This window comes from Aphidius gifuensis, linkage group LG2 (assembly GCF_014905175.1).
Source record: "Aphidius gifuensis isolate YNYX2018 linkage group LG2, ASM1490517v1, whole genome shotgun sequence".
NCBI classification, from domain to species: domain Eukaryota; kingdom Metazoa; phylum Arthropoda; class Insecta; order Hymenoptera; family Braconidae; genus Aphidius; species Aphidius gifuensis.
The window spans coordinates 1,980,616-2,124,794 of NC_057789.1; the positions used below are offsets into that span (position 1 = coordinate 1,980,616).

The 144,179-nt window shown below is 25.8% G+C and overlaps 3 protein-coding genes across 7 annotated transcripts; all 3 read left to right on the top strand.

The window, feature by feature from the left end:
• The first annotated feature begins 4,314 nt into the window (after nt 1-4,314).
• LOC122848248 (transcription factor Sp5-like) lies at nt 4,315-6,143 on the top strand. The gene is made up of 2 exons (XM_044146198.1): nt 4,315-4,513; nt 5,036-6,143. Exons 1-2 carry the CDS (start codon nt 4,478-4,480, stop codon nt 6,092-6,094), a joined length of 1,095 nt encoding a protein of 364 aa, XP_044002133.1. The 5' UTR covers nt 4,315-4,477; the 3' UTR covers nt 6,095-6,143.
• A 2,609-nt stretch (nt 6,144-8,752) lies between these two features.
• Nucleotides 8,753-83,725, top strand: LOC122848241 (transcription factor Sp9-like). Of its 5 annotated transcripts, none has more exons than XM_044146179.1 (4): nt 8,753-9,109; nt 9,563-9,671; nt 39,794-39,796; nt 78,323-81,151. In XM_044146179.1, the coding sequence occupies exon 4, from the start codon at nt 78,356-78,358 to the stop codon at nt 79,973-79,975; it is 1,620 nt and encodes a 539-aa protein (XP_044002114.1). In that variant the 5' UTR covers nt 8,753-9,109; nt 9,563-9,671; nt 39,794-39,796; nt 78,323-78,355; the 3' UTR covers nt 79,976-81,151. The 5 variants fall into 5 exon arrangements, with proteins under 5 accessions (XP_044002114.1, XP_044002112.1, XP_044002110.1 ...); XM_044146175.1 differs by lacking the exons at nt 8,753-9,109; nt 9,563-9,671; nt 39,794-39,796 and adding exons at nt 57,499-57,965; nt 64,118-64,258 and having other exon boundaries at nt 78,323-79,379; nt 79,448-83,725; XM_044146176.1 differs by lacking the exons at nt 8,753-9,109; nt 9,563-9,671; nt 39,794-39,796 and adding exons at nt 63,504-63,983; nt 64,118-64,258 and having other exon boundaries at nt 78,323-79,379; nt 79,448-83,725.
• Nucleotides 83,726-135,602: 51,877 nt separating this feature from the next.
• Nucleotides 135,603-144,109, top strand: LOC122848253 (obg-like ATPase 1). The gene is made up of 11 exons (XM_044146208.1): nt 135,603-135,708; nt 137,999-138,180; nt 138,271-138,331; nt 139,211-139,338; nt 140,545-140,720; nt 141,543-141,620; nt 141,683-141,780; nt 142,225-142,365; nt 143,491-143,587; nt 143,670-143,792; nt 143,879-144,109. Exons 2-11 carry the CDS (start codon nt 138,000-138,002, stop codon nt 143,987-143,989), a joined length of 1,194 nt encoding a protein of 397 aa, XP_044002143.1. The 5' UTR covers nt 135,603-135,708; nt 137,999; the 3' UTR covers nt 143,990-144,109.
• The last annotated feature ends 70 nt before the right edge of the window (nt 144,110-144,179 follow it).

The window sequence follows — 144,179 nt, forward strand, 5'->3', positions numbered from 1 at the left end:
GTGCATTCTGCCAAATGAAATAAAACACGTGCCTTGTTTGAGCGGTCAGACACAAGAGACACTGACCACGTGCATCATTTACTTTTTTAAAAAAAAAAAACTTTATTTTTCGTTATAAAAATAACATAAGAAAAAAAAGATCATGATTAATGAATTGTCGGTTGCGGGACTTGGTTTGTTTAAGCCAGTATATTCAACAAATGATGCAAAAAAAAAAAAACGATTTTTAGTTATCATGATCGATTGATATTTTAAATGAATCAAGATTTATGGAGAAGATTTTTATTTTTATTTTTTTTAATATCTGTGGGACAGAAGGCAAGCGTTTAAAATTATGATGGACTTGATTGCCTTTTTTTTTTTTATTTTTATATACATCTCATTGTGTATTAATTTTATTATTTTATTATTTTTTTATTTTGCACAATTGTAAACATCTTGTTTACACAGATGTTATCTTAAAAAATTTTAGTGCTACTTGCAAATGAAAAAAAAAAAAATAATAAAGAAAATATAAAATAAAAAAATTTGTATGTTGAATAGTAGTAAATAGAATTGGTCTTGAGGGTCATCTCGAATATCTTGCTTACGATACACCACAACACAACATATTTGGTCAAAGCTACAACTTCACGACTAATCTCTTTTCATCGTGTCCAATCGTCTCGAATAAACGTCCTAATACCCTCCTTTGCTTACGCATTCTATTTTATTTATTTTATTTTTTTATCTTCTTTGATGGGCCAATGTCTTGTGTATACAGAAAGTAAGCGTGTGAAAACTGCAAAGATTCGCTCCATTAGCCTCAAAAAAATACCTATATTGTTGAGATCCTCAGGAAACTATTGTCAGAGATACTTACTCCTCTTGATCTGTTGCCTTTTTTTTTTTTTTTCTTTTTATTCCATGTCTTTTTTAAGGATTTTTTTATTTTTTTCTTACGTAGTCATGCTGCTTGGCGTTTTTTCGATTTTTTTTTTCTTGAGAATTGCTGGTGTATAGCTTCTAAAAGCCATCGACATGATCGTCTGATAAAGAATTTTTTTTTTTTTTTTTTTCCAAAGAAAAATATAAAATTAATAATCTTTTAATTGAAATTCTTTTGACTTTTTAGTTGCGGCAGGTGGCACGATAATTTTTGGAAATTACATTGGTTTTTATTATTATTTTTTTTTTTCTGCATTATATCCCATTTTTCTCTGACTTTCTCCGTTTTTAAAATAAAAGTCGTAGAAAAATCAGGGAAATTGTTTTCGCCAGGGACAATTTTTTTTTCTTTATCCAAGCAATCAATTTCATAGAGCAGGTTTTAGAGTATTATAAAAAAAAAAAAGAATAAAAGTATAAGACCTTTTTCGATTTACATCGGTTGATCGGTTTTCAATGTATGTCTTTTGACATTATGTGGCCTAAATTTTCTACTGCCAACACCCCCTTTGACCCCTACCGAGAATATCATATGAATTATTTCTGCATACGTACATTAAATACAAAATATATATATTTTACAAAAAACAATGTAACAGAACTTATGACCCATAAATTTATTTTTTCTATTTCTCATTATACCATATCCACCGATTAGCTACACACCCGATCATCCTAAAACCTCCCTAATTTCTTTTTTTGTATTTGTTTCTCCACTGCACACCCGGTCACCGTAAAATAAAATTTCCAGTTTCAATCTCTCTCGTATATCTATTTATCTAGCAACACATTTGAACAGAGGCTCATTTGTTTCTTGACGATCTCTTTGTTTTCCCTTTTTTTCTAACCCCCGTTGTGATGAAGTGCCGATCTTGTTTACCACAAAAGACCGATATCAAAGTCGGAGATTTTATAATCACGATAACAACTATCCAAGATCAAGGTTTATAGATTTTTTATAAAGGTGCCGACCATACATTTGGCAAATAGATTTTTTTCTTATTTTATTTCTATTCTCATTTCCCGAAATTATATATGATAGACATGTTTCAATATCAAAACGACCATTGGCTTCTGGTTAACCAATTTTTTTTTTCATCAAAAATTACATCTCTGGAATTCTAAATTTACCAAACTCTTTCGTAAATTTTCTCAGAAATTTTCTCCGATATTTCTTCAATTTCGTGATCATCGGAAAAAAATCAGAGAAAATTTCTTCGGCTCACAAAAAATTATTTAAATATTCTACAAAAATTAATGATAACAGTTTTAGTTAAAAAAAAAAATTCAAAATATAATTTTTATAATTTTAAAAAAGGTAAATTAATTTTTGAAACTACTATTAAATTATGATGTCTAGGATTCAATTAATCAAATGAATTTAAAGATGAATAGATCAACGTGGGAGTGCTGTTTACTGGTATATCAATGGGTTTGCTAAGCAGCTTATTATTTTTTTATACGCCTGGGTTAAAAAGTATACATTTTTTCCTTCCTTTTTTTATGATTCGGTTGTCTTGGAAGGGTTGTATAGACCATGGGGGCGTGCATTGATATACACAATTCGCCAAGGATTAACTACCACTACTGTGTACAATAGCATCCAGGTATATACTAGCACAAAAAATAAAAAATAAAAAAAGGTACACTCAAGAGGACAACGGAGAAAAAAAACGGAAAAATGTCGCAGAAAAAAAAAAATGTTTCGAGACACATGTAAGACAGCAGTCCGTGGGGATGCAGAAGGCAGTGTTCTTGCACGAGTAAAAAGCCAATGTGTTTGTACAATGATTTACAAACAAGCCAAGGTTTTTTAAATCCCTCGAGACATTATGGAATATGGTTAAGTGGTCCAAGAAATTCACTGGACGATGATCGATGAACAGCATATGGATATCAACCGGAAATGTCCAAATGTTGTATTCATATGAATTTTTAAAAAAATATATAAATAAAAATAGAACGTTTTTTTTTTTTTTTCTATTTTAAATATAAATAAATATTGAGAGGGTTATCTTGGGTGTCTCATGATGATAAAGTCAAGTGTAATCATGACCCTTTTTAAAAATCATCCCTATCATAAAAAGATAAAAAAAAAATTTGATATTTTTTTTTTCTTTTTCTTAGATAAACATACTCGGAGAAATTTTTTTTTTATTTTGTTTTTTTTTTGGAAAAAAAAAAAATTCACAGTATAAATTCTAAGAAAATTAATTGAAATACGATATGTGAATAAAATTGGTGGATACAATCAAATATTGAATGAAAAAAATAGAAAAAAAAAAAAAAAAAAATTCAAGTGATACAATCAAAGGTTGTACGTAATTTTAAAATGATGCGTATCGACAGAAACTGTAAAGAAATGATTTGCTTTTATTGTGTAGTTTTTAGATCCAAGAAAAAAAAAAAATAATAAAAAACGTAAAGCATTATATAGTGCTTGTGTCGTTTCACCCCATGATCATTGTGCAACACTTGCAGGTGAATTCTAATAACGCCGACAGAGTGCAAAAGTGTCGTCACTTCTTAGTGGCGATCAATGATCATTACTTTGAGGTAACCGTATAAAAAGACCAGAGGTGCCGAACACAGTAGGGATGCTAATAGTCGTATATTTCGTATATTTGACTTGGTTCATTCAGAATTTTTTTTTTTTTATTTTTTGCAACAATAAACAGGTTGTTCGTTCAATATATTTATATAGAGTAACTATCCTACATTTTAAATTTGTTTTTTTTTGCTCTGTTGCACGGAAAATTGTACGGAGACATTCACCGAAAAATATATGGAGACAGCTACGGAGAAATATACGGAGACATTGCCGGAGACATCTACGGAAAAATTTCCGGAGAAATTTACCAAGAAACAAAGAATTTATTAAAAATAGAATTTTGTTTATTTTTTATGTTAATATATCTCATACTCTTATTTTAATGGAAAAAATAGAGAAATTTAAGAAAAGTCTAAGAAAAATCTAAGAAAAGTCTATGAGGATAGATCCCCATATGGACAGAAATGCCTTTTCTTAAATTTGTACCAGAATCATAGTTATAAAATAACAAAAGAAGCCGTTTATTATTCTTTTTTTCTTGGCTCTTTTAGATTTTTGTATACACTTGGTTTCTTATGTTTAGTCTTGGCCTGGGGTTGATTTATGGGAAGTAGTATGGTGGTGGAATACGCATGCGCATTAACAAAATGGTTTTTCCCCCTCTGGCAATTTAGGGTATCTTCTATAGTTAAAGTTCTATGTTCCCCTTCCACAATTCAACAGCATACCAGTGCACCGTCCCACTCCCTCTCTCGTGCCTTTACGAAACGTTGTCCACTCAGTTATTAAAACCGAAGCGACACGCTCACTAACCAGCAATTATCTGGCGAACGCCCGTGGCCGAACAACTAAACTCTAATCGTGTCTCTGGTTTTACGGTTTTCGGTTGTTTTTTTTTTTTTTTTATTGTGATTAGTGTGCAAAAAGGAAATATTGATAAACTTACAGTGAATATTAAAGTGAAAAAAAAAAACAAATAAATAAATAAAGTGATTAGTGATGGCTCCAGTTATGCAGTATTCAACACATCATCAGGTTGGTTATTTTTTTTATTTATTTAATTTACTTTACACTGCATTTAAAAAATATATTCAATTCATTTTTCAATTTAATTCGGGTTGTAGTTTAATTTCTTGTTTTTGGGGTAGTTTTTCTATATTTTAAATTAAAGTTCAACTCATTTTTTCTTATACTAAATTTAAAAAAAAAAACGTATGTAATTTTTTAGTGTTTGTTATTATATTTATTTTTTGATAGTTTATTTTTTATTTTTGAAAAAAAATTTTTTATTTTTTTAACATGTCAAGCCTTTTTAAATTATTAAAAAAAAAATTTTTTTTTTAATTTTCCATATAAAATGTTGGTAATTTTTTTAGTTTATTTTTTACTTTTTTAAAAAAAAATTTTCCAAGTTCTAAACACGTTGTCAAGTTTTTTTAAAATTAAATTTTGAGTAAAAAAAAAATATATATTTCTTGAGTTCGGAAAAGCCAAATAAAATAAACAAAAAAAAAAAAAACAAAACAAAAATTAAATCCAAATTTCCATTATTTACAGATGGGCATGCCAACGATAATGTCTTCAATGACAGACATGATGCCGATGCATTATCAGCCTCATCCAGCTTTGGATTATCCAAACAACAATATGTACCATCATTACTCATACAGCTCACACTTACAAAGCCATCATCATTTGCAACCGACTGGTCAACCAGCATGCTGGCATCCAAGTGCAACAAATCATTCACATATTGCTGAACCACTGACACCATCAAGTTATTCAATGCCAAGTACACAGCCAGCATGGCCAACACCTTCACATATACCACAAACACAAATTAGCTCAATAGTACCATCACCATCATCTGCAACTTCAACAGCACCACCACCACCAATACAACATTATCAATTGCCATTAAGTCCACCAGAACATTCACCAGTATCACAAAGTTATATGAGTAATATTCAATGGCCATTAACACCACCAGCTGATACACCAATATCAACAAATGATGACATGATTAGACCTGGTAGAAAATGTGCACGTTGCAAGTGTCCAAATTGCATTGCTGAAGGTGGAAATCAACCAAATGCTGATGGCAAAAAATACCATATTTGTTATGTACCAGGGTGTGGAAAAATATATGGCAAAACATCACATCTCAAAGCACACATTAGATGGCACTCTGGTGAAAGACCATTTCATTGTGATTGGATTGCATGTGGCAAACGTTTTACAAGAAGTGATGAATTACAAAGACACAGAAGAACTCACACTGGTGAAAAAAGATTTGCATGTAAAATTTGTGCAAAAAGATTCATGAGAAGTGATCATTTGAGTAAACATGTCAAGACACATGATAATCAAAAAAAAAGAGCTGCAAAAAAAGATAAAGAAAATCGTCCAACTTCTTCATCATTGTCGACACAACAACAGCAACAACAACAGCAACCACAACAATCTCAACAACCACAACAGCCACAACAACATCATCCACATCAACAACAGACTGATGCACTTGTTTATTTTGCACCTTCAAATTACAGTCATCCACAAAGTTATCAGGACATTTCTTATCCTGATAATAGATTACTTAAACCCGGTTTTATGTAAGATAAATTAATGAATCAATAATTTAATAAATGCAGCTGTATTTATTTTTTTTTTTCTTATTTAAAATATTTATTCTTGAAAATATTAAAAAATTATTATTTTTTTTTATTTTTTAACGAGACTGATGAAAAAAAAAAAAAATTTACAGTGCTGTGAAATTGTGCCTGACACTTAAAATAATAGTGTAAAAAATATCATTGATTTTTTAAATTTTAATTTATCAGTATGGTTACTGGATGTATTGACAAAATATTGTAAAATATTGTATAAATTGTATATTAATAATAATAATAATTAATTAAATAAAATACATTATTAAATCAAAATTTTTAAATTTTGTTTTTATTTATTTATTAAAATTTAGTTTAAATAAATTTTTAAATTTAAATTTAAGTAAAAATAATATTTATTTAAATAATAATAAATTTTTTTTTGAATATTTAGTGTTTTATTCAAATTCAATATGTATTTTAAAATTTCAAGGAAAAATTTGCCAGATTAGCAGTAGAAAAATATAAAGTACAAGGAAATTAAAGAAAAATAATTTTCTTAAAGTCATTTCACAGTGGTCAACACGTTTACGAGACTTGGGGAGGCCCCTATACTGCTATATATTTTATTTTCAGATATCCAAAAATTCCACTACAACTAAATACTAATGCTGTGAAAGCCAAATTTTACTGTACATTTATTGTTTGAATAGCCCGACACTAACATAGAGTTAATGCTTGCACTGCATGAGGTCAAGACGAGCCCCATGCTACTTTACTGCGTTGAAGCAATAGACTTCTGCTAACACTACATGTTTTTATTTACGTTTATATTTTTTCAGCATGATGACATCGATTTACTTGTGTTGCTCACAAAAGTCCAGCTGTAAATATTCAAAAATAAAAATCAGCAATATTTACAATTCCTTTTTTTTTTTTTTTTTTTCATTCGATATAAATATAATTTTTATTTTGTGGGTTACGTTATCTGGCTAATTAAAATTTACACAATTTGAAATTTAATTTTTTATAAAATAATATTTTTGGAAAAATGAAAATATTTTTTTTCCATGTAGCTGATCTCTAAGGCCCGTAAAAATCAAGTGGAAAAATAAAAATATAAATGCAGATTTTATAACAAAAAATTAAATGAAATAATAATAAAAATATTTTTTTTTATTCCGGACAGTTTTAATTAGTTTGTAATTTTAAAGTTAAATTTTAGAGAGCCATACCCGTATAGATATTTGAAGCTTGAGAGGGCCCATAAACTGTCCGGCTATTTTTTTTTTTCTGCTCCGAAAACTTTTATAATATATTTGATAGAAATTTCGTTTATTTATTAGATTTTCCATCGCAATATTTACCAATAGCAATGAATTTTTATAGATACTTTATAATAACGAATAATCTATTGTAAAAAAAAAAAAAAAATTTACCTCAGAATATCTTCCTGTCATGCGATACGTCCTGGGAATCACAATGACGCTCAAGAATAAAAGAAGAGAAAAATATTATATGCGTATAGCATGGATAAAAAAAAAAAAAAAAAAAAAGTCTCTTCCTATTGAGATTGAAGGATACCTGCAGGTGCCGAATCAGAGTGAGGATAGAATCGTAAACGACATATCTGTCTTTTTTTTTTTTTTTGCCTATTCATGCGATGAACAATAAAACATTATATATTTTTGAGTTTACTCCTAAAAATTTCTGTTTCATATCTCCTAAAAAATTCAAAGATAAATAGCAGTCAAAAATTAATATTTTACAGTCTAGTAGAAGGGATGCTCAATATTAATTCCAGGTGAAAAATTCCCTGGAAAAACAATCTAATTTATTATTAATTTTCACATGTGAAAAATTTAATTTCCACGTGGTTTTTAAATTTTTTTGTATAAACTCTAATCTCTCTATTTAATTGCATTTTTATATGTAAGCTTAAAAAGTTTTAAATAATGCAAAAGACCATATTAATAATGATTTAGAGTCACACCACGGCGAACATCAAAGGGCCGAAACTTTGCACGTTATTGATGAATGGTGAAAATATAATATTCACAAGAAAGGATTTAAAATAATGGACAAGTAAAATCTCGGTAAAAAAATGACGAAAAAAAAAAACCACACACACATTTCAAATGAAAAATAAAAAAAGGCGCAAAGGTCAAAGAAAGCCTTTGTTGAAAAAAAGAAACAATGGGTAATAAAAAAAATTAGATAAAGGTGAAATGTAAAAAAGCAAAAAATAAAAAAAGAAGATGATAGTTACAAAGAGGGAGTAAAAGGATAGACAGTGCCAAGTAAATTATACAGGGAAAAAAAATGAAAATAAAAAAAAAAAAAAAAAAGTTAAATATTGTGAGGACGTTCTTGCACGAGGAGAAATTATTGTAGAATATGCGACGGAATGAAAGATAAAAGAGAGGAGTATGATGAAGCGAAAGAGGGGAAAAGTTTGAATATATATATACACGTGAGGAGGATTAACAAATGGAAGAATACGAAGAGAAAAAGTAGGAGGATGAGGAGGAGGTAGATAGGTAGGTGGTTTGTGTGGTGAATGTGGTGGACGTATAGCAATGTTAAAATGGGAGGGGGTGGCGCCACGGCAATTCCAGAGTCGCGTTCAACCAAAGTACGCGGAACCCGCGGTACCTAAAGTTAGTGTGCAACAGATTCAAACAGTGCAAGCCGCAGCTACCACACATTACATTATAAAACAAACACCCAATCTGTGTTTAAAACATTTCAAAAAAAAAATAAAAATTAAAAAGATTTTTATTTATTTATTTTCATTCACCTGTTTGTTAAATATTTTATAAAATATTTATTAATATTTAATTTATTTATTTTTTTTATTTTTTTTTATTTTAATTGTTTTATTTTTATTTGAAAAAAAATTATATTTAATATTTAATGGCTATTGTTTTATGTATGAAAATTAAATTAACATAAAAATATATTTATTTATTGGAAAATAAAATCAGCAATTTATATCGTGAGGTTTTTGTAATCGATTGAAAAGGTAGGAGAAATAAAAGTGGGAGGAAGAAATTATCCCCATCTTGTTTCCCTTTTTTTTTTTTTATTTCTTTTTGCTTCAGCGTATCTTGATATAGTTTCTCCACGTGTTTCACTAACCAGCCAGTGATGAATCTAAAATCTTTGAAAAAATTTATTTAAAATTTTCATTTATTTAAAAAAAAAAAATTATTTATTCTTCATTGTGATTAGTGTTATTATTATTTAATTTTTTTTTTTTGTGATGAAAATAAAGCACGTGTCTAATTGTTTAAGTGCCAGGAATTAATAAATTAAATATTAGTGATAAATTAAATTGTTAAGTGATTAAAAAGTAATCCGAATTGGAAAATTAAAATTAAAAAAAAATTATTAATAATATTTTACATGATATTATTAATAATATTTTTAAATATAATATAATTTTTTCTTTTTTTATTTTATTTTACTTTTATAGATATAAATTTTTTTAATTAAAAAAAAAAACAATTGTCAAACTGGAGGCTGAAGTAGGGGGCGGCAGTGGCCGCAGGGGTGTCAGCCCTTCGTCCTTAAACAGCATAAACGTGAGTTAATATTAATTAACAGTTTAATTAAAAATTATATATTCAAATAGCCTCATTTTTTATTAAACAAAATGACATAATAATTTCGAAAAAAATAGTCTTATGATGATTTAACCCTGATGATCTCTTAAGGTTATATCCAACGTTTTTTTTACTTCATTTATTTTGCGGTATTTATACAAGTGTTTTTTGTGGTGAACGTGGCAACACACGCGCCTTTTAGCCAATATAATAAACGTTACAATGTTACTACAATCGTTGACGCCCACCTATACATCACCTGTGATATTCGCCATAAACATATATATGCCAAATACATTTATGCACGAGGGCCGCATGTACAGAACGTCTCAGAAATCAACCCATTATGTTCAACAATTTTCAACCAATACATCTACACTATTTTTGCATTTTAAATTAAATTAATAAAATTTACAAAATAGATAAATTTACAGAGTTGATAAAAAACGAAAAATAAGGATCTTTCTCGAGTTTGATCTATGTACACTTGGACAATTAAATATGTATGTAAAAAATTGATTTTTGAAGTTTAAAAAAATTTTGAAATTGACTGTATCCTCATGGGTTGAGTAAGAATGAGGTATATCGAACACAAAAGTTGAGAAGTTAAGGTTTAAAAGATGTTATGTTTTTGAGTCTCTTAAAACATAATATGCCGGCACTCTTTTTCTCTCTCTCTCTCGCCCTCTCGCCACACCCCCACACAAATCTAATTAATTTATATCCATACTCAGGCGCCACTAAAAAAAAAAGGTTTTTTTTTTGAAAACATATGTATTGGTTTGCTGATTTTTTTTTTCTTTGCTTTTATTTCTGCTGAATATTATATTTTGTGGTTTTTTTTTTAGAGCTAATATTCTTGTTAAAAAAATTTCCACAAATTGACTTTGAATCTTTGAAGAAGGAATGGGTAAGTCCTCAGGGATGTGACCCGTCGGAAGACAATATGTGACATGTTTTGAAGGGTTCACTGTGAGGTTTCAGATTCAGGGAATCTCGCGTGAAAGATTTCAAGACATTGCTGAGAACACGCACGACAAAATATCTTTTGGTTTTGTGTCAATTTTTTTTTTTTATTTTTTTTTTTTTTATATACATATATATATTATATTTTTTAGTTTTTTTGACAATGAAAAGCCTCGGGTTACCAGTGATCGAGAAAAGGCCATGGGGCTTTTTCAATGAAAAAAAAAAAAAAATGTATATGAAAAAATAATAATACGAAAAAAAGTAAAAAAATAACACTGGATAAGGACATGCGAGAGGAGAAGATGAGTCCTCGTTTGTTCGGGTTATAAATCGCTCAAAAAAAAAAGAATCTTTTATTTTTTCTTTCACTCCGAAATGCCGTCGGGTAAGCGAAAGAAACGCGAGACTCATCAACTCCTAAACTTGATGAAAAAAAAATATAAGAAAATACAAGTTTCATAGCTTGTATCAATGCATGTCAATTTTTTTTACCAAAAAATAATAAAAAAGTAACATGAATTTTTAAATTTGGGAAAAAAAAAATAAGAAATTTTATAAATATTAATTTTTTTCGAAAAAATATATTTTAAATCTTTAAAAATTTCCAAAAAGTTAAAAAAAAAAAATTATATGTACACTGAGAGAAATTTTAACTAAAAATTACAGACGTATAAGAAAAAATTACAAAGCGAATAGTAAAAACTGCGTTCCTCCGATTATTTGTAAGAATTATTCGTATATTGATAAATAATTTTTACAATAAAGTTATGTAAAAAATTTGGCCATTGACTATATACAACACTAAGCCATAAAAATTACATAATTTTATTGTAGTTTTTCTTTAAAAAAAATGACTAAATTCACGAAACTCACAAGTAAATTCTAGCAGACTGAGAATTTACGCACTACCGGTTTTAGAATTTACTATATTTTATTATAAATTTTATTTAAAAGTTGGACATTTTTTGTGCTAAGTTCAGCAGTTTGTGCTAGATTCACGGAGAACGGCAATCAATTCCCGGCAACATTTTTTCTTTTCTGTTTACACGCTCAAAACTCGAAAACTAATTGATAAATAGAAAAAATTCATTCTTGATAAATTGTTCAGAAATAAATTACCAACAATAAACCTCGCTTAACCCCATACCTAGCTTCAACAGATAAGGCTGTAGAAATGCTTGAAATTACATGACAATTCAATCATTTGTTCAATCAGTCGGCCATCTTTGTATTATTTCGCCCCACAACCAGAATTTTTACAAAGCGATATAGTAAAAAATATTTAAGTCTATGCTAACTTTTATATGTGTACATGATAAATTTTATTATATGTATTATAATATTTATTAAATTGTTCAGTATTTTTTATTTGAACTTATAATATTTTTTATCGTTTCCTCAAAACATGTATGTGCTTTTAATTTTAACTCATAACTCATTATCTAAGACATTAATCAAAAAAAGTAATTCTTTATAAATTGTTTAGAATTGAATTCTCAATAATTAACTCCACTCAACCCCATGTCTATCTGCAATAGATAACGATGTACAGAGACTTGAAGTAACATAACAATTTTTTGACATTGTGTGACATTTTACATAATTTTATTGTAGAATATCATCTCTCGCGGCCAATCCCAGAAATAAAACAAAAATTACAAAGCAGTATAGTAATTTCTATTCAACATGGGTTTTAATTTTTAGTTAAAATTTCTCTCAGTGTATTGTCTTTTTTTTATATATATATAAAAAAATAATAATTAATTTTATTTACTTATAAGTTATAAATTTTGAATATAAAAAATTTTCAAAAACACAATTTTTAATATTTAAGCACTCACGTCTATTTACTTTTAATGCGATGATATAAATATCAAAAAAAAAAAAATATATGCACTGCACATTTGAAGGTATTAGCGGTTGACTTGGTCAGGTAATATTGCACCTGCAAATTGATCCTGCGGCCGGCGAATAAAATCCCTTTTTTTTTTTTTTTTCGTCAATTTAAAATGGGTGTATACCATCCTCAGGGGGTGATATTTTCAGTCAGGGCAATCGGGACGAGCACCAGATGGAACCAATTGTGATATATAAACATACTGCAACGACGATATATTGTCGAATAAATAGGGAGAGAGCATACTCTCTCTCCATCTGTTGTTTCAAAAAAAAAAAATCAAATACCACTAAAATTAAGACATCAAAATCATGATATATATTTTCTAACATAGCTGTAAATAAAAATAATTTATTATCAATTATTTAACTATTTTTTTCTTCGACAAAAAATTCATAATTATCCTAAAATCTCACTGATTATCAATACTAATTTAATAAGTAATTTAAATATTTTTTTAAATTAAAAAAAAAAAAAAAAAAAATTATATTAATTTACAAAACAATAAAATAATTATTAAAAAAAATATTTATATTATTTTATTATGGACTATAAATTATTCTCGTATATTTTCTGGCTCATAAAATTAATTTTTAATTTATTTAACACCAGTTTGCTTTCTCTTTGTGTCTTAATAATTTTATCATTATTTACAATTCTCGTTACTCGGTAAATAGCCATTACAAAGTGCCTATTTCCCTTCTCTCTTCCTCTTGAAAATAAATTAATTTACTTTTTCAATTTTTAACTTAAATAAATATATATAAAAATAAAAATTATTGCAACAAAGTAATGCAGCTGAAAGGCCTGTCATATTTAAAAAAAAATAAAAATAAAAATAATATTTGAGAAAATTATAATAATATAAAGAGGATGTAATTACGATACACGAATATTCGTGATGAGTCTTGTTGGATTTATACACGGCCTGACGGATGGCCCTGGAGGATAGTCGAAGATGAGGCCCAGTGAGACACGTCGATAATAATTTCTCTCGCTAAACGTCACAGTTTATGAAAAATAAAATTTAAAAAAAAAAAAACGACAAGTGAACAAGTTGATTGCAGTATCAGCTTTGTACAAAAATAAATAGGCGCTGTGTGTATATTATTTTTTTTTTCAATAATTAAAAATTAATGAATATGTATTTGAGAAAAAAAAAAAATAAATAAATGAATTAAAGAAAAATACGAATTGTGTTGCAAGATTGTATGTACATGTTTGTTAGTGGTGCAAGATGCCCATGGCAAAGACTGGAAGCCGCAAATTTTGTAATCGAGACTGAGGATAATTTTCTGCACGACTGCTTGGGAAATTAGATCACTCATCTCATCTCCAACAAGTCAAATATATCTATTGATGATACATACTCAAATATTGCATGCAGGAAGTTTGATGTATTATTTTTATCACCTTGAAGTTTTATTTCATTTTTTTTTTCATTTAAAAATTGTTGTTATTTATTTGTTTATTTTTATTTAAAAAGTCACCTCAATAAGTTGGCAATTAGCAGTTGAGGATAAATTTACTGTCAATCGAGGACATCGCTGCTTTTTTTTTTTTTTTTTTTTTTTGTTATAAATAATTGTATATTATTTATTTTTTAAAAACTAGTACTGGTTTTTAACCGTTATCATTCAAATTGTTTATCTAAATGTCATCGTTAAATTTTATTTAATTTTATTATGGTTTTTTTCGATTTAAAAAAAGAAAAAAAAATGTTGGAAAAATTTAGATTATGTTTGAATTAATTTTGATTTTTGAGGATTTAATTAATTTAAATTTTTATTATGAAAAAATTTTTTTGTATTGTTTTGTTATGTACTAAATTAGGGTAGACCCAATTTTTTTTTTTTGTCATTTTTACGACGTCATTATGGAAAAAGATTAGGTCCCATGATGATCATCATCAGATTGATTAACACACGACTGATAATTTTGATTTTTTTTATAAACATATTTATATATTTTGTTGATTTTGTAATACTAAAAAATAAGCAGAGGCATATTATGATGAAAATAAGAAATTATGTTAAAAGATGAGACAAAAAAAAATGGGATGAATATAAAAGAAGGAAAAAAAAAAAGCTCATCTAATTTCAAGTGGTTTTGGTGGGAACTGGGTGTTCATCCATTAGCTGTATCTCATAGACGAGTTTGGATATACATCTACTTGAGAAATATTTGGTCTCTCGGCATATACACATAACCTTCGTGATTATTGGCTGTCCTTATTCAGTCAAGGTGTGTAGAAATGATTTTTTATCCAGGTTTTTTTTTTATTTTATTTTTTTTTATTTTTTTTTGGCTTGGCAAGGTCCGGGGTTTTTGGTTTTTTGGCTTCTTCTTCTTGTTCTCCTGGGACTGAGTGTAATCGGTTCTTCGAAGCCCTGGGCTCATTATCGACCCGTCGGCCTAGCAATTACCTGTGAAGTCTCTCAACTTGTGTATGCGCTAGCGAGTAAGCCAACAACCAACAAAGCTAGCAACTCAACCAATACAAATTTTGACTTTTTTTTTTTTTTTTTTAAATTTAATTCCCCTTTTTTGATGAAACATTTATGTATTTGTTTATACATTTATTTTGTAATATGTATCGACAAATTTAAATCGAATTTTTCCCGAAAAACATCAATCAAACTATTATACAACTAAATTTAAACAAAAATTTTCCAATTGAAAGATTCACTAGCAAGTAAAAAAATAAATTAATCACAGAATTTATCCAAGATTTATAATAATTATCTCGTTAATAATATATAATAATGAATTGAATAAATAAATGAAATAAATAAACATTTAATACAATATTTGAATGATAAATATTAAAAAAATTAAATGAAAAATAGTATCAACATTTAGTCATTACAATACGATGACTAAATTGATTATTTTTTGAATGAATTAATTTACAATTGATCAAAGATATATGATAAAAGTAAATTTGCAAAAAAAGAAATAAATTATTAAATTAAATATTTAGAATGATGACAGCCATTGTGTTATTACGATTAAATGTGTTACTTTGGTTGTTTTATTTTTCAAACTATTATTTGAGGAATATACTTGACAACAAAACTTTTATTAATATTGAAATAAAAAATTAAATTATTAAAATTATTAAATTAGGAATTTGCAAAAGGATATTTCGGCGTCTAGGACAAATATTTCCAAGCAAAGAACCAGGAAGGAGGCTGTCATTGCTCGTTCTTCGCCAAGAGACATTTGTTCTACACACCGTCAAGATGATATAATTCACACTTTATCCTAAGTATCTGTTCAAGATTGAAAACGGATTTGAACCGAGACGAAGTTCAGCCATCAGTTTTTTAATGCCTTGACTCCCTTAACCACAAGCTTGCTTGATATTTTCGTCTGACTAATTATTATTTATCTATATATATCATCAATTTTGTAAATAATAAAACTATAAACAAAAATATATGATAAAAGTAAATTTAAAAGAAATAAATAAATAATTAAATGGAATATTTATTTATTTATCATTATTTTTTTAACATTTGATGACAGTCATTTTGATTAAATGTGTTACTTTGTTTGTTGTATTTTTTAGACTTCTATTTGGAGAATACTTAGAAACAAAATTATTATTATTATTGAAATAAAAAATTAAATTATTAAAATGATTAAATTAGAAATTGCAAAAGGATATTTTGGCTCTAGGACAAATATTTCCAAGCATAGAACCAGGAAAGAGGCTATCATTGCTCGTTCTTTGCCAGGAGATATTTTATTCCATACGCCGTTAAAAATACATTATGCCTTAATTATTGATGATGAATATGTGAAATCCAATACATAAGGATTTGAACGTAGGATCATCTTTTATAATCTGAGATGCCTTGACTCCCTTAACCACAAGCTTGCTTGATATTTTCTACTGACCAATTATTATTTATCTATATATATTATCGATTTTTCAAATAATAAAACTATATAAATAAAAATATATGATAAAAGTAAATTTTTATAATTATTAGCTTTAATTTTAAATAAATATATTTTTTATACAAATACAAGCTACATGATTTTTCCCTTTGACAAATTATTTACCAGGATATTTAACTCCTGAATAATTTAATCGGGAAATTTGTGTTCAGGATATTTTCACTATATGATATGCATTCTCGATACCAACAAAAACCCCCTTTGGCAATTTTATTTTTTGATACTAGGATGATGATATGAAGATATATTTATATGCAAAAGCCATTAGAATAATTCCGACCAATAAGACCATGAAATAAAAGCTAGGGTGGGATAGCACGATTAACCGAACAAACCTACCTACACGGACGGCTCCGTTCATAATTACTTAACATGCTACAAGTATGCAATAATTACAAGTTGCACCAGTTCACGCCAACAAATAAAAAAAATAATATCAACTTTACTAATATGTATGTAAAAATTACACTAATTATTGTTATTATTATTTATTCATCATTATTGTTTTTTAAAATTTTTTTGCAATTTTGATTATACATAAATTTTATTTTTGCTGTAATTTTTGAGTAATTATTTTAATATGAATCCGTGTCACCTTCTACATACATGATTTATATAAAAAGATAATATTTTTTTTCCATCTCAATTATTGAAATATTAATTGACGGGGAATACGTGTTACATTTGGTTAGACATCTCGACACGAATATACATTTTAAATAAATTAAAAGAAATAAAAAATTTGTATCTTTTGAATAAGTATCAGCAATATATTTTTCTTTGAAAGTATTTTTTTTTTCTAAAGATAATTATGTTTATTGGTTGTGTATATAATGATGTCTATTATACTTATTTTTTTGTCCAACAAATATTCAAGGTAATTTGATATACATGTTAAAAAAATTAAATGAAAATAATCAAAAACATTAAGTGCGTGAGTGTTGTGTTTTTTAAATATAAAAATGATAATGTCATTGCATGATGAAGTCAAGTCTTATCATCATCATCATTGTGTTAAAAATGATCATTTTATTTATTGTCATTATTACAGAAAATAATTACAAGTGTGAAAGTTTAAATGTACTACATATTATTTTTTTATTTTAGATGACATAAATATGAAATATTATTATACATTTAAATAAATGATTTTGTTTTTATCAAAAAAAAAAAAAAAAAATATGTAGTGTGTTTATCATGCTGTATTATCATTGTTGATACATTGAAAAAAATATATATATTGAAATAAAGGAAAAATAAAATATAATTGTGAGGTAATTACAACAAGAGATAACGATTTGAATCGGAAACACGAAGAGGTCACGAATGAGAGGACAGTGTACAACGGGTTCTCCTGAATAATTTAGATAGTTGTGCAAAAAAATATATAAAAAAATACACTTGTAATATAAAAAAAAAAACAAATCATTATTTTATTCCACGCGATCATAGTTGACACTTTTTCAATGTTTTTCATACGAATGCTGTCGCGAGTAATTGCACTTTATAAATAACTCAATACAAGGCTTTTCAATGAAGAATAACAAAGGAATAATAAAAAAAAAAAATTAATAAAAAATTCATTTGAACTTTTGTTGAATAAAAAGATACTTAAACCAATTGATTATAAGCATCGAGTAATATTAAAATATGTAATAACCATTCACTTGAGGTTAAAAATAAAAAAAAAGATAAAAAAAAAAAAAAGAAGCGTTAATGTTATTTTTGAGTATTAATAATTCAGGGAGGGAATGAATTTTAGTGTCGTTAACTATCATGGAATTGCATTAAAGTTATAATGTAATGTTTAATTTATTTATTTATTTTTTTAATTAAGGTTTTACATATGTATGTCAGTGCATTATGAATGTATATGGAAAATAAAATTGAGACGAGGTGTTCATACGTGAGACAGGTGCGTGCATTTGCAAAAAATATAATGCAAAATATATTTACAATATAATCACTTGTGTACTTATGATAATAAAAATATAAATAAATAAATAAATTATAGTACTAGTTGGAAATAAGGTTTATCAGTTTGTTGTTATGTTTATCAATGTGCCTTGATGGAAATTGTTTGTTTAAAAATTTTCCAGGTTTTTTTAAAATGATGATTATTTGAAATTTTCTTTGACAATAAATTGAGCAAAAAGAGTGACAGGTCTCAGGATGATTTAACTCTTTGAATGTTTAACTTCTTAGAATTCTCTCGTTTTACATTTGCCACAAAATTACGTACACCACGCGATGAAATGCCTTCTTGATCGTGAGACTCAACAACACACACACAGATTAACTGAAAACATTATCTTATTTATTTTATTTTTTTATATTATTTATTTATTTTTTTTGTTTTATATAAAAATGAATTTTTTAAATACATAATATTGAATTCAGTAGTATAATTTTATTTGTCGTATTGATAAATGTCATTTTTAATTATTTTTTTTTCTTTTTATTTTGAGGATAGAAAAATTTATTGATGGGTTTTTCTAATAGATGACATTATAAGGTAAAAAAAAATGTATAAATTAATTTCAAATTTGAGAAATAAGAATACAAATTTTAAATATATTTTTACCCATCTCTGTACAGTTTATTATATTTTTTTAAAAATTGTTTAATCAAAATTAAAATCCTAAAATCAAAATGTACATTGTTGAAAAATCAAAAATTATAAATCTTCATTTTATTTTTAAAATATTCATTGTTTTAAATTCATTCTTTTTTATTTTTGATGTATATTTAACACTGTTATTAATATTTATTATTGAAGTAAAAAATAAAGTTATTAAAATTATTAAATTAGAAATTAAAAAAGGTTTTTTTGGCGTCTGGGACAAATATTTTCAAGCATAGAACCAGGAAAGAGGCTATCTTTACTCGTTCTATGTCAGGAGATATTTGTTCCACACGCCGTTGTGTCCTTCTGATTGTGACTTTATATATTATATGTTTAAATCACCCAAAATTGGTTCCAAGGCTCGAACCAAAGATTGATTGACAGGTCATCTGATGCCTTGACTCCCTTAACCACAAGCTTGCTTGATATTTTCTACTGACCAATTATTATTTATAAAAAAAAATTTATGATAAAAGTAAATTAAAAAAAAAAGAATAAATAAATTATCAAATGTAATAATTATTTATTTATCATAATTTTCGTGACATTTTTATTTTTATAATATCATTTTGTGTTATTTAAAAATAATATTTTTTTTTATTTTTGTGTCAGTATATTAGACTAAACAAGTAATTAATTATTATCAAGTGCAGTGTGTGCATAAAACTGGAAAGCAATTTTGATGTCATTATAAGTGAGCTGAGAGTTAAATTTTAATAGACTGTTATACTAGTCTATTAAATATATATATGTTTATTTCTTTGAATGTATTTACTATAAGACAATTGGTCAGTTGAATTAACTTTGTTTTAAATGATTATTTTTATTGTTCTTTCCGGTGGATTTCTTAGAAATCTCGGTAACTGCAGTACGTATCACACTGCCACGCACGAAATACTTTTACACGTTTCACCACATTCTTTAAACGTTTTTTTTTTTTTTCTTAAATCTTTATTATGTTTCTTTTTTTTAACTTAAAATTTCTTGCTTTGCAAATTCTTATGTTTTTTGTATGCGAAATTCATTTACTTCCGTTTACCAAAAAAAAAAAAACAAGATAAATTATTTATTTTAAAAATTCCTTCACGCTAGGACATTTCAATAATTTAAAAAATTCATATTAATTATATAATTTATATTGAATATAAAAATGATATTTGGAATACGTAGATTAGTTATTCTAACGGCGCCAAAGGAAGCAACTGTCTATAAACATTAATTATTTTGATATTAAGGATAATGATACTTCCGTGATCAACACTCGCTTGATGCTCTTTCTAAAACCGATCAAACGGTAAATCGATAACCAACGTTTTATTTTAATTCTAACAATTTTTTTATTTTCATTTTTATTATTTATATTTTTTCAATAATTTAAGAGTTATTAGTAAAAAACATTTTAACTTTTTTTAAATTTTTTTTTGACGAGCTCATTGAATGCATTGCTCTGAATAAAATATGACCTTAATTACCTCGGAAGTTGAGATATTATTATAATGCAATTAAGGTTTCCTAAAAAAAAAAAAAAAATTAAATTAAATTTAAAAAGTAGCTCTTTAATTCTTGGTGGTAAAAAAAAAAAAAAATTGAATAATTTATTTTAAAAATCAACAAGACAACAATCGATATTCTTGAGATGGTTTTTATATTTATTTATTTATTTGAAAGTTTGAAAATAATATTGGTCGATGCAGCTGGTTTATTTTATTTATTTTATTTATTTATTTATTTTTTATTTTGCAAAATGCTCATTGGTCTTGTGGTTTGTGGAGGCGCGCGCGTCTGATGCGATATACCGGTATCTCCTCATTCCTGAGTAATCGATGTTAACCCTCAAGGCGCAAACCGGACTCTACGCCATTTTCTAAATAATCATTGATCATTATTTTAAATTATTTTGGTCTATTTATTCTTGTGACGAATAAAATCAAATGGCTTATCTAATATGCATCCTTGGATAAATAGAATTTAACAATTTTCAGTTGTAAAATTATTTTTAAACCTTTTTTTTTGGATAATAATTTATAAATTAATTTTTAGTCGGAAAATAAAATATTTGAAGAAAAATTTTGTACTAATATTCAAGAATAATGTCAGTTTTATATTTTGAAAAATATGAAATCATTATTTAAATTTTTTAACATGTTTAAATAAGAAATTTTTAACATTTTTTTTTCGTTTTAATTTCAAAATTAAATTAAATGTTAAATTGACAATTTATTTTGCAAATTTTCATTTAACATTTAATTTTTAACACCCAAATATTATATTTTTGAATTTACATTAATATACTAACTGTAAAAGTAATTTTTTTTAAATAAATGAGGAATTATTTAAGTTGGTTTTTTTGTTTTTGATATTGTGTTTATTTAGCTTGGTGAATTTTGAGATACTCGAGATTGAGTTCATTATTAAAACTCACTGAAATGTACTTACATGTACAATTATTTTTTTCTCAGAATAATCAGTCGTTTTTTTTTATTTTTTTTTTTTTCACTGGAAGACCGCCGGGGTTGTCGTACTCTTTCCTCAATTGCATGTAATTTAATGAATTCGTTAATTTAAAATTTCATGTGCCGAAAAAAATTTAAAAAATAAAAATATTAAATTTGATGGTATACAATTGTTGCGTGTTTATGATACTTTTACACCTGATACATGATTTTATTTTTTTTTTTTTTCGTTATTTTATTCTAAATATTAAAAATTTAATTTCCAAAAATTTTTATAATTTATAATTAATTTTCGTAAATTAAAATCATCCAAACAAAAAAAAAATTTTTTAACAATTTTTTCCAAGCACTAATAAATATTAAAAAATAAAAATATTAATTATAATTTAATTAGAAATTATTGTTAACACTACGCAAAAATAAAAATTCTTAAAAATTTTTAATTTCAAAAATATTAAATAATAAATTAAATTTAAATTAGAAAAATATAAAAAAAAAATTAAATAAACTTATTATTATTTTTAGTGCATATACAAATTAATGTTAACCAATTGAAAATAAATTTGTAAAATAATAATTACAATAGCCAGTATAAAAATGACAAGTACCTAGTGAGAAAAATACACATGTATTAAAATGCCACGGATCTCAGATAACACTGAGTAGATTTTAATTGTCCGTCGCTCACGAGTCAACTTAATTGCATTAAAATGGCTGCATCGTGAATATATCTTGTTGCATCGTTAATTTCTATGATGCACCTTACAACATTGTATACAAAAAAAAAAAGAAAAAAAAAAATATAAAGATCGTTGACCGAGCCAAACTCATTCACCATTTAAAAGAATTACATTTTTTTCTACTTTACCTCTTTATATAATTTTTAAAATTTTTTTTTTCGATTTACCTCTTTATTCTCTCATTATAAACCACATCAATATAAAGTTGGTACAAAATATACACGTGCGTATATATGCAGATATGACCAAGCGTGCTTCCGTGCTGATCTTGGGACGTTTAATCTTGCTGTTAATCTCAGGGATGATGAAAAACGATGCGATCGTTCGCGTGTGGTCGAACTTAATGGCACGATAATCACAACCCGCTCATCAGTGTATTTTCAAACTCAAAATTGCGACCATACATCCCCCCCTCTCTCTCTCCCTTTCTCTCTTTATCATTTATAAAAAAATAAATATTATTCTCAGAAGTAGCTTACATCAAAAAAAAATAAAAAAAGTATACTACTGTTTCTCAATATTATTTACAACGAAATATTTTAATAATAAAATTTTTGTTTCCAATAATATTATCATTATTTCCATATTTTGAGAATTTCAAAAAACAAAATTTATTTATTTGTCGGTAAAAATAATATTAATATAATGAAAAAAAAAAAAAATTATACCTGATCGCGTGTTCATTGCAAAGGACGACCTTGGGATCATTAAGAAGAAGATTTTGTTCATGTTACTTTTTTCGCCTACTCATGATGATGGTCGCCATTTCAGCTTCGACTTCCACGAAGTATTAAAGTTTGAAAAAAATGAAAATTATAAGGACATAAATGATGAGGATAAACTATTTTTAATAGACTCTTTTAAAGTTAATATTGTCTTATTTATAAAAAGAAAGATATATTATTTTGTTTATTAATTTTTTATAAAAGAATAAATATATTTGAGATTGTTGATGATTTAAATTAAATGATAAACATATTGACTGACAAGAGACCTATTATATTGCTAAACTATTGATGCCTGAATGATTTTAACAACTGTGTCTTTGGTTGGCTATTAGAAAGGCAGTAGCATGCACTTTGTTATTCGACTTTGTCTCATAATAGATAATACGATATTATTATACACATCATGTAAAATATATATATTTATGTTCTTCAAAATATTATTATAATAATTTACTACTAAATAATGTACTTTAATTTTTTTTTTCTTAATGATTGAATGAGCAATAATGTGAGGAAAAAAAATGCCAAATTAATGACCGTTAAAAGCACAAAAAAATTATGATCTATATTTTTTTTCTTTGTAAAAATATTAGTTATTTAAAAAAAAAAAAAAACAATATCAAATTAGCTCATTGCACTTGTTAATTTAAAATTTCAATTGTCTAAAATAAAATTTTTAATAATAAAAAAAATATAAATAAATAATTACTTTTCTTTTTGATAAATAGATATAAATTTTTTTTCTCAATGAATACAAAGAGTCCTTGAATTTCCTGGAGTATTTGGTTTTTTTTTATTTGACTACGCGAAAATCTATTGGAAATATATGGAAAGCTCTGGTGACACCAAGGGGTGCAAAGTGTTATTCATGAGGGGTATATTTTTACTGAATAAAAAAAAAAAGAAAAATAAGCTATAACGATTCGGACATCACTTGAAGATCCAACTATGTTTTTTTATTATATATTTTTTATCTTCTTTGGTGTGTCTCTGTTATTGGTCTTTAGTGTTCAGGACATCAGGGTGATGTGTCCGTTTTTTTTTTTTTTTTCCCTCTGTGGTGGGTCCATTCACCCATGCTTGTATTATATATACAGGAAGATACTTTTATGATGCTGTTTGCCCTCTTCAATCGAGTGGGGCTCGTTTTCACGGTCGTTCTCTTTTTTTATTTTTTCTTTATTCTCGTTTTACAGAGTCTATGTATTTTATCGACAATCCATACTCACGATGTAATTTTTTTTTTGTATTTTTTTTTTTTTTTTTCTTGTCGTTTATCCAGGCTCAATTTCAATATTCAATTTCATGTGATATCATCCACACATATCAGCTCATTATAAAAAATAAATAAAATTGATAATAATAAATATGCTGGAAAATTATTATTAGATTATCATCAAGATTACGAGGGAGAATGTAATAAAGATATTTAAAAAAAAATAAAATAGTTAATGAAAAAATAAATATATTAAGTAGATGGAAAGTTTTGGTTAATGTCGCGTGAAGCTTGCACTTTGAATTACGAAAACACAGAGTCAGCAGAGGCACGTATATAAAAGGGGATGATTTTTATTTATTTATTTTTTTTTACTTCAAGAGGAGAATGCTTGAGCATCAATTCTCGTCGTGGTCACGTCGCTTATAGTCACTCTCTTTCTCCTCCTTTTTATGTGCAAGCATTTTTCCCCTTCTTGGTTTTTTTTTTTTTTTTTTTTCCTTTTTTTCTTTGCAGGGTATTCGAAATAGTCCTGTTTGTTTTTTTTTTTTTTCGATGGTCCAATATGGCGGTTGGCTGAAACAATGGTGACTTGGTTACAGTATCGAACACCTAAAATAGAGTCAGCACTTTTTTTTACAAACAATCTTTGGTTACGCCCATTCTTTGATTATCTAATTCACATAAAAAATAATATTATTCAAATTATATGCAGGTTGTTTTCTTTTTTTTTTTACTTTTTTTTTCACTTGAAATTATACTATTAATTTAAAAGTTGATATTAAAGATTGAGAAATTCATATAATCTATATTATAAACATTAACATTATTATTGTGAATATTATAATTGTGGATTTATATTATTTTTTTTTTTTTGTATTTGTATTCAGTTGTAATTTAAGAGCATTTATAATTTACATAATTAACTCGGGTAATTTTATTTACTAACATTCAACTTGGAAATAATCAAATTAGAATTTTTTTTTTTGTACATGTAAAATGAGAAAAAATAATATTAACATATATTATCTGAGTTTTCGATGGCATTAACACTATAAATATTATAATGAAAATATTCTTGACACAATTTTTCTTGATCATTCAATTTCGTAAAAAAAAAAACATCATGTAGCTTGTATTTGTATAAAAAACATATTTAAAATAAAAGCTAATTTAAATTTAAAAATAATCCAAACACAGTAACGAATAAACAAAATTTATTATTAAATATATACAGTAAATTTTTTTCATAGTTTTATTGTTTACAAAGTCGATAATATATATATATAGATAAATAATAATCTGTCAGTAGAAAATATCAAGCAAGCTTGTGGTTAAGGAAGCCAAGGCACTAGTCATTACACCGACGTTTGAGGGTTCAGATCCTAATGTAAATAAATTAGTTCGTTTTATTATATATTAATATATTAATATTCGTACGATGGCATCACATTTTCAATCGCCGTTAATAATGTAATTATTCGTTTTCATCGAATTAATCATCGATCAGGCATGTGGAGCAAATATCTCCTGGCAAAGAACGAGTAAGGATAGCCTCTTTCCTGGTTCTATGCTTGGAAATATTTGTCCCAGACGCCAAAATATCCTTTTGCAAATTCTAATTCAATCATTTTAATAATTTAATCTTTTATTTCAATATTAATAACATTTTTTTTCTCAAGTATTCCCCAAATAGTAGTCTAAAAAATAAAACAAATATAGTAACACATATATCCATAACGACACAATGACTATCATCAAATGTCAAAAAAATTATTTTTAAATAAATAAATATTCCATTTAAAAATTTATATATAAAATTTACTTTTATCATATATCTTGGATAAATTGTAAATTAATTTATTTAAAAATTAATTAATTAGTCACCGTATTGTAATGATATTTATCATAAATTTTGATATTATTTTTCATTTAATTTTTTTAATATTCATCTATCAAATATTGTATTAAATGTTTATTTATTTTATTTATTTATTCAATTTATTATTATATATTATTATAACAAGATAATTATTACAAATCTTGGATAAATTTTCTGATTAATTTAATTTTTACCAGATAATTTTCATTCACAATATTCAGTTACTTTTATTATTGTTTTTATATATAAAAAGAAAATTAATACAATCATCCCTTCTTTGCCTGATGGACTATATAAACCACTGCCCCTTATAAATATTAAAAAATCAAAAAATTCAAACAAACCCCTTCTCCTCTCAAACCTTATCATATGAGGTGTATTTTTTTTTTTTTTTTGTACATGTAAAATGAGAAAAAATAATATTAACATATATTATCTGAGTTTCTGATGGCATTAACAATATAAATATTATAATGAAAATATTCTTGACACAATTTTTCTTGATCATTCAATTTTGTAAAAAAAAAACATCATGTAGCTTGTATTTGTATGAAAAACATATTTAAAGAAAAGCTAATTTAAATTTGAGAATAATCCAAACACAGTAAGAAATAAACATAATAAATATATTCCGTAAACTTACTATTTACAAAATCTATAATATACAATATGTATAAAGATAAATAATATGTATAAAGATAAATAATAATTAGACAGTAGAAAATATCAAGTAAGCCTGTGGTTAAGGCAGCCAAGGCATAGTACTGGTGCGCTTATATGATAGTGTTCAAATCTGATGAGTCACTACTTGGAGAAATCTGTTGATGAATCCGTCTTTAAATCGGGGTATTAAAATGGTACCTTTTACGCATTTTTCATAGGTGGGTGTAACAAATATCTTCTCACATAGAACGAGTAAGGATAGCCTCTTTCCTGGTTCTATGCTGGGAAATATTTGTCCCAGACACCAAAATATCCTTTTGCAATTCCTAATTTAATAATTTTTAAAAACTTAATTTTTTATTTCAATGACTATATCATCAAATATTAAGAAAAATTATTTCTAAATAAATAAATATTCTATTTAATAATTTATTTATTTTATATAAAATTTACTTTTATTATATATCTTGAATACTGTAGTTGAGTAATAAATGTTTATTTATTTTATTCATTCATTCAATTTATTATTATATATTATTATATAACAAGATAATTATTACAAATCTTGGATAAATTTTTTGATTAATCTAATTTTCACCAGATAATTTTGGTTCACAATATTCAGTCACTTTTATTATTGTTTTTATATAAAGAAAAATTTAATACAATCATCCCTTCTTTGCCTGATGGACTGTGTATAAACCACCGCCCCTTATAAATATTAAAAAATAAAAAAAATAAAACAAACCCTTCTTCTTTCAAGCCTTATCATATGAGGAGTATTTTTTTTTTTGTTATTTTCATTACTACTTATTATTATTTTATTTTTTTAATCTTGTTCATACATGTGCAGCTCATCCGCGTTTGCAATCTTCGCCACTTTGGTGGTCGATCCGATTGCTTGCTTCAGACTGCTTTTTTTTTTTTTTTCAAGCCACCACCCTCTCTCCCTCCATCACTATATATATACAATTTTTTTTTCATTTTCCTTCCGCCCCCTGTGAGATAACTTACGCACGTACTAAATGTACTTTCAATCATATATACTGTTAATATCAGCCAGTTTCATTTCAAAGTTTAATTCAAACTTTCATTTTATTCATTTTATATATAGACACACATGAAGGTTTGAATTTATATTTATTAATTTTACATTTATCGTATTTTTTATTTTGTTATAATGTATTTTGCAGTTTATTAAAATTATTGGGAATTAAGATATACACACGCAATATGATTAATATCAAATATGTTAAAAGTAATTTTTTTTTAGGCGCCATATTCATTGGATCATGTTTGTCGGTACTCTTTGACCTCATGTTAATTAGTATTGGATCACAAGATTTAAATGAGCAACCCTTTTTTTCATTATTATTTTTTTCTTTCATTGATGAGACTTTTGGGTTTTTTAAAAAAATATTTATCTGCAGTATACAAGGATATGGGATCAAATTCATTTGAATTTTTTTTGTTTTTTATATATATCTTTCTCTGTCTTGGGTGCGAGAAATGGCCCCTAGATGAGAGCACAACTGGCAAACCTATCATTACCCCACCACTGCAGATAATTCAATTTATTTTATATATATTTATGAGACACGGAAGAAAATCGAGAGTTGACCTAAGGTAATATCGCTCGTATAACTATTGAACATCAAACAAATATAATTTAGTCTTTATTTTTTTTCGAATATAAATAGTTTTTTTTTTTTATTTTTGACATAAACTGTCGGTGCTATAAAAAAGCACAATCTTGAGGAAAAACGTCACGATGACGACCTCTATAAACACTCTATTCCACCAAGATCATGAACAAGTTTCTCGTCATGATTTGCAAACTCCTCCTCTCGACAATATTATAACCAAAGAACAAAAAGAATAAAAAAAAAAAACAAAGTTATACTGTTGATTACTTTAAATAAAAAAAAAAGAAATAAAAAAAAATTTTATACTGATTAGAAAAAGCAGGGAAACGTTCAATCGAGCTTTTTTCGTTCGGCTATTTTATTTAATTTTTTTTTCTCTATAAAATAGAAAAAAAAAAATAGAATTTATATATTTGTTGTATCATGGCACGTATGAATTGTCAGGGGTATCTCACACCCACCACACTGTAAATTTCACATTTTGATTTTCATCATTTTGAACAATGTTGCACGCGTTGAAACCCCTCATGCAATATTGATGACCCACCATGAATCAATTGCTTCATGATAGCCTTCTCATATACCTTCCCTTATTTTATTTTTATTTCAAAATCACCACCCTCTTATGGTACATTTACTGCACTGATCCCGTACTTTTTTTTTTTTTTTTTTTATGTACCTTTCATCCCTCTTTTTAAAGCATGGATTCCTGATTACGAGGCAACTTGGAGCCACTGATTTTCAATTGATGAAAGTTCAATTTAAACTATTATTATCTCAATGTCAATGAAATAAATATGGGTCTTGAATTTCTTTACGTAATGAAGCTTTGATAAATCATTGATGAACGTGTACTTTATACTTATCATCGTTTTTTTATGGTCTCGTTTGCTTTTCATCTTATCAAAGTTGAAAAATCGTGACTTTTAAAAAGAACAATTGAAGCTTAAAAGTGTTAGTACGTTAATTGTTAATTAATACGTGTATGATCTATCGTTAAGAAATATATATTATCATGCTTCAATTGATCCACTTCATTGTTGGTTAACACTACAAATTTTAATATTCATTTTCCTTCCATGTAAAACGCAGTTAACAAATTAAAAATCCACGATAAGTGGACAGTTCTATTGCAATAAATTCAAACAACATTTTAATCCTTTCATCAAATTACATTTAATATTATTCATAAAACAAACAAGTTTCTAATTCAATATTCTATTAATAAAATTACTAGTTTTTGAAAAAATAAATATTCATAATACTCGTTCAATCTATAATGATTATAAATTCATATATTTGTGATATAATAATATACCTGACTTTTCCACGCTTTGATAATTTTCTAACGAAAAAAATAAAAAATAAAAAACTCAACTGTCGTATTATCTCTGAATACTTAAGTACCGTATAAAATCCAAAAGATCAATTTTTTTTTCCCGTTTTTCAAATGTTCCTAAATATGTCTAAAAAAAAAAATGTTCTGTATTTTTTTTTTTTTTTGATTTAGGAGAGCGTGACGAAATTTTCCTCACTGACATTTGACGTATCCTCAACTTCTTGATGATATTGAAATGGAGAATCTTGGCATGAGGTCGCGTGTGAATAGAGAGAAGTGAAAAGGGTATATGTTGGGATAAATGTAAAGTGGATCGGAGGTTTATTTTTTTATTTTTTGCTGAGTGTGGGTGTTCGCGGCAAGACAAAGAATTCTTTTCACGATATGGCGCCAAAGGTAGAATATATATTCCATCTTAGACGCCATATACAAAAATCCTTTTTTTCTAAATTCTCAAAAAGAATAAAAAACAACAACAAGAACCATAACCTGCCAGACAATTATTCATAAAAAAAATTATTTATTTCTTCGCTAAACTTATTATGGTTTTTGATTTATATATCTTTATTCCATTTTTTTTTATTAATATTATTGTTTCTCGCACCATCTGGTCGATGAGTCAAAATAAAAAATAAAAAAACATGAAAAAAGACAAGCAAGCGTGTGTCATTTTGTCGTTTTCACACAGTACTATCAACCACACAACGTCATCAACAGTACATTGAGCTACTATCTTTTAATAATTTATTAGCAAAACGTCGTACACCACCGAGTCAAAAGGGGACAATCCCCCTTCGTATATATAAGCATATAATATATCTTGAATCTCTGTTGGATCGCTGGTATTATTGGTGTGAATATGTGTATTCAAAATTGAATATCAGAGATTGGTAAACTCACTGGGTGGTCCTTGACATGATCCTTGATTCCTTGCTGATATTAATATGCTCAAATCAATTATTCAATACACACAACAATCTTGAATTAATCATTAATCATCAAGATAAGCATTAAATTTTTTTTTATTTTTTATTTCAAATCAACACTTGTGTATGTGTGTTTGAAAATATTATGAATGACTGTTATTTCATTAAACATATGTATATAAATAAAAATGACTTGCATGGAATTATATTATCATAGTCATCATTATAATATATTTAAATTTTTTACTGACAAATATTTGAAACTTGTTTTTGATTTTCTAAATTGACTGAATTTTTTTCTAATGGATTTTTTTCAAACTCGATTATTTAAAAAATATTTTTCTTTCTTATTTTTTTTCTTAATTTGTAAAATAATTTTTTTAATAGAATTTTTATGTCATTTACTATTTTAAATTAATTGTTTCAACTTTTAAAAAATTTTAACTTCATAATTTTCCACTGGTCTTTTTATTTTCAATATTTTTTTTTTACAATAAATATTTGTTGCACAGTATTTCTGAAATATCCATTAAATATAGGACATTTTGAATAAGTAAAATATATTTTTTTGTGGTTTATTCTACTGATGCATTTTTTGATAACAATAATAAACAATAAACATTTTAGAAATTATGTAGCGCGCCAATGTGCTCGAATATTAATTAAAAAATTGAAGAAAAATTAAAAGGCATTTAAAAAAAAGGCACCTGTTCATGGAAATAAGGCCTTATTCCATTGACAAAAAAAAATATTATAATAAAAATATTCTTGACACAATTTTTCTTGATCATTCAATTTTGTAAAAAAAAACATCATGTATGTATAGCTTGTATTTGTATAAAAAACAAATTTAAAATAAAAACTAATGTAAATTTAAAAATAATCTAAGCACAGTATTAAATAAAGAAAATCTATTATTAAATATACAGTAAATTTTTTTTATAGTTTTCTTATTTACAAAATCGATAATATGAATAGATAAATAATAATTGGTCAGTAGGAAAATATCAAGCAAGCTTGTGGCTAAAAGAGTCAAGGCATTAATTTATGGTGTCCAATTTCATAGGTTCGAGTCCATAATGTGACAAGCTAAGCTGGAATATTTCTAATATATAATTATGGCAGTGGAACAAATATCTCGTGACACAGAACGAGCAAAGATAGCCTCTTTCCTGGTTCTATGCTGGGAAATATTTGTCCCAGACGCCGAAATATCCTTTTGAAATTCCTAATTTAATAACTCTAATACTCAATTTTTTATTTCAATTATGATAAATAAATAAAAATTCTATTTAATAATTTATTCATTCAATTTTTTTGCAAATTTACTTTTATCATAAATCTTGGATAAATTGTAAGTTGATTGATTTAAAAATTAGTTAATTAGTCGTGGTATTGTAATGAGTAAATGTTAGTATTATTTTTCATTTAATTTTTTTAATATTTACCCCTTAAATATTGTATTAAACGTTTATTTATTTTATTTATTTATTCAATTTATTATTATATATTATTATAACAAGATAATTATTCCAAATCTTGGATAAATTTTCTGATTATATATAATATAATTATATTATATATATTAATTTAATTTCACCAGATAATTTCGGCTCACAATATTTAATCACTTCTATTATTGCGCCAATGTGCTCGTATATTAATTAAAAAATTGAAGAAAAATTAAAAGGCATTTAAAAAAAAGCACATGTCCATGGAAATAAGCCTTTATTCGATTAACAAAAAAAAATCATAGCCAATACCAAAAGGGCATATATCCATCATAAAAGTTTTAAATCGATAACTTTTATTAAAAAAAAAAAAAAAAAACAAATTTAGTCATAAAACAATTTTTAAAATTTAATTTATTATTTTTATTTGTGAAAATGTTTATTATGTTTTTGTGTATAAAATTGGGTTGACAAAATTGGACATTAACATTGGTCTCAATTCCCCGATTTAATCAAATACTAAACACCGGAGATTTAATCTAGCCACAAACTAAAATTCACTCACTCACTCGAGGGTCGTGTACACTCGCACCCTCGACTTTATACATCTAAATATATAACTACACACACACATGTCCATAAATGCATATATAAAACATCTCGAGAAGGTAATATAATCACAACAGCAATGGGGTGACTATGTTATTTATAGACACTCTATTTGCAACGTAGTTTGAATGCCAACTTCAATGTCATGATTCGTTCATTGACTTATACCCAAATTGAACCCTGATTTAACTCTCCTTTTTTTTTCCTTTATTAATTTTCTCATTACTTTTTATTTTTTCATTATAATAAACAAAAAAAATCCTTATTTACCATAAACAAAATATTTTTTTTAAATTAATTTAAAACAATTTCATTTATTTCGGCAAATAAAAATTTTTAAAATTATTTTTGCATATATTTTATTTCTAAACACGCGATATTTCATGACAAAATTAACATAAGAAAAATAATAAATTTATTTTACATTTAATATATGATTTACATGTATTAATTTATTTATTTTTTAACTTTCCAATAATACAAAAAGTTGGTGTACATATTGTCACGCATAGAAGTGTCAAAAAGCACGAAAAAAAATATGAAAAAAATTACAGGGGTTGAATTGATATTAATAATAAATTGAGTGAATAAAAAAATGAAAAAAAAAAAAATTATATTTAGTTAATTGAATAGTTGTCGAATGACAAAAGACTGGATTTTTTTTTTCATGCGAAAAAATTATATTGACAATATTCGTGCTAAATATTTTTATCGATAAAGTTTATTATTTATATTTTTTTTTTCGATGTGACACTGTTTTGTCAGGGCTATAACCAACGGATGTATAAATATATAGGGAGGAATATAAAAAAAAAAAAAAAAATTATTGAGCTATATATGACGACGCCTGACGCATTTTTTTATATGATACGCCCATACGACTAGCATCAGCAATAATTTTCGCGGTTGGAAAAAAAATTTACCCTATGATTTTCCGCGACAATGAGGGAGGCATAACACGATGTCGCAAAAAAGTTACCACCTACTCTTGTCCATATGAAAACTACATCAGGTTTCCACGATCAGTGATGACACGTTCGAATTTTTAACATTAACTTTGTTTTTTTTTTTTTATTTATTTTTTTTACATATTGGTATAATATTTTTTTTTTTTTTTTTATATAACAAACCATGTGGTACTTGGTTGTGTTGAATATGTATATGTGTATTCTATCTGGATGGACATCCTGAAATTGTATTTGACGATCAAAAGAGGGCGGCCACGGAAAATCGTTTGATAACAGAGCCAAGTTGACAGTAATTTATATTCCCAGAGTATTTTTTTTTTTATTTATTTATTTTTTTTTGTTGGCTTCGATTTATCAAAGCAGAAAATAATAAAAAAAAAATGTACACATTGAAATTGAGTGGACAAATGTAATGACAATCGATTGGATAAAAATAAAATTTGTCAATTATTAAAATACATTTATTAATGAATTATTTTGTCATTAAATTTCAACTTAAAAATGAGATCATGGATTTTTTAAAATTTATCATATATCTGATCTAATTCAGCAGGTGAATTTTTTTTTTTTTTGTTATATTTTATTTCGTTATTAGTTTTTCCATGAATTTTTTAATCTTAAAAATGTAACTATATATATACTTTTAGTAGAAAAAACGTCACAAATTTTCTCGTCAAAATTTTTGAAAGAAAAAAAAAGATAATTGCTGGACAACGGAGTGATGAACGAAAGAGCCGTGACTAGATTCTCATCTTTTTTCTGGGATGATAATAATCTGGTTGGAATTAAAGTTAAATAATTTATTAATTATTAACCATTCGTTGTTATTTTTTTAAAAAATTAAAAATGTAAGATGAATATAATAACAAGTGCCTCAGGTAATTTTTTTGTTTGTAATTTCTTGTATTGGTTAAAACTCCGCCCTTTTTTAATTTACAATAAAAATTTTACAAAACGATATAATTACTCCATTCAGATAAATATATGTACAACGATTAATGCTCAAAAAAATCTTGGCACTTTCGTGAGCATCAGCCTCTGGGTATTAGCAAAATAAAAAAAAAAACTGCATATCGTTTTTCAAAAAATTTATTCAACCTGATAATTAAACAATTAAAATGTCCAGCTAAATTTTTACTTCATGTTTTTAAAATAAATATTTTTTATCTTCAAGGATTATTTTATTTTCATTTAAATTATTTATGAAATTTTAATCTTGAAAATAAATTTTAAAAAATAAATTTTCTTTTACATAAATATTGCAATGTGAGAGAGAACTTTTAATACCTTGTAAAAATGCCAACAAAAAAAAAATAAAAAAAAAGGATAAAGATTAGAATCTTGGTTCTTGATATTTTTTTTAGACTCAGTGGATGAGTTGGACAGATCACGAGTATAAGGGTTGCTTAATTCCAGTAATCTTCACGTCACTCTGGCTTCTGAGGTGAGGCTGCTGCTCCTGATGAACAATGCAACAGGATAAATTACCTCAATCTATAATAATAAAATACATACTGAATAAAAAGTTCAAGGTAAATCGAATAATATATAACGTGCAATATAATCAATGCCTGATGATCACGTGGCTAAATTGAATGAAAATAAAAATACAAAAAAAAATATACATCTTGCCAGGGGTTGTTGTTCAACTGGATTTTTACTAACTTGAAAAAAATATCAAACAATTCGATAATTACAACCGGGAGTTGGAGAAGGCGGTTCAACAGTATCAACCAAAACAAAATGTAACACACAATTATTATCTTCTTTATTCAAATTTATACCTCATACATTCAAGGATTTTTTTTTATACTTGAAATGTTCATTGATTTTGTTTTTTCATGTTTGTTATTGTCATTGAATTTTGAAAATATAATTCAATCATAATTTACATTGTGCGCACCTGCTACATGCGCAATAGATCTTTTTTTTTTTTCTTTTTTGGCAAATACAGTCAAGATGTTGATCAAATATAAAAATAATAGAATTGTATATAATAAAAGTGAAAACAAAAATATAACAAAATGAAAAAAAAAAAACAATCAAATAAAAGTGAAAGGAATTGTAACAAGTTTGTGAATCCGTGCATAAAGATTTTTGTTGGGGCACATATCCGGTTAACTGAATTTCCTGTCAGGTGGAATATGGAAAAAGAGAGTAAAATATACATACTGTGGTTTTTTTTTAAAATGTATTTCTTCTTGTCTGTCTTCCGATGCGTTATTCTAAGGCTATTGTGTTTTTTTTTTTTTTTTTGACCTCATGCTTGGCATAGTGACTGATGAATCTTGATACATATTATAAATTATCAAGCAAAATATGAAATATTTAAAATGCAATATAGTAAAAAGAATTTAACACAGTAAAATTCATAAACACCATCAATAAAAATTATTAAATCTTAAAATAAAAAGTCTAGAAAAATTATTGTGATATAAAGAAACACTTGTTGTGATCAGTATGTCAAATTTAATGTAATTTTTGTTGGAAATAATGACAATTAATTCCATGCTAAATTTTTAAAATATATTTATTTATTTTTCTAATTTAATTTTTGAATAATATTCGTGCTTCAAGTTGTCTTTGCTCTCGTTGTGGATGAGCAAAATTTGTTATGATGATGGGCGTGGCACAGGCAGAGTCAAGATGCTGTGATTTGTATATAAATATAAAATATTGTAAATATAATTTATTTACATGTTTGATAAATAAAATAAAATTATAAACTACTTTGTTTTTTTGTTATTTATATTTACTTATATTTTTTTTATATTGTTTTTATTATTTTTTTTCGACGCAATGTAAATTATATTGAGGTTCACGCGTCATTGATCACGTTCACCATTGAACAATCAGGTTTAAAATATATGTAGCATATATTTGTGCAAGTACCCACAATATATGCACTCTTATAATATTTGCAGACCGAGTACTTTGCCTTTCAGTCAACTTGTAAAACTTTTGGGAATATCATTGCGACGTGTCTCGTTGCTCTTTTACTCGCGTATTATTACAGGTATATATAACTACCAAAGTTAACTTTTCATTGCGGATGCTGATGGGCGGTAACGCGTGACGAGATTTATAATTTTAACTTCACAACAGTTGTAGAATATATATGTTTTATATAACCATAAAGAAACAAAAAAAAAAAAAACATTTTCCATATGTGCAGTATATAAATATTAAAATTTTCAGTCAAATAATTTTTAATTTTAATTTTTAGTGTACATAAAATTTAAAATTAATTTTTTATAATTATAATTATTATTAATTTTAATAATTCATTTTTAAATATAAATAAATTTTTTAATTTTTAATAAACATCTTTGATTTTTTTTCCAGTTAAATAATTTTTATAAAAAAAAAATTAAAATTACATTTTTTAAAATTTTTATTATTTAATTTTTAATAACTAATAATTAATTTTTTAAAACAAAAATATTTCATTTAAATATACAATAAATATTATTAATTTTTAAATGAAATTTCAAGTTACTCAAAAAAAAATATCAAGTCGAGATTTTAATTTTTATTTCAATGAATTTATTTATATTTAATTTTTTTTTTTTATTTTTTTTATAATATAAATCCACCCACTCAAGTAAAAATAGAAAAACTGGTTTTTCTTGTGTATCAAATAAATATATATTGAATTCAATGGGTGTACCGATACCCATAAAGAAAAGACAAAAAAAAAATAGACAAATAAACGAATATACATTTTATAAAAGAGACACCCACGCAAGAGAAAATTCACATTAAAAAAAAAAAAAACAAACAGGTATCAAAAAAATCAAGATTCTTATCGAATCACATATACCAAGTTGTTATATTGTATTCGCAATATATAAAAAAAAAAAAAAAATTCCATCGCACTTTGTGATACCCTGTGCGCTGCACTCTCATCGTTGTGGGCGCACGCGCTTCTTTTATCGAGATTAAATATTTTTATTATTAATATAACAACAATATACGTACACACACACAAGTCCCCTGGGATATTAAAATTTATTTTTTTATAATACATAATATTTTTTATTTTTAATAAATATTTTGTATACGCCTTCCAGCAATATTTCCATTTGTCTCTTAAGTTGAATCGCTTCAGCGTATATATAAACACAATCACGTGGGCGAAAATTACTGTCCGTTAAATCATTTATGTCAGCAGATAATGATTAAAAAAATTTATTTATAAATTTAAAAAACTATTATAATATGAATAAATAAAAAAATTCTATAGCTCGATGAGATTGTCATTTGAAAATAAAAAATTAATTTATTTTTGATAATATATATTATGTGAAGTACATGGATCTCCTGGGGTGATCGAAGTGACGTTAATATTCCGCCTTGTGTATATGATTGCTTACAAATCATTGATTCAATGTGTCCAATGTGTATAAGTAATGACAGAATGATGACTAGTCCAATGTTTACTAAACACCTGCATACCTTGTCTTATCAATCTTTACAGTTTACATTAATGCGCCACTGATATACCCCTGCTCCCTGCTGTTAGATTTCATTTTTTTTTTTAAATATAAAAATCTATATCTAACACTCAAAAGAGCATGGGTTTTCGCGGCTTATTCCACCTCAATGATGATGATGATGATGACGATGATGATGATACGTCAACATCATACTGCCTCAATCACATTGGGTGGTCTTTTCTCTCTGGTTTACATGTGTATGTGTATTGAATAAATATAATCTGGTAGAGTCGTGGTAAATCCTTTGATTTACAAGACTTGTATGTTCACATGAGACACACAGTGTAGCATAGGCACGCGTGAGACGTGTAGCATCACGATGGGACGTCAATTTTTGTTGCCTGTGGCGTTCAAAAAATGCTAAAACCCATTGTTAAATACACTCAATAATCCGTTATAGTTATATTCTTTTCATCCATCATCAATGCACCTTTTAAAATAACCATTTGGATATTACTTTTTTTTTTTTTTTTCTACGCGCATATACTCTTTTTGGTAAGGTGTAATCTTGTAAAATAAAAAAAAAATTCGGTGGAAAGATAAAAGATTTTGCATGAATTTTGAAGAATTTTCAGATGATCATTTTCTTTTAATTTTCATGAAGAAATGAAGGAAAATTTTCTTGTGGAATTCATCTGGAAGAAGCGACTTTCTCAGTTGATTTTTTTTTTTTTTTTTTTTTTTCATTTTGGATTAGTTAAAATACCGACTTATTCAAATAAATTTTTCTAAACTCATAGTTAGTTTTTCCATGAATTTTTTTCATTTTAAAAATCTAATTTTATACTGTTAATCCAAAATACATGACAAATTTTCTTGTTAAATAGTTTAAAGAAAAAATAAAAAAAAAAGATGATCAATAGATTTTAATTTTTTTGTTATTTTAATTTTTTTTTAAATTGATTTTTTTAGTTGTACATAATTTCTAATAAGAATAAAAGAAATGATTTTTTTTTCTCTTTATTTTATAGTACATAGTATGATAATAAAGTTGATATTGAAATATTTATTTCAAGCTTTTATAGACGAGAAGAAAGTTTGATATTTAAGAGCAAGTTTTGGTTTAGCTCGAGTTGGTTTAAGAGGGGAGTTTGAATATATATATGTTTTGCGAATAAACGCACAATCTATCTGACTTTTTTATATTATTTTTTTTTTTTATCTTTCTTTTATATTTACTTCGTGCTCGATCTTAACCCGCGAGAAGGCGTGGTTGAGAGACGCGCGACGTCCATTTGTCTCGAGCGCCTCCCGCACCATGGAACGCCCTCACATCCCACGGGCATCGATCACGTCTTCCTTGTTTTATATATCCAGGGACGTTATTCCACTGGGTGAATTTTTAAAACCACACCATTTCCGTAATATGTTTTATACATTAAAATAAAAGTCATTTCTGTAAAAACATAAATAAACAAAAAAATTCCACATAAATTTTATTTTCAAAAAAAAATATTTATCAATTAATTTTAACCCATTATTTATAATTTAATTAATTATTTTTTTCATTTTTATTTCAGACGGTAAGCCAATATTACTTTCATAATATTTGGATAAAAATAAAATGCCAATTTGATGGATGGAAAATCATTTATCAAGGTAAAAAAATTATTTAAAATTAAAAAAATTCATTTTCTTTTATGAATTTAAGATTTTACATGTTTATCGATTAATTTTAAACTATCGGCATTTACTTGACTGAATTCAAGCTCAATATATGATTCTGCTAGATATTGTGTATACATGTTTGTGTGTGTATCTTTGAGTGATAACAAAAAATAAAAAGAAGCAACTATCACGCGATGTGTCAGTGAAAATAAACTCAGCGTGTTTTGCCTGTGGCTACAACCTGACCACGTTTTTGTTGGCTCAGGATGTCGCCGTTTTTAACATCTCTCATATTTTTTTTTTTTTACATTAAATCCTTGCATGTCTACAATAAATTCACGTTTATATAAAAATAAAAAAATTCGCGAAAGTTACAAAATAGTTTGATAGAAATATCAGTGACCAAAAAACTTCAACACTTGATTATTTCATTTTTTTTATATTAATTAATCAACATTTTAATTATTAATAAAAAAAAAAATAATAATACAATTTAAAAGTAAATAAATGTATCAATATAAAAATGATTGTAAATTAATTTTATCCGATTTATTTATCATTTCTTTTTTTTGCTGGAATTTTAAAAGAGAAAAAAAAAAATATTTATATGGAGCACTTGGACTCGACTCTCGAGCTCATGGTATATCAGATGACAGGATCAATGAGGGCAAAACAAATGTCTATATATAGCAACATGCCAATGTGAAATGATAACACAATCCGATTTGATCAAAAAATTTTCTAGCTCACGGGGATAATTAATGAGTGCACGGTAAATTTATGCCCACACGTGAAAATTTATTCTACAATATATAAGCTGGATTTTTATGATTTTATTTTATTATTTTTATAATAATTTTTTTTTTATTTTTGTATAATATAAAGTTGCTCAACTAAACGATAAAAAAAATATGCATACAAGTCGATTGATATGAATGCATCGGTGCATGCCAAACGAGACACTATCAACTTAAATAAATCTTGGTAATATTTCTTTTGTTGTCGTTTTTCTCTAGACAATAATTTCGATTTATACGGATAATATTTATCGTATATGTAAAAAATTTTAGTGTGTGAATTTTTAATTATAGCAGTAATTATTTACAATCTATTATTTCCTCATTAACCGGTCATTAGCTTCTTCATAAATATACGACTCATCTTTATGATATAACTCGTTAAAAATGAGTCATTATATTTGATTTACTGTACGCTGAATTATAAGAGTTACAAATTTATTAATGATTTTTTTTTGCTCAATATGTATAAAGAAAAAAATGAATTTGTTTTTTTTTCAATATATTATTTGATGTGAGGCCATCAGTGATGAAAAATTCAACCATCATAAATATATTAAGCCAGGCATGCAAGTGATTTTATCTTTCAAGTTTCAGCACACACGTAGGAGGATTTCACATCCCCATCTGAATTTTTTTATTTTTTAGTGCTCATTTTTTATTTTATTTATTTATTTTTTTTTTTTTTTTTTAAGAAGAGCTTTGATAACCTCTGGCAGTGTCGAATGATGATTCATAAAACATGAATTTAAATAAAAAAAAAAATCACGAAAAATATAAAATTCAAAAAAAAATAAAAATACTTGAAATTAATTTCTAAAAAATTTAGGATATTTATATTTAAATATTGTTTATATAATAAAAAAATAATTTCATGAAAATTTCATTTAGAAATATTTTTTTTTCGTTCAACACGAGCTAAAAAAAAAATAATTTTAATTTTTCAATTTAATTTAATTTTATAATATTCATTTTTTAAAAAATTCTCCCCAAAAAATGCGTGGGCAGATATTGTTAAAATTTTCAAGGCAAATAGAGAAACCCTTCAACTATTCTCAAAAAAATTTTCATCATGAGCCAATCATTATTTCTTGTTAAAAAATATAAATCGCATTTTCAAAATTTCAGTCACTATTATCTTTATTAATTTTTTTTTTCTGTTTCGTATTCGTTATACCAGAAAGAATCGATCAATTCAATCGATAATAAGTACAATCATGATAATAAAAACTGACTACCATTTTGAGGTCATCTTTTACCACTTAACAGCAGCTGTATTTGCGATACTCATCAAAACGAGAATTCAGCTGTCTGTATTATCAGGAAAATAAATAATAAAAATATATATAATAACAGCAAGATGAGTAAAATTATATCCAAATGACCATATCAACATGAGCCAATAATCTCCACGATCACCAAGATCTTTATTCTGCTGCGTAGAATATATTGATCATATTTAAAATATAAATAAATTTCTTCTATTGTTTTTTTTTTTTTCAAATCATCAATGTAGTTTCTCATCCATTCATAATTTTTTTTTCCCACGTTTAACTAGCCCTGGAGCTCTTCTCTCCTTAATTTGTCGAAAAAAAAAAAAAATATATATAAAATATATATTTTCGCATAAGAAAAGTGAATCATATATAATTTAGTGATTCAACGTCAAAATATACTCGTGTTTATTGGGGTGGTTTGGACACATACAAATGTTGGTAACCCTCGTCATTCACTGCGTTTGTTTTTATGTATAAAAATATAAAAATAAAAAAAAAGAGTTAAAGGTTAAAAAGAAATAAAATAAAAAATATAAATAAATAACAAAGTTGAAGAATGAGAAGACTAAAAATTTCTTCGGGTCATGGAGTTGCAATTTTTGTACGCGGCCCTTCAGGCCAGAGGCCTTGTCTATGCAAGAAGAGCCGCATAATAACCTCCACAACTTCAAAGGTGTTATTAAAGAGAATGTTAAACTTTTTACTTTTATTTTAAACATTTTTATTTTTTTTTTTTTTTTATCTCACTTTTATATATTACTTTCAAATATTTTTTTTTATACACAATTGCATATGTATTTTTTATTTAAACAAAAAGCAATATTTACTAGAGTGTTATTTTTAAAAATGATAAAAATTACCTGCGATGATTGGGACTTCTGTACATCAGTGTAATAATATAATGATGATTTTCATATAATACAATAACAAGTTTTAAATTTTTTTTTTTGAAAAATGTTTGAGTTTAAATAAGCAAAAGGTTAAGTAGTCAAGTGTTTTTCTTCTCACTTACTGAAGAAAATATCAGCAGCTACGATCATCATTATAACTCAACATAAAAAAATAAAAAAATTAAATATAAAAAAATTTTTTTCAAGTGAGTGAGCATTGTATTTAACATGCTATATGTTAAATTCAAAAATATTTTTATTTAGCTGTATTATATTATATAAATTGACGTGGTAATTTTTAAAAATTTTCCACGATAATTATGACTCTTCTAATCACCGACAATTATACCAATTAATACCTGCATCACTTGCCCTTATCTCAACCATTTAATCTACCTGAAAAATAAAAAAATAAATAAATTTATATCAAACATTAATTAATATAACCTGTCTAGAATATATTTAGCAATAAAAAAATAATTAAAGTTAAAAATTATACATTTGGAAATCAAAAAAATTACACAAAAATTATATTGATAAATAATTTTAAAAATATTGTATTAAATATTAATATTAATTAATTTTAATTAATTTTTTTTTCATAATATTTAGAATATATTCAAAATATTATTTTTATTATTTTTTAATTTCTTTAAAATCTAGACACAAACAAAATATTTTTTTTTTTTCGATATAATATTTCTCTAGCATTTCATAATACATTGCATATACATATGACGTTTGTGGTTCAACCCAACAATTAAAAATCTTCCCTGAATACAGACAGAGCCTATCATTATTCTTGAGTTATCGTTTCTCGACGAGAAAATTATTCGCAAGTATAACAGAAACATGGGCGTGTTATTTTGCTGCCGATGTGCCACTCTACTCGACTGGCAACGTGTTGCATTTGTGAAAAAAAATTAAAAAATAAATTTATATATATTACTCATTTATTTATTAAACAAAAAATAAATAATAATAATTAAATAAAAAATTATAATATGATAAATAAAAATTAGAGACAATGAACAATTGGTGTATTAGTTGTGACAATGTGACAATGATATGATTACTGTGAATGATCCATCAGTACCGTTGGTCTCATTTTAGATCATTCAAGTGTATCATTGAACCGTCTCATTTATGAATGACTGCGTGTATCAACTATGGATGTATGATGAGGCGTGTGACCGCACGCATATTAGACACTTTGACTTGATTATTTGCCAGTTGAATAATTTTTTATTTCAATTGATTTGAATACTGATGATGATGATTCTAACGGAAGTAATGCAGGGTGGTCGAGTTTTTTTTTTGGCCTCAGGGTATACACTCTTATTTTATGATACCAAATTTCATTATTATTATTATTATTTTTTATATTTTATTTATTTTTATATCCTACTTGAATGTATGAAATCATAAAGCAATTTTTTTTAAAGGAAATTTCTTTTTCAAATTCTTTTTTTTTCGTTTTGTTTTTGTTAGAAATTTTTAATTAATAATGTTATAGTGGTCGAAATATGTTTACTTATTTAATTTTAAATTAATCAATTTTTGGTTCATCTGGAAATTAAATTTTTTTAATACTGTACTTCCTTGTCAACTTGAAATTTATATATAAATTAATATAACATTCACAACGAATCAGGTAAATTTTTTTTTCCTCATAAAATAAATTATATACATTTGTTAGATTTAAAAATATATAATTTATATATTTTTTTTTCCTCTACATATCTAAACGATAAAAAAAGTATAAAAATTTTTTTTCCTCAAGAAAAGTTTAACAGTTGTTTCCATTCTACTTGTCGATATGAAAAAAAAAAAAATCTTTTTTTATATATATTTTATAATAAAATATGAATGTCATGTGTATATCAAGCTTTTTTTATTATTAAATTAATAAAATTTATAAAAGTTATACAAAAGGTCAACTACTTTTCATCCGGTTTATTATTTTTTATAACAAATTTAATATTTTTTTTTACGGTTTATTTTTTATCTAGCTCAAAATGAAAGTTTATAAAATATTCAAGCGCCATGTATAAATTATTGAGTATGCAAATTGCAAATTTTGTGATGTAGATGAAATGCATATGAATACGTGAATGTAATATTACATGTGTTATATATTATGATGATATTACCAGCTGCTAACGCACCATCTAAATTGCTATTTAATAGCGACACACATTTTTATAAATTGTACGATAATGTATATAAACGTCTTGTGTATATCTTATTATTATACATACACGAGTTCACTTATTATGAAATGACCTATGAATGTTGTTTTTGTACATAATGGACACCAAGAAATCAGTCATCGTGTCCATAACATGCGTATCATATTCATGCATGCATAACTGATTGTTTTTTATTATTTTATTCAAAATTCTATTTTTTAAAAAAAATCATAAATGTATTTTTATTTTCATAATATGATAATAATGATTACATCAAATAAAATTAAAATAAATAATAAAAAAATTTGATGAATAAATTAAGTATTTTTTATTTTATAAAAAATAAAATTTCTTTGATGTTAAATATAATTTTATTCAACAAGTAGAAAAATAAAATTGAAGAAAAAAAATTTATGAATAAATTATATAATGAGAATAATATATGAATTTTCTTTTTGGTTTTTCATGAATTTTCTTTGATGTTGAATGTTGATGGTACAATGTAGCTTGACGAGACAACTTTTCAAAAGATGTATATATTTTTTTTTTTTCTACTATTTATTTTAGAATATATGTGTATTTTGATGTAGGGGTTGTTGAACACTTTGTCGTTGAATGAGTGAGTTTCACTTGCATGTGAATTATACGCATTTGTGAAAATGTTGATAGAGTGAATGTGTGTAGTGTCAATGTGAACACAGAGTGTCCTGATGACAGGACACACAGGCAATAATTATTACAGAACTACGAATCAAAATTACAGGGCAACATTTGTACTCGCTATGTTGCAAGTTTAATATGATGATGTGCGGATGTACAAATATATAGATGTTGAGGAGAGAATAGTATGTGTACCTGATAAATTGGACGAATACGTGAGTGAACCACTGAGTGTGTAGTATATTTATACCATCATTTACTGACCAATACACAATTACAATTTATTTATTTACATAATTTTAAAAAACAATAGAAAATTATTCAATTATTATATTTAAATTTTTTGATGATAAATTAACATTGTATAAAAATTTCGAATCGTTTTTTTAAATTGATTTTGATTTGAAAATTTATACGAGTAAAAGAAAATGGGAATAATTTTTTTTATATTTAATTTTGAAATTAATATGAAATAAAAAATAATTAAAATTAAATTTGAAATTTTTAGAATATTAAAATGTTTAATTGACATTAATAAAAAATTTTTAAGTCATATTTTTAAATTAATTTCATTTTGAAACAACGTTGATGTTAAAATGAAAATACAAATGAAAAAAATGATAATTTAACATTTTTTTTGCATTGAATTTTGAAGTCTTAGCATGAAAAAAAAATTTTGGTTTAATTCAAGCCAAAAAATAATATTTAAAACTTGTTAATTAAACTTGTAGAAATATATATTAAATGCTAATTTGAAATTTTAAAAAATAAAATCAACTCTAAATATTAATTTAACATTTTAATTTTGATTTTTAAAATTTTCCAAGATTTAAATTTCAATTTTCTTTTTATTTTCAACTAAATTATGTATATAAATTTAACATGATTTTTATATTTATATATTTTTTCATGTTTTTAAATTTTTTTGGTATAATATTGAAATAGAACTTGATATACGAAAGAGTAAAACGAAAAATAAAAAAAGATATATACTTTGAAATAGTTTTTGTATATTTTCTATGAGAATTTAGTGGTTGAGGGGTTGATGCCAGGAAAGACGTCATGTTACTTTCCAAAAACATGGAGAAATAAAAATAATAAAAAAAAGGAGAAAAATAGTAGATAAAATTTACGACTATTGACTTCCGGTAGTCGCGAACATTATTGAGATTAACTTCTCGCTTTAGGTTCCGATGTGAAATGGTTTTTCGATAGTGATTCTTTAGGGGGATAAAAATTTTCTGAAATAAATCCTTCAAAAAAAAAAAATATATACATTTAAAAAAAAAATAAAACCTATTTTCTCATAAAAAAAAAGCTATTTCATTTATTTATTTTCTAGCAGTTAGTTTATAATTTAAAACGATAATTTTATTTATTACACAGCAATGAAATTTCAAAATATGATTTTAAATATTTCCTCTTTAATTTTTATTATTTTTATATTCAAAAAATATTTTTTTTTTTTATTTAAAAAATACTGCTGTATGAAATACTGTAATTGGGATATTCTGAATAAGTACTTGTGTATTGTAACAATATGATGTTTTTAAAATACAAATATAAATATACCTGACTGATATTTTTACGAGCAAATCATTTAAAATAAACGGGTAACGAGTTGGATGAGCATTTTGGTGATAATTGGAGCTTAAAAGTAACATGTTGTAATTTTAAAAACATGCTTTATTTTTTTTATATATTAATGTAAATATGCATATATATTACCATTAAATTTTTATACAATAATTTATTTATCTGATTATAGACAAGCATAACCACTTGGCTCATTAAAAACCTATATATTTTATTTCTTTAATACATTTTTTTTTTTTTTTTTTGTTTTAGATCTTTATGTTTATTTATTTTGTTTTATCATTATTTTCATTTTACTAAAAGTACCTTGTGGTTAATTTGATAATACGCGTGTTGAAAACCTTCAATCTTTTCATAAAATATAAATTCAAATAAAAAATCCATGTACAATTGTTTTTTTTAAATAATTTTTTATATTTATATTTCAATTTTTTTTATTTATTAATTATTTAAATATTTATTTTATTTTAGTGTTTACAAATTTACAATGATTTAAATATTTTTTTGAATAATGAAAACATTGATTTATCAGGAAAAGAAAAATTTCAAATTTAATTATTTTTATTTGCAATGATAAAAGCTTAAAAGAATTGATTGTTTTGTATTTATCTGATCGATTTTAATGTCTGCAAATTAGAAAATGATAATTCAAGTTATTTTAAAATAAAGATAACTAAAAAAAAAATTACAAATGGCAACAAAAGGTTTGTATTGTCACATGAATTTATATTAAAAAAAAAAGCTCCAATGTAAATTTGTGTTGCAGTACAAATTCGTGGGCAATAAAATGGTTCTTTGTGTATGATTTATCAATGAGTCACGTGTGTAAATGATACAAAATGATTCCCGACAATAAATCCCACCACCCACACATCCTCCTTTATGTGCCTTGGGAGACAATCGATATCTATACTTGAAAATCTATATGCAAATAATAATATACAAAATATAAATTATTATAACAAAAAAAATAATATACTGCTGTTTTAATAACAACAAAACGCAAGTTCTTAAAAAAATAGTGACCGAGCTTTTTTTGTAAAATGTTAATGCGACGATACATTTATTTATTTAATTTTTAAAAAATATTTATGTATATTTTATTTTGACAAAGAGCATATAAATGCACATACTGTTAAAAAATATAGTCGGCACTTTGGTGAATTGAGGGTCAGTTTACTCGCAAGGTTAGATCGTTCTCTCAATGATTCATCCGGATAATGGAGACGAATCGGCCATAACTTCTCTTCTCCGTAACATGCTCTGCATCAAGTGTGTGCTTTTTTTTTTTTGCATCTTTATATTCTATTTCTTTTTTTCTTCTCACACACAGTCTTAAATTTTTTTTATTTCTCATTTTATAAATTGCAATTTTTTTTTTTCATATATCTTTCTCCACAAATAACTAAATATACCAATTTTTTTTTTTTCTCACTTATTTTCCAATGAATATATGTGTGTATTTTATTTTTTATTATTTTTTTCTCAACTGAGTGGATTATTGCACGTGTTTGAAATTTAACAAGTGATCGTTCACGTTCCTTAAAATACAAGAAAAAAATTCCAATAAAAATAATAAGTAAAGATAAAAAAAAAAAAAATAAAATAAAATGATTTTGATCTCGTCTCCATATTATGAACTTTCTTTGAATTGTTATCGATCGAGTCAAGTGGTAAGGATAAAATGATGTTGGATAAAAAAAAATTAAAAAAAAAAAAAAAAAAGTGATTGCACGCCGAGGCATTACCGGATAATGGGACGCAATTTCTGGGCTCTTTTCTTTCGAGTGGTTTCACACCTTACGGGGCCTTCTTTATACCGTGGTTATATATACAATATGAATGTATGTGTGTGTGTGTACATCGTGGCCACATAATTTTTATATATTTTTTCTTTACACAAATTGTGTACAGTGCATTGAAGCAAAGGGTTAACTTGATAACCACGTGGTAATATTTCGCACCGTTGACCAAGAAAGTGTTTTTTGTTGTTGTTATTTTTTCATTGTGTGTGTGTATATAAAATGTTGAAAAATTCTGATGTTCAATATGAGCTAAGAGTTAAGAAGAGTGTTATAAAAAAATATATGTATATGTACTTCACGTTTCAACTTTAAAAACCACGTACCGTATATACAATATAGGCACAAGTTATATTATATATTTACCACAACTTTAACACCATGGTACTTATGTATTTTGTATATTTCTTATTATACTTATTTTCACCTTTTTCACAAGACAAACTTCACGTCAATTTCATGAGAAGATATATACATTAACAGATTGCTTCAATCTTTAAATAAAATATAAATAAAAATTATTAAATAACTTTGTTTGATAATTTAATTTAATATGAAAAAAAAAAATATAAAATTAATTATTTTTAATTTAATTTAAAAAATAATAATTTATAATTAAATTTTTATTTATTTATTAGTCAATAAATTTATTTATTTATTTATATTTTTTTTAAACAAATAAATTTAAAATACATTTTTAATTTTTCATCAAAAAATTTAATTTATATAAAATTAATTATTATTTTTAAGTAATTAAATTTAATTTTAAAAATATAATATTTTTAAATTTTTAGTTTATTTATTAATTTATTAATTAATTTATTTTCATATATATTTATTTATTTAATTTTTTTTTATAAATAATTAAATTTGATTTTTTAAAATATTTAAAAAATTTTCTTGAATTTTATATCGAAAAATTCAATCTAAAATTTATTATTATTATTTTATTTTTATTGATGATGTTGAAGACAATATCAAGTAGCTACTTTTGCCACCTTTTTATAAGAGTGAGAATTTTAGTAGGTCGATTTGTTAAAAGTTAACCACCCGTTGAGCATTGACAAAATGCCAGAGTTAAGGTGTCTCTGTATTGCGTCGGGTTATCTCCCAGCATGTGATCGCAGCGGGTAATTTTTTTATATATTTATTGATATATATTTTTTTCACCCTGAATCTCTGATGTTCATCACCCGCTGATTCACTCTATGATACCCCCCATGACACTGTAAATTATATTAAAATCTTGTATAATAATATACTCGTAAACCACACAAATATTTTCCAATTTTCCCATGGAATTTTCTCTCTTTCCTTTTACTCTTTTGTTTAATTATAATTGAAAAAAAAATTTTTTTCTTTTTCAATCCATTTAAATAACAGATAAGAAAATAATTTTATTTATATTGCATGTCGAAGCTTTTTTGCAATTAACTTTGTAATTAACTTGGCACACTGCCGGGACATGTAGCTCGATAAGCAAACGATAAAGAGGTACATTAACTAACCACGTATGTGTTTAATCAACCTGTGTATAAACAAAAAAAATAAAAAAAATTCTTTTTCTATAAATTCAGTTAAACAACTTGCTATATATTCAAAAATTTAAGTCATAAAATTATATTTAAACTTGTACATTATTTTATCTTTAAAACCACTTAACAAAAAAAAAAATCCACTTGATCAATTAATTTTGGTGCAATGCAGTGCTTTTTATAGACTTCATATTTATTACTGTAAAACCATGGAAAAAAAAATTATTTGATTTTAACAGTGTATCGAATATAGTAGTCTTGTGTAACGAGATAAAATATAAAATATTGGATATTAGTTAAGATTAACTTTTGCATCATCCCACGGATCCATTAGTAATTTTTTTTTTTAAATATAACATTTTTTCATTTATTTTTTTTAATATGAAAACAGGCTCTCATGTATATAAGTCGAATGAAGAGATGCCATCCCAGAGATAACAACATCAATTCACAAGGTGCGTTACGATAAATTAGAAAATTAAATTCTTCACTCTTTCATATATTCATAAAGTGGAATATTTTCTCTAATAAGACTATACCTATAGATATTAACCATATCGAAATCCTTTTTTTTTTTTTTTTCAAGAAAATATATTTTTTTAATATAAAAAAAAAAAAGCTCTATGCAGTATAAAAAAATTAATTAATTTTATTTTTTTTATATTTTGCTTTAAGGATAATTTGAAAAAAAATAAAAAATTAATGTAAAATTAAGCGACATGGTATCTTGAAGAGTCCATCAATAAATATTTTATGTATACATGTATATAGGCATCACACAAAAATAGCCCGAGGAGTGGGTGGATGATTTAATCTGCGAACTGCGAGGCAAGGGCCAACTTGGTTTTTCTATATACACGTTACCAAGAATATAAAATAAAAAAATAAAAGGGCTTTTAATATACTTATAAGGAGCGTGATGCTCGACCATCTATCTACTCTTCTTTCAACCCTTTGTGCGTGTACACGTACAATTTTGCATACGGAAATCACGATGCATCTTCTTTGGTTTTAAAAAAAAGTAAAATTTAAAACAGACTAACAATCCAATCGTTTTATCCCTTATTTAATTTTAGATGTTTTATACAAGGTGGCTATACCTACCAACAATCTTACTTGTCTACCATTTTTGCTGTCTGATTTTATGTCCAGGAAGGAAAACACTTTGTTACCATTATCTTGAATCGTGTCCGATGTTCTATATGCATGTTAACCTACTACCAACAATTCAACTTGATTTTCAAAACATGAAAGGTAAATGCACGAAACCGGCCATTCAACTCAACATGAACTCATCACACAATTAAATTTTGCAAAAATATAAATTCTGTATTTTATTTTTAAATGAATAATTTATGCTATTTTTTTTTTTTATCAAAATGTTAAAAATTAAAATTACAAGTGCCAAAAAAAAAAGCACAATGTCAAAATTAAAATGCTTTATCATTAAATTTTTTTCTGCTACAATTTATTTGTTAAAAAAAAAATTTTAAATAAGCTTTTTGGTTTTGATTCAAATTGGAAAATTATAATTTTATTTTTTTTTTATATTGAGCTTTTATTGGGTCAAAAGCTCAAATAAGAAATATGAATTTTTTAAACGAAAATTAAAATTAAAAATTCTATTGTTTTTCATTTTTTTTTATTAATAATTAAATCAAATTATTATTATTAATCATTATAATTTATAAATTTAACAACTTTATTATAATCAATTTCATTTCTCCAAAAAATTCACGAAAAAGATTGACGTTTTTTTTACGTTTTAATAATTTTAAAAAATTCTCAAAAATAGCCCTTACACTTGCCAAACCTACGACGAAATTAAATTAAAAAAATATGAAATAGAGAATACAAAAACAAAAAAAAAAAAAAACAATATTGCAAAAAAGGCACTGTGAGAAAGACGGTTAAATTTCACCTGGTCGAGGGAATCAAGATAAAAGAACAATCGTTTTAGATTTGAGATGGATTAAAAAGGAGTTAAAAAAAAAAAAAAAACATTTTTAGTATAAAAAAAACAGTTCTTTTTTTTTCTAGAAAAAAAATAGTGTTTTTTAGTACAGCGACGACTGCCTAATGCATCTTCGATCAGGTTCCCACATATAAAAAAATCCACCCCCGCACTGTATATATCTGTTTTATTTTTTTTTTTAAATTTCATCATAGCATTTTTTCCTTTTTTTCTCATCTTTCTTTGTCGATGTGTATATACACATACGCACACATACAAAAATCGAAAAAAAAAAATACATATATATATGTATATAAACGATGGGATACAGCAATATTTTTCGACGTTGTTTTTTGTGTCTGGCGGGGCCCTTCGATGGGTCCAGAGACCAGCCACGATTTAGTGGTCCTAATTGCAGGGTTGAGCTATTTAATTACTGGGTTCGAGAGGGCCCATTCTGCATTCACCCTCCTCACCAATATCTCCCTCTTTATTTATTTTATTTTTTTACTCTTTGTATATTTATTTTTTTTCTTTTTCATCTTCTATATACACGTTGCCACATCAAATGCAAGTACACTTAATATTTGCCCAAAAAAAAAAACAAATTAACCAACAATAAAATAAATAATAAATTAAACAAATATTTAAATATATTAAAAGAAAATAAAAATGAAAATTCAGCACACAAGCTAAACCCAAATAATAAATAACAAATATTTGCAAATTTAATTAATATTAATTTGCTAATTTAAATATTCAAACACTAATTATAAATTAATCAAAAAAAAAAAAAAAATTACTCTGTATTGTTGTACGTAATATTCTTTTATTATTTTATTGAAAAAAAAAAATTTTCTTCCGACATATGCAGATACCCACCATTTTATTTAACACCCACATAATATATTTTTATTTTTTGTGTTCCCTCTCTTTTTTACAACTCGTTCTCCAATATTATAAAACTCACACACACACTAATAAAATCTCGAGATCTTTTGCACGACCCATTAGCCACCATGTTGTTATCATCGCAATAAAAATTAAAAAAAACAATTCACATTTAAATGTTGATGAAAATAATAATAATAATTTATAAATTATCGTCATGAATCGTGAATTGATTATTGCAATGATGCGTAAATTATAAATAAAAAAATTTTAAAAGTCAAAGGTGACGGTCACTGAGGTAGTATTTTAAATTCTTTTAATATATAATTTATAAAAAGATTTACACATCGATAGATATATTCGCAATATATATTTTATTGATAAAAATCTGTGAAATTTAAAAAGCAATGCGTATGTAGCTGAGTAAAGATTATAATAAATCTTGTCAATGAAATCGAATCAAGAAAATTTAAATGTAATGATAAATATACGTGTGTGTGTGTGGTAAATATATGAATTGCATCTGGCAATGGTTCTGTGATGATCTAGCGTTCTTCTTGGAATATTTTAATCGTCGTTAATAACAGGCTGTATCAAGCAAGAAAAAAGTAAAAAAAAAAAATTCTTGGTTTCAAATGTAGCTACCAAATGATTGATAAGTCCATAAACTATGTTTTTTTTTTTTTTTCTTTTTAATTATAATTTTTATTGTAGATAGATTTATACAAAAGTGGGGAGGGGGGGGGATAGTCCTCAGGCTTATCTTGATGTTTGTGGGTGTGTATATGTATGAATGTTTATTTTTTATTTATTTATATTATTTTTTTTTTTTTAACTATATAGCAATGTTGATTGGGGTGGGTATATTCATCTGGTAATTTTGCCTGAGGTGACGTAGTGACGAGATGATGACCCACCTGAAGAGTTAAAATCATCGTGATTACCTACGTTCGCGTAACCCGTAATGCCCAAATCAGCCACTGTTGAAATTATCATCCTCTTTGACTACTTACACTTGATTTAAATCATGAAATCCTTTAATCATTATTATACTTGAAAAATTATTTTTTTAAATTACATTAAATCTGTAGGAAAATTCATAAATATTTATATCAATTTAATTTAATCCTTCTTTATGATAACGTTGGTTCATCTATTTTTTATATCATTTTATTTCTGTAATTTTTTTTAATTGTAAATATTTTATTTTTGCCTATACATGAACACAAAGAATGACAAAAACAATTTCCTCTTCCGTTACGGAAATAAGAGCTATTTTTTTGCCAAAAAAAAAACTCAAAATACAAGAATTAAAAGCACTCAAATAAAAATCTTGACACGTGTCAAAAAAAGCACAAAAAAAAATTTTTTTTCTCTTTAATTTATCAACAATAAAATAATAATTTTATAATTTAAATATAAAATATATTTTCATATTGTTTTTAAGCTTTTAAAAGTGTTTATTTATTTTTATTTCTTCATGTGTATGTTGAAGGTAAAGTCGATTAGCTGGTCCACCATATTCTCTTTGGCAAATGAAATAAAAGCATTGAATATAAGCGAGAGATATAACTTGAAAAGTTTTAATTGCAGACTGCACAAGGGGGATGGCTATTATTCTTTCTCTTGGTGGTGCTCGACAGTATATATATAAGTCCCCGCGTATTTCTGAGACTCCTTCAAGTCCAGAGATATAATAACAGAGCGCGTCTGTCTGAAATGCCTCAAAGAAAACGGCCGTTCATTTCAAGAGGGCTAAAGGCGGAGGAAAGAATATATATACGTCTGCGTTCTTTGTTTTTTTTTTTTTTTTTAATATTATTTCTTTTATTTTATTTGTTGCTTTCATACACACACGAGTCACTCTATACTCCACTTAAATTTACTCTCCAAGCATTCACAATTTTTCATCGCTGCTTTATATATTTTTTTTTTATATTTTTTTCCGATGGTACTAATAGACGCCTTTTTCCTTGGATACACTACGAACTCGTTAATCTTTCACTAACTTGAAGCACGAGCCCTCAGCACCACCCACTTTTTTTTTTTTCACATTTTTTTCCACTAGGTTTTTCCAATAAATAGGATAGAGAAAAAAAAAAAATTTTTTTAAATAAATTGGTGCACCTGGACAGATGGTTTTGCGTCTCATATGTGAAACTCATATATCTATCGATCTTGTTATAGAACTGACCAACTGTCCAATTCATGTCTGAAAAAAAAAATAATTTAAATAAATGAAAATAAAAAACATACAGATGTAAATTATTATTATAATATAGCAACGATTTTTTTAAAAAAGTACATTGAAAAATTGAATAATGTTGGTTTAAAAAAAAAAATAATTTCTTTGGCAACATTTGGTATTTTCATGTAAGGGTTGAATTATTATGATAGTTTTTTAAATTCCCATGCATCGAGTTACATCATTCATTGTGTGTGTGTCTCATGTATTAAAGAAGAAAAAGAGCTATTCATTTACCCCGTTTTTTTTTCATTTAATTCAAGATGTGATTTCATTCATCAGCGAATCGTAAAGATGAACGAAATTTTTTTTTTTAACAAATGGACAATTCTGAAATTGTGGGCGTGTATTTTTTATTTTTCTATTTGAAATATATGAACGTAACGTATATCCATTGCAACAAGAACATCCTGATGATTTAAAAACTGATTAATGATGACGATCATGATTATAGGTTTATTTATTTCTAAATATCAATCTTAAATTTCAAAATTATTTATTTAATATCCTTCTTTTTCTAATGGAAATATTAAATTTAAAAAGCTTGTTGTTAATTTTTTTTTTTTTGTGTGTTCTTTAGTGCATGACATTTACTCATTTGTGTTGTGAAAATTCAGCTCAAGACTATTTAGATTTTCCACGTCGGTAGGGCTTTTAAATTTTTTTTATTATTATAATTTAATGTACAAGAATTCTATGATATTTTTTGTATTTAAATGTAGTCTACGCAAACTCGTCACACTAAGCAACTTTGATCAGATAGTCGTTTCATAATGGCCATTCATTTTCACGGTAAAAAAATTAACTACATTGTATGGATAAATTTTATGTATACCTTTTATACCCACAAGACTACAATTATCATTTTAAAAAAATATTTAAAATAATGGTATGACAAAAAAAACCTAGATGTCTAATCAATGTAAATATTTAATAAATTTATCATATAATTATTTCAAAATGTCATATGACATTCAACATCTAACGCATGCAATTTAATTTTTAAATTTTCAAATAAATTTTGTTTTGAAAATTTTTTTTAGATAAATAATTTGTCTCCTCCCCTTGCAAACTTTTACCAAAATTGATAAATAATAAAAAATAAAATTAATTAATGACAATAACAGTAAATTTTTTGAATGATAATAATAATTTATTTTTCAAGTAGTTCAAGTCAATGTCAAGTACGACAATTATAATTTGAATAAATAAAATATTTGTAAAACAAGATGAATGATTGGATGTTTTTTAATTGGTCGAAATGTTTTTATACACAGAACAAGGTTTGAGATTGGAGAAGGAGTTGTTTTGCTGGTTAATATGGAGAGGGTTAAGGGCAGAGAAATATTAATACAGGCTGGACATTGAGGGCGGTCAGATGATCCCACCAACATACAACACCTTTCTCTCATATCTCTAAATTTTTTTTTTATCATTTTAAAAATTTACAATCAAATAACAAATACAATATATTTATTTATTTTTTTGGTTTAAGGGTTTGTTAGTGTTGGGGCCAATACGCGCACACGCAGAAAAAATAAAAATAAGATAAAGAGGGATATACTAGAGTAAAGAGTTGCTTCATCAATGTGAGCAAGAGAATACGCAAGCCGCGGGAAAGAACCGCCTTCGCGCGAGCGCCGCAGTGAATTTAACTATCTCTGTCTCTGTCTAGCTTTTTTTTTTTTTATTATTTTTTATTATTATTTTATTTTTTTTTATTTTATTTTATATCTCTCCCTCTTGGTATCCAACGCAGCGTTCGAAAAACCTCAGTTATAATTGTTGCCTGCAGAGTGCCACATCGTTTTCATTCTTGACTCGCTCCGTATTCACAAATAATAAATACATACAATCAAAATAATCATCTTAATATTTGATCAATAATGTTGATGCTTTATTTTACATAAAAGTGTTTCATTTGTACATCACTATTTTTAATTATTTAAAATTGCAACAAGTTATTTTTAAATATCATGTGGTAAAAATTGTTCATTGTGAAGTGAGATTTTTTTGATTATAACTTTGGTTTTCAATTGTGAAATTAATTGGCAATGTGATATGTGAATTTTTTTTTGATAAAAAGATTATTAAATTAAACGAGTTTTTTTATTTTATTGGATTGTTTGAATATTGAAAAATGAATTGTGCTTATCAATATCCACAACCGAGTCATCCTCAAAGTGTGATGATGTCTGGTCCCCAACAGAATCATCATTCTGCAAATGACACGGAATATTTTGAGGTAAAAAGAAACACTAATAAAATACTAATTAATTAATAATAGAATCAAATGAATTTGTCATGTATATTTATTTTCAAATCATATAATAAATAACCAGTCATTTTGATATTTAAAAAAAAATAAAACTGTCAAAATTTACTTAAGAACTTGAGAATCTTATCAAACGGTCTTGTATATTTAAAGCTCCCTTGCATGACATAAAACATTTTTCATATTTTTTAAAACCTTGTAATTAACAGCACGAGTTGCATGCCAGTAATTTTATCATGAGTTATAAAAATTTTCTTGATCCATAAAAAAGCCAAGAAAAATAATTCAACAACCAAGCTAGTTGACCAGTCAGATATTTGACAAAAAAAAAAAAAAAATAAACTCGTTCAGATTAAAATCCAATTTTCCACTCTAAAAAAAATTACCGTTAATTTTTTCCACTATACAAAAATAAAATATACATATTTATTTACAAAACAATTTTTTAAAAAACCGGTATACTTTTTTTTTTATCAGCATAATTTTTTTTAATCATCCAGTTAACTGTATAAAAAAAAAAAATGTTAATTACGTGAAGGTGAATAATTTATTTTGTCGTGCAATCAGAGAAGAATAAAAAGGCAAAAATAAAAAAAAAATCAAAGTCCTTATTGTCAACGAGGCACGCAATATTTCTGTAGCCCTCTCTAGTCGAGTGTATATTTTGTAAATGCGGGAGTGACGACAGACGCCTTCCGCAATTTAAAATAAAAAAAAAAAAGAAGAAATAGATTTGTGCGTTGGTGTATTTTTGAAGTAACGATATTTGAGATGATCGACATGAAGATCAATGAGTCCTTGGGCGACGGCGTCCTGGGCGTATTTTGTTCCCACCCCTTTGTTAATTGTTCATCTCCCTTGAATTTGGCCAATACGTGACTAAATTTATTTTAAATATAATTATCAACATACGCACTAACTTGAAAATTCAATTTATCATGAAAATTCAATCCTAAAAAATACCAAAAAAAAATTGCCAATTTATTATGTCGTCAAATATGAAATTTTTAATATTCAAAAAAAATAAAAATATATTTCAACAAGTTGATTGAAATATATTTAAATATATGTATATAAAAAAAATAAAATATATATTAAATTAATAAATAAAAATATTCTGTTTTATAAATTATAATGAGTATTTTGATGATGATGATATTATTAGTATCTTATATAATAATTTATTTTGATGTGTATGTGAATTTATAAAGTGTTTGGAGTATATGTTGAGGGACACCTTACGTGGCCAATAAATAAATCTAGATTGACGTGTTTGTATTCATATGTATATATATTTATTTATTTATTGGTGTTAAAGATTTAAACAAGGTAGCTTTCACCAAAGAATGGCTTACAGAATAAACGAAATCGACAAGGAAGAAAGACGTTGCTTGGGGGATATTAATATAAGGGCTCGATACGTAATTATAGTGATTACCGTATTGCCATGGGGCGTACGAGGGCGTCCCACAGTTTGCACGTCATTCTGCAATCTCAACTTACTGTAACCTAGGTACATGCGCGTGAATTTGACGTTGCACATTTTAATTTTCGTATATTATTTTTTTTTTTTCATTTTTATTAATATATATATTTGTAGGTATACTTTTATTAGCACATTTAATTAGAATATTTTTTATTTTTATTTTCTATAATATTTTTCTTCTTTATCTTTGGTTTGTGGACTTTTTTTTTATTAATTATACGATGAGAAAATATTTTTTATTTTCATCATCAGATGTAGCATATTTAATTAGGATTTGAAAAAAAAAATTTTCTCCTTTTTCTGTTGGTTTTATATGGAGTTTGTTAATTACTTTGATGGAAAATTTTATTTTTATTATTTGAAATTGAAGAAAATATATTTATAATATCATGGTTAATTAGATTTTAATTTTTTTTTTATTTTTATTTAATTTAGTTTTATGGATTTTATTAATTACTTTATGAAAATATTAATTTTATTATTGGAAATTTGAAAATATTTGCAGTATCATGTTTAATGAAAATTTAATTTTTTAATTTTTTTTATCGAAATCATTATTGGCACCGATACGGGACACAATGGTGGCTATGTTTACCGTAAGTTTTCTCGTAACTTGTATAAATGTCCCCGTAAATTCCCCCGTATTCGATGCCAATATAGCGTTACCGTTTTTTTATTTTTGTTTTAATGGACTTTATCAATTATTTTGACAAAAAAATTATTTTCATTATTGGATATTGGAGAATATATATTTATAATATCAAATTTAATTAAAATACATTTTTTTTTTTCAGTTTTTAATCATCTGAATTTTATGAATTTCACTAATTATACATGATAAAAAAATATCTTTATTATGGAAAATTTAAAAAACATAATTCATAAGTAAATAAATTTAAAAGTTTCAAATTTTTTTAATATTACCTGTGGTTTTTTCGAAATATATAATAATCAATTTTTATATAAAATAAAATAATATAGTTAACTATTATTTTATTTTATATAAAAATTGATTATTATATATTTTCAAAATAATTATATCAATAATAATTATTATTATATTTCAAGTTAATTATTGAAACATTATAAGTCGCCGATGGCCACATGGTAAAATATTGTGAGTCTGCAAGTTTTATCTCATCATATTATCCGCCCTGTTATTATCAACCCTCTGTCTATTCAACTTTCAACCCCAAGTAACATTTTAAAATGTCAGATACAATAATTAACAATTCATCATTAAAATAATTTTTTATTTGTTATACAATTTCCTTGTTTATCTAGCTTCTGAACAACAGAAGTTTGATAATATAAATATATAGACCAATTTATTATATATTATTTTAAACTATCAATTAAAAAAAAAAAAATCATAAACTCTGTATAAAAAATATTAATTTAAACTTGATTAATCAATAAATAATTCTAAAAAAATTTTGTCTCAATTTTATTTATTTAAATTGATAAATATTATCTGTAAAAAATATTTTTTTATTTTACAAATTCATTTATTCAAATTTTCTTTTATTAAAAAAATTTTTTTAATTATTTTTTATTCAATAAAAGAACAGCTATCTATTTTATCCATTTGTATTTAATTATTTTGTTTTTCCATCTTTACACGATAAATTATATTTTTTTATTATTTTTAGCATGAGAAGTACACATTACAAGTTAAAAAGTTTGAGGTGTCCAAGAGGGAGTATAGCAGAATAAAATGTTATAATATCTATCGCGTTCTCGTTGTAAAACATCCCTTTTCTCGCGCCAATGACGCCCCCTTGTATATCCAACAGTGAATTGTGAAATAAAACTCTGATCGTACACCTCTTTTGTGGAGGGATGGCACGCGATGTCCGCATCACCACCCGACCACCACCTGCACCACCTTATAAAACATACGAGGCTTTATCAAAACAAATTAATACAAATAATTTTTTATACAATAAAAATCATCCCCTATCTTTCTATATTTTTTTTTCATTCAGTTTTCTTTTTTATTAATCTTCTTCGCTCGTTTTTATCATTTCGAGAAAATTAATACGCACCATCCTCTTTTGTGTCTACACACACTGATTATCATTCTTATTTCATTCTTTATACTTGTGTAAATTTAATTTTTTTTTTTTTCAATTCTATTTTTTGTTAACTCAAAGTAGAAATGAATGAATGAATCATGAATGGATCCATCAACTCAGAGCTCGTCTTGTTGGCTCGCCTTATTTTTAAGTCTTTTATTAAAAAAAAAAAATCAATGTTCTATAATGTTGATCTCGAATCATTCATTTCAATATATCCATTTGCAAAAATATGATTCACAAAATTAAAAAGAACAAAAAATAAAACTTTTTATTACAATGAAAATACATTGAATACAAAGTTACAACCACGTCATTAAATATATTGTAACAAAAAAAAAAAAAAAATTATATCATGAAAAAAATATCAAAGCCAACCAGGTGGTAGTTCTAAAATCAATGCAAAGTTGCAATTTTTTTATTTAAATATTTTTTTTATACACAACGTTTGCAAGTTTACAATCATTTTTTCCACATTATGTATATTCATTTATGAATGTCTTTTATTGTTACAATTCTCAGAAGTAAATTACAACTTTAAATTCTTTTTTTTTTTTAAATAAAAAATTTATACATGTGACATAAAAAAATTTAAAAATAGTTTAAATATTTATTTTAATAATGAATAGTGAAAATATCATGTTGAATTGATAGTTTATTACAAGTTTAATAATTAATTTTAATTTATTTTGTATAGCGAGTTAAAAAAAAAAAAGTTGCTGCCGACGGACAAGAATCGAGTTGGTAATTGAAGTTTGAACTGGTATACCTGAACGTACACTTTCTTGTGTGTATAAACCTTCTCATAGTTTGACTTGTGTCGTCGTCTCAATATAAAGCCAAGTCGATAAAATTTAAATTTCAAAAAAATTTATTATTAAAATCACATTAGGATCACGTATGAGATCATGCAAAATTCTCTTAGTTATTCCACTTAACAAACTCACTAACATAGCCTCTGGAATAATACATTCACATTAAAAAAAAATATATACATATAGATTAAACTTTTTTTAGTCAATTTATAACAGTCCCCAGGATATTTCTATTAAATTATTCTATAATACTACAAGATTTAATGATCTCATCCTGTCTCATTTTGCTAATGTTAATCCGGTTGGGTGACTCGATAAAAACAACTAAAAATCATCTAATTATTTTATTTTTTTTATTCGTAAAATAACATATACTTGTCAACAAAAAATATCATCTAAATTTAATCTCTAAAAATTCAAACAAACTGCGTGTAAATAAATTTATTTTCTATTTTCAAAATTTCTCGTATCCAAAAAAAAAAAAAAATTAAAAAAATCATACTTTTGACTAAAAAAAGAATACTTTACTTGAGCAAAAATAAATAAAACAAGTATAAATTTATAGCTGTCAAGTAATGTTAAAGTAAAAAATTTAAACCCCAAAGAAGACAGGTTAGATAAAATAGAGTACCATAGATAAAAAGATGGTAGCAAGTGTATGGACATAAGTGAAAGATTCGATTGACAATTGCGCGCGCAAATCGCAATATATAACAGTGGTTTGATTCCCCTACTTTGTTGATGTTGATGATGATGATAATGATGATGATAAGTCTCAAAGTGGGGATATCAAAATAAAAGTAGAAGTGGTATAGATATGTTTTAGGGTGGTTATAGCTTTTGTGGGTGGTAAACTGGGTGATGTAGGAAGTTACAAGAAAATTCAAAGTTGAAAATGTACATGTACAAATGAGAGAGAAAGAGAGAGTATGTATTGTACAGGGCGGTCTTTGGGCGTTAACGTATTCGCGGTTGTAAACGCCCCACGATACCATCCCCTTTTTTGTTTGGCATCGCGAGCTCAAGAGCGGTGGATATGAAAAGGAGAAATTAAAGGGGCATTACCCAGTAAGCAACTGTGGGGAACAAAATGCTTTAAGCTTCAAGACTATATATAAATTTGTATGTGTATGTTTTATAATATAGGTGTGTGCCAGGGGCATGTTTCCCTACTCTAACCAATTCTTCTCTATTCATTTCCCCCGATTACAACCGGCCGAGAACCCGATCTTGTTTGGCCAGCAGTCTGTTACGGCGCGAAGAACGGGAACCACGTTAACTGGTTTACCCAACTATATCATATATCAATATATATTTTTTAATAACAATATATTAACTCTTTTTTTTTTTTTTTTTTTTTTCTAATTATTATTTTAATTGTATATTGTATTAATTAACAAATTAAAAATATATAAAAACGAGCCAAAGTGGCCATTGTGGCCAAAAAAAAATACAATTCAGTTTATTATTAATAATTTAAACATTTGTTTATTTAATATTAAATAAATAATTTGTGATAACGTGATTATTTATTTTTAATAATAGTGAATTTAAATATTTTTTTTTTTAAACAAGAAGAATGAACTTGATTTCTTGTGCTTATGAAGAAGTAAAAAAAAAATTATAAAATATATTTTTAAAAAAAATATAAATACGAGTGCACGATTATTTGATTCGAAGACCAAATTTTTTGGTTTCTTATTTTTTTGTTCTTGTTACTTCTGATAATTTGATCGAGCGAAGAGACGGACACACCCGTGGAGACTCGTGACACGAGGAAGCACGGAGGCGTTCGAGATGCTGACGGACATGAATCCAGCTGCGGCTGGTCAGCTTTATCCACAACTACAGTCAATGAGCAAATCACCCGTTCATGGACATGTGGTGAGTGTCGATTGTCATCGTTGAATAATATTATTATTGATTCTTCAATTATCATTCAATAAATTAAATCAATTTTTATCATTTTTTTTTATTCAAATAAAATGACGAGTTTTGGAGCTTTTAAGCTCAATATATTGCTCAGTCCATCTCCACATCGATATGAATTTTTCCAATTATTATTATTGATAATAATTTCTTGTAAATTGTCAAATTTTAATTGAACAAATTGGTTGTTTTACAAGAAGATTCTAATCATAGCCTTATCTCTTAAAACTGTCAAACTTTTTTTCTCAAAATAATACAACAAACGAAAAGAAAAAAAAAAAGATGAAAAAGATATTTTTTAATCTTGGAAGATCAGGTGCTACCTGTCGTTGGCATTTTGACTGTCACCTCTTAAATTTTTTGTAGAAAAAAAAGCGACCATCGTCAGATAAGATCGCAAAGATTTTTGTCTAGTCTCAACAAGCAAATTAGATGATAATTTTGTCAATTCATTTTCAGTCTTTTTTTATTTATATTTATTTATTTTTTTATGATCTCTTATCTCATCAAGTACTAATTTAAAATATCTCAATAATAATAAAATAAATTATAATAATCAGTATAATTTATTTTTGCTTTTCAATAAAATATCTGCTGAATTATTGGAGCACAATAAATCCTTGAAAACCCCTGTATTTCCGGTCACAATAATAATTTTTTTTTTTTTTCCAATAATACAATCTCTCGTTTCATGTCCATCCTGGATTATCCGTCGGATCATCCGTGATATTTTCGTTCTGTTTTGACAGAATTTATATGGACTCTTCAAAATACACAATACATCTATTTTATATACTCTTGAAAATAATTCAAACACGTGTTTTTATATATGAAATTCAAATAATTTTTTTTTTTTTTTCGACCAACAACATAATATAATATAATATATTGCTCATTTATATCCTCCACAAACATATTCACATACTAGAATTTTAGCTTTATGACTTTTCGTCCCGCAAAGAATGCCGCCAAGTCACGACCAATGATTTATGAGTTGTAGAAGGCTTAAAAAAAAAATAAATATTAAAAAAAGTAATTAAAATATACAACACACACATACACACATTTTTAACAAAAAAAATTATAATTATAATAATGAAAATAAGAGAGAAAATAAAGTGTAAAGAAGCTAAGAGAATATTAATTAAGTGGGCAGAGAGTGTGTGTATATAGAGATATGTTTTAATAGTTTGTTTAAATATGTGAGTGTGTGTGTCTGTGTGAATAATTTGACTGGTTAAAAATTAATCTTGAGTACATAATACAGTTGAAAATTTTTGAGTCGTCAAACAACCGGTGGTATATAAAAGTAATCTTGAATGTATAAAAATGATATGCGCTCTCATCTGATGATGTTAATAATAATCGAAAAAAATATTTTAAAAACCCTTGAATAATATTGAAAAATATATAATATAAATTAAAAAACGTTCGTCACACGTGCGTGCGTGCGTGATGACTCGAAATTTTTCTCTCAAAAAGAAACATCAAAGTTCCTTGTATACCTTAACCGTATTTTCAACTAAGGGCTTTTTTATAGTTTTTTTTTGAATTTTTTTCTCTCTGTTAGTTTGAATATATATTATTTTTCATATTCGAAATCTTTTAGTCACGAACATCGACGACCTGTATACATACTTATATACAATATTGTAGCACTCATTTTTAAAAGGGCATATATTTTATGTGTGGCAAAGCCGGTCGATCGAAAAACCTTTGACCGTCTTAAGAACTAATAAAAAAAAAAATTGCCATTCATGTATTTTTTTTTTTTTTTTTACTTTAATCATATTTTTTTGACAAAAAAAAAAATTGTTTCCTTAAAAAAATGATTTCTTTTGATGGAAAATAAATTATTTCCTTCATAAAAAAATTATTTACTCCAAAAAAAAGGTATTTACTTTAAAAAATTATTTTCTTCGAAAAAAAAAAGTTTTTTTAAATGATACTTTTATTTTTTTTTTTATTATTATTATGTAAAAAAAAAAAAAAAAAGACATTTGATAACAAATGAGATGAGTAAATATCATTTGATCCGAATGTATCGAGTTCTTTATATTTTATTTGCACAATGCGTGTTGGGATCAAAAGAACGGTGAGAGAGCTACCTGTGCCGTCGCAACACACAACAACGAGAGCCAATTATTTATCTTGGTCTCTTTTGTGCTTGACAGGATCCACTTGATAGGATGCGTGGGATGAAACTCGATACTTACATTTCCTCTTGTCACCCGACACTGCTAATAGAGACGCGAGTCTTTTTTTTTTTTTTTTTTACTATTTTTTTATATTATTTTCATAACATATCTATTAAAAGACTTCATAATTTTTTTTTTAAATTTATCAAATGTTTTTTATGATTGAAAATATAATTTACTGATGGTTTGATAAACAAGGAAAAATTTAAATCATACAAATCATAATCTTGCTAATTTTAATATTTGATAAGCTTGCAATTTTAAAATAAAAAATCACAGACGTTTAAATTTAATACCAATAAAAATATTTATATCCACAAAAATCGATTAAGTTGATAAAAAAAAATTTTAGCTTTACACTGCTTTAATATTTACAAGTACATGTCGTTGTTACTTTATTTTTAAAAATAATTTCCATTTAGTCTACAAAAAGCAATGGAAAATATTTTTTCTTTGACAGTGTAAAATATTAATTTGACATTTTAAAAATATCTATTGATCATCAATTGTATTAGCCTATTAAAAAATATTTAACAATTTTACATAGACAGATTTTTAGTTGAAATAATATAAAGAAAATTTAGAAATATATTTGTATTTATTTGCTCCACTTACATGTCACTTTTGAGTGCATGATTATTTAAATAGTGAAGAATATTTTCAAGCACATAAGATGGGTCTGATCCGATAATCCGATTCGGTAGCTTAACTTGGTCAGGAAATTTGTGGTTCATGCTTCTCTTATTCGACAAGCTAAGCGTTGACATTTTCAAGTGGTAACAATAGACTACGATGGCCCATACATGCCACACATATTTTTTTTTTTATATTATTTTGGGATACAAACTGAAAAGCATTTTATTTCAATAGAAAATTCAAATGTGTGCTTCTTTTATATTACAATAAACCATGTAGATAAATAAAAATTGATGCTTAAATTTTACCTGGAAATTTAGAAAATATCGTCAAAAATTTATCCAATTTTTCTGCAAAAAAAAGGAAAAACTTGAATTACTAAATGCAGTCATAAATACTTTGATTTTTATTATATATTTTTTTTTACACCTAGCCGATTTTGGGTGCTTCCGGTTATGAATCGTGTGTCAACCCGACAGATGTTCAAATTTTACAACATGGCTGCTATTTGTGTATGAAAATATGATTGATCGACAATATAAGGCAAAAAAAAAAAAAAAAAAGACACGACGTTTTCACGTCAATATATCAATAAATAGAAAACAAAAAAAAAAGAAGCAAAAATGATCAAATAGACAGATTTGAAACAAGAAAAGATCAATTGATCATATTCACTTAAAAAATTAGACAGTTAAATATAAAAATAAAATTTAATTGATATTTTAATATTATAATATTTATTTTAATATTCAAACAAAGTATTATGTTGTAATATTTGATGGCGGTTATTGGAATTGTCTTGGGCGTTGAATAGCGGCACCTAAGGCGGCGCCGTAGTGTCCATGAAACGATAATTGAAAAAAAATAAAATAAAAGTGTCTTGGTGAGTTTTAACAAACGGGGGATTTAATCGAGAAAGCATTCGCATTGCGTCTATATAAGTACATGAAAATTAACCTGGTATTATCGGTACGCCGCATCATCGTGTCTCGGCGTCATACTGTGAAACTCCAGCAAGGTTTTTCAAAGTAGAAATATAAACTTTATTATTATATATATATTTTAATTCTTGATCGTGAATTGTAAGTTAGCCTCACAGCATCACACACAAGATGAAAAAAAATATAAATAAATAAAAAGCCACGAATAAAAGCGAAATACACAAAAGCATTCAAGGGATACAGAAAAATAACACAGCCAGTTGCAAGGTAAAGATTTTTTTCTCATTCTGCATTATTGGCTGTGGCTTTATCATCGTGGCTCTTTCACTATTTTATATATATTTTTTTTTTATACTTTAATACAGAGCCTGTAATATAAAATACAAAAAAAAAAATGTGTGATACACTCAGTTGGGTGTCCAAGTTCCTGTGGTGCACACCAAAAACATATCACACTCTGTTGATTGCCATGATTTATTGATGCACTAATATGATCTGACTGTATAATAGATTTTTTTTTAATTCTCTCATTTCATATTGTCATTGCTTTAAATAATTATTAAATAAAATATATTATTTATTAAAAAAAAATATTCAAGTCATGATTGTTTTAAAATATCTTCACCTCTTTTATTTGTGGATTTTTAATTTTTTTTTTCTTTTCTTTTTTTTATGATGCGATGTCCAATATATATGTTAGACCGGTTTTAGATATAATTGCTCAAGACCTTATATACCTATGCACAAACCGGCTGGTTGAAAGTATTATTATCTACCGTTCTCTCAGTGTATACTAGATGAGTTTATCGATTGAATATCCATGAGAAGGGGAAGTCAATGTGGTGTGTCTCAACGGTATCAACCATTCAATCCAAAAAATGAAAGGAAAAAAAATAAAATAATATATACTACGATAAATCTATGTGCATTTATTGATAATAATCTCTCTTTCGTGTTGCACAACTTTTTTTTTAATATATTTTTATTCATTTTTCAAACTCGGCCTTGTCAATTTTAGGTTATACATCATCAGTGGCGCCATCTATGCGTTTATTCATGTCACAAAAGATACATTGTTATTGCACAATAAATGGTGATTTTATTTTTATTTTTACTGTTATTTAAAATTACAATGTTGTAAAATTTATGATACAAATATATATTTGATATTCGTGTGTCAATAAATGAATATAATATTTTATTATTTATTTTTACTTATGAACGATGGAGTGTATGTATACACGTAAAAAAAGCTCATACTTCATTCTGGATAATCGTCGACAATCAGGCACTGTGCAATAATGTCTAATGCACGTATTATCGCACTGACTCTGAGCTACAATTTTATCACAATTCATCGCAATAATTCAACGTAATTGCGTACTATAACTCATATTTGAAACTCAAATATTAAATTGTTATTATTTTATATATTTTATTTTTTAAGTGATATATACACGCATGAGGATTTTTTAATATTTTTTGAACATGTCTTTTACTTTTTTTTTTATATTAACTTGTATTTATTTATTTAAATATATTTTTTTAAATTATATTTTATCATTAATATAATTTGTCAATGTCAAATTTTGAAAAATTAAATATCTACTTACGTTCAATACTCATGAATATATTAATTTTTTGTTTTAGTGTCATATGTATATTTTTTTTTTGAGAAAGAAAAAAAGTAGAAAAAATATGAGTTGAAGTGGTGATATGAAAGTAGCCCATGAATTTTTATGGTCAATTTTTTTCCTGAATTTTGTTTTCCCCTTCCTGATGTGTGACACGAGATCATAAATTTAAACAACTGCAGGACATTGTTGTAACACGAATAGAATAATGTAAAAGCAAATGAAAAAGAAAAAAAAATTTAGCATTCAATGTTTTAAAATATATTTTATTAAAAATAAAAATTGAAGATATATAAGTAGGTTTGTTTTAGTTTTATATATATAGTGGAGTGGTAAAAATCAAAACAATAAATTTCATGTGTAAAAGTTACCCTAAAGTATATACTTGCAGTAGTCTCTTATAGCCGAATGATGATGCCCTCACACACAAAACTAGGGGTGGCCTAATATGTCAAAGTCTGTTGCAGTGATCTCGAGTTTTAGAAACCATAGGGGAATATCACAAGAGGGTGGATTTTATACATTATACAATTTAGTGTTTGTGTATGCTCATCTAATAGAGTGATTCAATATCAATGATCCGATGAAACTTCAAATAGGAAAAAAAAAATCACGGAAAAATTCATTTAGACGAATTTATATTATAAATAATTAAAATTATTTGAAAATATACTTCTAATCATTAACATTTATTAGCTAATTAATGACATTTTATTGTTTTTTTTTTTTTTATTTAGAAAATTTATGTTTTAGTACTGTTATTAATATTTTTTTTTTCTTTTAATAATAAATAACATGAAATTTTATATTTTTTAAAAACAGGAAAATATTTTTTATTATTACAAATTTGATAATAATAATAAATTAATGGATTATTATTTAAAAAAAAATTTATTTATTATTTTTAATAATGAATAAAATTATTTTTCTATAAATCAATAATTAATAAAATAAATACAAAAATAAAAAATTAAAAAATTGATAATTTATTTAATTAATAAAAATATAATTATTAAATTTATAATTTCAATATTTAAATTAACCATTATTAATATAAAAATTAATAAAAAATTTTAAAAAATGTTTATTAAATATTTAAACAATATAAATTTAAATAAAAAAATTCAATTTTTTAGTTTTTCAAAATTTATTCTGGCACTTGCACCATTTCACCTCTAACACAACTATAAATTATAAAAAAAAAAAAAACAATTAATCTCAATTACGCAAAAAAAAAAGCTTTGTTAATTAATTTATCAAGTATATTTTTCTATTAATTTTTTCAACTTACAAAAGTTATAATTTACTATACATTTTTATATTTATTTTTCTGTATTAAATTTTTTCCTTGAACGTATGTCTTTCCCCTTTAAAATTGAGCATCTAGATATTTTGCATATAGACCACAATGCCCAGTGTAGTACATGTCCAGACCAGGAAGCACATATGAGTTATCACATAACACACAATACACTGGCAAAAGCACATGGTCCGATATTGCACTTGGTGATACACAAGTCAATGTGTACAATGAAACCATTATTCACAAGCCAATTAGCCATACAGTATAGCCAACAAAATACAAAAAATTATTATAAATAATATATCAATAATAATAATAATTAATTTTAATAAAATTATACTTTTTTTTTTTTTTTGATCAATCGATTTAATGTCATATTAGTTACAGATTATCCGGAACAAATTAAAATATAAAAGTCATTGAAATGAATAAAATTCGCGTGAGAATTTATTTTTACTTTATTTTTTTTTTCATTAAAGTGTTTAATGGAAATTTACTTGTATATACTTGACTGATTAAAATGAGGTTCATGGTCTTGTGGTATTTTACTTGTTTTATTTTTTTTATATTTTTATTTCACAAAATGTTCATGCAATTTGATGAAAAACAAAGTGAAACATACAAGAAGAGTAGCATGATTTCTTGTACATATATATATACAATGTTTTAAGTATTGCCACAGCTGGTAAAGCCGTTTACTGTGCTACATGCACGTAATTCCTATAATCACGCTGAGTATAATTCATAGTCGCGGTAAGCATGTACTTTTCGTCTCGTTACGTGCTCTGGCGCGAACCAACTTCTGATTGTTCGTGGAAATTAGGGCCCTATATATTTGCAATAATTTTTTTTATTTTTTATATTTATTATTAATTTATTTCAATTTATTTATTTTTTATTAATCACAATTTATTATTAACAAGTGTCTTTTTTTTTTTTTTCTGTTTAAATTTTAAAATATAATTTTCAAATTTAAATTTCTATGGAGTTTTTAAAAATATCATAAACAAACAGAAGCGATACTTGATGAATGAATGATTTATGAGATATTTTTTATTGAAGAAAAAAATATATATAAATTATCTGTTACAGCGGTAATATAATAATTTTATATTTATCATAAAAATAAAAAATTTTCGCATAATATTATATGAGTCTTTTTGAGCGTGGAAAATTACTTGATGTTTTTTTTTTTTTACTCAATTGTGTTAACCCTTGTTTGCCCTCAATGAATAGGTAACACATTCAACTTATTCACTTTAACTAACGTCAATAATTTCACACTAAAATATACATCTTTTATCATTTTTTTTTTCATCTTTAATTAACACTTTTTGCTTCATTTTAAATGTCTCAAATTGTCTCGATATTTACGTTTGAATTTTCCTCATAAATAGCAATAATTATTAAACTATTTAACAATAAAAAAAATCATAAAAAAAATTTATTTACATGTCAAAGAATTATGACAGATATTAGGTTTAAAATTTTTTTTAAAATTGTCATTTGAGTACAGTCCATGTCAATTAACTATATAAACTAAAAAAAAAATTTACTATTTTTTAAATATTTATTTAGAATACATAAAGAATGAATAAAAATTATAAAAAAGAGTATATAAAAATGAAATATAAAAATTGATTTATCACGTTGATCATTAGATTATTATGAGGCAAGTTCTGAGAATTTGATAATTCAGTTTGTTATGGGTAAAATAAAAAAAAATAATAATTTTTTTTTTATATATAGATATATGTACTGAGTTCAAAGAGTTACCGAGAAGGACAACCTGACACCACCAGGATCCACTCTCACCCTATTTTTTTATATATATTTTTTTTCTGTGTTAAAACCGGCGCCGGTATTCTCTGATAGCACCTTCGTTTAAATGCTAATACCTCATCCAATTTATCTCCTTATAATATTCGGTATTTAACTTTTCTCTCAAAGATTCACCTTTTCTTTATACTTTATTATTATTTGAATATTATTTTATTTCTTTCATCAAAAAATCAACGACTATTTACACTTTTATATTCAGAAAAAAATTTCAAAGATAATTGAAAGAAAGTCGCCGACCCAAAAGACCACCAATATTGCTTTAATAAAATATCTAATATATGTCTGTATATAAACAGACACTTGTTAATATATTTAAAATAAAAAAAAAAAAAATTCTCTGTCTTTTTTATAGTCAATTAAAATTCGAGTATTTATATGTATTTTTGTTTATTTATTTTTAAATTAGAGACTGCGCTTAACAAGACGAGGAAAGGCAAATATAATATGATGAGTGGAAATGTATTTTGTTAATAATATTTCAGTTGAAAAAAAAATATAACATGATATACATTTAAAATAAACCAATAAAAATGGTCAAGTAGAAAATAAAAAAATTGCTTGAGGGCAATTCCCTCTATATGCTAATGCACCAAGCTACCGATATACTCTTTACGCCTTGGCTTGGCTCCTGGATATTTAATTTTTTTTTTTTTTTTTTTTTTGTTTATGCCCTTCACCATCATCAACTAATCTCGTGCAATCATTGATGATTAATTGCTATACCCCTGCCACTAATTAACCTTCAAGAAAAATCAAAAATAATTTTATCAAAATATGTCGAAGAAAAAAAAAATTTATTGAACGATCATTAAATATTTTATTGTGGTTGATGCTAAATTAATTCGATCACTATATTCCATATTTAAATATACCAAGTCGATTATATATAGTTGAACACTTGGCTGCTAATTTGCTGCAGAATTTTATGTTGTACTAAATTACCTGATGCAAATTTATACTCACCCGTTTGCATCCTACAATATTCTCACTGCTTTAATATTTTTGTATATTTAAAAATTATTAAAAATTATTATTATTTTTTTTTTACATATGTAAAATATATTTTGGAAAACTATTGGGATAATTTTTAAAAATTTAGAACACTGTCATTATTCAATAAAGTCGTATGAAATTTTTTGAAAAATAATAAATAAATAATTTTATTTAGACATGCAAAAATATTTTGATAATAGCTTACACAAATAAATATTTAAACATGACTAAATAAATTGTAAAAAATTGCTATTATTGTATTTTTTATTTATAAAATTTTAACTGATAAATGATAATTTAAAAAATGTAAAAATAATAATTTTAGATACAGATAACTATCAAAGAAATAGAGTAAGCAAGAGAAGAAAAAAACAGCTCAGTAAATCCCACGGTTTTAAAATAATAAAGAGAATAAAAAAAAAAAAAAAAAATAGTTAATCAACAAAGTAAGGGAGCAGAAAGCTCGATTAGCGATTGGAATAAGTCAGCGCCCCTCATTCAAGATGACCGAATAAATCTCAAGAGCTCCCTGTTGGCCTGGGGCACTGCGGCAACAAACTATTTTTTATTTTTTTGGTTATACTTAATAACCAGAGCGTATTATATTTTTTTTTAACACAGTGCCTTGGTTAATCTCAACCTTATTTCTATTTTCTTGTCTCTATATCACGTATAGATTTAATTAAAAAACATAATTTAACAGAGAAAGGGTAACAGGTAGCCCAATGTGCCTTCTGATGGGAACAGAGGCTCAACTTGTGCCCTCGAGTTACGTATTTTTTAAAAAAACTTTTTTTTTTTTTTTTTACACTGGTGATGATGCCTGGACCCTCTACATCATTTACGTATACCCTCCGTGATTCTCTCTCATGAATAACGAATAATTAAACCAACTAAAATTTTTAACTTTCGTGTTAAAAAAAATATTTAAAAAAAATCTTTCTTGGAAAATTAAAATTTCCGGTTTGTAATGCTTTTTTTTTTTTATCTTTCAAGGTTTTTTTTTTTTTTATTTATATACATAATTTATAAATAATCTTTTTTGCAAAGAATATATATTTTGTTGTTTAAATTGAGGAAAAATTAAGCAGAGCGTTAAATGTGTTGACGTGACTTATCAACTAAACAAAAGAAAAATTACATATACATAAGTTTGATAAACAAATGATTAACATAAAAAAAAAATACCCGCATCTATTTATTATCTTAAACTTGTTAGAAAAAATAAAATACTTTCCTCAACTGATTACATAATATTATTTTAAAAATAGATTTTATATTTTGTATTTTAAATTATGAAAAAGTTAAATATTTTAGTAATAATATTTTTTAAAAGTTGGATTTTTAACGGATTTTTTTAGCCAGGTGAAACCAATCAAAAGCTCGTCCAGAAACATGTCGACGCAGGTGTCTACTTTTGTCTCTTTTATATCTTCTACCATGTTCTCTTTATTTCTTCTTCATTTAATTTTTTTTTTTTTATTTATTTTTTCTTTCTTATTACAAGGTTCGTCATTGGACTTACCATGGTATCCATAATATACAGAAAAAAAAAAATACAATTCCATGGATAATTCATTTCTCAGAATCTTCATTTACTTGATTTTATTTTTAATTTTCATTTTTATCTTTTTAAAGTATACCTTAATTTTTTTTACATTTATACGCTTCAATCAATCTCAGGAAAAATTTTACAGTAATTTTCTATTTTTGTTGGGAATTTTAGCATTATAACATTGTTTATTATATATATTTTATTGAATTTATATTTCTCAGCATCTGGAGATATATATGTTCATATAAAAATAAAAATAAAAATGAAATAAAAATAAAAAGAGAGACGTCAGCTGTGGTTCGTTGAACACACACACTTTTGGCCACAATTGTTTGAGAATTATGTGGCATATATGAACTCACCCTTTTATCAAAAAATTTACCTCGTTTGCACCCTCACACTGTGTGTCGTTCTGTCAGTCAGCATGTCAAAATTTACAAGACCACCACCTTAAATCACCCACAACAACAGCTGTCACACATGTAAAATATATATCCAACGTTTTTTCTTTTTTTCTTTTGTGGTTTTGTTTTACCTGAATATACAGTGTCACCTTACTCCCTCCCTCCCTCCACCAATCAACAATAATATATTTCGTGTTTTACCATTGACTCACGATGGATACCATTTTTGTTTGTTCAATATCAACTCTCCATTTTAAATTCATGCAATATTTATTCCCAACATTTCAATTTCTATTTACTCAATCATCTTTATCTTGTTCATTGATATTTAAAAAAATCAATAAAAATATAATTATAAATTAATTTAAAATACACATAAACTTACAAGTAAAGACAAATAAAAAAAAAAATATAAATAAAAAATTTATGGAGAAATTATAACATGGCGACTCAAAGGCGCCAAAGATTTCTGTGATGTTATTCACAAGCTCATCATAAATAGAAGACGAGTCTTTTTTTCCACATGAAAATAATTACAGAGTAGTATATCAAAGAGAAAAATATTAATTCGCGAGACATAACCAAAGGGGTAATTGAACTAATCAATAATTCTATTAACGCTCATCCAACACGTTCAAAGTAAATTATTCAAAAAAAAAAAAAATATTAATTATTTCAAATATTTGCATAACCAAATAATTAGTAGAATTTTTGTTATACTTGATTATGTCTATGATAAAAATAACAAGAAGATTGACGAATATATTATGGACACGCAGTTATCGAGACCAGTCTATGTTATACGAACAATGAATTTTGCAAAATTCCATGGTATTTTTAAAATGGCTAATTGAGAGATGTCGTTGTCTCCGGAGGGTACGACGTATTGTTCGGTTAGCTGGATCAATACCTTGACTTCTCTATATACCACTAGACATATACATAGCTGATGTATACTGGTACGTAACTACGTAAGCTACTGCAAGAATCGTTGAGCTTGAAGAGGGCGTGGTTCCCTCGTACACCAACATAGAGATACGCCAGAGATTCACATCTCTTTCTCTCTCTCCCTCATACATTACTATCTACAATTCAATACTTATCAACCAACCCTCTTTTCACCTTGATTCGCTTTACTGGTTCATAGGGGAAAATTTTAGCATTCGTATTGTCCAATCAAATGATTCTGTGGCTGCTGTGTACGAATGTCTGACATAATCTCTGTCAACATCACTTGAATCCACATACACATATTTATATTAGCACTGATGTGTCATAAAATTAAACATAAAAAAAATATTAAAAACAAATGAAGGAAGACAAAAAAAAAATAACAAAATTTATATTTTATTATTGTTGGAAAGGGTTTTTTTTTTTAGATAGTTGTCCTCTTTGTTAAGGTTAACTTTTGTGTTGGTTTGGTAACGGTGGACCGCGTGGGGGGCGTGTCGACTCGATGGCGCCGGCTACTAATGGCCGCGGGCCGCCAGACTTTAATTTCCTGCTGCTTCCGCGCGGACCCTTTACCTTTTTTTTTTTTTCTTTACCTTTCTCTCTGGCCAAATAATATATATATATATGTTGTTTTGAGTTGTCTCATCTTCGTTTTTTTTTTCTCAGCTCAAACTCGCACATCAACCTTTACGTTTTTTTTATTTAACTCTTTGTCTCGTAATCTCTAACTCTTGTATAGTCAGAAAATAGTAGTAGACACTCTGATGACTCTGTCCCTGATTCTGTATATACTCTCTTGCGCTATATACCTTTTTTTTTTTGTTGTAGATATTTTTTGCTTTTATCTTGTTCAATGCTCATCTCTCTCTCACCCTTTTCAGTTTCATTTATTTTTTTTTTTTGTCTTTTGGTAGCGCCGTCGCACCCTCACTACTATACTATCAGCCAAGAATTACAAATCGTATATGACAACCCTCCTTGACAACAGTCAGATGATTTGCATGAAACTGGCATTGATGAGACCGCTTAAATTTGCCTCGTCTGGTCTCATTATCTATATCCGTATATTGCGTTTCTCTAGATATTCATCCTTGCCAGTCATTCAAGTCAAATAGCCATTATTTTTGTGAAAAAAAAATTTATTGAACCATGTCATGTCGTCATGGGGGAATATAAATTTGCATTATAAAATGTTTATACAGACTGCATGAAAGAGATATATAGGTAAACCAATATATCGCCAATTTAGTGTCATTATTGAGAGGTGAAAAAAAAAAGAAACTATATTCTAGACTACCAGGAAGGAACGGAAGCGTTGGATTATGTTTAAGAGCAATTTAATAGACGTGTGATTATATATATGTATAGGTATAACGGGTCATGGCTGTACCTGGCTGACTCAAGTCTCAACCGGTTTTCATTATAACGCATTAAAACATTTGTTGATATATATTACGATAAATCATCAAGTTGAATTATAAATAGACATATATAAATTTTTGATTTATAAAAAAAGAATATTATATTTATTGAATTTTCTTTTCTTTTTATGATTTTAGGATCATCCTGGTCTTCGTGGCACCCCATTGGCAATGCTCGCTGCTCAGTGTAACAAATTGAGCAATAAGAGTCCACCACCCCTTGCCGATGCTGCAGTTGGCAAAGGTTTTCATCCATGGAAAAAGAGTCCACAAAGTAGCGGCAGTTCACCACAACATCCTGGATCAGGCGGAGGAGGAGGAGGAGGTGGCGGAGGATGTACGACAACTGGAGTGACGCAGAGACCAACAGCGACAAGCAGTGCAGGTAGCACCGGCGGTGGTTATGCACGAGCACCAATAACATCATGTGCATCAACAGCCCCACAATATGGTAGTGACTTGTACTTTCCTGGTACAGCATCAGCACAACCAGCTGATCCACATCATCATCAAAATAGTTTATTGGGAAAAGTTGAAGGTGCAACACTTGGTTCAGTATATGGAAGACATCCATATGAATCATGGCCTTTTAATACAATGACTGGTGCAACACACGGTGGTATTAAAGCTGGTGATGGCTGGTGGGATGTTCATGGTGCTGCTACTGGAGGTTGGCTCGATGTTAGTGGCACTGTGGGCGTTCATGCACAAATGGCAAATTATGGTGCTGATTATTCAACAAGTTTGGCATTAGCTGGTAATCATTTGTTATCATCAGCAACATCAGCTGGTCATAATTTATTACAAGATACGTACAAGTCAATGTTACCTGGTGGACCACCTGGTTTTGGGCTACACTCACATCACAGTCCTGGTGGTGGAGGTGGTGGGGGTGGTGGTGGTGGTATTAATGGTGGTAATGGTGGTAATGTTGGTAACAATGGTAATGGTGGTGGTGCTGGAAGTCCTCAAGGTGGTGCAGGTGGTGGTGTCAGTCAGGCACCATCACCACGTTCACAAAGACGTTATACTGGTCGTGCAACTTGTGATTGTCCAAATTGTCAAGAGGCCGAAAGACTTGGTCCCGCCGGTGTTCATTTGAGGAAGAAGAACATTCATAGCTGTCACATACCTGGATGCGGCAAGGTCTACGGGAAGACATCACATCTGAAGGCCCACTTACGGTGGCACACTGGTGAGCGACCGTTTGTTTGCAACTGGCTTTTCTGTGGCAAGCGGTTCACACGTTCGGATGAGTTGCAGCGGCACCTTCGAACCCACACCGGCGAAAAGAGATTCGCCTGTCCGGTCTGCAACAAGCGGTTCATGCGCAGCGATCATCTCGCGAAGCACGTCAAGACCCACAGCAGCAACAGCTCCAGCGGCGCCAGCAAGGCCAAGGGGGGAGCGGGGAGCTCCTCAGCAGAGTCCTGCTCAGACAGCGAGGACAACGTGAGCCAGCAGAGTCCCAATTCGGTAGTCCCGGGTGTACCAGTGACACCACAGTCAGCCAACTCGGGCCAACAACAATTACAACAACAATCGGGTCAAGTGGGACTGGCAGCGGTGTCACAGGGCTCCCAGGACACCAACGTAGTAGTAACATCACAGGTCAATCACCATCAAACGACAACACCCATGACTCCAATGCAGATGCAACCCATGACCCCACCACCAATGACTCCACACCATCCCCACCACCCTCATCTCCCGCCTCTAATGCACCATCCACATCATCACGCAACATCCGTACAATCGCACCATCCACACGCGGGGATGAGCATGCACTGAGCCCGGTGGGGCCCGGTGGAACCACAACGGGCTCCCTGGGCTCCCCATCACTATCCTCCTACCCCCTTAACATGAATAATTTCATTCATCAACAACATCATCTTCATCAAAATCATCAACATCATCATTCCCATCAACAACAACAACAACAACAGCAACAACAACAGACATACAATCACTATCAACAAAATCGTCAAAACAATAACAACAACAATAATAACGCCTACTCAATCACACAAAATCCTGGAACTCCAGGCAATGCTCAGACTCCATCCCCCTCATCCCCCGCACCTGTACATAGTCTTTAAATTCCTATATCGCATTAATTCCTCCTTATCCTCCTCAATTGTATCCTCTCATGATATTCTGATCCAACTACGACACTTATATATTTAATATACTTGAATTCCAAGTAAGATAAAATGAAAATAATAATAATAATAATAATTATAATTATAATATTAATAAAAATAGGAAAATAATTATCCTTTTATCACATTACACAGCTATAATGCATCGACACAAAATATTACACGCATCACACATTTACTTTCTTTTTTTTCCTCAATTTCTGTCTCCTCTCTCTCTCTCTCTTTCTGTCTCTGTCTGTATCTATCTTTTTATGACTGTCTTTGTTGTCAAATTTTAATCTACTTGTAAATACTATACATAGCGCGTGAAAGATAAATATTATATTATTAGAGTGATATAATATTGTATTGAAATAAAAAAAAAAAAGAAAAAAAAAAAAAAGATAATGTTTTAATTAAAAAAAAAATTGAAAATAAAAATCAACAATTACACAGTACACGTACACTTACATATAAATATATATGCGTTCGGTTGAATCGACGCGGTTGTACGATATTATATTATAATCTCAGCCCAGATTCCACGCGTCTTAAAATTATTAATTAATAACAGTGCAAGTTAGCGACAGGTGATGGGCATAAATGTATTTTTATTAATATTATTTCGAAAAAAAAAAAATCTATTTTTCTTCAACAATAATAATATATCACGAAGAAATATAGCTTTTTTTTTTATTTATCTTTTTTTCTATATTTATATTTGTTTTTAATTTTTTCTTTTATCAGAACTCCCAGCCCGTTGCAACTTTTGAGCAAAAAAGACGCGTGGAAACTTGTATAATGTGTACACTTTCGGATGGTGCCCCATATCACGCCCACCCGTTTAAATAAATAAAAAAAAAAAAAACTTAGTATCTTTACTACTATTAATTATTAATTATTAATTAACTGAATTATTATTGAAGTATTATTATATGAAAAAAAAAAAAAACCAACAAATTATGAAATTCATTTTAAAGAGATAAAAAAAAAAATTAATAAATGATGCTTTTGTGAGTACGAAAGAAGCGTTAATGATTATTTATGATCACATATGCTTCCTAAACACACAGATCCCAACTTTATTCTTACTCTCTTTATTTTATTTTTTTTTGTTTTCTTTGTTTTATTATTAGATAAGTCGACCGTTGTTTGATTATTGATAATTAATACTCGGTCTTTTTAGTCATTGCAATTTTATTTATTTAAAATAAAAAAGTTTAATAAGCGGTTGCAACAACACACGATCATTTTTGTCAAATATATTATTAAAATTATTAATAATTAATTGGAATAAATTAAAAATAAATTCATTTACCGGTTGTAATTTAAATTGTTTATTTAAAAATGCTTGAAAATGATCCAGTGTCGTTGAAAATTCAACAATCGTCTTCAAATTTATCAACAATTATTTATGATAAATAAAATTGAAATAATTAAAACCCCGATTACTAATATCAATTGTAATTATTAATTTTATTTTTAACCAAATTTCCAAGGTCTGAATGCATATATATTTCTACGATATCCACGAATGAAAAATTAGATTTAATAAATTCAACATAATAATATCATACTTAGCCCCAGCACCAATGACAAATTCTCGTGTCAATAAATAATAGAAAATCATTGTCAAAAAGTAAGGGGGGAAAGTCGTATAAAGGGTAGATGAAAAAGAAAAAAAAAAAGAGCAGATCTTTTTTTTTTTTTTTTTTTGCGGCAAGTAATATCGCACGGGCTGTTAGTTCCCGGATTTTTTGAGCCATGAAATGTCCCGTCATAACATAAGCTTTTGCCCCCACTATTTTATGATGCACGTCGTTGTTGTATTATGTATATTTTATATATTTTTTTTTTTTATTTTTCCCTCCACCACACGCTAATGTGACTATTCCATTTATCGGTTAATATATTTTACTTTTTTTCTGCCATCATCACATCAGCATTCGCGTTGGATTTGGGGTGCACTATCTACTTGAAAAAAAAAAAAAATATTTGTTCTATTAACTTGAATATCTTTCCTCTAAAAAAATAATAATAAAAAAAAAAAAATAAAATCCAGTTGTAAATTACAAAAATATGTAAATTATTATTTAATTTTTTTATTCATCATAAAATTTGCTGATTAAATTAATTAACAACGGGGCTTTGAAAAAGTAAATTAAACAAATATTTTTTAAATTTTTTTCTATAGATAATTTGTATAAATATATAAACTAATTAATGGTCAACCTACAAGCACGAAAAAAAAAAAGCTTTGTTGTACTAAATGTTGATATAAAATTAAATTCATTTAAATTCAAAATTAATCCGTTGAAAGAGAATTGAAATACATGGAATTTGGATATTGTATATATCGTGCAGTCATGATGGCGCGCGTTTGGCATGTTCGCAGTAGCAGACAATTTGGGAATAGCTGTTAATCAAACTGGGATAACCGATAGCAGTGCTCAATTTGGTATTATTAGCGAGAATGACTTGGCTTCATCACCCTCATCAGAATCAATGGGACCAGAGTGGATACACGATACAACAGCCACTTCCGACTGCAATAAAATTTACTAAATAAAAAACAATATTAAAAAATTAAATAATAATAATAATAATAACAATAACAATTAATAACAATAAAAATGAATTTGTTTTTTTTTCTTTTTTATATTCATTTGATATTGATGAATCCGTCTGGATTAAACAAGCAGAGATAAATAATAAGATCGTTATGCAAATCAGAAAATAGATGGGTATATATTTTGTTTAATTTTTTTTTTGTATTTTTTACTAGTAAAGTTGGGGGTCATGCCACGACAATTCGCGGGGGGTGCGGTTAATGTTTAGTAGTGATGCTTTCAGCAGGGTGCCATTGCTTCTCGGTGATTTACCAACCCAAGGGTGGAGTTGCTTTTGGTATGGTTTGTTATTCAATTTAGAACGTTATCCCCTCAGCCACTGTTCGCATGCCAAATTTATATATATATATATTTTATAGCCGCATACATTTTATACAAATGTGTGATGCTTTTATTTTTACTCACGTATTATTTTTTCATACCCCCTCACTGTGTCACAAACCAATCGTTCTTTGTTCCATTGTCGCAAAAAGAAATCAATAGTTATTTAAAAAAAAAAAAAATTTTTTTTATTTATTTTTCATCACGTTATAATTAAGTTAATTTTAAGTTAATTTTATTTATTTAATCAATGATTTTTAATGCTCATTTTTTTTTTTTTTTCAATCATCTGTATGTAATTATAATTTTATTTTATTTCAGATTTTTTTTTTTTTTTTTTCTTCTAGGCTTATGATTTTAATTAATTTTTATTTATTTTTTTTTTCTTATCTATGGCGAGCATTGACCACGTGGGTGGTTTTTATGTTTTTGACACTAAACAGCATCACGCAATGACACAAGGAAATGATGTCAAAAAATTATTTTTTATTTTTTCCTAGTTAACAAAATTTAAAAGGACCCCAAAATCATGTTAGATGACTTCTCATTTTACCAAAGTCCAAACCGACACATCACACACTCTCGTATGTTTTTTTTTAATTTTATTTTTTCTTCTTGATCTTTTTTATACTTTTTTTTTCTATTTGAAAAATTTATTTATTATTATTTTTGTTTATTTAACGAAAAAATAGGAAGCAATTTTTTTTCATTTTTATATATTTTTGACATATTTTTCTATCGAGTTGATCGAGGAAATATTCAGTTTCAAATTTTCACCGGATATGGTTAATTTATTTTCGATGAAAAAATAATAGTATATACTTATTTAAATTAAAATTATAATTATTGGCTTGTTTTTAAATTTGGGAAAAAATGGGTTAAATAATATTTGTGCTGGGGTGACATATTTCGAATGAAAAAATATATAAATTTTAATTCAAAAAATTTTCTTAATGACTGTTGACGTTAAGTAAACATCAAATGTTTTATTTTTTTTTTTTTTCTATTTTATAATTCTCTAGTTTATGCAATCGGAATCCATAAAGAGTCACGCTAACAAGGTCCTGGGGCATGTGGCCAACATGGAAGACCAGCCACACACAAATTATTATTTACATTTTTTTTTTCTCTTCTATCTTTCTTTCAGTTGATGGGAAAGCTAATAAAAAAAAAAAAAAAGAAAAACAAGAATTAAAAATAATATATTACAGCAAAAGACAAACACTTGTGTTGGGTGATATCTACAAACGAAAGACGTCTGGCACGCGCATCTTGTTACCAAAGTGCCGAAATTCAGTTGAGGTGCCTTTTAGTGGATCAACAACAGCATTAAAATTTTTTTGTCGGCAGTTATCCAAAGATCATACTTGACAAATATTTGAAAAAGAAAAATCCACTTGAAAATGACTACATCATCATCATCATCACCAAAAATAACATCAATTTTTTGAGCTTTTTAATACCTTAAAAAAGCTCTCTATTTTCTGTAAATTTCACTTGAAAAAAACAACAATTTATACCTGAAAAAAATTAATTTTATAAACTTGTAAAAAAAATAATAAATAAATAGTAATATTAAAAATTAATAAAGCTTTTAAAATAAATAATTTGATTAATTTAAATAAATTATATTCGTATTTTTTTAATAAATAAATTGAATAAATAATTTGGCTAATTAAACCTTGAATAAATGTAATTTTTATCCCTTTCCAAGTAGTGTAATTTTCTATAATTATACAGTGTCAATTATACAGCTGGATAATAATAAATTTGGTGTCACATAGACAAGAAATTTCTCATTAGGTCATTTAAAATAATTAATCATGGAACAAGTATATATAACAAGGGAAAATTTGACCCAGCTAATGGTCAACAAACACCACTTCTACGTTTGAACTTTCATTTATAAAATATGTATATTAAAATAGGGTCTTTATTTCTTATTTGGAAATATATATTATGTGGTCAGTATATGGATTTTTTTTATAGCCATAAAAATGATATCATTATCACCCTATTTGACCAAATTGATCATCGTTAAAGGTCATTAAAGTATCTGGTTTATTATCACCAGGGAATTATAAATTTTTCCATTGAATTATTTTTTTCTTTTACATAAAATTTATACTTTAATTAACCTATTTAAAATAATCAATTCAAATCATTTTTATTAATTAATTTTAATTATTTAAATGTAAAAATATTTAAGTTGTATTTGGTAGTATTTTTGATAGAATTTACAAGACACTTTTTCAGCAAAAAATATCATATTTTTGTAACATATTTTGTTGGCATTTAACTGACAACGATTTATGGTTTTATGTCAAGTTAACTGTCGGCCAAGTGACAACATCAAAAGAACACTTGCAGCCCTTTTTTATTCATAAAAAAAAATTATAGAAAAAAAATAAATAGTGGCAGTAGGTAAGAGTTGGCATAACGTAATTTTGAAAAAAAAAAATCATATAAATAATAATATTTTTCTAAAAGCATTTTGACATTTTTATAATCAATTATCATGATAATGACATTTTTTATTAAAATATAATTTACTCTAAAATAAGATACATTTATTTATAAATAATTTGGTGTTTTTTAATTTGTTTTTATATCTGTTTATCTTTATGATAATATTGACTCGATCATGCAACGTGACGACGTCGGATTGATATCAAAAAATGAAAAATAAATAACAGAATAAATAAATAAATAAAATATATTTTTGGTGTTGGGTATTAATTTGAACGTGAACATCATTCGTCATTTATTTTTGAATAAAAAACAATCATTCAAAAGCCGGCTATTATAAGCTGAAAACCATTCTTAAAAAAGAACAATGACAAGCAAAAATCAATTCAATATTTTTCGGTTATATCTGATTTAATAATCTCGGTAAATGAGATGAAGAATAAATGTGTATAAATATACTGATGTGATAAATGGACATTAAGAAAAATAAAGTAATAAAAAATTGAAAAAAAAAAAAAAAAATTAAATAATAAAAAAAAAGGTTGAACCCACACACAACTTCCGGTTGCTTGACAACATCTTGCTCTTTGTCTCTCGTATTTTATGAATTGAGTTCAAGTGAAATGTGCGTGACCGACTTGAATTTTTCGAGTGTTTATTTATTTCATTGATAAATATAAATAAATATTAATTGTCAATTATAATTTGTAAGTTGAATAAATATATATTTTAAATGTCTGATGCACTTTGCTGTTGGATTGTTGGATGATCACAAAAATAAGCAGTTTTTAAACTGCTTTTAAAGTCTTCCAAGACTTTGATTGTTTAATAATTTTGCGGTCACAAATTTGGATTGAATTATTAAAAAAAATAATGAGATTAAATTAACCTATGGTCGTTATTAATCTTGGTAAGTTAATTTGCTGTTTTTGTGGTTGATGAGTTATAAAAACAACAGACAAAAATATGAGCATGTTGTTGGCCTATTTAATTTCATCAGTAGAGATGACTTGTCTACTTCCTGGCTAATATGGTTAACACACATGTACACATCACTCGAAATCTACGGCTCATCAAAAAACAACCAATTTCAATCTGTTATTTTTGTAACTCTCAGTAAAAAAAATTTAAATAGAATAAAAAAAAAAATTTAAAAAACCTATTCATGTATTTAACAGAAGGAAGTACAGATAAATAATTTTGCAAATAATTTTTTATTTAAAATTTTTTAAATGTCAAAATGTAATATTTTTAAAATTATTATTATTATTTTTAAAAAACGGAGAAGAATCATTTTTTATTTTTTAATATTTAAGAATTATTTTTAAATTTTTTAAATATGATAAATGAAAAAATAATAAAAAATATTTATCATTGAAATTTAATTTTGAATTTAATTTTTATTATTTACTCTTGATATTTGGCTTTTTTGTTTGACAAATTAATTTTTATTTAACAGAATAGAAAATATATTTTTATTTTCATTTAATTGTTTATTTTTTTTGGTTATTTCAGCTTGAATAAAATGAGTGTAGGTAAGGTTCATACACCTTGAATGAATTGCTAATTTAAAGGCGTCAAATGAGCTTCACAAATTGAATAAAATAAACGAGAAACCATATAGCTGTTACGTGGCCTGCCGCGGATAAAGACGTCAGCCGTGAATCACGCTAATTGCCAAGCATGATTAAACGTTTCATTCTTGGAATAAAAATATATATACCCTCCACGGACTTGCCAACCCTATATCACATAACTGACTTTTTCCCCTTCAAAAAAATAGTCGACATGTATTTAAAAATTTAAAGACGCTATTGCACTTCTTTGACCATTCACACTCATATTCTATTCAAGGTAATTTTTTTTTTTTCAATACGTAATAGGTCTTTACAATAAATTGTAAATTACTTTGCCTGTTTAATCACTTTATAAACAAGAAATCAAGTTGTTAAAAATTCAACAAAGGAAAATATTAATACGTTTACTTAAAGTTTTTAATTTCATTTTACCAATACGTAAGGAAACTTTTTTAAAAAGAATATAATTTTACATACAAGTACATTTAATTGTTTGATAAAATTTAATACTTATTTTTTTATTTAATTTTATTTATTTAATTTTAAAAGTCTAGAGTTAACCAATGAAGATGTAGCATAATTTATTCAATTATTAAACATAAGTTTACGTAAATCCATCTGCATAAAACACACCCACGTCCGGAAAAATATTCTAATAATTTTTCTGGTTGTATTGAATATCAATAGATTAAACCGACTTAAATATACGTAACTTTGTCGTTTCTGTTCTTGACACATTGTCGTTGATGGTGTCAAATATTTCTTTGCGGGATGTCATACACCACCGGAGGTATCCACCCACTGCCAAATACTGATTGATGTCCTAAAAAAAGTATCATTGCATAATGAGCATCATATCACACCTAAAAAATAAAACCAACAAACTTTATTTATTTTTTTTATTTTTTTTTAAATTTTAAATTAACAAGAGGTAAACAAAAATTAATAAATACAAAAAAATTAAAAATTTATATGCTAGCCACATGCGAAACATCTGGCAATTTAACGTGAAAAACAGAAAGAGAATTTTGCACGATATGTAAAGATGAATATTTTCATACAAATAAAAATATTTTTATTATTATTTATTGTTCTATATGCTGTATTGTTTACCGCTTTATAAAAATTCTACAGCTTAATTAAAAAATCAGTGTAACTGGTCAAGTGTAAAACTAGTATTATGATGTGTAAACAAAAAAAACAATAGAGCTTTTTGAATACACAAGACATCATGTGTACTAATATTAATATAAATTTTTTAAATAATAATTTATAAATCATCACATCCAGTGTGAAATTGCTTGATAAGTTTAATTTATTCTGTTAATTAAATTACAATAAACAAATAAATGAATAAATAAATAAATAAATGAATAAATTTTTAATCATAAATTCATATTAAAAAACAATCGACAATAATAATTATATTGTTGATTACTCGTGTGTTAATAATACTTAAAAATAGCTAAACAATGACACAAGGTGTGGTCGAATATACCATTGTTTTATTCGTAATTAAAAAGAAGGTAATTCAAATATATCACCTGCGTAAAAATTTATTTATTATATTTAATTTAATTATGTTTATTTGTTTTTAAATATTTAGATTTTTTTTGTTTTTGTTTTTTTCAGTTATAAGCACGCGCTAAATATATTTACGTCTCGTTGAATATGTCAAGGGTGATTTGAATTGAAATTAAGATGCTGATACGTTGTGACACAAAGTGCGAAAAGAACGACGGTTGGTCCATTACCCAGGGCGTTGGTCCATGATTGTAGTTTCACGCATCGTACCCTGGCCTGTCTTGTATATATATTTTTTTTTCTTACCCAAAAATATTTTTATTTAATTTATTTTTTTCAACGGTTATTTTCAACTTATGAATTGCTGTCTTCCGTTCTTTTGATCCTCTTTATAAACCATCAACCGCAAAAGACAATTATTCCTTAAAATTAATATTGCACATGCAGATATTTTTTATTGCAAATTTTATTTATTTATTTTTTTTTTTATTATGTATCATTATTATTTTTTTTTCTTTTCATTTGATGAGGCTTTATTGTGAATCATTGTTTGCATCGAATGTAGTATGTTCTCATGGTTAATTTTAATGTAATGTGTATGATGAGAGGTATGTACTGATCAGACTGATGATGAATGGAAATAAGAAAAATAAACATTGATCGAATATGGCGCCATGTTCATACCCAATCATCTTGTTTCCTCTTGTCGAGACTCGAGATGTTCGATAAATCCCATCATCTTGTTGTGCTGTTTCTTGGGAGAAATTTAACATCAAGCTTCTGTTATAATCATCGTGAATAAAAGCTTCTGAAATAACCTAGAATTTTCTAGGCATCAGCATGATTATTTGATTACACTTTACAAAAAAAAAAAACAAACAAAAATTGTTTTTTAATAATATTCAAGTTTAGCTGCAAATTCGAATATAAAATTAATTTTTTTCACTGCTTTTAGCTGTTTTTAAAAAGCTCTACAAGCTTTATCATAATAATATTTTTTTAAACACCTGCTAGGTACAAAAAATCATCAAATAAATTAAAAAAAAATATCATACATTAATTTATTTTTCTGTATACTTTTATTATCATTTATTTTTAAAGAAAATTTTTCATTTAAAAGTTTTTTATTGTCATTCGTATGTAACTAGCATTTATAATGAAAAACGAAAAAAAAAAAAAAGGGGTAAATTAAAATAACTGGAAAAAGTCATGTAGTTTATAAATATCTTGAAAATATATGTGCACCTAGGCATTGATAGTAGTAATTTAATTTTTCCCTTACTTAAAAATACACTGGGTGGAATAAATAAATGTAAGAATCACAAGTCAATGATATTTATACTATCCAATAAATGTGAAATGATTTAAATTTTCCACTGCATTAGTCATGAAACTTGGAAACATAATGATACAGTAAAACTTTATTATTTTTATATTTTTTAATAAACTTTTCATTGACTTTTCTTTTTATTACCATCAATAATTTTTTTTTTTTTTATTATAAAATAATATAAAACAAATTTTAAATTCCTAAAATACATATTTTTTTATTATTACAATATTATTAAAAATAACTAATTTATTAAACGTAAAAAAATAATATTTTTAATATTTATTCATCAAATGAATTGTTTATATTTTTTAGCCAAAAAAAAAGTGATAATAATTTTTATAAACAATTTAAATGAATACATAATTAAATTAAATTTCAATTGATAATTCTTTTGCTTTTAAATAATTTTTATTGATCAAACGTGGAAAATTATAGACATAAATTATTTGAAAATTAGTAATTTATTATTTTTAGATAGTGTGATGAATTTGGTCATTGTTACACGCCTACTTTTTGGTCATTAAATAACGCTGAATAGTTCCCCAAACAGCAATGATTCCAAATGTCCCAAAATTGTATACGAATTCGATGCAAAAGAGATCAATTCCCAGAAAATAACCGGTGAAAATTGCAACGTATCATGCCGAGGAAAAATAAAAAAAAAAAAAGAAAAATCTGATAGAAATAGAGTTTACGAGACTTTTATATAGAAAACGAGAGTTTATTTATCACGCCTACCCCTGTGTGTATATAACATTATTTTTATACATGAAAAGTGTGACCCCTCGTGGGACCATTACCCGCGTAATCCTCTGGGATTTGTATACCACACTTTTCTACATCAAAACTACAATATTTATTTTTTTTTTTTTTCATAGTTAACTTTCTCATACATGTAAACAGCCAATTTGGATGAGCAAACAATCCCTGAAGATAATTTTTTTTCCCCATTTTATTTAAACAAACACTTGAAGAGTCTTAAAAATTATTTGACCAGATTTTTCCCTACTTGAATCTTCAACAATGGAGGCAAAAATATAATACACTTTTTCCTTTGAATAAAATTTAAAAATTTTTGAAAAATTTCAAGTATTGATTTAAGATCATTATTTAAAAAAAATAAATAAAAACTTGTGACAGAAAAATCATGTGCTTTTAATAAAATGTTTTGTCAAATATTTTCAACAATAAAAAATAATTTATATGGATCAATTTTTGATAAAACATTCTTATAATATATTTCAAAAAATAAAATACAAGAAAATTTATTTTTGTAAAAGTAAATATTTATTTTTTAAAAAAATCTATTGAATATATTGTCCACGAGTGTTTGTGTCCATAAAGTCAATAGAATATAACTGTGGCTATTTTGGTCCTTCAAGTTCTTTTATTATCAAAAGGACCCTCCACATTTTCAAGACCACCATCAGCCATAAATGCAGTTCAGGGTCTATTAAATGCATGTGACCTCTTCAATATCACTCCAAAAAGAAAATATAAAATAAAAAAAAAATAAAGAACATCTCTTGAATGAAAAATTTTTCCTTGTACATTTTATTTTTTTATTTACAAAAATTCCGTTGGCATTGACACATGTCTCTTAAAATAAAAATAAATTCCCATCAAAAGTCAAGAAATGTCGCAATATGTTGTCTCTTGTATATATATTTATTTTTTTTGCGTAACACCGGTTAAAAAAATGGAAAAAAAAATAGCAAGATTAGCGACTTGGAACCAAGGAAATGACGTATTGTATATGAATATCGATGATTATAATTAAGCACTCGATATACCGGAACAGGAATTATGGAATTACGGTAATCAGTAACACGCAGGAGGGCGGTATATACGATTCACATTTCGAGGGCATTTATATTAATATAAATACAAGTAAAAAAAAAAAAAAAATACACAAACACACATATAAACTTGATAAAGTAAAAAGAAATTAATATATATAAGTATGAATGACATAATGATAATGATAAAAAAAATAAAATGAATATTAAAATTATAGAAACAATGCTAAAGATTATGGCATGAGGGAAGAGGAGGTTACTGTCTTCACGCATGCGCGTGCACAACTCTTTTTCGTGTGTAGCTGTTATTATATGGCGGACAAAGGTTTCCCCATATGTCGATCCGTTCATCTAATATATGTTATTAGACATTACTCTATGATAATTAAATGTACGGCATTGTTACGTGCGTACTTATGTTACATTACTAGAAATAATATGTTTCGCTACAATGACATCAACTGGTCCCAGTGTCCCCGACTTTAATAAAAAATATTTATATTAAAAATAAAAATTTATATTCTCATAATATATAACAATGCATTTGAATTAAATTCATTGGGATTTTTTTTTTTTTTTATCGCAAAATTTAATTCATTTAAATCCATGGGAACGTGCAAAAAAATATTGATCATTGTTTTTAGAATTTAACCTTGTTTTGTTTATTTTTTTTTATTTTAAAATTTTGCAATCCATAAGTCCAACTTCAATTTTTTTTTTTTTTTTTTTTATAGGAACATTCAGACTGTCGACAATTTTTATATAAATTTATTTAAAAAGTCTAAATGAATTTCTCCACTTTTTACTGAAAATGACCCATGATTGGAGAAATGACGGAGAAATTTATGTATAACTCTGAAGAAAATATTTCTCCGCTATTACTCCAACCTTTTTCAACATTAATTTTTTCATCTACTCTTTTTTTTTTTTTTACAATACACATATACGCATTGTTACAGTGTACATAATAGTTATTGGAATATGAGGAATATAATTTATTTTAGTTTGATTGTTTTAAATGATGTAACGAAAAATTATTTTTATTATATATTATTACTTGGTAATTTTTTTCTTAATTTTTCTTAAAGATTATTTTTATCAAAATAACGAATTTATAATATAAATTTCTATTGATATTCATTTCTTAATATTAAATATTTAAGAGATCTAATTAATTTGTGAATGAAGAACTTTGATTTATTTATAAAATAGTGATTATTTTTCTGTAATCAAAAATTTTTAACAATATAATTTAAAGTTTTTATTAAATTTGAAGTTTAAATCAATCAATGTTTATTTATTTATTCAATTTGAAATTTAATAAAAAATTCAAATTAAATTGCTAAACATTTTTAATTCAAAAAAAAAAAAAAAACTAATGATAATTAATCAATATATTGTTTACGTTAAATTTCTAATTAAAATGTTAACAATTTTTAGTATAAGTTTATTCATTTTTAACATACAAGATCAATGGGAATCAAATCTGGCTTTAAACAACATTTAATTTCGTTATTGGAGGTGGAAGTGTATACAATATTATTGCTAAATATTTCTAACAATATTAATGCACAATTTTTTACGTTCATTGACTTAACAAACGAAATATTATTGCGAGAACCAATCAAATTAGTTGAAGCGAGACTCCATTTCTCGTTTTAAAAAATCAGATTTAACAGAAAATAATATTTATTTATTTAGCTTTATTGTTTATTATAGAATTTGTTATTTTTTTTTATTATTTATTAGTTTATATTATTTTTTTTCCAAGCTAGTTTGAAATATTATTTTTTTTTTCAATGCAATAAATATATGAGAGTTCCAGATGGCTTGTAGAAGCGTGCCATGATTTATTTATTTTGTTGAAAGTGAAATCACTGTTATTAGTTGAGAGTAAAAAAAAAATAGAGATAAAAAAATGTATATAAATTTAATAATCAATTGATCAATCAGCTGATTTCAGAGAGTACTAAGTGAGATTGTTTTTTTTTTCCATTTCGAAAAAAAAGTTGTTGTATTGTTTTGTGAGAAAAAAAATATATAAATGAGATATATATATAGGGAATCCAAAAATAAAAACGAATGAATGGCTCAAGTTTGCTATATTTTGCGGAAGAAAAAAATATAAAAATAAATGAAAAATAAGGTCAGTTGTGGTAAAAGAACAGAGCTTGTGGTTAAACACGTGTATATATCAATAGACTTGCGGTTTTTGCTTGTCGTCGTTGTTTTTTTTTTTACCCTGCCATTTCAATTTTCTTATTTTTTTATTTCTTTCATATTTTATTCATTATTTGAAAGTCTTTTTTTTTTTTTTGAGCTAAGGTCTTGTGTTCAGTCAGTATTGATTGTCTGATATTTATAAAACCAGGCAAAACAGTCTTCGAACACGTTCCAAAAGTCTATTGTATATTCACAAACTAAGTCAAGTCATCCTGATGATTCCTTCTGCCAATATGAATTTTTAGAGTCATCTGGTAATAAAACCACACAATAAACTCCATATGTTTGACAGATAATTAAATATCAAAAAAATATTACTGGGTTAATAAAGAAAAAAAAAAATTCTTTCAAATTTCAAATAAATCCAACATACAAAAAAAATACTTGATACTTAAAATTGCCTCCGGTATATTTACAAATAGACTTTTTCATCTAATTTCTTTTACCTTTTATAAATTAATTAATTATCTTATTGATATGATTAATTTTGATAATATCAAACTTGAAGAAAAACAACAAAAAAATCAACAACAAAAGTAATAAATTAAAAATGATCAAAAATCTTTTATTCAAACATTCGCACCAAAATTCTACGAATAATATATTATTTTTTAAATTTCCAAACAGCTAAATATTATTAGAATTTAAAAATGCATACAAATAGCCATATCCACCCCGAAAAATCAATGATTTCGGTTGTCGTTTTGGAGGCGTGTGTATCTTGTTTGTGATTTTAATGCATTTGTTATAATCATTCATCAAGCACGAGATCATTCTTTTCGCTATTAAAAAATATGCATCTGCTTTCCCATCCAGTCCAAAAGCCACAAAAAAAAAAAAGGCCATAATAACAACAACAATAAAATAAATAAAAAAAGATGCAAATAGTCATAGTGAACACGCGTGAATATGAGGGGCGCGAATAGATTCCAAGGCGTGTCAAAATGTGTTGTCTTCTCGTACATACATATATAAACACATTTTAGTATTGTCCTCGTTTTCATGTACCTACATATTGTACTTGTCTGTATATATATACATATAAAACTGAAAATTGTATGTAGGTATGCCCATGACGATCCAGAGCACCTGGGAATTGTAACTACCACGCCCAAACATATCGCGAGCAATGTAAGAGGTCCCCTGTGTGCATCATATAACCGTGTGGGGCATATCCTGGGCACCCGGTAAATTCTATAATATATATTCAGATCGTACATGTTAGGTTCAATCGAAAACGTATATATATTGTTCAGATAACCAGAACTTTACTCGACCCTCCATTTCAACGTATATGACATACGGAATCATGCTAAAATTTCAGATAGAGAGAGTATAAAGCACAATGCAACTCGACCGTTCATTACAACTGTCTATGGTCTCTTTATACGCAGGCTATATGAATTTGTGTATGTCTCTTGTATTGTTCAAATCACAGATAGGTATATTGGCCGGATGTAGCCGCAAGAATGTCAGCAAATTCAAATCACTTGGGATCCTTATATTGGTGCTGATTTTTGGCTTTATTTTTTTTGCTTTGTATATTGTATGTAATTTATTTTTATTTATTGGTTGCGGCTAATATAGTGACATTGTTCTTAAGTTGACTATCGATATAACTTTGAAATTTAACCAAAAACGAGCGGCCCTCATACGCCTGGGGGCGTCCAGGGCGTACGCGATTACGCCTCCAGGTGGATCGGGGTGGTACCGAGACATTCCTCATTCTGCCGCTACTCTTATTCTTTATTACATATATATAAATAACATATTACATCTATTTATCTAAATTATAATTATATGTATTTTATAAAATAAAAATTTGGTCGTCAAAAAATTTAAATATTAAAATTAAAAAAAAAATAAAAGCTCAATTGACAAGTGAATAAGCTCATTCTCATCGATAAAAGCAAACAATTGAAATTGATAATAAAAAAAAAATTCAATAATGTAATATAATAACTGTAATTTGTAAAAAAATATTGCTAAATATTTTCAGTGTATTTTAAATAACACATAAAAGGTGGTAAAAAAAATTAAACATAAAGAAAATTAAGGAAAAAAAAACCAAAACCAAATAACGGATCATCGTTTGAAGAATATATTGCGTGATGCGGAACCACATCTGATGGTTTGACATATATTTTTGGTCAGTCTGCACGCGGATCACTTTTTTTTTTTTCCAACAATGAATGAGTGAAAAAAATTTTTGACGCCAATTTTTTTTATATAAAAAAAAAAAAAAAAATTAAATACTTATGAAAAAAGAAAAATGACGATGGCAGTAGCAGATGGAGAAACTTGCTGCAGGCTCTTGATATATATTTTTCGTCAATACTAAATATTTTTTCATTTTTAACTTTCATGTATTTTTGTATTTTGAATGCATGTCCCACATATGCTTGAATGGATAATAACAGTGCGTGCAATTGCTGAATACACGTAAATTTCCATAAATTTTTTTTCATAATTTAATATAAAATTATACATGATTATTTTTCATATTTATTAAAACAAATATATACATTGTTTTGGTGATGTATTTGTCATATTTATTATGAAGATAAAATTATAAAAATATATGGACATGTTTATTGCATCATAAGGCGAATAATTGATGACAAATATTGGCAGATGCTCGAAATGTTCACAAAGTATAATCCCCCTCTTGGACCATTGACACATTTGGGTAAGTCGTGAAAAACACCTCCTTTTATACAGCCTATATTATGGCTCTTTCGCTACCGTTTACTATTTTTTTTTTTTTTTTTATTCAATATAAAAAATAATAATAATAGAAGAAAAAAAATAAAATGCATAAATCAAAGTACAGAAGCACTAACCAACTCAACAATGATCATTTTGGTTTTTCTATCTGTTACCATCAAAGATCCCGAGGAAATTCGGCTTCCTTTCTTTGATTCAAATAAAAAAAAAAAAAAAAAGAAGGCGCGACCACAATGCGGCTCGATGACAAATGGAACTGGACCCCAAGTAACCTTCCCCAATATACTGTTAAAATTTTTTAGGACTATAGGATCTATTATTAAAAGTCAAAAGAAAACCAGAGCATCCTTTAGCTATTGTCCTGAAAACGAGGCGAGAAATATACCAAGTTGAGTAGCCAAATTTAACGTACATTGTTATTTAAAAAAAAAAAAAAATATAATATATTTGTTTAGCTCTTAAAACGTTGTGTATTTTTTGTGTAATATAATTTTTTGTTGAAATAAAAAATTACCTTTTGCAGAAATTTAAAGGGTTGAAAACAAATAGAGTAAAAAATTAATATGAATAATAAAATGAAGGAAAATATATCTTATGGTTAATAAAAAAAAATTAAAAATATTTTCTCGGTGGTGACAATTCGTTCGTAAAATGTCGTATACGCAAGAGTTACGAGTTCACAGGGTCATAAAGTCTCGTCCTCTTTGCAACGCCCCAAGACTAAATAAAAATATATATATATATATAAAATAATAATAATAATAATGATATATTATGTAAGTATATAACGTGTGTATGTGAAAACAAGCCCAAAGATATCTGTCGACAGTTATTTTGTTTTACGACCGAAGCAAGCTTCATACTTTTGACAGTTCATACTTTTTTTTGGTTCATCTGCACTTTATGGCATTTTAAAAAATTTGGAAATGATTGATAAATATTCGTCTGATAATAATAATTATTATATTTTATTGAATAGTATATGTAGATAAATAATATTTTGTCAGTAGAAAATATCGAACAGGCTTGTGGTTGTGTGAATCAAGGCAGTATGTTTTTAATCGCTGCTTCAGAGGTTCAAATCCTACTCCGATCATTGATTGGATTGAATGTAGTCTTCTGATGCCTTCTTAAGATTTCGAGGTTCAACTTAATAATTATTCACCATATAAATCATGAAACAAATATCTCCTTGCGTAGAACGAGTAAAGATATAAGCCTCTTTCCTGGTTCTATGCTTGGAAATATTTGTCCCAGACACCAAAATATCTTTTTGCAATTTCTAATTTAATCATTTTAATAACTTAAATTTTTATTTCAATATTAATAATAGTTTTGTTGTCAAGTATTCTCCAAATAGTAGTCCAAAAAAATAAAACAAACATATAGTAACACGTATAAACATAACGACACAATGACTATCATCAAATTTCAAAAAAATTATAATAAATAAATTAATATTCTATTCAATAATTTATGAATAATTATTTAAATTGTGAATCAATTTATTTGAAAACTAATTAACCACCATCGTATTATAATGATCAAATGTTATATTATTTTTTATTTAATTTTTTTAATATTTATCTTTCAAATATTGTGTTAAATGTTTATTTATTTTTATTTATTTATTCAATGTATTATTATATATTATTAACAAGATAATTATTAAATTTCTTGAATAAATTTTTACTTTAATTAATTTTTTACTTGCTACTAAATATTTTTGTTGTGCTGTATTTTTCATGAGCCTTTTTTTTGGATATTGTTATTCAGATATTTCTGTAGAAAAGAATATATACATAAAATTGTAATTTACAAAAAAAAAAAAAAAAAATGTGTCATATCAATTTAAAGCTACAATTTAAGTTTCAACCAACCAAGACTAAATAAATATATATAAATATATATAAAATAATAATAATAATATATTATAGGTATATATAACGTGTGTATGTAAAAGCAAGCCTAAAGATATTTGTCGACAATTTTTTTTTTTATGACCGAAGCAAGTTTCATACTTTTGACAGTTCATACTTTTTTCTGGTTCATCTGCACTTTATGACATTTTAAAAAATTTCAAAATGATTGATTAATATTCGTCTAATAATAATTATTATTATATTTTATTGATTGATCCATGCCAAACGGTCAGTAAAAAATATCAAGCAAGCTTGTGGTTTAGAGAGTCAAGGCATCGTTTTACGGTGCCTGTAGTATTGGGTTCAAATCTGAAATGCGATATCCATATCGTTAAGTAAAACGGAAAATTATCAACAACCAGCTAAAAAAATATATGGAATTCTTTCTTCTAAAGTTAATAAATGGTTAGTTATTAAAGGTGGAAATTCAACGAATTTTTCAAAATGTAATCATGGCTTGTAGGCGTTTGGAACAAATATCTCCTTGCAAAGAACGAGTGAAGATAAGCGTCTTTCCTGGTTCTATGCTCGGAAATATTTGTCCCAGACGTCAAATTATCTTTTTGCAATCCCTAATTTAATAATTTGAATAACTTAATTTTTTATTTCAATATTTATAACAGTTTTGTTGTCAAGTATTTCCCCAAATATTATTTTTCGATCAATTTCTTTAATATTTATCTTTCAAATATTTTATTAAATGTTTATTTAATATATTTATTAATTCAATTTATTATTATATATTATTAACAAGATAATTATTAAATTTCTCGAATAAATTTTCAATTTAATTAATTTTTTATTTGCTACTTAATATTTTTGCTGTGCTGTATTTTTCATGAGCTTTTTTTTAGATATTTTTTATTGAGATATTTCTGTAAATATACATAAAATTGTAATTTAAAAAAAAAAAAAATGTGTAATATCAATTTAAAGCTACAATTTAAGTATCAAGATGTCTTTATTTCTGATGAATTGTTCTCACTTAACCAGAGTTAGGCGTTAACAATTTGAGAATACATTGCAAACAGGGTCGAGTGTCAAATTGTCGTGTATTTTCAAAGTAAGAAAATATTTGAAATAATTTACCAAGATATATTACATCAATGCTTGGTTAAGAATTAGATATTTAAAGTAAATTCACCAGCACAAAAAAAAAGAAAAAAAAGAAAGCATAAAAATTTATTTATTTATTTTTATTTATTTCAAAAAAAGATTGTATATATAGCTATATAGATATTGCTTGAAAAGCATGTGCAATGGGCGTTAACCAAAACGAAAGAGATATACTGCCTTGCACGAGTATTTATGGCATATCCGCACTTCTAATGTATATCCACATTGGAATGTCTTACGACAACTCCAAATAATTGTTTCTGGAAGTGTTAATATTGTGCTTATTAACTTGAACATTTTTTTTTTTTTCTTATTTTTTGAATATTATTTTTCATTTTTATATATCTGTTGAACCCTAAATGTATATATTTTTCCAAGCAAATGCGACATTAAATTTCTGAGTAAACATTTATTAACCATTATTAAAAAAATTTTTAAAAAAAATTTAAACTTAGCAAACCATAATATACAAGTGAACATGTCAATTTAAATTATAGAATTTTTTTTATTTCATTTTATTTTTCATCTCGTCATCTCATCAGTGTGCATGGTCTTGTTTTTGACGACACATTTAATGACTTCTTTATACCAAGACATTTAATACACTTCTGAGCATTGCTATAATCGAAAACGTGTTAACAATTTTCTTGCTGGTAGTAAAAAATGAATTTAAAAAATTAAAAAAAATTTTATATGAGCTTTTTTTTATGACTAAACTATTCAGTTGATTGTATGAGTATATTATTTTTTTACAACTAGTATTTAGTCTTGTAAAATTAATAGAAAACAGATTGATGAATTGACAGGTTTTAATTTTAAAAGGGTAATTGAATGTAGTGCTCACAATATAAATAAAAGAATGATGAGAAAATATAAAAAACAAACTTAATTTGATATATAAAATTAGCTGAATAATGCTCATAATAGAAAACCAAAAAAAAAAAGGGTGTATCAATGAAAATTGATATGTATTTCGTATCGATAATTGACATCGTCAATGAATAAATTGGCTGTATGAAAATACAACAAGGCTATTTAATAAAATAAATGAAAAAAAAAACAATAATAATAATGACGATGTTATATATTTTTTTTTCTTTTTTGGTGCAGCAATAGAAGACACCTGAGAAAATAAATATCCAGGCAATTAGTATCGGATGTCGATAAATTGGTTTCGAATGTATACACGACAACCTGTTAAAAAATAGCCCGTTGAGACTCAGCTGGATACAACCTGCAGGTTACCAAGAATATACCTGTGATCCTGCGATTCATTTATGTGCAAAAATTATGCAAAGAAAAGAATTACTCGTTCTATTTAAAAAAGTCATTCAAAAAAATTACTTTACAATGAAAATTGCTCGAGAAAAATATTTATAAATTTTATAAATTAATAAATTGATAAATATTTAATTAAAAATTGTTATTAATTTTAAATTTTAAAAATAAAAAATTTATTAATTAAATGTATTTAAAAAAATATTATAAATGAAAGTTTTAATTTTTTTTTTCAATATTTAATAATCTACATTTAAAAATAAACAAAAAAAAAAAATAATTTTGTTTTTTGTAGGTTTTTTATTAAATAAAAAAAAAAACACATTTGATATTTTATTTTATGATTGTATATTTTTATTATTTATTGATAGACAAACTAGTCCAGAGGCCATAAGACCACCCTTGGGATTTAAGAGTATATAGACTGCAGATTTAACTGGTCGATAAATATCATTCGTTCCGATACTCGAACATGAACCAGAGGGTCTTAACCATAACCAGTGATACACACACAAAAAAACCCCCCTCAAATAAATAAATATATATGCATGTAACTAAACTCAAGGGGATGTTTCATTTTTAAAATATCCACACACATTCATCCCATGTGTTTGTCTTGTACACTAACTATTAATCTTTTCCTTAAAAAGATAAAAAATAAAAAAAAACCATCAAGTATACGCATCAAGCATACTTAAATTTCTAATCCCATGAAATTATATTATATATATTTCATTTTCACTTAGTATTTTTATTTAAACGTTTTATTGTTTTTCTGGTTTATCTGTATACTTCATGGCATTTTAAAAAATTTAAAAATGATTAATTAATATCTGTTTAATAATAATAATTATTATATTTTACCGAATAATATATGTAGATAAATAATATTCGGTCGATAGCCTAGCTAAATATATAATCTAAAATAAATGATTGGTGTTTATGATTGGTTTTTATGAATGGATTAACCTGGAATAGCAATCGAATGTGTTAGATTCAATCATTGTAATAGCAGATGTTTCTTCAGAATTATTAAAACTATTTTATCTTGATTCTCAACGTGGAACAAATGTCTCCTTGCAAAGAACGAGTAAAGACAAGCCTCTTTCCTGGTTCTATGCTCGGAAATATTTGTCCCAGATGCCAAAATATCCTTTTGTAATTCCTCATTTAATAATTTTAATAACTTAATTTTTTATTTCAATATTAATATCAGTTTAGTTGTCGAGTATTCCCCAAAATAGTAGTATAAAAATAAAACAAACATAGTCACACATATAATCATAATGACACAATGACTATAATCAACAGACAAAAAAATTATGATAAATAAATGAATATTCCATTTAATTTTAAAATATCCACATACATTCATCCCATGTGTTTGTCTTGTACACTAAGTATTAATCTTTCCCTTAAAAAGATAAAAAAAATAAAAACCATCAAGTACACGCATCAAGCATACTTAAATTTCTAATCTCATGAAATTATATTATATATATTTCATTTTCGCTTAGTATTTACTGGTTTATCTGCACTATATAGCATTCTAGAAAATATAAAAATGATTGATCAATATTTGCTCAATAATAATTATTGTTATATTTTATCGAATAATATATGTACATAAATAATATTTGGTCATCAGAAATATCAAGCAGGCTTGTGGTTGAGTGAGTCAAGGCACCGTATTACGATGTCTGTAGTCTAATGTTCAAATCCTCACCAAATCACGAATAGTATCGAAGGAATTATGTTAGTTGATGAGTTTTCATCATTCTGATCGGCAATCTTCGAACAAATATCTCCTTGCAAAGAACGAGTAAGGATAGCCTCTTTCCTGGTTCTATGCTTGGAAATATTTGTCCCAGATGCCAAAATATTCTTTTGCAATAACTAATTAAATAATTTTAACAACTTAATTTTTTATTTTAATATTAATAAGTTTTGTAGTTAAGTATTCCCCGAAATAGAAGTCTAAAAAATAAAACAAGCATAGTAACACATTCAATCATAATGACTTAATGACTGTCATCAAATGTCAAAAAAATTATGTTAAATAAATAAATATAAAATTTATTAATTTATTTATTTTTAAAAATTTACTTTTATTATATATCTTGGATAATTAGTTGTAAATTATTTTATTCAAAAATTAATTGAATTAAATTAATTAGTCATCGTATTGTAAGGACTAAATGTTGATATTATTTTTTATTCAATTTTTTTAATATTTACCATTCAAATATTGTATTAAAATGTTTATTTAATTAATTTATTTATTCAATTTATTATTATAAATTATTAACAAGATAAATATTAAATTTCTTGAATAAATTTTTGAATTTAATTAATTTTTTACTATTGTCAGTGAATATTTTTGTTGTGCTGTATTTTTCATGAGCTTTTTTTTTTAATCATTAATTACAATGATTTTTTTTATTTGACATTTTAGATGTTACATAATTCCGTGAATGCTTATAATTACTGCAATATTTTTTTAGAGCTTTTTGGAAAAAAAAGCTTTTAGAGATACACTCTTCGAATGAATTTTTAAGTGGTTGTGGGTTTGTGTAATAAAACAGATTCCAAGAGGTATTTAGACACAATAAAACTGAGTAAAAGTGACCAACATGATAAAACGCATGAAATAAAAAAAAGCTAGTCCATTTCCGCATCATTTGAAAACACAGATTGACCATAAAGCTTAATACATCCGTAGGGGAAATAATTTTGATCTTGTATTTACTTTTAACTCTAGTATTTTTCTATATAAATATTTTTTCTATTTTTCCCTGTGGACACATTGATTTACCAGATTTCTATAAATTTTATCGTCGCATCAAATAATGTTTCTCTTGACAAATTGGCCACGTGCTCTCCCTCAACAATCCAAAAATTCATCGGAAGGAAATGTCATGCTTTTAGGATATAAAATAAAACTATTATATATTTATTTTTATTTATATAATTTCGTTTTATGACTAGCCTTCAAATTCTCTAAGAATTATTGAAAATTCATAGCTAAAAAAATTTTTTATTTTCAACTCTTCTTGGAATACAGCTATTATATATTTAAAAAAAAAACAGAATTGTACGTATCCGTGGAAAGTCTTAAAAAAGTGTTTTAGGAATTCTTTTTAAAAATCATTTGGTCGTTGGACCTCTTTTGGCAATAAAGATAAATACTTATCCCCAGTAAATTTACACAATTTTTTAGTAAAAACATCGTCAAACTGCCTTTCACCTTATTCAGCCTACGAAGCTGACATGAAAGAAAAAAAAAAAAAAAGTATATAAACATATTAAAAATAATAAAAAAAAACAGACCAATCTGCGAAAATTGGCAAAAGCAACGAACCAATTTTCGAGGTTGCCTGTTCAGGTATGTACGCACTGGACAATTTCGCGAGGTTACATCTGAATGAGGGTTAATCGCTGTTAAAACGATTCTCGTTAACACGCTTAAAAAAATTTTTTTTCAACTCAAAAATATACTTGATGCGTACGTGAAGTAATTTTTTATTATAATTAAAAATTGATTCATCAAGGTACAATAAATTGAACGCTGTACAATTTTTTAAATAATTATATTTCAAAAAAAAAAAAAATATAATAATCTTCAACAATTGTAATAGATAAATTATTAAATAAATAATAAATAAAAAATTATTTTTTTTCATATTCAAATATCTAATTGTTTGAATAAACATTTTTATTTTTTAGTCGAATGAAAATGTAATTTAATCCAAGACCACACCAGACGGTATTATTTTTTATTTCTCGTCTCGTCTCGAGATGACGATTAACATTCCCAAAGCAATTGCACCCACATCAAGAAGAAACCATTCAGGTAATTTCATTTGTGTAACAAAATCAACATCGCAACAAAAAATTTCAAGAATAAAACAATCCAACAAGGTGGCAGCACTGAACAATCCTCTGAAAATTTTTATTCATCATCACCAATTTTATATAGCTTAAAACAATTTAAAAAATGATTTAAAAATTTTTTATAATATTATTATTTATTTTGTTATAAATTCTAAATTAATATTTGTTTAATAAAAAAAAAAAAAAATGAATATACATTGATGGTAGGATGATAATAATGTACGTCAATTTTATTTAATGTTTAACAAATACACCATCAGAAGAAAAATATTATAATATTAAAAAATATATATATAAATTGAATATAAAAAAAAAAAAATAATAATAAAATAATGTAGGCATTATAGTGGTTGAATTTTTGATTCAAGTGCATTTGTCTTCTTGAGTGTCGCGCGCGCGGTCTCATCACAAGAATTACAGGCTTCGTAGTTGGTGTTTCGCGGTGCCGTATAGTCGCGTGGATAGGCGGAGAGTATGACCGGCTATATTCCAACGTGACTTACGTGATTTTTTTATTATTTTTTATCTCTTTTTATCATAATATTGCTGGCCTTTTTTTATACACTATCATATGGCATTTCAAAGGATAAATAAAATAATAAAATTTAAAAAAACAAAGTCAATTTACATCAATTGAAAAAGATTAAATTAAGACCACACACAGTATATAAATTTACTGACATAATAAAATAATAAATAATAAAAAAAAATGACTATTGTTTTATGATGTTATAATATAAAAAAATAATAGAATTTTTCATTTGTTTTATTTAACAAATAAAATATAAAAATAAGAAATTTGATCTGAAATTTCAAATGGCACGTCTCGATGAAATGAGGATCGACCAATGGTAAATAAATCGCCTCACCCGTGTCACGTCTCCAATCCAGAGACCATACGACCGAATGTATCGTGAAATTTTTATGATGGACCAGCACGAACTATAATATTCTTTTGATCTTTGCCGCATGTATTGCATATTATTTGGTCACATAAAAATAATATTAAAAATACATTTTCATCATGATCCATGGATCAAATGTAATACAAAGTATTATCAATATATATTGACATTCAACAATAAGTTACACTTGAAATGAAATAATATATAAATTTATTTATCATTCAATCAGGACATGAATAAATCATAAAAAAAATATAAATAAATTTATCTAAAAAATAAATTTATTTATCAATTTAAAATACACTTGCATAAATTATTTAAAGCAATTAAACAATAATTTTCATAATTTTTTATTTTCAATAATAAGTTTTAAAAAAATTTTTAAATTAAATTTTAAAAAAACAATTTGTTGTTTATTTATTTATAAAGCTCAATATAATATAATAAATAAAACATAAATTATTATTTTTTATACATAGCAGTTATTGTCCTATATAAATTTTTTTTTATGGATTAAAAATCAAGTAGCAATATCAAATATAAAAAAGTAATAAATTTTATTATTCATATTATAATATTTACATATTAGTTAATAATTGAATAATAATAAAATTAAATAATAATAAAATATATTAATAAAAATTGAAGGTACATTAATATATATTTGCAAATGTGCATATACAAAACCATATAGAGTTGTGATAATTTAACATCAATTGTTCATATGAGAATATTCATTTCCTATTTGTAAAAAGGAAACTAACTCTAACGATGTTGAAATTGATACGCAAAATGAGACTGGAAATATGATAGCTGTATGAATAAATTTACTACCTGATTTAATATTTATTTACGTGTGTTTGTATACACTAGCACTAGCATATTTTATATGTGTACATATGCAGAGTTAAATTCCGGATGGTAATTGAAATTTACTCAGGGACCAATCATGCAATGTAATTGCTACGGAGCATCACATATATATCCAGTTTCAACATGATTGATCGCATATTCCAACTGCACATGCAAACATCATTTTCAACTTGTGATTTCAACATATGTTCATTTTTTTTATCAATGATAAATTTATAAATCTCATTAGTAATCAAATTTTTAATTTTTTTTTTATCTCTTTTTTTTAACAACATTGTTGCTAGCATTTATTATTTTTTAAAAAATTTTTAAATAGAATCAATTTTCAAAACATCGCGTGTATTTTATTGCATTTAATTTTTTAATTTTTTTTTTTTTTTTTTTCTCAATAGATGGTTGCACTTCCTTCTGTTTGTATCAACATTATTTTCTTTTTTTTTCTTTTATTTTTAAATTTGTTTTTTATTTTCTTGAAAATTATTATTAAACACTTTTTTTTGTTGTTTTTAATTTGTTTAATGCAGTAGCTATTGAGGAGAAATCATCACGAATGTTTGATGATCAGTTGTTGTAATGATTCTATCGTAAATGAAAAGATTTAATTTGAAATTTAAAAAAAATTATACAAAAATATATGGTAAATATAAATAATAAAATATTGTTTTTGTAACTTCCTTTTTTATTTAGCCAATTGTTTTTTTTTTTTTAAATAATTTTTTCAGTTCTCACGAGTTTATATTTTTTATATCAAAGAAGAATGGATTTTTTTTTTATTCCTTCTGTTGATATATTTAATATAAAATTATGAAATATAAAATGACACTTATTTGTCAAAAAATAATAGAAAAATAACAAGTATTATTTTTTATTTTTTTATTTTTCTTTGTCACGCTGAATAAATTTGAATAAAAAAATTGCAACCAGCTTGTACATTAGATTCGCCTAAAAAAAAAAAAACCACACAAATATAAAATTAAAATAAATAATTGCGACAATAAAATTTGCATAGCTTTATAAATTCTCAGAATTTAATTATATCAATAATTTGAAAATTTTTATAAACCTTCAAATCATCAATTAAAAATAGTTAATAAAATTTTATTGACATTACAATTAGTGCGCACATATAAATACCAAAATAAATACACTAAAAAAATAATATTAAAATAAAAAAATCCATCACAAGTATATGTGGATAAACTTCAAAGCATTATTGCAAATAATTTTATCTTCCTGGAAAAACCCAGAAGGTAAAAGAAAAAAAGAAAAAAAAAAAAAGCTGACGCATAAAATCAATTCTCACGATAACCGCGTGCAAGAAGTCAATAAAATATAATTTTTTTTATTTTTTGGCGAATCACATAGGCGACCTGTTGGCGCAGGAATTTATTATTATTATATATTTTTTTCTCTCACCGTAATATATAATCATGTATGCAAATGAAGTCACCATGGTGATGGAGTTAAGAGTGCAATCGTCTTGGCAATCGTGACTTATTAAATTAGCTATTTTTCATTTGATCATGAGATTCTTTATATCAATTTACAACTGTGTGTGTAAATTTATTTATTCATTTGACCTTAACAAATTTATCATTTAAATTTTTATATTTTCATAAAAATAATAACTTCAATACAACATTACAATAAATACAAAAAAAATAAGAACCGTTAATTTCACTCAATACGATGAGCATTATATTTGCGTGTTGGTACATATGTCGAATGCCATTTTTCGTTTTTTTTTTTTTACATTTTAATTTCTGTTATTATCTTTAACGACACACATGTACATTAATTTTATTATTTTTTTATTTCATTTTTACCTCATTCATAATGCTTTTATAAAATTGTGGTAATTTTAAGGAAAAATTTTTTTTACATCTCCCCTTCAGCTATTCATCCAGATCAAAAGTGAAAAGAAAAGTAAAAAATAAAAAATTTTTATAAACACGACAAATAATACGAACGTTATTTTTTAAATTAGCCTGTATGTAATTCAAGAATATTCTATTCAAACTTTGACTGTGCCACGATGAAAAGAAAATATGACCTATTTGTTTGGTTTTTTTTTTTTGAAAATGAATAAAGCTATAAAAAAACCGTAAAAATGATTTCTAAATACAGTTTTATATTTTTTAGATTGACATCTAGATAAACGTAAATTTTATTAAATAAAAATTTACAACTATTTCTATGAAATACAATTTTTTAATATATTTTTTATGGATCCAGTAAAAAATTTTTAATTAAATACTATCAGTTAAATTAGAAATGACATATTGAATTTAAAAATTAAAAATAATCTCAACTGTTTTTGTTCATCACCGTTATATTTGTGTGAATGTAATATGTATAAAGTATATAAGGGTTTATGGGATCTATTGTATGACACCCATGCCTCAATGACGTGGGAATTATTGGGGGAGCATTTGTCACGAGTTCAATACTACCCCAACATGTTTTCATATATATATTTTACGTTGTAAAAAATATCCATGGCTAATCAGTCGATCTCTTTTCACGGGCTCGTTGACAAATTCACCAAGATGATGACAGATATACCTACTTAACATCAACAGGGAAAATCATGTTTATTATCGTGTGTTTATAGACAAGTAGATGATCGAGTTATGATTGCTTTTCAAATAATTCTAGAGCATCAATTACCTTTGACATGAGTCACATGACTATTCAAACATTTCAAAAATTATATTTAATAAAACATCAAACAAATATACGGTCAATAGTAAATATCAAGCTGGCTTGTGGTTAAGTGAGTCGAGGCGCCGTTTTACGGTGCATATATTCTTGGGTTCGAATCCTTTCGGAATATAAAGAGGACAATAGACACAGCAGACGGTACTATTGATACATTTCTCAAGATATTTGAATATTGTTAACCCTCAATCAGGTATCCGATAGCAATATTTTGAGAAAATCTGGCCGTTTATAGACTGTACAAAAACTATAAATAATATTAGTGGATCAGGTCTGTGGAACAAATATCTCCTTGCAAAGAACAAGTAAAGATAGCCTTTTTCCTGGTTCTATGCTCGGAAATATTTGTCCCAAACGCCAAAATATCCTTTTGCAATTCCAAATTTAATAATTTTTAAAAAAACATCAAACAAATATACCATATTAATAGCCAAAAAAAATGCACAATATAATTAATAATAAAATAGAAAATTTTTAGAAAAAAAAAAGCACAAAATTGTTCTAAAAAAAATAAATAAAAATGTAGGATTCATTACGCTTGATTAGATACTTTATTCAAAAATCGCCTTATCCAAAAAAATTGAGCATTCAAAATATAAAAAGCCTTGAGGACATAGAAGGAAGAATAAAAAAAAAAAAAAAATCTTACAATCTCATGGCACTCGTTACATGTCTAGTTTCTCCCGTCACTTTGATATGTAAATAAAACGCACAACAGGATACCAAAACGTGCGTTCAACGACACCAAAAAATAAAATATAAAAAGTAAAAAAAAAAAAATTTTTATTTCAGTTTGTATACCTATATGGATTAAATAAAGCAGGGAATACCGCCTGCGATGTGCATTTGCACGAATGAACATGCCACAATGGGTGTGATCTGACTGAAGGCACCGTCAGGATGGGTATAAATCAGCCAAGGGAGAAGAACATTTACAATCTCTCTCTATATATATATGGAGAAAAAAAATTGGTATATATAAAAAAATCTACCCTTCGTTCCCTTTTACTGAACATCCAATATCACCGTTATCTACTGTCATCGTCAATATTTACTTAAACTACTGTATACTCTGTCACGCGTTTGTTAAACATTTTTCATTGAAAATTTTCATACTGATTATTGGCTATTTTAAATCCTTTACTTGAATTTTAAATATACTGTTTAATGTATATCTTTTCAAATTTATAGTACTGTATATATATTTTCAACCCTTATTTTTCAAATGTCTATATAACGTTGTAATTTGATGCGATGATTTATTTATACGTCTATGTCCTATGAACGTCATGAAATGCACGCAAGAACAATCATTCAACTATTATATTGTCGATAATTTTAAATTTTAAATGGACTTTTATATGTCAAGACTATAGTCTTTTTTAATATGTCACTAGAATGTAAAGTTGATTTTTTTTTTTTTAAATAGAAAAAAAAAATTTAAGATTACGTCGATAAACGAATTTATTGTCGTACATATAGTTAAAGTTTATATCGAGGTATTGAAGATCAAGAAGCGAATTTAAATTAATCAATAATAAAAAAGTTTATTAAACATAAATAAATAATAAATTAAATAAATTAAATGAGCAATAACTTGCAATACAATTATTAATTAATTATTCAATATTTAAATATTTATAAATTTCAATTTGTTAATTAAAATTCACAAGCAAATATTTATAAAAACTAAGAGCTCAAAAAAAATGCAAGTACTAATTAATTCATCGGAATATTTTTTAAGCAAGTGAAATGTTTGTAATTTTTTTTTAAGTGATTTAGAATTTATTGATAATTAAAATAGCAATGTTAATTAATTTATAAAATTAAATTTTATAATTATAATAAACAGTTAATAATAATAATTAATAAATTTCTATATAAAAAGTTTATTTTTATTTTCTTCGATTGCAAAAAAACAAAATTGCAAAAATAAAAAAGCCAAAGTCCATGGACATATGTCAGTTTGACTACTTGAATTCGTTCAACTTGATTATTTTTTATTTTGTTATTCAAGCAATATTAAAATATGATGTAAATTAAATTTTGCAAGTTGCAATCCATTGCTCATATATACAAAAATATTAATGACATCGTTGAATAATCTTTGATTAATCGGTAATTTAAAATTACCGTACCTCAGTCACACCCTGAAAAATAAAATAACTTGGAATTATAGCGGTTGTCGATAGTAGGCACGGTTGCATGCCAAACAGCAATGAGATTTACCTCTCATTTATTTTTTATTTTATAATATATATAAAGCTATATTTTTTTTCTTCTTTATTTTCTAATTTATATTTTATTTCTTGCAAAAGCTCTGAAGTTATGTGAAGTACATATATACATCGCGAGAGAAACTTGTGTTAAAAGCAGCATCGAGACCAACCCCATTTGCATGCTTATACTAAATACTAATACATATATAGTTATATAATGTGTATTGCAAATTTAATGGAGGTCGTTTAATGTTAACTACGCCATTTTCTGAATATGGATATGAACCAGAATTTTAAATTTTTAAACTCAACCACAAAGACTCATGAATTTTCATAAAATTAAGGTAGCTCTTATATATATTTTTTTTATTTTTTTATTTATCATTATTTAAATTTTTAATTTTTCGATTCAATGATAATATTATTTCTTGGAAAAATTAATTACCAACACTACGCAGTCTATAATTTTATCAAGAAAAAATTTAAATTTTTAAAAACTTACAATTTTTTATTTAAAATAAAAAAAAACATAAAATAACATGTATTAAAAATTATTTGACAATTTTATAATAAAATTTATAATAAAATTCATCATAAAATGTTATATAATATACTAAAATTTTAATGTCAATTTAAAAAAATTTATTTAAACAAAAAAAATGAAAATAAAATTCAAAATAGTTATATATATTTGTGTGGCATTTATGTCTTGACATGTTTATGCATTTAAAATTGATAAATAACGTCATATTCAAAATATGTAAGTATTTTAAACTACAGGTTATTAAGTACATCCCACCAGGTATGTCTCACCTGAGTCATAAGTTGCGCAGGTGAGTAGGCGTAACATCGTCTCGGCCAATAAAATTCAGAGGCGTAACTAAACCTGGACAAATGATTTTTTTTTTTTTTTTACCCCACAAAATTCACCTGGAACTGGTAAATGTAACATCCTTTAAATACAAAATAACACACATGATGGTAAAACGATACAAATCAAAAAACAATAACAAGAAAATAATATTTAATTATTATTATTTATTTAGCTGTTAATTTTTTTAATAAAATATATTAAATTATTTATATTTTCCTGTTGATTTATCAGGTAAATTATTATTCAATTTAATTATACATTTATTCATTTTATTTAATTATTAAAAAACTTTAACAATAAAAACACAAAAATTAATAAAAAAAATTAATTTTTTTTATTTTTAAAATATAATTCAGCTGATAAATAAAATTCGGTTTTAATTTTTTATCAGATATTTCATCAGTCGATGTGTTTCAAACATGAAAATAATAGTTTGCAAATTCAACATAATGGGGTCCACCCATCACACGTGCTACAGTTAAAGATGAAACCCGAGTGGAGTTTCTATTTTATTATTTTATATACAAATTCATATTTTTTTCTTTTTATCATTGTACCACCCGCGATGATAATTTGATAGAATTTTTTACCACGACCCCCGTTATTTTGTCCCCGGGTTTCTCTGTCATCATGACCCCCTCTTATATTTTTATTTTATTTTTTTGCCACTGTACCGAGACATCAAAAAATGGTTACGCCCCTGAGATTTCAGTCGCGAAGCGGCACCCTTTAGCCTCTCGCGATACACCAACTTTCCGGTATAATCATTTTTTTTTTTTTTATTTATCATCATTGTTATAACTCTATACAATAATTTTTTTTTCATCTTATCCATATTCTTTTGCTGTAGAGAGCTTCAAAATGGGTCTCATTGAGAAGCAGGATAAGCGAGTGAGAGACGTTGCGCGGTTTTTGTATATATTTGAACGACATAAGGGAAAAAAATATATATAAAAAAATAAAGGGGGATAAAAAAAAAATATATAATCGCGAACCCGTTTTCATCATGTTAACGCCCACCGGAAACAGCTGGGGAGCAACCCCTGAATGGTCCGGTTCGCGAGACCCCGATGGATCCGATTACTTAGGTGATATTAAAGAATTGAAGAACGTTGGGTGACCGTTTTACGTGGGCCATTCACAAATATTTGTGAACCCCTTCGATATACCTATATATATTTTTTATAACGTTCAAGCTCTAGAGTGAATGAGTGAATGAATATAATAATAATATACTAGGCTGGCAAAAGTGTATAAATAAATGTCATGTTGCTAACAATTGGTTTAGTTTATAATGATGATCAACTTTTAAACTCGACATTGATTGATGTGACAAGCTCGTAAATTTAACTCAAAAAATTATCGAAAGGCTTACAAACAGTTACTAATTGAACGGAAGTCAACGAGAAAATGAAAATATAAAAAAAAAAATTTAACGAAGAGGAAAATTCATAGCATCTGGATGATAACGGTTTTGTTCATCTTTATAACTAACAGATGACGGCTTGAATTTTTTTTTTTTATATGTTTTTTTCAATTTGAATTAAATTATGTGTTCGAAGATCAATATTCATCTGACATCTGTTGAGAAATTTTTAAAAGACAGACGAAAATGGGATAGTAAAATGTTTTAGTCATTTTTGGAGTTGCGGGAATTTGCAGAATTGAAAAATATTTAATTTTTTCTTTCTAATCTTGATGATAAATTTTTTTTTTAATGCAAAATAATATATAGTTCAACTGGTTAAATATAATTACGTGGAAAAAATAATATGACAGGTGGTTTTCATCTCTAAATACAATATCCACGCCCAAATATTTTCCAAAAATCAAGGAAAAACGATGTTTATCACGATGAATTCGAAAAAAAAAAAGAAACAGAGCGATGAAAAAAGAAAAAAAAAAAAAGCATCTCAGGTTGCGGTGTTTTAAATTTATTTTTATATATTTCTCTTTTTTTTTCTTTCACCGACAAAAGGAGAAAAAAAAAAATTGGTCGTAATAACTAGCGGTAGTGGGTGGAGCGCCCCTTTCTTCATCATCAAATGCTGAGAGAATATTTCTTTGTTAGACCGCCGTGTACATCTTGCGCGACACGATGAGATAAAAAAATAAATAAATGAATAAAAAATTTATATATATAATAACATCATCATAAAGTATTTAACTGATTTATCCAAAAAAAAAAAAGAAAAAAAAAATCGAAAAAAATAATTTAATATACATAATAATAAAAATATATAAAAAATATATAATTCAACGACTTTTTCATAAGCCCCCCATGGCACTATTGTGAGCTTATTTCCACAAACAATTTTATATACCTGCCCATAACATCAAATATATATTTTCATCATCAAAAGGTGTACCTTGCATTTTGTAAACCGTTATACATACGCGCATATCTACAAAAATTTACCAGTTGCATTTTTTTATTTATCATTATTATTATTATATTTACGTGGGGTGTATTCAGGGGGGAGAGGGAGATTTTTTGACAGGCCTGAAGCAGCAGCAGCAGCATGTAACGCCCACGACCCACGTTGAGATAATTTTGGCACACACAGTACCATGGTGCTCAAGTGCCGCGAGGGCGCAATCTTATTTGAGAGTGGATAACGCGTGTATATGCTAGCATCATATAAAATAGGGGTAAAGGGGGTCAAATGGTGAAAAAGGGAGAACTCCAGGGAGTTTCTTTAGCACGCGTATAGGCGTTTACCAAGGGTTATTCTTAGGCAATACGCCCCTGACGACCCCTAGGTGGTCCAGGGCGGCATTGGGTGGTGCATTGCTTGTCATACTTTTCAATAATACACCTTTACTTATATACTCTTTTGCTTTATTTAATTTTTTTTATATATTTAAAAACACCCTGAATTAACCTATACATCATCATGAAATAATTTTATAATAATTTGTTCATAATTTTTATGTTAATTTAATATTAAAAATAAATATTTTTATACATTTTTTTTTAATTATTAATATTTATTATAATTAGAAAAGTTAGTTTTTATTTTATTTATTTTTTTTTGTTTTATATTTTTTGAATAATTATAAAATACGATGCAAAATATTATAGAGGTGTATAATAAAATAACCGGTAGCCGATTGCCGAGGTTATAAACACACTACCTATATCATGCGACTCATTAGGACCGTAAATTAGTCCTCTCAAAGACGCAAACACATGTTGAAGAATAAAAAATATATAAATAATCAATGCAAAAATAAATAAACAAAAAAATAAATTAAAAAAATTTAGTAATATTTATGAGGATCATCAAACTGTATATGATTTTTTTTTAGGATCATCATATTTATGAAACAAAAAAAAATAAAAATAAAAATCAAATAGACATTGCAAAAAAGTTATAAACATTTGCTGATTTTTTTTTTGTGCATTTTATATACAAAAAAAAATGATGAAAAAATATATTTATACATTTTTTGTATGTAAATTTTCGTTGATGTATTTTAAATAAATTTATTCAAAAATTGGATAGATATAATTATCATTAATAAATATTTTATATACATATACATAAAGAGAATATATAACATGAGAAAATATGTATTATAAACATGTATAAATTTTGTGACAATATTTTAGTCATCACAGTGTAAGTACTATGATTTTCATGGACTTGTACATGAGTTGTAGGCCTATAAGCCAGTATACAAAATTTCCGGAAATGATTGATGAGGGAACTCAAACTGCATACACACTGTGTGTCTATATATATTCATAGAATAATTTTATGGAGGTAATGATACGGTCCGTATATAGTGGTTTTGCTACTATTCGCGTTTTCATATCACGTGAAATGATTCACTCACAAATCATATATTATATATATCATATACATGGAGACATTATATGCACTCGATATTATTCACTCGACAGTTAAATGGCTCTTTTGTACCACCCACACATGCAATCGTGTGTATAGACTTTCAAACTGTCATTTCTCCAAAAATTTTTTTATGTAAAATGTAAATTCTGTTGTATGATTGGATTGTGATATGTACAAACACAAGAAAAATATATTATTGCAGATGAAAAATCATTAGAGCCATTTTTAGAATTTTCCTGAAAAAGTTCGAAATATCTAAAATTTTTCACAGTCAAATTATTTAGAATTGAATTATATCCTAGTAACTAAGTTTTTAAAATATTTAAATTTAAATTTCAAAAACATATTTAAAATAAAAGCTAATATAATTTCAAAAACAATCGACTCATAGTGAAGAAATAAACGAAATCCATTATTTAATATACAGTAAATTTTTTTTTAAAGTTTTATTATTTACAAAATTAAAAATATATATATATAAATAATAATCGGTCAGCAAAAAATATCAAGCTAGCTTGTGCTCAAGTGAGTCAAGGCATCGTCTTGAGGTGCATATATTATAAGGTTCAAATCCTTAAAAGATTCATCAAAGTCAGACAGACTGAATGACGTAATAATTTCTACTCGAATTTGAAATTTCATAGTCTCAATAGGATTATGATTGCAACATTTCAATAACCTCCCTGCGTCCATAGACTGATCATTACAACTTTTAGTTTGTTCATTATTAAATTAGTGGATCAGGCCTGTGGAACAAATATCTCCTGGCAAAGAACGAGTAAGGATAGCCTCTTTCCTGGTTCTATGCTCGGAAATATTTGTCCCAAACGCCAAAATATCCTTTTGCAATACAAATTTAATAATTATAATTTTTTATTTCGATATTAATAACAGTTTTGTTGTCAAGTATTCCCCCAAAGAGTAGTCTTTTAACTCTAGCATTTTTTTTTCATCTTCAAATTAACAATATATAAAAAATTATGTATACGTAATTTGGTAGCATGTTCATATTGTATGTTATTCACCTTGATAATCATTAGTTGCATATAAAAAAAGATTTATGAAAGAATTATAAAAGATAAAATTATATTTAAATAAAAAAATTGTATATATTTTTTTCTTTCTAAATGAAATATGATTGACTTGTTAATTTTGTAGTCTATAAAATTAAATGAAACATCAAAAGATGCCGTTTCTACTAATTACAAATATTTCATAGTGTTGGTTATGGAAAAGATGAAAAAAAAAAACAATTATATTTATTTATTCTTAACTGTTGAGTGAAAATACACACCGAGATGTTGTATTTAATTTGAGCACGAAGGCAGAACATTATATACTATAGCTGCTAATTGAATGAGATGTGTAAAATTTTTTTCAAAGAGGCGTCAAGTTTTATATGCGATCATGAGCTAAATAAATTTTGATTTATAAATTTCTTTCTCCTTCAAATTAAATATATTGAAAAAAAAAAATTTAACTTTTTATGTGTTCATTATCTCGTAGATAAATAATAACAATAATTATTTATAATTAATAATAACACAATTTAATTCATAAATAATAATTATAAATTAAATTTATATTTTTTCATTATAATTACATTTTTTTATTTTAATTAAAACCGTTATAAAATTTAAAAAAAAAATTCATTTTTTAAATAAAATTTAAAAGACAAATTTTTTTATTTTTTTAATAAATAATAATTATTAATTATTAATAATTTTTTCAGAAATAATTTATCATTAAATTATTCTTAATATTAAGAACTATTTAAAATAAATAATTCATTTTATTTGACAGTAAAAGAAACATTAAAAAAAAATTCAAAAAAAATTTTTTAAAATACATTTGTATTTAAGATAAGAGGTGAGAAACCTCATGTTTTTTTTTTTCGTTAATAAAGTTACTAACCAAGTCACAATGATAAGCATCATTTAGATAACACGATAAAAATTAATTCCAACAAGCTACAAGATGAAATGATCAATGAAAATCTATGTAAGCCAATTAGTATAAAAAAAAAAATAATAAAAAAGAATTCCTATCTCTCAACATCAAGGATTTCTCAAAGAAAAATAAGAAATCTTTTTCCAATTCATCAGCATTTCCCATAAGAGTATATTAAATTTGTAAATGTACGTTGTGTGTTTGTTATTCATCGGTAAGTTTATATATTTTTTAAATATTTAATTTTTTTTTTTTTTGTTGTGTGTGACGATGCGCTTATAACATCAACCAAGAAAAGGTGGCGAGATGGGTGACGGCGCCAACAAATCCTTTGAACATCTACCGGCATCTTTTGCTTCTTTAGGTAGCCACAGACACATTAGTCACTTCTCTTTCAGTCGGCATTATAATATTTTTTATATTTTTTATTTTGAAAAAAATATTATTTTTTTATTTTTTTTCTGCTTGTCAGATGAGTTGACTCTAAATGAGTTGCTCCGAATCGTTAATCGGTTCATGCTTTTATATGCACGTCGACTCTTTCACAAACAATTATTCAATATATTATTTCAAAAATCAATTTTATATTTAGTTTGAATAAATATTTATTTCATTCATCAAATATTATCAACACAAGTGTATTAGTATATATTTTATTTATATTTATAAAATTGATGAATAATTTTTTTTTTTTCCTTCAGAGGCACATTGTTCATCATCTTGATTTTAAGGCATATTTTTTTGTTGCCTATTCGTCTTGGATGCGTGAGTGGCTTCTGGCGCCAGACCAGCTAAATCATGGTCTCATTATGAAGTAATTAAAAGTCGTTACTGGTGCTATCCTTTAATGTGCATCAATGCCGACAATGAATTGCCAAGTCAAACCCTCATCTCAATTTTAATTTTTACACAGACAAATATGTCCTTTACATACATATATAACTCTTAATCAGATAAAACATATATACAAGTACCTTAACGCACTTGTTAAATATATGTACAACAAAATTTATATATAAATTTACAATTTACGCGTTTAATCTCCGGTCTGGAATGACCCTTTTATTATTGAGTTAAATTTTTTTTAAGTCTAAGTTTATTTCAACTGGTCATTTCACACAAAATCAATAAAAAAAAATTAATAAAATCACTCACACATTTTTCTCTAATGTAGATATATATTTTTTATTTATTTTTATCTCCATTGTATCTTTAAAAATAATCAATTACTTGTTGAAAAAAAAAATATATGAACGGGTAAATTTAAATTTACAAAGTGTACTTTTTTAAATACAAAAACTTGCAAGTTTCAATTTAAAAAAAAAAAAATTGATAAAACCGTGACTAATACAAACTGGCGCCTATGTATTAAAACTCATTACAATTTTTTTTTTTTTTTAAATCAATTTAAAACACACAAAGTTTTATCAATATATAAATTTTCACACAACTCTCTTTGAAACTTTAATCAGAGCAAAAGAAAAAAGAAAAAAAAATTGATTAATTGACAAATTTAATGAAACAAACATAAAATTTCTCTGATTAATTTGTTCTTTCCCATCGCATAAAGATCAAAGTGCACCAGATTATCTATGGGATAATTATACAAGAGCATAAAAAATATTTTCAAATTATTCATAAATGATGTCCACTTAATGGGCGTATCAAAAATCATTAGAAACTTGAATAATAATAATTATTATTTGATTTTTTTTTAACTTTAATTTCGTTAACAATAATATCCTTAAAAAAAAAAAAGCGGCAACAAAAGGTAAACAAACGGGATGTTGGCATCATCGATCACACTAATGGCGGGAACGAATTTTACTGGCGCCTTATGGTTATATAGCTTGCATAAAGGTCAGCCGATATAGGTTCGCCAAAGAATAATAAAAACTTGAGATTGTCTATAACCTTAATAAACCATTATTCTGATTATCCTTCTGGTTGATGCACACAGTGCAATGTTAGCTCAACTACATTATTAACCTTATTGCCTCTGTATATACAAACGCATAACTTCCACGATCTTTTTGATCCCATCATATCCACCTCAATACTAATTTCTATCGTTCAAAAAAAAATTAAAAATAGAATAAAAAAAATATACACGAATGTATTTATTACGGATGCATAGACACCAGGTAATTTTTATGGTTTCAATTGTAATTTGAAAGGAAAATAAAAAATATCATACTGGGTATATTTATACATGCGCGACTATTTTATGCGGCAATTAGAAAATATGAAATATCCGCATAAAATAGGCGTTTATAATAGAAAAATAGAAATTTTATTATGTATAGCATTGAGATATTGCTGCTGCACCCGTGAGTTTTTATTATAACTGTTTATTATCAAGGTGGAATTTTTTATAGAATTTTAAATTTTTTTTCTTTTTTTATACCACTTGGGCAAATGATTCTTGGTTATCATGCAAATTATTATCAATGAAGAATAATAGTCGCTGTTGAATATTAAATTAAGTGTTGATTGTAAAAATTATTTAATTTTTTTTAAGTATTGAATTGTGTTGTTTTTTTTTTTTTTTTTCGATTTAAAAGGTCAGGGAAATTTATTGTGATCGAAATGAATGCGCATTGATGTTGCATTTTTATATCAATACAATAATGATATAAAAAAATGAAAAATTTTTTATTTATAAACTGTTTTATTGTATTATTTAATTTTTCAATTATTTATTCATGTATTTATTTATTCATTTGGCTTTTTCTTTTTTTTTTTTTCATTAATTTTTTTATCTATTTATTTATCCATTTAATTATTAATAATAAATAATTAATTGTTTTTAATTATATTCATCTGTTTATTCATCCATTAATTTTCACTCATTCATTGACTTTTGTTGTCTTTTTATTTATAAATTTATTGGCAAAGCAAAAGGCAAAACATATTTATCAAATTTAAAAAGCTCTTATCGTAGAAAAATCATAATCAACAAGTCAATAAATTTATAGATACTATAAAATAAAAAATAAAAAGCCATACGAAAATGACACATGACATAAATCAAACATCAAACATCTTTAATTAAAATTTCAATAATAAAACCAAGAAAATAATAATTGATAATATCCACTGTAAACGTGTAAATAAATATTATTTTTCAACAACTTTTAAAGACAAATGATAAGCTACTTTATTGTTCCACCCCTTGATGAGGTGTTGATAAAATATTATATCACAAAACCATTTACTTATATATATTTATTTATTTTCTTTTAATACTCGTATATATGATTTATTGCAATTTGTTTTTGTATACAACAGTGCAGAAAAGTTTCTCAAGTTAACTCCCACTGTAAGATACCCGACGCTGCAATTCATCGTAAGCCAAAGTTTTTATTTTTCATATATTTATTTATAATTCAATATTTCATATATAAAATTTTTTTTTTAACTCTATACTATATTTATGATTACGATGACTTCCATAAAGCATAACCATGTCCAGTATCATTGGCTCATAAATCATAAACACAATTCTTCAAATGATTTATTGATCAAAGTCCATTAAAACTCCCAAAGAATGTTTCTTTTATTTTTTAATAATAAAATCAAATATATCACTTATAATGTACATTTTAAAAAACCATTTCTTACTTTAATATATTTAAAAAACGATCTATATTTTATTTTTCAATTCGTGATAATAAAAAAGTATAAAAATTTTATGAAAAGATCTAACTTCAAAAGACCAAATAAGAATCATAAATTTATAAAGAGTTTTAGAACGATACATATATTTTATACAAAAAAAAAAAAAAAAATTGAATTGAAATTTAAAAACTTGTGAATCTTCGTCTTTTTTTTTTCTATTGTTAATATATTTGTTCCACTTCCGCAATATCGACTACGCCTCTTACTGATGTTATTGAGTAAAAAAAAAAAAAAAGATATTTAACATGGATTTTTCGTCACAGTTCTTTGAGAAAACATATATTGGTGACAAGACGCCGGTGGAAAATCACTAACAGAAGGTTCCAAGTGTGCTAGTTAGTATCAAAAATAATAAAAAAAAAGAGAACAGGAAACGACACAATATATAATATTGTAAGAAGGGAAGGAACCGTTAAAAAGAGGATGGGCGTGGGTGCTGTATGATTGTCCAAATTTGACAGGAAATACCTCCACATACAGGTATAAGATTTGCTATAAAATAAAACTCAAAAAAATATATACCGCTTGATCAATGATCATTATTGATTTTGATCTTTAACACGTGCCAAAGATTTTATTTTCATTTGAAAAAAAAAATATATAATAATTTTTATTTCAATCATAAAACAAAATAAAAAAATTTAATTCAAGCAAAAATAATTTAAAAGCAAAGTTAATTGTGTCAATGATTTATAGCATGATTAGAAATAATGCCTATATTTTTTTTTTTATTTGAAATACTTTTGACTGAAATTCTAAAAGTTACGCCCATAACCAATTGTATATATATGAACGCTAACGAATTTTTGTTATTAGCGTTTCTCGTTTGATTTTCCCTTGGTCAAACATCTGTCGATTTAGGGTATATTCTTGGATTTTTATTTAACAAATGCAAGCTTATATTGATGCCTATTTTACGCGATTAATTTCATCATTTTATCATCATTATAAAAAGAATATATTTTGATTATTACTTTTCAAGTAAAACCATTCAATCGTTGAGTTGAATTTTTTTTTATAGTTCTATCATTTAAAAAATGAAAAATATATATAGATATAAATAATAACCGGTCAGTAGAAAATATCAAGCTAGCTTGTGGTTAAGTGAGTCAAGGCGTCGTTTTGCGGTGCATATATTCTTGGGTTCAAATCCTCTTATGAGTTGAGTCATGGAAGCAGACTACGATTTAGGCATTCAGTAGGTTCAGTAGGTTTGTGATGGCAACATTTTAATAATTTCCTTGCCGGTTTGATCCAATCATTAACAAATTCGAATTTGTACAAAATTGGTGGATTAGGTCTGTGGAACAAATATCTCCTTGCAAAGAACGAGTAAGGATAGCCTCTTTCCTGGTTCTATGCTCAGAAATATTTGTCTCAAAGCTAAAATATTATTTTGCAATTCTAAATTTAATAATTTTAATTTTTTATTTCGATATTAATAACAGTTTTCCCTTGGTCAAACATCTGTCGATTTAGGGTATATTCTTGGATTTTTATTTAACAAATGCAAGCTTATATTGATGCCTATTTTACGCGATTAATTTCATCATTTTATCATCATTATAAAAAGAATATATTTTGATTATTATTTTTCAAATAAAACCATTCAATCGTTGAGGATAGAAAAAGATGTATCGTAACGAGTTCAGATGATTGCAGTAATTATTTGATATATATATTTTTGGGTATATCATTTTTTTTATTTTTTTTTCGTTAGGATTTCATCAGAGGGTTCTGGTTAGGGTGGCAATTACTAGGTATATATACTCTTTGCAGCCACAGCCAGTTTTAAAGTTTGAAAAAAAAAATAAAATAAAAGCTCCAAATCACTGGTCGGTCAACGACATAAATACACAGAGATCTGACTATAAGTACCACGTATATAACGAACGATCTCAAATATAATAATATTAATAATAATCTTAAAAAAAAAAAATATTTCAATCATTTATAATGTAGCTGATATAATTAATGATCACGTTTAAAGACATTAAAAATTTTTTATCAATGAAAATTATACTTTGATGTTTATGACATGAAATATACTTTTTTTTTTATCTCGTTTTTGTTATTATTGTTGATTTTATAATGGCTAATGTGTTGCAAACACGTGACAGTCAATGACACAATGACTTTGAATGACGTATGGACATAAAGAAGGGCTTGTCTGTATGTGCATGGACCACACCCCAGAAGGCTAAAGAGTGTCAAAACTTCACATTCATCCCCAACCATGCGTATCATTTTTTTTTTTTTTTTTTTAACAATGCTTCATCTTTGCATGACATTAATAAATTAAGAAAAATAAACAATATATTTTTTTAAGACTTTGATAAATGAAAAATATGAGTTTAAAATTTATTTATCAAATGGAAAAAGAAAATGAAAAAATTTTAATTAAGAGTTGAGATGAGATACAATCTTTTTTCTACGTAAAAAAAAAAAATGATGAGGTTTTTTATTTTATTTTTTAGAGGTGGAGTAGAGTTTATTGAATTTTTGAAATTTTATTTTTTTTTTAAATAAGAATTTTAACAAAAACTTGGTGGACATTTGGAAGAATAAAAAAGATAAATAGTAAGATCAAATTTCGCAACAATTTCCGGGAGAATAAATAGATATTGCTCTAGTTATTATTATTTTTTTGTATTTTTTTTTTTCAATAGTCGATCACACTGTGCTAAAGTTGAGTGTGATTGAAGTAATGTCAATGTATGTGTGTTTTATTTTTCTTTCTTTTTCATCAACGCGTGTGCAAGACCACGAGGGCAGCTGCCACCCCACACGCCCCCGACACACCCCTTAGGGTCAGACGTGTGCCACAAATTCTTCTCAATATTAAGTGATGAATGTACATATTTTTCAAAATACACATAGTTAAATTTGGTATGACGAGTAAATATCATGGTCGAAATATCTAAAATTTTTCACAGTCAAATTATTTATATATAAATTATATCCTAGTAAGTGATTCCAAAATATTGAAATAATCATGCAGCTTGTATTTGTATATAAAAAACATATTTGAAATAAAAGCTAATATAATTATAAAAACAATCCAAACATAGTAAGAAATAAACAAAATCTAATATTAAATATGCAGTAAAATTTTTTTTTATAGTTTTATCATTTAAAAAATGGAAAATATATATAGATAAATAATAATCGGTCAGTAGAAAATATCAAGCTAGCTTGTGGTCAAGTGAGTCAAGGCGTCGTTCTACAATTCATATTCATATATTGCTTGGGTTCAAATCTTTCTTAGGGATAGATATATTAGATAAGACCAGCTGTACGATTCATAAGATCTCTTGAACAGTTTATCATTCTAAAGAAATCACGTATTCGTGGATCAGGTCTATGGTACAAATATCTCGTGGTAAAGAACGAGTAAGGATTTAGCCTCCTTCCTGGTTCTATGCTCGGAAATATTTGTCCCAAAAGCCGAAATATCCTTTTGCAATTCCAAATTTGATAATTTTAATTTTTTATTTCGATATTAATAACAGTTTTGTTGTCAAGTATTCCCCCAAATAGTAGTCTAAAAAATAAAACAAACATAGCAACACATTTAATCATAATGACTAAATCGATATTTCATTTAATAATTTATTTATTTTTTTAAATTTCTTTTTATCATATATTTTGGATAAATTGTAAATTAATTCGTTTAAAAATTAAATAATTAGTCATCGTATTGTAATGACTAAATATTGTTATTATTTTTCATTTAATTTTTTTAATATTTATCTTTCAAATATTGGATCCAATGTTTATTTATTTGATTATTATTTCTTCAATTTATTATTGTACATATATTATTAACAAGATAATTATTACATTTTTTGGGTATATTTTGATTTAATTAATTTTCTACTATTGCTACTGAATATTTTTGTTGTGCTATATTTTTTTTCTTCGATATTTTTAACGCAAAAAATTTATTTTTGATATTGCACCAGAATATTTATAGTCATGCAATCATCAAATAACTCTACGGTCAAAATTCCTTCAAGATTTAAAAAGAAAAAAAACAAGTAATTTTTTTTTGTCCACTAAAATTGTCTCTAAGTGCAGAAACACTCGTGAGTCTGCACAGCCTGGAGTCATGTATTATTAAAGGGATAAAAAAGTTTTTGGTTGCAAAAATAAAAAAGTTTAAAAAAAATAGAAAGAGAGAAATAAAAAATTTACAAACTTGTGTTGAAATAAAGAGTACTATGTGTATACCAACCCTCCTGAGGGCACCAATCTTACATGGAGATCCGACTTAAACGATAGGCCCGCTGAAAATGCTGATGCCGCCCTCAAGAAACTCTTAATTTTGCAACTGAGTTTGTTATATATGTGCATACATGTATACATATAAAACGTAAAAGAAGAGGCCGCAAGCCACCATCATTTTATATTTCTGCGAATATATTTTTTAGTCTTATACTCTACTATGAACACAGTGAGCTGTTATTACCAACCAATATTTCCATATCATGGCTAGACGGATACTAATTCTATCCTCCAACACTTGGGTGGTGCTCAGTTAAATCAAAATAAAACCGTTAAAATGGCTACTTGTCTTTCTCAAACTATTTTCATATACATTTATCGTATATTTATTTTGTCGTTCATTGTTCAAAAGCACAGTGTTTTTTGCTGTGATACGTCTAAATGATAATAGACATAATACTCATGAGAAAACTACAGTCTTTTATCACAACAATAAATCAACTAAATAAAATTTAAAAATGTAAAAAATATTAAATAAACAATAAAAAGAATTATGTATGAAAAAAAAATTGAATTGAAATTTGAAAAAAGAGGTGAATTTTAGAATAAAAATTTTTGCCCTCAGGAAAAATATATAAAACACAAGCTATATAAGATATCATCGGAATTGAAATAAATACAATAAAACCATAGAAAACAATTACCCTGTCTTGTAATTTTTTTTATTTTTTTTATATTATGTTTTTACCTCGAGTTTAAAAGGAGATGCGGCTTAATGATAAGTGGACGTTTTGCCTTTGGTCTTCGGTGCGTTTCATCCGGCATTTTTATATACATTGCGCAAGATAATTCAAATTGCAATCATCATCAATTATATCTCCTTGAATCTTTCTTTCAGTAAACACAAAATTCTTTAGCTATATACACATTTAACAATATTTTTTTTTCCATTCAATTTAAAAAAAAAAAAACCTTTTTTTATATCAGTTTTCCATTTTTCTTTTTTTTTTTTTTTGTTAAATACATATTTGTTTATTGATATTTATATTTATTTATTAAATAATAATTGTAATTTATTTATAATAAATTTAACTAAATTATTACCTGATAATTTTTATTATTTAAAATTGCAATAACAAATTTTATTTTATTTTTAAACATTGAGTAATTTTTGCTTTTTGATGTTTTTTTTTTTGGCAAATAAATCAGTATTTTCATTGGAAAAAAATAGGCATTATTAAAAAATAGTACAACTATCTTGAAGATAAAATTGACAGCTTCAATGTGTATATAATTTCTTGATTTTTTTTTCAAATTTTTATTCTGAAAGTTGCACATACGTGAATATCGATTGAACTTTTTTCAAGAAAGGCGAGGCATGTGTCGACAGTCTGCAAACCATAATTGAGGCAACATTAGCGTGATGAAATGGTCAGTAAAGAAAAGAAAAGAAAAAAAAAAAGGGGTAACATTGGTAGGCAGCACGTACTTGTACTATGATTAGTACCTTCAACAATTTTTCTTCTTGGATATATCATGAATTCACTAAAAGGGCGTTACTCGAAAATTTTAATTCGTCCAAAAAGCGCACCTCATATTTCAATACTAAGGGTATCTCCTTATATTTTGCACGGATTAAAAGAAAAAAAAAATGAAAAAAATATATTGATACCAGAGCTTCCATAAAACCGATACACTGAGGGAGATGTAATTCGCTGTTATATTGGCACGAAGATTCGTGTTGAATAAATGCAATACAAAATCACGGAACCGGTTTTAAAATCGCGTGATAAAAGTGATTTCCGTAATCCTTTACAAAAAAAGGGAAAAATAATCTTAAATAAAAAAAAAATTGAAACAAAAAAAAAGGGGGAAAACAATATACATCAGACATATTTTTTTTGTTTTTCATAAATTTTTTTTTCTCATTTTAATCGATGAATAAATGAAATTTTAAATTTGAAAAATATAAATCATTCTACATATAAATAATTCTCATTACAATTGCAAAAATATAACGATAAAAAAAATTAAATAAATAAAAAATGAGGGTACATTTTAGAGTCTTATGTATAAAAAAAAAAATAAAATTTAAAAAAAAATAGCAAGACATAAAGAAGCACCGGTTTTATGTGCATTAAATTATCCCAACATGGATTATTCATTTTAGGATCTATATAGTGTATATATCGAAAGCTTGTTTGGATTCTGAAATTGATGATATTCGCGGTTTGGTAAAATTACGTATGCAGTTGTTGGAGCCAGCGCCATTTTGACTCAACCATTTTTGCCGATCAAATCTTAATTGTTAGCTGGCGGCTGTCTAAAGAGGCGTGGTTAAAAATCGTGGGTCTTGCTGTCTATATACCAACATGCAAAAGCCACGCGATCTACATATATTCATATCACGTTATGTACATATAATGTATATACTACATGTTGATTTTAAGGTAAATACACCGAGGGGCTAGACAATGATACACTCCCTTAATCATTTTTCATTTGAAAGTGTTGTTGATCAATGATCAATTGGATCAAATCATTTTTTATAGCGAAAAAAATTAATAAGCTCTAGCGAGTGATCCTATGATCCTATTATTTCAAAATTTTAACAGAAAATACTCGAAGAAATTAGAAGTATTAAATATTTAAAATAATTAATATAATTAAATCAAAATTTACCAGAAAAATATGATAATTATCTTGTTAATAATATATAATAATATAAATTAAAAAAATAAATCAAATAAATAAACATTTGATCCGATATTTCAAAGATAAATATTAAAAAAATTAAATGAAAAATAATAACAACATTTAGTCATTACAATACGATGACTAATTATTTAATTTTCAAATGAATTAATTTACAATTTATCCAAGATATATGAATATATGATTAAAGTAAATTGAAAAAAAAAAATTAATACATCATTAAATTGAATATTTATTTATTTATCATAATTTTCGTGGCATTTGATGACAGCCATTATGTCATTATGATTAAATATGTTACTATGTTTGTTTTATTTTTTGGACTTCTATTTTCGGGAATACGTGACAACAAACTGTTATTAATATTGAAATAAAAAATTAAAATGAATAAATTTGGAATTGCAAAAGGGTATTTTGGCGTTTGGGACAAATATTTCCGAGCATAGAACCAGGAAAGAGGCTTATCTTCACTCGTTCTTTGCAAGGAGATATTTGTTCCACCAACCTGATCCACTAATATTTTGAAGTAACTTCGTTTATTATCAGTCGATAGATAACATGGATGTAGATGAAATCTGCCTACACACAATGATCAAGCAGCTGTCAAATCGAATAGTGGCCATCAATTCTTGTTGCAAAATCGGTTCCGCTAAGCAAGGTATTTTTCAATAGATTCGAACTCATGAATTATGAACAAGAAAATCACGCCTTGACTCACTTAACCACGAGCTAGCTTGATACCTTCTACTGACCGATTATTATTTATCTATAGATATATTTTCCATTTTGTAAATAATAAAATTATAAAAAACAATTGAATATTTGAAAATGAAATTGATAAAAAAATTACTGTGCAATTTGAAATTGAAAAATGATCAATCAACTCAAATTTAATTGACTTCAGCTCAAAAATTTGATAAAAATATTTAAACAATAAAAAAGACTCTAGACTTTCTAAATATATTCATAACAAAGTCAAATTTAAACTACCTTCGTGTTTAAAAAAAAAAATAGCATTAAAAATTTCCACCTGTTTGTTGAATAATTTCTTTGTGCGATTATCTTCGTTTATAAAAATATATATATGAAAATAACCCACATTAATTTAATCGATCAATTTAATATTTATCGAAAATATAATTATCATCACAAAGTATCAATTGAGATAAATAAAAAATTTTTATAATTCTCGTTGTTTTAATATACGCACAGTTAATAATTACCTGGCTTCCGTTGAAATAAAAATTTTTTAGTTATAACTTGACCTTGTTGATAAATATACTCATGTATGTCAAAGCTATAATATACAATCAACAATATATAATCAACTTAATTCATTTTGCATTAAAAAAAAAATGAATGAAAATGGAAAAAAAAAAACAAAAATTTATTGTCATTTGTGTGTTTGATGTGAATTAATTTTTTTCTTGTAATGTGTCATTGTCATTAATGACAATAAATATATACAGCACATATGCTACTGCATTTTTTGGATTTATGATGGCAACAAGCACCTTTGAAAATTGAAGTTCGCTTAGCTGATATACGTATATATATAAATATAAAATATAATGACACGTATTACTTTGATTGGTAACAATTGACGGGCGGTACCTGGTGATCCCCCAAGAGTACGTCTCTCTTTTCACTTGGAGGTTCCGCTACTTTACTTGTGTTGTTTACGACCAGAAAGTCTCAATGTTACACCTTAATTGCCATCGTCTGACATGCTTGAAAAAATTATCAAAGTTCCGCCAACACACAAATCCACACAAACGCATTTCACGTAAACTTGTTTTGTATGTTTGATTTTTTTTTTTTTATATTTTTAAATGGAATAAATATAAATAATTTTTATTCAAAAAACATTATGTATATTTTATAGGCCTGTTTCAATTTTAAAAAGGGAAAATATATTTACGCTAACGAGTTTCCTGCCCTTATAAATAAAATTATTAAAAAAAAAACATATGTAAAAATTAAATAATAATGCGAAAGTTTATTTTTTTCTTGTACTTGTATATTTCTTCAAATAAGGCAATTTTATTGACGTTACAATTATTTATCCTTGTTGCTTTTATATTTTAAAAAACAATGAAAAATTTTGATGGGCAGTGAAATTTCACAATGTGATTAAATAGATATAATTTTTGAATTTAATGAAATGGTTTTTGCTTGTCGATGCAAGATTACGTTTATGGAAAATTGCAGTGTTGAAATAATTATTTTGAAGAATAAAAAAAATTTATTTATGGTATGAAGATGCTAATGTGATGGTGTCGAATATTTGCATCAGTGTACGACCAGTTGTAAAGTAGCTAAAAAAATATAAAATAATATAAAAAAAACACCGAAAAAAAATATATAAAATGCATAAAAATATTGGTAAATAAAAAATTGATAAATAAAAAAATTAATGTGAGTATAAAGGCGTCTTGTAATCGCTTATTTGTTGTAAAAAAAAAAAAATCCAAGAAAGGGCGCAATGAGGTATGAGAGAACAGGCATGAAACTTTATGATAGGATAATGGAGCCAATGGAGCATATACATGTAAACTATTTAAGTTGCTCAAGAAGTTATTACAGCATTGTTATATCTTTAAAGACATTTAGCTTTTTTGCTATGTTTCAACTTTAAGATGATCGCATCCAAGTGGGTGGTAGTTTTGAGCTGTTGAGTTTTACTATAGAAGCAAAGTTTATTGATTTTTTATTCGCCATATTGCTGATGGAGTCTTGAGTTTTAAATATCGTTGCATTAAATTTTTTATAAAGACAAGATAAATTGCTTGAGAATTTTTTTACAAGTAAAATAAAATACTGCTGCATATCTTCGTTATTGTTTTTTTTCCAAAATAGTGTTTTCTTTTTACGTTGTGTAAAATTGAAAAAATAAACGAGTCATTTATAAAAAAAAGTATACATTTTTTTAGTGAAAAAAAAATTAAAATTGTAATTTGGTTTGATGATTTTTAATGAGATGATATGAACAATGAAAAATATTTATATCGCAAGCAAAATAAGTATTCTTGAAATACTAATAAATATATAATTCAGTGTATAGAGTAATTACATGTAGTTAAAAGATTTCAAAAAAAGATAATTATAATATATATCATATCCGTTTTGAGATTCAATCAGTATATATTTTAAGGTGTTGATTTATAAATAATACTCATCATTCCGTGGACAAATCAGATAATGATGTGCTCAACTTGAAGTAAAGTAAAACATTATATTTATATTTGGATATGAGTCCAACTTTTTCCAAATTTATTTAACTAATTCAAATGATAGAATTTAATTTTTACAATTTTTTAGAATTTAAAAAGATTTAGAAATCTTCAAAGTTTGACATTGAGTGACTGCAATCTAGATATAATTATTAATTATTCAAGAAATATTAGAAATAACTTGTGAATCTCGACCTTGAAAGGTCTTGGGTGGTATATAAGATTCGTAGTTTATTTAATTGACTCGTAAATTTGGAACATATATTAGATATTTAATGTCATTCTAAATTTACTGAGCCCAATTTTTGTAGAATGTAGGTGCCATCTAAAAAATATGAAATATTTCAATGCACAATCATGGGAAGATAATGACTCGAGTCATTATCTTCTCATGATTGTGCCTGGAAATGTTTTATATTTTTTGATCAGCAGCTTCAATATTATTGGCAGAACTAAAAAAACTGGAACACTACCAAAGCAGTATCTTGCTCTTGATTGAAACAGCAGTAGACCACTTTAATATTTCGAATGGAAACAAAGTCCGAAGAATTCAAGTTATATCTTTAATTCTGGTCATTAGAAAAAAAAAAAAATTGATGAAATTATTCAAAGTAATAAAAAATAACAACATACACGTATTATAAAACTAAAAGAGCTTCGTAATCTGTTACAAGTAAAAAAGGGTTGATCATTTAGTAATTTTATTTGATTGAAAATATTATGTCATTTGACGTATACATGTAAATTTACATATAATTTACGATAAAAAAAACAATCAGTTAAATAAATCAATGAATCTATAACATATAAATTGTAACGAGTTTTCAAAATTGACTGATTTAATTATCCCCAGAAAAATCAAAAACAATGAATTTAATCAGCGTATGTGACACATCAATATATTTTTCCCTGAGAAAAATGGAGTAATGCGGAGAAATACAAAAGCACAGTAATTCGGAGAATATCGAAGAAAAGCGAAGAAACTTCTGAGGAAAGCGGAGAAATATTTTTACCAAAAGACATTGATGTTGAAAAATATATTTACAATATATCCTGTGATATTTTTATTTCTATATATAATTTTTTTTAATCTAATTATTATTATTATAAAATTATTGGAATGAAATTATTTTAATCAGTATTTATAAATTCGTGGTATTTAAAAAAAAAATACAATAGATATAATAACTAACACAATTACTATAGTTCTTTATTTAAAATTAATTTAAGATTTTAAATGGAGGTACATGTAATAAATAGAGGCACATGCATATGAAATATAATTTCGTTTTTTTTTTAAATAACTATAGTAATTGAAATTTATTGAGTGATCATTTGTGAATGAGAAAAAGTTTAAAAAAAAAATTCATTTCTTCGATACGTCGCTCCTCACAGGAGTGGCAATTTTTAACTTAAATCTTTATAGACTTTTTAAAATTTAAAAATTAATTTTTTAAAAATTTTATAAACACTTTGAATCCTCAAATTATATCCGTTAAATATTTATCTAATTAATTAAATTATTTCATCAAATAAATTTCAAATGATTCAAAAATATTTTTACATGTTTTCTAATTCTACAAATTAGTTAAAAAAAAAAATATATATCCACGTAAAATAAAATTATTATTAAAATCAAAATAAATAAAAAAATATATATATTTTTTTCTGATGCACTGGTGAATTAATGGCAAATAAATAATAAAAAAAAATATCGATTTTCGATAATTCATTCGATTGAGAACAAATATATTCTACGAATCATTTATAATGATAAAAAAAAAAAACTCAATGTATAAAATGAAATTGTTTTTAATGATGATAGAATGAACAAAAAAAATATATATATATATTTAGATGCACTGGTAAAATGATGGCCCGAAAATACATGACGTCAGGGTGGGTTTTTGCGGTCGCTAAATTACAATATCGTTAAATCGAGCGAATTTTATATATACATTTTGTATAGTGTGCTATGGAGACGATGTAAAAAAGTTGTGTATCGCATTCACTTGGGGAATAGGCATGTTTGATTATATGTATTATGTGGACCAAGATTATTGAGGTATGTAATAAAATAATTGAAATAATCACACGTCACAAGGACGTATAACGCACCATTAAAAATACGTTGACCAAACCTGAAGAGGGAAGAGTATTAACCACAGACTTTTAAGTATTCAAAGAAAGACAATATTCATTATTTCTATATAACTGTCATTTTATTTTTCTTATTCTTCTTCTGCATATTATGACATTTTTAAATTCCTACACACTCGCTATAACACTCAATTATTTTTTTTTAAATTAATATAACAATTTTTTTTGTCGCAAAAAATTCTTATACAATAATAATAATTTTATAACATCTTTATAAAAAAAAAAAACCTCGACTATCTGGCGCCGCTATATTGCCAGATAATTTTTGATTCTCTTATTTCATTCCTTGGCAATTTTTAAATTATCCCACGAATCATAAAATTCTATAAAAACCGTGCGACCTACTGCGACTGCATTCCCTATACTCGCGCATTTAAATAATCATCCCTAAATATAAATTTTATAAATTTTTAAAAATCATATAAATAATAGATCTGTATTCATTTGATAAATAAAAGTTAAAAAAAATTAAATAACAATTGATATATGTTTATAAAAATAAATTTAAAAATTTATTTATTTATTTATTTTGTAAAAAGAGTTGAAAAATTAGATCTCGGAATTTTTTTATTTTTTTAAATAAATGAAATAAATTTTTAACGGGAATATAGTGCGTGTTTATTGTTTCCCTGAACACATCACAATCAACTCAGTTTAATGGTTATTTTTTTTTTCTTCTGTAGTTTATAATATTTAGAAATTGTTTTTTTAAATTAAAATAATTTTTTATATACATTTTCCAGAATTTTTTAAATAATTATTTAATTTATCAACAATAAATTAAATTATAATTTTTAATGATTATTTAAATATATTATTTGTGAATAAATTTTATAATTTTTATTATTTTTTGCATTAATTTTAAATGTATTTAGTCTTAATCAAAAATAATTATTTTTTTAACGCAAAAATGTAGAATTCAATTTCAATTAAAAATTCAAATTCAAATGGCGGTCTGTTTTATCGCTCAAGTCAAACAGTCGGTAAGGCAGTATTCTCCGCCATTTTTAAAAATCCTGACGTCACTTTTCAACTTTAATTTATATTTGCAATAGTGTGTGTAAATATTTTACTGTGTTCGTTTCTCGACACGTTTTGTGGGTGAATTTACTGTGCATTTTATCCAGCTGGTATTACATATATTTATTTAAGGTATTTAAAATTAATTTAACTAACTCTAATGAAATAAACAAACAATGAATTTAATTCATCATTTGACATGTACTCATACTATCGCCCACGCTACTACACAAAATTCATTACAACAAAAATATTTTCTTGTTTGTCACTTGTCGCTTGCAATCCGTCATGATAAATTATAATTTTTTCTTCACAGCTAGTTATTATTTTTTAGCAGTTTATATTAACAGCTATTTATTAATTATAAAAATTGTTATTTAATTTATTTTTAGTTAGGTTATACTAAGTTGCTCCAAAAAAAAATATCCGGCAAGTTTGTAGTAATAAAATTCACCGCTACAATTGTCAAGCGTGACAGTAGGATAAATAATTTTCCGCGGGATTATTCAATTTTTTTTATAAACAATCGTGTCTTACTGTTCAACTTTTATTTCTGAAAATAATAAATTAATTTAATTAATTTTATAAAATACTTGAATAAATAAATAAATTTTTTTATTAATTTTTTTTTGTTATTTATTAATAATAATTTTTCTACTAAATATTTTTTTTAATGCCAAGAGTAATTTTAATATTACAATTCCCATAATTTATTAGAAATTAATTTAATATTTTTTATTATTTATATTATTATTAAAAGTAATTTTTTTTAATGATAAAAACAAGTTTGATATTGAGATGTACACCAAGATTGACTATCTGGTAGCAAATTTATTTCATAAATAAATAAATAAATAAATATAACCACAAGTTAATGGTTAACCGTTGAAATCAGTTGTTAATAAACAGAAAAATAAAAATAAAAAATTGAAAATAAAATGCATGGAAAAATGGCAAGATACTAAAATTTAAAAAAAAGAGAGATCCAACTATTGCAAAGATATTTTACAGAAGATGATAGTGGATTGGCGGCCTTAGGCAAAGTTTGAGATTCTTGGCGTGATGCCGGTGATTCGTGGTCTCAGTGCCCAGTAATCGGGCCCCAAATACCCGCCATATTCCTCCTGTTGAATAAACGGCTTCAAATACAACATCAACTTGCTGATTTTTATTTTTTATTTTTCTTCTTGCACCTTAACTGCCAGGGGCATCAAATCAATTCTCAACTTTTTATTATTTTTTTTCTTTTTTTTTTCCAAATTCAACTGAATATTCTATAGATATCCATAAACCAAAATTCTTAATCCAACTATTTAAAAAAAAAAAACATCATAATTCCGAAAAAAAATATAAATTTATCAAAAAAAAAAAGCGAGAAAAAAATTTTTTTGTTATAAAACAAAGAAAAATAGATGTGTGTGTTGGATACAGGTATTTTCTGGGTCGGCCATTCAACAACGGGTCCATAGGCAATCTTGTGATAAACACTGCAATCACTATCGATGCCAGTTCGCATTAATATAATTAGTTACCGCGAGGCGCAGTCAAGCACTTTTTATACGCGGGACACAGCCTGAGGGACAATTGCATTTACCCACTGTGTAGACAGAAGAGAGTATATTCAAAAAAGGCAAAAAAAAAAAAAAATTAAAAAAAATAAAGGGTGGTTGTGTATGAGGTGGGGAAGCCAAAACACCGTTGAAATTCTCCTTCTTCTTTTGAAGATTACGAGTAGTTTGATAAGAGGGCGGGGACAAGAGACAACGATCATTTTCATTTTCATTCGTGCAAACCAGAAGCATGGATATACATGTGAATGATGGCCACTCAAATCTCAATACATATATTTTATTTTTTATTTAGAAAAAAATTTTTTAAAAATATATATCGCGCTTGTAGGAGGAGTGGACAAAACGATTTTAGCCCTCAAGGCTGAAGACCGCTTGTTTATAAATCGTGAATATCGTCACGGAAACGATTTTAACCAATTGGCTGTAATGATAAGGATGAGTTGTAGTCATATTAACAATGACCAAGTTACAATGTTTTTTAAAATACAGGCTTTGATTTTTATATACACTCTCATATCAATACAACTACAATTATCATCCTGCAATTTTATATTTTTATCTCAGTACATATTTATTATTTTACAATTTTAGTTGGAACAAAAAAAAGTATAATACATTTTGACTACTGGAATTGATTTACATCGTGATATTTATGTTCAACTTTTTTTATATGTTTTTAAATTTTTTAAACTCCGCCTTGATTTAAGTTACATCCCAATTCACGTGTTCATAATTTATCTTCTTTTTTTTTTTTTTTTTCGTTTTTTTAATGCACTGTAATGATGGACTGAAAAATATGTATGTTTGATTGATCGAGAATTAATAATGTTTTTTTTTTTTTATATTTACAGTATGCCACCAAAAAAAGTTGAAGAACCAGAACGTAAACCACTTATTGGACGAGTTGGTACAAATTTAAAAGTAGGAATTGTTGGTATTCCAAATGTTGGTAAATCAACATTTTTCAATGTGTTGACTAAGAGTCAAGCTGCTGCTGAAAATTTTCCATTTTGCACAATTGATCCAAATGAAAATAAGTATAATTTTATTAACGATCAAAATGATCATTCAATAATTTTTTTAATTATTTAACTAACATTGAATTATTATTTTTATTCAGCACGTAGGGTACCAGTTCCAGATGCAAGATTTGATTATTTATGCGAGTACTACAAGCCAGCAAGGTAAATAAATAATACAAAATTATTTTCATGTTAAAAAAAAGCCCAATTCACTTGAATATTTTCTAATATTATCAGTGACTATTCCAGCACGACAAACTAGATGAAATGATTTGGAATAACTGGTAAAATTAACATACATCTTTGACTTTATTTTTGTTGAAAAATAAAAAAAATAAAACTGAGATGGAATAAATAAATAGTATACAAATATAAAGGAGATAAAATGATGTCTCTATATGTTTGTCATACGTGATCTGCAATGCAGATGAGCTACGTAAATTTTATTCAAACCCTAGAATATACATTGACAGACACCAAAACATTTTACTCAACAAATTGCCATCCCTTTTTTCGATTATCATGCAGAACATATCTTGCAACAATTTCTAGATGAAATAAAATTAACCAAGCCTTTGAAAAATTTATTAATTTTTATTTATATTTATTTATTTTATTTATAATTAATTTTTTTTTATATATTTTTAAAAGTTGCTAACATCAAAGAGAATAGAATTATTCTTTGAGAATAATTTTCTCATTCATCAAAAGTAACATACATGCATTATGATGTGTCTATGTATTTTACTTTTTGGCACGTGTTGTAGAATTTAACAATCCGTAATAAAAGCTATCTAATCAGTTCTCCCTTTTTGTTACTTTCTATCAACGCTTCTCTTCAAAGGCATAATTATTTAATGACATATAAAATTACCATTTAAATACAATGTCATTGTAACTATTTTATATATGTTCTTCTACCCTTTTTGATAGTTTTATTTATTCAACAGCCGTATGTAATGTCTTCGCACACATTAATAAATTTGTTCTATGACAATTGAAAACTCTGCTTTTATTTATAAATTTAATTTTATATTTTAGTAAAGTACCAGCATTTTTAAATGTCACTGATATTGCTGGACTTGTCAAGGGTGCTGCTGAAGGTCAAGGATTAGGAAATGCTTTTCTTTCTCATATTAGTGCTTGTGATGCAATTTTCCATCTTTGCAGTGAGTATTTTTAATGTTTATTAATTTTTTTTTCAATTTTAAATTACATTTGTAAATTGTCTAGCAATATTTATTATTATTCAAACATTTTTATTGCGTGTTTACATATTTTTTAACTACACTTTGAAGAAAAATATTGAGACAAGAACATTAATTTTTTACTCTGGGGGAAAAAATAAAACAATGAGAGAGAGTGTTGAAAGATAATTGAATTTTCTGCTCGTTAGTAATGAAGTCGCGTGTCACCTTGTCACTCATTTTTTTTTTTTTTTAACAGCCCATAAGAGAGTGTTCATTAAAAATTATTTGTACTTAGCTAATTCGAAAAAAAAAAAATCTATATTGTCAAAATGATTTATGACTTTGTATATAAATTATTAATATTTATTTATAGATCAAAGAACATTTGATTAATTAACTAGTTTTTTAAATATTTAAATTGTAAAAAACATGTTGATTTTTATTTTTTACAACTAGTTAAATTTTTACCGCTAGAAATTTTTTTTATGCAATGTTTTGCCACCTCAGTATTAAGTTAGCACAACTTCTTTAATAATTAACTTATTTCAGTGAACTCTTGGCCAAAATTATGTGCTATTTATGTGTTTTCATTCCACGTTTAAATAAATTTTCAATTTCAATTACTTCTTATTTAAATAATTTTTTTCTAATAATGTTTTGCTAGCTTAATATTAAGCTAACACAACTTCTTTAAAAATTAACTTACTCTAATAAACTCTTGATCGAAATTATGTGCTTTTTATGTGTTTTTATTCGACGTTTAAATTAATTTTTTATTTTAATAATTTTTTTTTTTTTTCCTAATAATAAAAAAAAAAAAATTATTTAAATAAAAAGTAATTAAAATAAAAAATTAATTTAAACGTAGAATAAAAACACATAAAAAGCACATAATTTTGGTCAAGAGTTCATTAGAATAAGTTGATTATTAAAGAAGTTGTGCTAGTTTAATATTAAGGTGGCAAAAAAATCATGAAATTTCTAGAGGTCGATTTTTTATTGATCTTTTTTATGTTTTAATAATTTTTTTAAACGTATTTATTATTAATATTCTTTCTCATTATCAATTTAAGAAAATTATACATGCTCAATTTTTAAATGTCCATTTTGACCCCATTAATTTGTTTCGATTATTATTATTATTTTTGTTCGTTAATGTTTTCCTTTTTTTTAAATAATTTTTAGGAGCATTTGAGGATGACGATGTGACTCATATTGAGGGTGAGGTCAATCCAGTTAGAGACCTTGAGATAATATCTGAAGAGCTTCGATTGAAAGACATTGAACATTTAAATGCTGCTCTTAAAAAATTAGAAGTACTTGTTCTTCGTGGTAATGACAAGAAGCTCAAACCTGAATATGTAAGTATATAATTTGTAAATATATTTTTCATCCAATACAAATTATTTATCGTCAAAGTCCATAATTTTCTATTATAAAAATATTACACACTATTATTTTGTTCTCATTTATAAATTATGCATCATTTTTTTTATTTCTTGTTTTTATTTTTTTAATAGATGAAATAATATTTCTTTGCGTTGGTCGACAACATTATAACAGCAAACACCTTGTTGTTGAAGATAACAATCTAGTCGCTTTCACGTTAACATATATATATTTTTTTTTAATTTTATTTTAATCCTCCCTCGATCACCGTATCATGCTAATTTTTTTTTTTTATTTTTGCGATAAAGATACTTGTTGTTATACACCTACAACTGTATCAACAATTACAGACCAATTTTTAGATCCATTGAATTGAAATAACAGAATGTTTCTTTGACACGCATCCTAACTATATCATTATGTCTAAAAATGTTTTTTCAATTCGTCGTGACTAATCCATTTTAACTACTAATGGATTGAAAAAAATACTCAAATTATCAGTGTAAAAAAAAAATATAGACATCTAATCCATCGCCACATATTGCTTGTTATTTTTTATTTTAAACGTATCAATTGTACCGATTACTTTTTTTTTACTACCACATTTTCTTTCTCTTTCCAAAAAAACTTTCAATTTATATTCAGTCTTTAAAACTACTTGAAATTTATTTTTCCTATTTTTTTCTTCAACTTGAATGTAATTTAACAGTACTAGTAAATTATAAAAATTTAAAGTTGATTACTTTTTAAGATTACCTTAATAATTTTCATTATTTTTTCGATATTTTTTTCAGGATACACTTATGAAAGTTAAGACTGTTCTTACTGAAGATAAAAATGACATTAGATTCAACGACTGGAGTGTAAACGAGGTAAATTAAAAAACACTTGATAAATTTTTAAAGAAAAATTTTTAATTAAATTATTATTTCAGATTGAGATACTTAACAAGCACCTTTTCATAACTTCAAAGCCTGTTATCTATTTGGTTAATTTATCGGAAAAAGATTACATTCGCAAAAAGAATAAGTGGTGAGTAATAAAAATGATAATAAAAAAAGGAAAAATAAAATGCATTCATGGAAACTATTCAATGAAAAATAATAATAAATAATAATCATGAAAATGCATGTTACCTGGAAATACATAGGTTATTGGTTTTCACTGGAAAACATAAAAATATGTGTCGTGTGTTTGATGGAGGACATGGAGGGTGACATGCATTTGTACCTGTTTACCTGAATCGTACAACTGTTCTATACTCAGATCAATCCTCATTGTATCGATCCTTCTTTTTTTTTTGTCCATAAATTATTCATAATAATATTGATGGATATTTATTTGCAAATAACCTGGGAATAACCAGTTGTTAAATTGCTTTTTATATTTCCCTTTTCAATTTGTAGATAAATTTTATGATTTTATGTCAAGAAAATTGAGTAATTTGTTTGATATTTTTATTTTTATTGTCAACAGGCTTATCAAGATTAAGGAATGGGTTGATAAAAATGATCCAGGTGCAGTCTTAATTCCATTCAGTGGAGTTTTTGAAAATAAAGTTTTAGATATGGATGAAACTGAACGTAAAATTTACTTTGAAGAAAGCAAAGTTACCAGGTAATTTTATTTTTATTTTTCTAAACGTTTAAAAACATATACAATTTTTTTTTTTTTTTTTTCATGGCTATTTTGTTTTGTTTATTTTTTAAGTATTGTTTTTTTAAAATATTTCTTGGTTCCTATAATTTTTTTTAAATCGTTTTATTTTTGAATAATAGAAGGGCTTTAAAAATTGTCTAGACTTGTTTTTTTTTTTTATCTTTTCATTTGGAAAAATTGAATGATTTTGCCATAAATAATTTTTGCATATACAATTTTTTTGTTTTTTATTTATATTTTTATTATGTTATTGAAATTCTTGTTAAATTGCGTTGAAAAAAAATTGTGAATATGGGGTATAATAATGCAGCAAGTATCGGTGAACTTGGCTAGTGGGTCATTCATTGCCAGAGGGTTGAAACATACTCGAGTGTAAAAGTCTCTATTTTTTTTTTATATTATTTTCTTCCAAAAACTCTTTAAATAATAAATAATTTTAAAAATAAAATTCCATCTTTATTCGAATTGATTTTAAATTCATTCCAGGAAATAATTCTATAAATTAAAAATATATAATTCACCTCAATAATACGAAAATTGCTTCCGAATGAATTTTTGTAACATTGAATCATCGTGTCTATAGTTTAAAAATAAATAATAAAAAAATAATTCATTGGTGGTTTTTAGTGAATATGCAATGACGAGAGTTAAAATAGATTCAGCAACTAGCAATCAGTTACAACAACTTGGCTATGATTTTATTTTAAGATCACAAATATTGTTATGATTTTTTTTTAAAAAGTTGTCGAACTTTAGGTCTAACTCCACTCATTTGAAATGATAAAATTGCAGTATTAAGTCGTTTAAGTTTATGTGTATTCTCTGAAGTCCCAAATGCTGGCGGTTCGCGCCGGATGAATCTTCTTTCATTTTTGTACCCTGTCATTATACGATGTTTGCTCCAAAACAATCATATTCCACGGTCGCGCGGTGATCTTTTTATTTTTTATTTTTTTATTTTTTTACTACTTTCGATTGTCTTTCGAATTCCAAGTCTTGTCTGATGGTTAGTCATTCATTTTTATATTTTTTTTTTATCATTATATCTGTAAAAGTTTGATTTTTATATTTTTTTTTTTGCAGTGCTTTGGAGAAAATCATAGTCCAGGGTTATAAGGCACTTCAATTGCAGTACTTTTTCACGTCTGGTCCTGATGAAGTCAAAGCTTGGACCATTCAGGTAATTTTGTTATTATTATAACATAATTTTACTTGAAGTAAATTAAATTTAATTAAATTTTTATTTGTTTTTTTTATTGTAGAAAGGAACAAAAGCACCACAAGCTGCTGGTAGAATTCATACTGATTTTGAAAAAGGTTTTATCATGGCTGAAGTTATGAAATTTGAAGATTTTAAAAGTGAAGGATCAGAGTCTGCTGTTAAGGTATTATTTAATTTATTTAATTAAATATTTCTAATCGATTATTTAATCAATTTATATGGTAAATTTATTTATTTCTTAATTTTTAGGCTGCCGGAAAATATAGACAACAAGGTCGTAATTATACCGTTGAAGATGGTGATATTATTCTATTTAAATTCAACGCTGGAGCTGGATTAAAAGATCCAAAAAAAAAGTGATGTAATTTATTGTTAAAAATTTATTTTCATCACACTTACATTTGCGAGTTATTAAAAGTTTTTTTTTTTTCTTGTTATATTTCATCTGGCCATTATAAAAATCCATCTGATTTTTTATCACTTTGATTTTTTTAAGATAAAGAATTAATTTTTTATACTCTATATTGTGTGTAAATTAATAATAATGTTT

Excerpts from the sequence above, each read along its gene's own strand:
- LOC122848248 (XM_044146198.1), top strand. The coding sequence starts at position 4,478 with ATGGCTCCAGTTATGCAGTATTCAACACATCATCAG. Across the intron at positions 4,514-5,035 it reads AGTATTCAACACATCATCAG|ATGGGCATGCCAACGATAAT; the intron begins GTTGGTTATTTT and ends CATTATTTACAG.
- LOC122848241 (XM_044146175.1), top strand. The coding sequence starts at position 57,861 with ATGAATTGTGCTTATCAATATCCACAACCGAGTCATCCTCAAAGTGTG. Across the intron at positions 64,259-78,322 it reads CACCCGTTCATGGACATGTG|GATCATCCTGGTCTTCGTGG; the intron begins GTGAGTGTCGAT and ends TTATGATTTTAG. Across the intron at positions 79,380-79,447 it reads CCACTTACGGTGGCACACTG|CGGCACCTTCGAACCCACAC; the intron begins GTGAGCGACCGT and ends GATGAGTTGCAG.
- LOC122848253 (XM_044146208.1), top strand. The coding sequence starts at position 138,000 with ATGCCACCAAAAAAAGTTGAAGAACCAGAACGTAAACCACTTATTGGA. Across the intron at positions 138,332-139,210 it reads GAGTACTACAAGCCAGCAAG|TAAAGTACCAGCATTTTTAA; the intron begins GTAAATAAATAA and ends TTTATATTTTAG. Across the intron at positions 143,588-143,669 it reads TCAAAGCTTGGACCATTCAG|AAAGGAACAAAAGCACCACA; the intron begins GTAATTTTGTTA and ends TTTTTATTGTAG.